This window comes from Cornus florida, unplaced genomic scaffold (assembly GCF_030987335.1).
Source record: "Cornus florida cultivar Cherokee Brave unplaced genomic scaffold, ASM3098733v1 CherokeeBrave_3.0.0_Hap2_Chr05, whole genome shotgun sequence".
Lineage (NCBI taxonomy): Eukaryota > Viridiplantae > Streptophyta > Magnoliopsida > Cornales > Cornaceae > Cornus > Cornus florida.
Genome location: NW_026775575.1, coordinates 6,435,341 through 6,579,519, shown reverse-complemented (window position 1 = coordinate 6,579,519; position 144,179 = coordinate 6,435,341). Strand labels below are relative to the sequence as shown.

Sequence of the window (144,179 nt, the reverse complement as noted above, 5' to 3'; positions counted from 1 at the left end):
TGTTCATTATTTTTTTTTTTATTATGTATATGTGCTTGTGCTATTAATACCCTTTGTGGTTGTTTCTTTTTGTCCTTCGTCATACTATCCAGGTGGCGCAGTTCAATTCAAGTTTGGGGGTTCTTCTCCCAAGGCCTTTTCCTCCCCCTGGGTATTTTTGTTCCTTTTTATTTTTCTGTCATTTTTTGTCTTTAACTTCAACCCATGTCCACATTGAGGACACTGTGTAGTTTAAGTTTGGGGGTGCAATATTGCATTTTTGGCATAATTTTGGTATCACTATTTTGTAAAGCAATGATAATATAGCTTGAAACTTGTCGGAGACAAAGCATATGTTTAATACCTTGTGTGTAGAAGCAATTGAGAAATTTTTGAAAATAAAGAAATTTGAATTTGAAGTGATCCTGCAAATACAATGTAGTCTGTATAAATACCTCAATTAGATTCTTGCTGGATTTACACTCTTATAAGCTTCACAATGCACAGATGCACATTGGAAACTTAACTGTGAGGCATGCAACTTGATTGACCTTGACCTTGGCCTAGTTAATCTGATTTGATGAACCTGATAGATGAATATCTTTGGCATGATATTTTCAGTTAAAAAAAAAATAAAAAATAAAAAAAAAAATGAAGATGAGAAAGAAAGAAAATAATGACCAGTTGAAGTTCATAGCCTTTCCAACTCGAGCTATTAAGCCCTATGGAGTGTCTCTACACTTAACACCCTAAAGCCGTCTGGTTTGGGAGTTATTGGCCTAACGCTTGCTACATGGGTTGGTTAGAAAGCTTAAAGGACTTAAACATTGCACGGTCATTCAAAAAAAAAAAAAAAATGTGTGTAATAAACATGGTTTGTTGGAATTCGTAGCCTTTCCAACTTGAGCTATTAAGCCCTAGGAGTGTCTTTACACTTAGCACCCTAAAGCCGTCTGGTTTGGGAGTTGTTGGCCTAACGCTCGCTACATAGGTTGGTTAGAAAGCTTAAAGGATTTCAACACTGCACAACCATTTTATGTTTCACTTTTGAGTTATAATAAATTCTTAACAGGCAACAAAAGTTATCTTGAAAATAAAATCATGCCTTAGGGACTTCATGTAAGGGGGAATTCATTGATTTGAAAACTTGTGCCTTGGAATTGGAAAAGAAAGTAAAAGCCGCATGTTGAGAATTCAATTCACTTTCACTGGAGTTTGAGTTATTTCCATTTAAAAGATGATAATTGAATTATTTATATGGACTATGATGTTGATGCATGCATGTTGAAATGGTTTTTGCCAATTTTTGTATCAATGCTTCATATATGCAAGGTAGTCTTCCCAATGATCCCGTCTCCAGCTCTTTATCTGTTTCAAGTTGTATTTGAGCTATGTTTATGTTTATTTTTGCCATGGTGGATATTTTTGTAATAGCATTCCCATGTTTTTCATTCCATTGAGCTTTGCATTTTGGTTTTGCTAAGGGACTAGCAAAATGTAAGTTTGGGGGTGTGATAAGCGCCGAATACTGTATATTCAAGCGCCCTAAATTACATTAACAAAGTCCATTAATTGATTATTTTATGTAGATTATCTCCATTTGCATGTTTTTGTATATTTTCAGGTTAAATTGCAAAAAGGAAGCAAAAATGATGCCTTGTGGAATTTTGAACAAAAAGGGTGCCAATTCTGAAATTCTGGCAGCAGTAGAACCTGACTTTTGTTGCCATTTTTGACCTATCAAACTCAAGAACTGGACTTCCATCATAACATGAAAGATTTAGAGCTCTGAATCAGCTTTCCAAATCTTCAAGTGGTTCATCATTTGGAGTTCGGAGCAGAGAGTTATGATCTTCTTAACAGAGGTGCGCAGAACTGCCTGGCAGCACTGAAGTATTGCCTTTCTCCCCATTTTCGACCAACCAGACTTGAGAATTGGGTCTTCATCAAAACATGAAGTTTTTAAACTCTGAATCAGCTCTCCAAATCTTCAAACAGATCATCATTCAGAGTTCGGAGCACAAAGTTATAGTTATTCTTCCACAATGGGTTAGAGATGGGCAAGAATTGCATGTTGCTCATTACACTAATTTAGAGTGCTCGAGACCACCCTTCGAGTGCTCGAAATTTTGGCAGATTGCACTCAGAAATGGCTCAATTTCAGCCACTTGCACATTGGTTTCCTCAATGCCATCTTCCTTCTTTATGAAGTGGTTGGAGGTGTTCCTTGGAGGAGAGAGAGCCTTGACTTGAGCTTGATAAGAGAGAGGGAGGACCACACAATAAAATTATGCTTCATTTTTACAAGATAGAGGAGAGAGAAGAGAGCAAAAAAGATGTGTTCTTGAAGCAAAGGAAGGAGCACGAAAATGGAGTCTTTCTTCAAGCTTCCTCCTTCCTCTAGTGCATCAATGGGTAACTAAACTCTATCTAGGGAGGTGATGAAACCTCCCCTTGTTGTTCATGTTCTAGATTAGGTTCTATTTTGGGGATTTTAATGTATAGATTTTGGTCTTTTCATAGTTTAGAGCATATTACTTCTTGTAATGAACTCTATTATGTTTAAATGATTGATGTAAGTTATTTAGCTTGACTTGATGATTCTTACATTAATCTTATTGCTTGTATTCTCATGGTGACAATGGGGAGAAAACTATGAAATGTTTTCAAGGCATGTTGATAGAAAAATGGATAGTCCATTGCTTAGGAACTTCCTTTGATGGGTTATGCTAGTTTCCTACTTCATGTGCTTTGTCATTTGCTTGAATGCTTGATGGTCTTTAGCTTAAGATAATATATTTGACTCTACATCCTAGTTTAGGTAGTTCAATGTGTTAGCTTTTGAAGGATCATTCTTGTACCAATTTAATGGATCTCTTAACAAATATATGGTAACTAAGTGTTGTCATGTATTTCTTGACCATTGCATATATTGTCCATCCCCAATTTAGACTTAATCTAGCATGTACTTAGGGTGTAGTGTGAATTCATCTCCTTAGTCTTCTCTACCTAGATCTCTCTTTCTAAATTTCTTACAATTTTATTGTTAATGTATCTTTGAATTCCTAGTTTAGTGACTAACAAACAAACCCTTATTACCCCTTATCATTCTAAAAGTATTCTAGACTCTTAGGTTACCGTAGACTAGCGCAGTCCCAGTGGTTCTACTTACCCGACCAATAGCCCTATTTTACAATGATTCGTGCTATTGCGAAGGTTGATGTATGATTGACCAACCGATCATCCATGCTATATTGTTTAACATGTGTTAATTGGGGATCATTTGATTGAGATTTGAAACCTAGAGAAATTAATTGGTTTATTTGATTAATTTCCGTTTCTATTGCATTATTGATTTAATCATGAGTTTGACATTGGTAGTATGTTTAAAACATGATTTTAGACTTGTATTAGATTCTTTAATTTATGTTTTCAATATTGAATTATATTGTTATAGCGTGCAACAAATTGCACACTGAATATTTGACATGTGATGTTAGTATAGCGTGTAACGAATCACGCTCTGAAGATTCGACATTTATCATCCTATAGTAGTTGTGGATTTAGAACATGAGCTGTGTGGTTACAACCTACTTGTGTATGGAATGTAGTTTCGTGCTTTACATATATTTCGTATATAAGTTGTTAACTTATTTATTTTGGAGTCACTTGGGACATTGTTACAGAGACATGGCTAAAGTTTGGCTCTAATGCGGGAGGTATGAGTTCTCCCCGTTTATAGTGCTCACTTAGGGTGGTATTCCCAGCGGGTTAATGGCCGGAATAACCATAGGTCTTGGCTTTATCCAGGATTTGATGTCCGAGTCTTTCACTACTTGATTTCGCATTTAATTCCAAGTTGGCAACCAATGTTTAATTGTGACTTGTGGTTTTGGTTATTGGTGATTTAATGTTGATAAATACATTTAGGTATTATGATTTTTAATGAATCATTGCAGCTTTTGATGTTGTTAAGTACATTCAGGCATTATGATTTCTAATTAATCATTGCAGGTTTTTGATGTTGTTAAGTACATCTATGCTATATTGTTCAAATGCAACTTAGGAATGATCCTATAGATTCATTTGGAACATAGACGTTAGGTGGCATGACCCACTTTACTTGTTTTCGCATTTTAGATTTCAAGTCAATGGCTTTGAGGATCTATAGCTTGTTGTTTTGTATAGCATGCTTCTATGTTGTTTGAATTACATGAATGATGTGATTTATGCTAGAAATGTTTCAAAGTAGCTTAGAATGCTCCCTGAGTCTCAACTTTGACATAGACGTTAGGTGGCATGATCCTTTTGAATTGTTTTAAGTTAATGTAATAACTTTGTAAAACGTTAGGTTGATGCATGCTCATTTCCTACGAGTAGCTTTATATTACTCACCCACGTAGTGGGGATATTTTTCAGGTATAGGAATCAAGATTCTCGTTGTGTTTGGATGATTTGTGGACTTGAAGATTCCATTCTTGTAAAGGTTGGCTTGAAAAACCATTTGTAGCCTTATTTGTTAAATGTATATATTTGATTCTAAACTTGTAATGTGTACCTAAGCACACTTTTTGATTCTCATTTTATGTATATGATATGGGGCCAAGGGCCAAACCATATTTGAAATTCATGTATATTCATAAATGTTGAAATCTTGTCTTTAATGAGAATATATGAGAAATTAGGGTTTTAGCATGACATTTTTGCACCGGAGTGTGCATTGGGTATTAAATTCATTATTTAGCATTCATTTAATATGTATAAGGTGTGGCCAAGGGCCAATCACCATTTTGTTTTCATTTTTGCATTTTAGTTCCATACTTTGCATTTTGAGCTAAAATAGTAAACTTCGAGCCTTTAAGGGTTCATTTTCAAATCGAGTGATACAAAGTGTGCACGAGCATATTCATTAGGACTTATTTAATATGCATGAAGTGTGGCCAAGGGCTAAACAGTAATTTGAAATCATTTGTTAATTTTAGTTTTCAAATTTCCCATTTCTAGTTCATTTTTGCCTTTTTTGCCGTAGGGGGGGTCGAATTTTGCATTGGCGATATTTTTAAGCTGTGGACCATTGTAGCACGTCCTAATGGGTAAGTTATATTTGTGTGCATAATTGTTTTTAAAAAAAACCTCATCCTTGGTGATTTGAGCCTCTTATGGACTCATTTTACATTTTTATTGCATAATCTGATTTTAGGGTATTTTGGGGTTTTTCTTCAAGAAATGAATTCCAGTCTTCACATGGTCACTTAGAAAAACATGATTTTAGGGGGAGGGGGGGGGGGGGGGGGGGTTTCTTCTTTGTGTTTTTCCAGAAAATGTCATCTTGGTACCGGAAATCCCTCGCAAAGTTCAGCTTTCAGTTTGTATTTTTTGCAACTTTTTAACCCCCATGACCTGATTTCATGGAGGGCCATTTTGGGCATTTTACAATGAGTTTTTTTTTTCATTTTTCCTCCCTATGCTGGGTATAAAATTTGATTTTGGGAGGGGTTTATTTTTCGTGTTTTTCCAGAAAAATTCGTTAAATAACCCGTTTCTGCTCTCAGATCAGGACAGTTACTATAGCAACTTTTGCCCTCTTCTCCAGTTCTGATCTAGGGACATTTTGGGGATTTTGTAGTGTGTTTTTTTTGTTTCCTTTCACGAAGTTGGGTAGAAAACTCTATTTTAGGGGAGGTTTCTTCTTCGTGTTTTTCCAGAAAATGTCATCTCGGACCCGAAAACCCCGCGTCAAATTTGATTTCCTGTGCGCATCTGCACTATTTGAAAAAGTCTGTTGTAAGGGCATTTTAAGGATTTCACATCAAAAATAAAATTTTCTTTCGACATGGTCAGCTTGTAGAAATTATTTTAAGGGGGTTTCTTCTTCGTGTTTTTTCAGAAAATGTCGTTTAGTACCTCAAAACGGCACACAGATTTTAGCATTTTGCCCAGGTTACTATTCACAGCCGCGGCGACGTCGAAACTTTGTTTTGACTTTTCTCTTCCATCCGGATTCCGAATCAAGTGATTCTTGAGTCTAACTTGATTAATTTTTCGCTGTCTTCCAAGTGGTGTGTTCGATAGCACCCGATTTTATATTTTTCAGAAATAACCATTTTGCCCTTGGGGCTATTTTTGTCTGGTTTTCTTGTAATTCACTTCCGCTACTTTCTTTTAAGTTCCGTGACATCACGGGAAGTCATAGATGTGTCTCGGGAATAACATACATTCTAGGGACTTCATTTCCATGTAAAATGATTATTTTGCCCCTAGGGGTTTATTTGTCATATTTTTGATCTTTTACTTCCGCGTCAGTTCTCATTGAGTTCCACGACCTCATGGAAGGTCATCAAAGTGTATTAAAGGTGTGTTGTGCCTTGGGAGACCATTGTCTTGTTTCTTGCTTCAGCATTTTGGATTCGTTATCGGATCTACGTTCGGTTCATCACAGGACGCGCTGGCTTAAAAACTAGGGTTGTCACAGCACTCCAGGTTCAAGTGTCCTTAGGAGTGTCTTTCGTTATATGACTTCCACGTTGCGTCTCTTAAAACTTAGAGCCCATATTAGGATTTGTTGTACTTTATTTACGGCTCATTAGGAGGAGCTAATGTCAATTATATTTCGTAGTTACGGAATGATTGACACTAGGAAGAGAATGGGGTTTAAGGCAAAAGCGATAAAGACCAGAAGAAGTAAAAGAATACGTTATCCCTAATTCTACCAGAAGGGATCGAAGGTTTAGTTCTGATTGGCGTTACTTTAAAGTATAAGCTAAGGAAGGATTTAGGTGTGTGATAGGTCACCGCATCTTGCAGCCTACACTATTTCAATTATTCTCAAAAAAAAGGAGAAAAACGAAGAGGAGGAGCCCGAAGAGGATCCTAATGGAGGAGATTTCAGGGTATCTAATAAAGAGGGTACTAAATCTTGACGATGAAAGATCACACGAGGGTGATCTTATTTGCTAGTATTATAGCGAATGATATTAATAGAATTGGAGTTTAGGATCGGATGGAGTTTTTATCAGAACGAAACAATGATTTTTTATATCACATTCAGGAGAGCATTGGTATTATGTTTTGATGTTCTAATTTGCTTTATAAAGCCATGTTAGACATTTTACATTCCGTGTATAAGGAGGATAAGGGTTAGGCACTTGGTATTTGCTTAGGCAAACATATGTTGCTTTTAAGTTATGCTTTAAAGGATATGTTTCGAGGTTGGACGATTGTCTATGAAACTATAAAAGGAAATTGTGTGGAACAATTTTGTAAGTTTGTTTTCAGAGGAGATTTTCCCTAGAAAGAACGACGTCCTAAGTAAGAGTATATTTTGTGGTATTGTGTCATACGTATTTTATTTTTGTTAACTATTCGGGATGTTTAGTATGTGGTTCACTTGGGGACACAAGTTATGTTATTAGCCAACTACGGTTTTTTTTAATAACATGGAGTACTAGCGTTATTTTACGCTAGGATTGTGAGCATGTGGTTATAGAATTTGGTAGATCTATATAATTCTAGCCAATCTATTGGACCTTGACTTGCGTCATTATGGTATGTTATGTGGGATGGGATAATTAAACTGATGAGTGCTCAAATGTGACGCATTTTAGCACCTAAGCGAGGGTATTTTAGTCCATTCATCTATCTTTATTTTCTTGTTTTAGTATTTATTTGTATTTTTGTCTATTTCAAGTCAATAAGGTTCAAACGGGTTAAAAATGGTCTATTACAACCTTTTTGGAATCAAACAAAAGTTCCTAGAAGATTTCAGAAAAATCCAGAAAAAAGGTCAAAAATGCTGAAAATTTGGATGGATCGAAGATTTCTTCGATCAATCGAAGATATTTTGATTTAAATGCGTGGTTCGACCCTACTTATTACTATAGTGATTGTAAAAAATTTATTTTTGTGCGAAGTGCATAAACAGCTATAATCTATCCAAATTACAATGTCCATAAAAAATAGAGTAATACTTGCATCCTGCGCGGGGAGGATGAGTTTCATCCTCCTTGCTGATGTGGCATCCCTCCATGCTAACAAGTGTCCATAAATAAAAAAACAATAAAAACATGGGTAATACCCATTTGTGTGGGTCAAACCCGTTCTTCTAAATTAGTCTCTCCCTCTTTGTCTCTTATAACTCATCTCTCTCAACTACCACACCACCACCGTCAAATCCTCCTCCTCCGCCCCCGCCCCCGCCCCCTCCCCCGCCGCCCTCAAAATCAAATGGGCTCAAATGACACCAGTCACGCCACCAACAACAACTCCACTACCACCACTAATATTGGTGGCTGTGCTGCCACCACCATCATCCGAAGGCAAGCTTGCCACTGCCATCACGCCGCCAACCACCCCATCGCAGCTGAGTCCTCTCCACAGCTCGTCGCCTACTGCTGCAAAAGCTCACCGTCGTCATCTCGCCCCCCATCCGAGCACTGCTGAAGTTCATCCACAACCCATCTTGCCCGCTGTTCTGTCAATCGCCGACGTGCACAAGCCGCCGTCGCCAACGCCGGATCCATCACCGCTGCCACACTCCTGCTCATGGCTACCACACATGAATGCTTGCCTCTACACCAAACAGAGTCTCTAATATAACTAGTATGATGTAAAAAGTCAACCCAATTCATATTATAACCAGAGCAAAACAGATGGTGATGGTGTGTCCATTAATGAGTAAATTGAAGCTAAACAGTAGGCATACATCTTTGTCCCTTACTAAAATTCTTTCACTCACAATCTCTCTCTCTATTGTAAGGTATATACATGTATGTATATATATATATATATATATATATGTATGTATGTATGTATGTATGTATAATGGCGGCCATGGTTGAGAACAAAATTTGGGGCCGAAATCAGATTTGGGTCGGTTTCTCCACCTTCGATATCATCAAATTTATCAATAGATGAAACAATTCTCGCATTTAAAAGACCCGATTCAAACTCTCTCCCTTCACTCACCCACTACCAAGTTTGACATCGACAACCGCCACTTTGTAGCTCCAAAAATCCCAGATTCAAAGTAGGGTTAAACACAAACCCAAAATTGATTTTTCCAAACTCAGCCTCTTAACTCACAAATTCAAAGAACCTGTATAAAATCATCCATAAAAGCGTCTTATGGAAGAAATAGGTAAACCTTTTTTAGGGAGTTTAGGATTAGCAGGAGAGTCTGTAAAGGCGCACGACAGAACCACCTCCGCCTTTGCTGCCGGACACAAGCCGAAGGTGTTCCAGGAAAGGGCTAAGAGAGTTGAGGATGATGGCGGGGGGAGGCGTGAATAATTGGGTCTTCTGAGAAAGAGACAAAGAGAAAGAGAGAAGAGAAGTGGGTTTAACCAGCACCTGACGGAGAGAAAGAGAGAGAGAAGAGAGAGTGTTGGAGAATCGGGTTTAACCCGCACAAATGGGCATTACCCATAGTTTATTATTTTTTAATTTTGGATAGATGTCTGAATATTAGAGGGCCACGTCAGCAAGGAGGATGAACTTCGTCCCCCTCGCAGGATGCAAGTATTATCCTAAAAAATAAGGAAATACATATTACCTAAATTAACTAATTAGAAAGAAGACTGCCTAATAAATTACTATTAGTATTGGTCCCGCTAGTGCTTGGTCTGCAAGACATTGTTTGGTTGTCTGAGCATTGTTGTTTCATGGATTGGTGGGCTTCCTTTGTCCTCCGTTTCTTGTTGGATCTGATCCTTATTTTGTTGGGCTCGTTCACTTGTTTTCTTTCGACTTGGTTGGCTTATGCCCTGTTTAGCTGTCTATTACTTTATATATGAATTGTACATTTTTGTTACATCTATGATCTATCTAATGGCTTGACTTTTCACCAAAAAAAAAAAAAAAAAATTCGCAGAGAGGCAGAGCGACTGGAGGCATTGAAAGGAGATGGCAGTGACGGTGACGGTGACGGTGACGGCGAAACTTTGAGGAGGTACTTTTTTCTTCTTCTCTGTTTTTATTTTTTTATTTTTTTTTTATTTGTGGCCTTGAGATCGACGACAGAGGGTTTCGAAAATTAGGGTTTGGGGATTGTGGGGGATAATCGGTGGTAGGGTTACGCGATGGGGCCGCGGTTGGCTTGAAAGAATAGTGTTTGGCTAGGTTTGTGATGTTGATTGGGCTTCGGTTGTGTGGTGATGGATTTCCCTGACGGCGATGCAGCGGGGTTAGGGCTTTGATGGCTGTCGACTAGGGCTGGTGCTTGTGAGAGAAATTCTTGTACTAAATTCCGGAGTTAGTAATATTTTGGGTGTTTGGCAATTTATTCGGAAATTATTGGTAAAATGCGAGATAGATTCAAAACTGCAGGTTTAAGAAGATATCAGGATAAATTCAAAGAATTATTTTTAAAAAAAAAAAAAAAATTGGAAATATTAGTATTACTATTGAGCTCTCTAAACTTGCAAACTTGTGGGTTCCTATTTAACTTGAGAATATTAGTATTACTATTGAGCTCTCTCAACAAATAGAAAATAGAAAATAGAAAATTGGTTTGTGAACTTGTGGGTTCCTATTTAACTTGAGAGGTCTGATTTGATTTAGTATTTGCCTAGCCCATCTATGTGTTATCCTTACTGCTTGATTGGGTTTTCTTGAGGTTCTACACTTAATATGATAATTAGGAAAAGGATTTATACTCAACTCAATGTTCTTTTGGAAAGTAACTGCATTTAGATTTATCTGTGGAGAAAAAAAGGTTGACTGAATTTAGAATTAGTTATAACATAAGTTAATAGTTTAGAATCAATATGATGTGAGTTAGGAATTCAATCCTTAATACTGTGAGTCTGTGTACACAAATTCAATTAGAAAGCTTATCCAGAATAAATAAAGGAAAACAAACCAAAAATTGTGAAAACTGAAACCTTTTTACTACATTTGCATCGGCAATGATAGTTACCTCCTAATGAGAGCTAGATCTGCCCTGTACGAGGGATCTGGGAATCGATCATATGTTGAGGTGGCGAGGACGATCCCAAATCTCCCAAAGCATGGTGTTGTGGAGACGAAGGTGTCAAAAAGGGGTGTTGACTTATTTTTGGATGATCAAAGCATTTGGAAAAGAAGAGATGTCATTCAAAGTTTTCTGGTGGGAAGGTTTGATCGTGATGTGGGGGATTGTGTGAGGATTGAAGACTGGGGCTTGGAAAATTTCTACTAGTGTGATGGTTTCCCCGTTGCCGGACTCCCTTTTGCTGGTCAGACTACCGTCGCATGCTGAGGCGATTAGGGTTTTGAGGGAAGGTAAATGGACTTGGGGAGAGGCTGAATTACTTTTGGATGTGTGGTCCTTTCATGTGGGGTGTTGTGGTAATCTCAAGGAAAAGAAGGTGAAGAGTGATGGTGTTTGCCTTACCACTGCATTTGTGGTCTTATGGTTTCTTTGAAGCTATTGGAAACACTTGTGGGGGTTTCAGAAAGGTTGAAGTAGACGAAAGGAAGGATGCGAGCAAGGTCATCATCTATGTCGATGCTGGTGGCGTTGTCCCGCAGTGGATTCTTGTGAACGACGAACGACTTTGTTAAAGGGTGTATCTGAGAGGTATCCAGAGATTGTCCCAACTAATGAGGGACTTGACAGAAGGGATGAGAGTACTTTTCTTCTGGAAGATGAATGGCTGAGGTTGCAGAGAGGAGGTGGGAAGAAGGGACATGTGCTTGGCATGCAAGGGATTCCAAGGATTGCACTTATCTGGATAAGATAAAGGGTTTGAATTTCAAAGAGAGGGCACGTGACAGACCACGTAAAGGGGAGTGGGGTGGATCACACTCGTGGGCTGGGCCTAGTGGGCGGTTTCACAAGCCTATTGGGGAAGGGGATAAAAGGGTTTGGCCAAATGCAGTTTGGACCCATAACGGACATACGAAAAGTAATGGTCGAGGTAGGTTGGGCAAAATGTTACTGGGTGAAGAAGTTTTGGTCGAAGCAGATCGGGCCAGATAGTCCATGAGCTGAGACATAATGTTTCAGGGACAGAGAGGAAGGCTAAGGCCCATCCTTTCCACACACAAAGGAAGACTAATGTGAACTATTTAGGGTCTAGGCAGTTTGTTGGGCTGTTCAAGGGTCAATCGTTTGGGCTTGGACTTCATAATGCATTTGAACCTCTTCAAGTTGGGTCTGCTTTAGTAGGTGAGGAAGTCGGTTCATCTGGAGGAGTTGAGGAGATGACGTATGCGAGACCGAGATTAATGGGTATTGATTCAAGCTTTCACGACTATCTGAATCAGATCCCGAGCAACGCACAAGTTAGTGCAAAAGGGCAAAGATGATCTCAGAAGCAAAAGCGAAAGTGGGTAAAGTCCACCAGTGGAGCTAAAACCGGGTAAGTGCTTTGTTCTCTCGCCAAATCTCTTTTCCTTCTCTACCCCTTCTTCTGCTTCTACTCCTTGTGGGGTGTTAAGGAGGGATGATGGTTTGGTGGATGGGGAATTGTGTATGGGGGCTCATAGGCTGTCCCCAGTTTGAGGATGATGGTGAAGCGTCTGTTTCCATAGAATTTACAGGGACGATGTTAGGCTCTGAGAAGTGCTGTTTGAAGATCAAGGACTGTCTGCTATGCTCCTCCCAAGTTGGAAGGACGACGGCAGTGTTGTGCTGTGTGTTGGGCGAGGAACTCAGTTATTGATCGATGGGGGGGACGACTGAGGCGTTAAGAGCTGATTTGAAGCTGCATTGGGATGGGACGCTGTTGAGTCGTGTTTGCTGACTGCTGGGAGTTCTGAACAGGGTAGTGATATGTGTACTTCTGATGGCTGGGATCTGCATAGAGGGGCTCTGCTCTCTTTGGCTGTGATAGATGGTTCCTCTGTATTGGCCATTCCACCACCAGTTTGGGAGATTGGGGATACAGTTGGAATAGATACACCATTGGCAATTATTAGAGACGTGCAAAGGGCTGCTAACTTGGAAGACAGTAAGGATGATTGGTTTATGGAAAGTATAGGTGGGGTAAGTGGTTTGTTGGGATTATCATATGCTGGGGAGGAGGAGAGAACTCATGATATGTTTCAAGTGATTGAGGATGAGTGGGCGATGGTGAAGTCTATGAAGAGGGGGGGGGGGGATATTGTGTATCTATGAAGCTCAAGACTGTGTCTTGGAATGTTCGGGGATTGAAAGACCACCTTATTAATCTTCCGATGGAAGGAGGCCACTTCACGTGGTCTAGTGGGGATTCACCTACATTGTCACAGCTGAACAGATTCTTGGTGTCGGGGGATTTGGAGGAGAAATTCCCTGATATGTCTTAGGTGGCTTTGGCCCGGTCTATTTCGGACCATATTCTGATTCTTCTTGATTGTGGAGGGGTGAGGAGAGGGAGATCGCCTTTCCGGTTTGAAAATGTGTGGCTCCATGATGTTGATTTCAAAGATAGGGTTCAGATTTGGTTGACAGGCTATGAGGTTAGGGGAGTCTGAGTTTCCAAATTAAGGTTTTTGAAGCGCAATATTAAGACTTGGAACAAAGAAGTGTTTGGTAACCTTGTATAGAGAAAGAACAGAATCCTCCAGGAAATCTCAGTTCTAGATAGGAAGGAGGGTGAGGAAGGGCTTAGTAGCAGGGAGGTGAGCAGAAGGGAGGAGTGTAAGGTTGAGTTTGGAGAGATTGTGGAGGTGGAGGAAATATCTTTGAGACAGAAGTCTAGATCCCTTTGGCTTAAGGAAGGTGATCGAAACACGAAGTTTTTTCACCGTATAGCTAATGCTCATAGAAGAGGTAATCACATTGGGAAGATTCAACTTAATGGGGTTACGGTAACTGCAGATGATGACATCTGAAATGGGTTTGGGTCTTTTTTCAAGCAGCTCTTTGAGGAGAATGCTTCGTGGAGGCCTTTGCTTGATGGGCTGGAGTTTGCGGTTATCTCGGATGGTGTTAGGAACTTGCTTGAGATGCTGTTTGGGGAGGAGGTGTTGGCAGCTTTGAGGAGCTGTGATGGGGGTAAAGCCCCTGGACCGGGTGGTTTTTCTTTAGCTTTCTTTCAGCATAATTGGGAGTTGGTGAAGGTTGAGGTGATGGGGGCTATTGCCTATTGGTTACTTTTTCCTGCATGGATCATTTGAGAAGAGTCTCAATGCTTCCCTTATTACTCTGGTCCCAAAAAAGAGTGGAGCTATTGAGGCTTAGGATTTCAGACTCATTAGCCTTGTTGGGGCTGGGTATAAAATAATTGCGAAAGTGTTAGCCTTAGGAGAGTGCTTGATGGGGTAATCTCGGATTCTCAGAATGCTTTTGTTGGAGGCCGTCAAATTCTGGATTCTGTATTGATCGCCAGTGAATGTATTGAGGCTAGGGTGAGGAGTGGAATTCCGGGTGTGGTGTGCAAATTGGATATTGAAAAGGCTTATGACCATGTTTGCTGGGATTTTTTGATGCATATGAAGAGGAGAATGGGCTTTGGTCAAAAGTGGAGGGAGTGGATTTTTTTTTTTGTATTGCAACAGCACGGTTCTCTATTTTAGTGAATGGATATCCGGCTAGTTTCTTTGCTACTTCTCAAGGATTGAGGCAGGAGGACCCTCTCTTCCCTTTCTTGTTTATTATTGTGATGGAGGCTTTTAGTCGGTTGATGGGTGAGGCGGGGGAACTTGGGTTTATTCAGGATTCTCAGTGGGTAGAGCCCCCAATCAGCTTGTCATTTCCCACCTGCTTTTTACGGATGATACAATTGTTTTCTGTGATGCTAATCTTCGTTAGCTAATGTATTTAAGATGCGTGTTAGCTTGTTTCCAAGTTGTTTATGGTTTGAAGATAAATATTGGAAAAAGTGAGATTGTCCCAGTTGGGGTGGTGGAAGATATTCAAGTTCTAGCTGATACACTGGGATGTGGTGTTGGCTCTTTTCTGATCTCCTAGTTGGGACTTTCTATGGGAGCATCGTCGATGAGAATTTTTGTGTGGGATCCGATTGTAGAGAGATTTGAGCAGAGGCTTTCAGGGTGGAAGAAGCAATACTTGTCAAAAGGGGGGAGGGTTACTCTTATGGCACACTCTCAAGCCTTCCGACATATTTTGTCGCTTTTCCCGATACCTAAGACAGTTTGTTAGAAGACTTGATGTTTTTCAAAAGAAGTTCTTGTGGGGCGATTTAGGAGATGAGTTCAAGTTTCACTTGGTTGACTAGAGGAAAGTGTGCTCCCCTAGTAAAATGGGGGGATTGGGCATTCGAAGGCTGGATGTGTTTAATAAGGCACTGTTGGGAAAGTGGTTGTGGAGGCTTTGGAGAGAGAGGTCCAAGCTTTTGAGGCGTGTCATCGTTTGTCGTTACAAGGAGGGTATCGGTGGGTGGCAGTTTAGGGAGGTTAGATTTCCAGCGGGTTTGGGCTCGTGGAAACTTATCCGTAGAGGTTGGGATGAATTTTCTAAACTGATTCGGGTTAAGGTTCAAAGAGGAAGAAATGTCAGATTTTGGGAAGACATGGTGTGGGGATTTGGCTTTGGCCCATAGGTTCCCGCTTATGTACCAAATTGCTGTGAATAGAGATCTGGTCCACTTAGCCAGTCACCCCAGGATGCAATTAAAATGATTGACAAGGTGAAGGCAGCACTTGAGAAAAGGAAAAAGTCTCGTGGAGACCACTGGAAAAGGGAGTTGATGAATGAAGATGATATGATTGAGAAGGAATTAGAAGAGGGAATTGAACTGGCAGCCGAGGATGAAAAAAACAGGCAGGAGAGAAGGCAGAGCTGGTCGAGGTGATTTGGGATTTACGGTTTCGTAGACAGTTCCATGATTGGGAACTAGTGGAGGTTACAGATCTTTTGGTTTTCATTTATAGCCAAATGGTGGTCGAGGTGGGCATGGATGAGATGGTGTGGGTGGGTGCCTCGAGATGGGTGTTTGAGGTCAAGTCTTTCTATTTTAGTATGGTGGAGTTTCTTGGCCTAGTTTTTCCTTGGAAAGCTGTTTGGAGGACGAAAGCACCACTGAAGGTAGCTTTTTTCTCGTGGACAACTGCTTTGGGAAGCATCCTCACTATTGATAATCTTAGAAGAAGTAGTCAAGTTGTGGTAAACAGGTGCTAGATGTGTAAGGAGACGGGGGAATTTGTCAACTATCTTCTTATTCATTGCTCGGTGGCAAGGGATGTTTGGATCATTTTGTTGGTTGCTTTTGGTATTCCATGGGTGTTCTCAAATTCTACGGTTGACTTGCTTGTGACTTAGAGAGGGTGTATAGTGGAGAGCCAAGTCAGAGATGCTTGGAGGGCCACTCGCTTGTTTATATGGTGGGTTTGTGGCGAGAGAGAAATAGGAGATACTTTGAGGGTGTGGAGTCTCCTATTTGGGTGGGCTATTAAGTATAGTATACTTTCTTCTTTATTCTTTTGGGTGAATGGGCGGGATTGTATGTCAGTGGATTGACTTTTGGATTTTGTTGATAGCTTGAAACTTTAGTGTCGTCGTTTGTTTTGGGAGCGCTGCCCATTTCAGCGTATTTATAAAATCTTTTCAAAAAAAAAAAAAAAAAAAATTGTGACTTGGATGTATTGCAGATGTAAACATTGGTTGAACACATTACATAAAGAAAGGGTCTATTATAAGGTTGCTCCCACTAAACTTACATCCTTAATAAAATTTCTCCCATAAAAAGTAATTATTGTGAGCACTAATATTAACTTAAATCAAGACACAGTGGATGGAAATGATCTTATAGTGGGATCCTGGGTCCTCTGGTCTACAAGGAGATGTGCAGGACTTGAACCATTGACGTATTGTAAGCACTAATGTGAACTTTCAGCATCAGATTCATCACATGATTGATGGAAGTGGTCACATAATCGGATTCAAATCCTCTCTTGTTTTGATGCACGCACAACATTATTACAATAAACGTTCACGAGTTGTATTCTCAATTTAATGGTGTCATGTGTTGTGTTCTCAGTATAATGTGTTCCATATTCATGTAATAGGTACTGCATCTCGAGACTTGATGTATGGTTGCGTGTTCATTATAATTACATCATTTTGGTGCACTTGACCTCTCCCATGCGTCACCTATCGGATGAGGTGAGTCGGTCCAAAGATATCATAACCACAAAATTGCTTATTTTTCTCTCTGCCTTGACAAAATAAGTTAGTTGGAAATTTAAAATAGCCATTAATAATGTAAATCGAGTTTGCACTAATAATTTCAGTGCTCTCCTTATCTAACCCCTTACCTTGCGCTGCTCTGCATCTTTTATTTGGTCATCAATCAACTCGAACTTCTTCATCACTTGTTCAAGCCAATTCTCCGCCTCTAGTGGGTTAGTGTAACAAGGGGGAGCCTATCTCACATCGGATCAGGATGGGAGAGTGATTGGGTATATATGGGCGGGGTTTTAGCCCCACCTAATAGCTTAGGCTTTTGGGTCGGATCGCGAAGTACCCACCCGTTACAGTTAGGCTCTCTCGTAAATTCCGGAGGCTTCAACTTTTGGAAGTTCTTGAGATAATTCAAGGTCTTAGTTGACTCATCCGGTTCGGGATGTTGTTTTCAATGAATTGTTTCCACGAAAAATGTCAACCCATGCACAAGAGATTGGTGGCAAAACGTATATATATATATATTAGTGATTAATTGGTACGTAGGGCTAGGGAATTCATTAGTTTCATAACTACACTACACCAGACTCAATTTCATTCCTTCATCCCCATATATATGGTCTTTCCCATTGACAAAACTTCTCTTGCGAGAGTAGAAAAAATAGTGATACGACATGAGAAAGTGAGATAATACAAAAAATAGGAGATGGAGAGACTAATGAGTGGAAAAAATATGGAGGAGGGAGGGAAAAAATATGAACAGGGAGGGAGGGAGGGAGGGAAAAAATAGGAGATTGAAATAGAAAAAGTAGGTAAAGAGAGAAAATAGGAGTAGGGCTGCAAATGAGCCGAGCCGAGCCAAGCTTGGGTTTGCTCGGGCTTGGCTCGTTGTTTACGAAGTCTGCTCGGGCTCGGGCTCGGCTCGTGACGAGCTCAAAGACTTGAGCTCGGGCTCGGGCTTGTCTTGATTTAAAAAGCTCGGGCTCGGCTCATTTAATAAAAATAATATATATTTTTAAAAAAAATACTTGTTCTCAAAATTAATTAGTATTTCACAAAAATATAAATAAAAAATAAAAAATCTGGTAGGTAAACTTATATTATAAATATAAGAATAATGTACATCAAGCTCATAACATAGACAAGCCCAAATTAAATTATACAGCCCAAATAAGGCACCCCGTTGATGCTTTCGGCAAATAAGGCATAACGAGCCTAAGCTTTGTTCACGAGCCTATACGAGCCGAGACCAACGTTGTTCGGGCTTGGCTCGTTTACTAAACGAGCCTGGAAATTGAGCCCGGGCTCAGCTCATTTACTAATCGAACGAGCCTGAACTGAGCCCTTAGCGAGCCGAGCCCGAGCTGTTTATGAACAGCTCGGTTCATTTGCAGCCCTAAACAATATTGGATGAAAGATTTTTTTTCTTTTTCTAATGTTAATAACATTGAAATAGGATAAATATAAACTGAATTGTACAGAGTGGGGCCCTCCCATTGGCCTAAGCCTTAGGCGACCGCCTAAGGATCCAGCCATCACTGGATGTCAAGTATGAAGTTCAAATCTTTATCACAGAAAGATTTTTCTTTTGGAGGGTTTGGAAGACTATTGAATTTCCTTTTATTACTCCTTTGAACAGTCTTAGATTTTTGAGTTTTATGTTCTAAGCTTGTGTGCACACCACATGTTGTTTTCAATCCAATAAAGTTCTGGATTTTTGACCTACATTATATACAAGTTTTTGATGTTGCGGGCATCCGTTGTTTTGCAATTTCTGGTCAAGGCATGGATCTTGAGATAGTTTTGATCTTGGTTTGAACTAGGAGATCTTTTGTATTAAGTCCGTTACTTTGTAATAGAAAGTGTGCAATCGGGGGTGGTCATAATATGGAGCTGAATACACTTCTTTAGTTGAATTTTTTGTTTGGTTTAAACTTTCTCTTTACTTTTTTTAGCCATGTAAACTCAAATGTAAAGCCAAGAAGATAGTGAGAGTAGCTAAGTAGAACTCACTAAATGTTTTGTATGAAAAATTAGGGGTACAAAAAAAGGGTAAAAATTGTGGTTTATAAGTTGGCAAAGAGTATAATCAATTAAAGATATTAATCAAATTCGATGTATTAAAGACATATAATAAAATATTAGCTGAAGAAAAAGATATATTAGCTAATTGAAAACATTAATTTAACATCTACTAAATGAGGAATTATACCCTAGAGAGGAGGTAGAACGAACCAATAAAAAAATAGATGACAGACTTAAAAAAGATGGGGAATAATAAATCCGTAGGCACTGATGGTACTACTTGTAGTGGCCTGGAGAACATTAGGAAATGTAAGAATTGAATGGCTAACAAAGTTGTTTGACACCATTCTAAAAAAGGGAATAGGAATGATGCCGAACGAGTGCAGGGAAAGTACAGTAGTATCAATTTACAGAAATAAAGGGCATATACAAACTGTAGTAACAGACAATGAAAATATGGAAAAGGGTAATAGAATGAAGATTAAGGAAGGACTCACGACATCAAATAACCAAATTCGATTTCATGCTAGGGAGATCGACGATGGAAGTTGTATACTTGCTTAGGCAATTACTTAAAGAAAGCAGGAGTGAGCAAAGAGATCTACATTTGGTTTTTTTTCACTTAGAAAAAGTGTATGATAGGGTCTCAAGAGATAATTTGGTGCACCTTACAAATAATACAAATAATAAAGATTATTTAGAATGTGTATGCAAACACAGAAATTAGAGTTTCTACTATACATGATGAAACTAGTGAGTCTTCTATAAGCGAAGGATTGAATTAAGCATCAGTGCTACTCCCGAATAGACATTTCATGGTGCATGCGATTGCGCTGATGATATCGTTTTATTAGATGCTTCTAAAGAAAACCTGGCAATAGAAATTAAAATGTGGAGAAGTGACTTAGAATAAGAAAGCTTAAGATTTTAATTGAACTAAAATAGAGCATATTCAATAAAGATTGAGATCTTGATAATATTTTAGTCATTTCAAAATCAAAGGTTTAGTCAACATAGCCTTTTTCGATATTTAAGATTGATAATATAAAATGATAGAGAGATACATAGTGATGTAAGAGACAATATAGTGGCATCTTTTACGATAAAAGAATACCAAATAGGTCGAAAGGAAAATTCCGTGAAACTGTTTTTAAGCCAACTATACTATATGGAGCTGAGTTTTGGGCTTTAAAAAAAGAAACAAGAACAATGCCTTTAATGTAGCAGTATTGAGAAGGTTAAGATGGATTCTTGAAATGACTAGAAGATATAGGGTTACTAATGGAGGCGTGAGGAGTGACACCCATCATGAGGAAATAAGAGAGTCGACCTAGGTATGAACACATGCATCGAAGACCTATAAATGCTCCAGAAAAAAGAAGATTAGTTTTTATAGAAGCTAAGAAATGGAGATGGTGACTTAACAAGAAATAAATAAAAGAAAAGAAAAGAAAAAGAGACAGAGAGAATGACCAAAATTAACGTGGGATGAAATTATTATAAATGATTTTAGAAAGTTAAATATAAAATAGGTGATGACAAAGTTCTCACTTCTTTTAATTTTTTATATTTTTTTCATATCTTTGAAGAAAAATATTAATGTTTGAGTTATGTTGTCAATCTTAAAAATATATATGCAGTGAAAATTCTGAAGTTGAATCTCATTTGTGTTTTTTGCAGGGAATCCATGTGAGCTGACCACTTTAAAGCTCTCCATTTTACCCAAAAAAAAAAAAAAAATTGTAAATAGTGTGGCTAAGTTTTTGTTATTCCCTTGTAATACTCATCCTTGACCTGACAATGTCATATGAAGAAGTTTTGAAGGATGTATTCCCGCTACTTGAAGGCACTGACCTCGCTGCATGTATGCTGGTATGCAAGCAATGGCGAGAGATAGCCCGGGATGATTACTTTTGGAAATGCGTATGTGCCAAGAGATGGCCTTCAATCTGCAAGCGACCATCCTCTCCCACTGTAACCTACCACAAGCTATTCCAAACTTTCTATAAACGCCAGCGTTGTCGGTCGTTCCTTCCACCACGACTGTCCTTTAATGACTTGGAGTTCTACATCGACATTTGGACAGAAGAGAGGTCAATCTTCTCAGAAGTTGTCCCGGGCCCTGCTCTCCAGAATGGGATCAGGATACCGCCACCTGGAGTTAGTGACATGCTAAGGTTCCATCTGGAGGGCCCAGAATATAAAATGGTGCTACCTGTGGAGCCAAAATTCACCATTCCACTGTGCCAGACAGTCAGTGTCTCATTGCTTGTAGAACGCAAGGATTCCAATAGAGCTGCTTGCATAATCAACAAATCAATATTTGATTATATAGATCGGACTGCCTATAGGGCACTTGCATTTGACTACCTTGATTTCTCTCCTGAACACCCCTTTGTATCTGGTATCCGGGCATGGATCTCCCTTCTCTTCATGGACAATGGTAGTGAAGGGGTCATTGATGTTTTTGGTATCGAAATAGATTTCTGTGACGCTGCCAACTCTAAGGAAGAGGTACTATGGCTACTAGACATTCTTGATTGGAAGTGAAGGTCGAACCCTCACTTCTGAGGGTTCCGGGGAAGCTGAGTAGTTGAAATGATGTCGATGACTCTGTAGCCTCATTAAGAAATCTGGCCTGGTTGGTATATTCCTCCTCGTGTGATTGTGTGAAGTTTGTACATATTAATTATGTTTGTTTCCAATAATAAACTGAAGGACAAAATTTCGTATTTGTGTACATTGTATCATTTCTTCGTAGGTCAGTTTTCTCATGCTTAATATTCGACCTGAATGAGATAATATCGGACTTGTTTAAGGGCTGAAATAGTCAAATGCTCAATTGATTGCATTATTATTTTTGCGCGCCTCTATTATTATTGTCCTCCTATGCATATTTGATGCATCAGTTTTCAAGTGCTTTGCTGAACTAGTTGATTTGTATCTGACTATTAGCTGGAAAAGAATTGGATGTATGTAATTTTCTTCTAGTTGGAAATGTAAAGCAATTTTGTATGGGCTAAATAATGTTAAACGGGGTGGTTGGACTACATCCGCTAATATATGTTGGCGTTATAAGATCTCCTTATTCTAAATAAAATGCAAATTCAAGAATAGCATGAAAACTGAGCTTAAATAGCAGCAGCAACATTATCCATGGCTGTTTTAAGAAAATAGTATTTTGTAGAAACATAGAGTAAAAGAAAATGAGGAGCACGACGGCTCGGGCGTTGAAAGGGGTAAGTGAGAATGATTGGAATTGAACAAACCCTAATGGCCGGTTGGAGTAGATCCAAGGAATAATATACAGGGGGGATTACTTATTACTACAACCAAACCCACCACTTACCTGTCCCTTGAGGCCCACTCATTCATGGACAACTGTGTGTGACGTGTAATAATGTGTCCTCGGGGCAGTCCTTGATTAACAGTTCTGTGTATGGCATGTTAGACCTAATTTTTTTTTTTTTAATTTCCTGGCAAATAGAAGAAAACACCAGCAAACAAGAGGACAATAGTCCAAATTCACAAACTAAAGCACCTCCTCTAGAATTTGAGAGAGGACAAAATCGGCACGCAAGCAAGATGAAGAGAGATGCAAGGGCATGGGCTACCTGATTACCTTGCCGCAGCACATGAGAGATCTTTACCCACGAGAAGCGGTCTAGATCAATGCAAATATCAAAGATGCATGAGGCGATGACAGAAGGGCGCCGAGAACCCACTTTCAGAGCTTCCACAATTACATTAGGGTTTAACTTCAATTACACCCTCTATGGTTTGTTCAATCTTCAAGGAGATCCCCTTCACGTTTGCAAAAATTCAGTCAAATCCCTTACTTTTTCTGACACACGTCAATCTCCCCTCTCAGTCAACAATCAAAGCTGGTCAAAAATACATTTTGTTGATGTCAACAAAAAAATTAGATTAAATGCCCAGATTGCCCTCCAAGGTCATGTTTGGCTATAGACTTGATTATAGTCTATATATTAGATAAGAAATAAACGGTGTCGTTGATGAAAACTCAACGCCTCTGTTAATGACAAGCCTGTTCCACCAAACGATACCTTAGGTAAACGTTTTATCTACAAATCCAAAAGAAAATAAATCAGAAAAAACACTTATTACAGAGAGAAGATAATGGAGCACCCACAACAGTAGCAGCAACAGAGGTCGAGCGATGATCTTCATCGCCAACAAGCTCCTCACCAGCCGCGACTCATTGGCAGCAAGATATTCAAGATTGCCACTCAATACCACCGGCTCGCACTCCTCTTGAACCCCCCTAATAGGAACAAGCTCGCCTTCGCCGACAAAGCCTTCAAGCTCATCTCTGATGCCAGGTTGTTGAACCGACTCTCAGCGACGAGGAGTGTGTTGACAACGGCGAGGATCCGGTCGACATATTCGAGGCCTGGGTCATCCTCGCTAGCTCGGATTGCGAATTTCTTGCTGCCGATGAGGTCGCGGAAATAGAGAATTTCTGAGTTTCATAACCACCATCCCACCGTTTCTTCTAATCCGACCCACAACAATTCAATTTAACTCATCAATTCAACCATTCTCATCAATATATCATTGAAATAATCTAATAAAATCATCAATTCAACCATATATATCCATCAAGCTCGCGGATCTGATTGAGAGCATACTCTGTCTGGTACTCATTCTCCTGTATTGGGTGTCTGAATTCAAAGAATAATTGCGGAAAACTCGCCGGTGACTGCTGCAACTTCGTCCACTTCAATTTGTACCCTCAACGATCTTGGTATCGGAAGTTGTACATCTAACTAAAGCTCACCAGACCGTAGTCTACTGAAATTGAAGTTCGTCGAAACTAAAGCTCACGGTTGGGTCAATGTATCTCCGTTTTCTTCCTAGTCTCTCAAGCTCTATGCTCATATCAGTAGGTTGCTGAAACTTTGACATTGAGTCGCTGAGACTAAACTGAACTGCAAAGCAATGAGTCTAATTTTGTGAGCTGACTTTGCTATTGAGATATGAGGGATGAGAGAAGATTAGTTGACTATTTGGTTCAAACAGATAAAACTAATCTTGGTGGGACTTATAAAATATGTTGTTTGGTCAAGTATATAGGAAAATGACAAAAGGGTAAATTAGTCATTACATTTATTTATTTGTTTTGACAATGTCTGACAGGGGGTCTGACTGAATTTTTACAAATGTGAGGGGGTCTCCTTGAAGATTGGACAAACCACAGGGGGTGTAACTGAAGTTAACCCTTACATTAACATCACACTCAAACCAAACTTCCTGAAAGTCGAAAACGCGAGCCCACATGACAACAAGCTCTGGAACAATAGCAGCAACATCCATGGCTATTCAAAGAAAATAATATTTTGTAGAAACATTGAGGGTTCATGAGACAAAAAAAAAAAAAAAAAAAAAAAAACAAAACAAAACAAAAAAAAAACAAAAAAAGAGGAAGAAGATGGTTTAGGTGTTGAAAGGGGTAACTCGGAAAGATAGACTGTTGGAAACGGATCATACAAAATAGAAACTTTGGGCGAAATTTTGTGTAGGCCCCACTAAGAATTTCTTGCGGATCTATAGAGAAACGTGTTCCTCTCCGTAAGGAAATGAACGTGATATATTTACTTTCTCAAATCCGTTTCTGAATGAATGATAAATTAGCTCCAAAGTAAGGTATTTGACAAGCTTAAATGGGCATGCAAAATGTGGGAAGTGGTTGTCCCACATTGAAAATAAACTGAAACCAATTAGAGTTTATATAGCCCAAGTTTGGAATTTGGGTTTGGCCATGGGTACCCAAGTTTTTAAAAAGGGGAAGACCTAGGGGAGCTTGGGTCCAAGCCATTTACCACACTCGTTTGTCCCGCCCGGTCCGGGCGTGGGATTGGGCTTAATTGTAAAGTCCATTTTAATTTTTTATTAAATGGAATATTTGAATTAGGCTTTGTGTTTAGGATTAATTTTATTTTGGGTGGAGGTTTCACTGTTTTGAATTAGGTTGGGCTTACGAATGGTCGGTCCATCCAAGGGTTGCATCAGTTATATATCATTATTCATTTATTAATGGGTATATATATATATATACATACGTGATGTTATATAGTTAGTATATTTATTAGTATAATTATTTTATTTTTCCTTTTCTTTTCCTCTAAGGCAGAAGTGTAGTATAACTAGGATTAGGGTATTATGTACCTTATATATATATATATACACATATTAGATGTCTACGAGGGACTGTATTACTACGTGAGATAGCACATAGAGAGAGAAGGGAGGCCAAGAGTTTTAGAGAGAGAAAGAAAGACGTCGGTCAAGGAAGGATAGGAGGGCTATTCGTGGGCTAATATTCAAGCAGCAGAAGGCTGCAAAGGCAACCAGAGGTCACCGAAAAACAGAAAATAGAACTGAGAGAAGAAGATCCGGGTTTTCGGTTTGAAACTCACGAAGGCAACTTCTTGTTCTACTCTTCTCCTTTGGCTTCATATTCAGTATATACCTAGGTCAATTTTAGGATGATTATACAGTAAATACGATTATGTTTACATGCTTAATCAGATTTAAAACAGTGTGCATGTTTTTGTATATTTGTTTACTTTATCCTGAATCTTGATGCATGAAAATTTGTTTAAAACTATTCTAATAATGCATAATGACTTTAAATAATTAATTAGGATCGTTTGGGACTTAGTACGGATGTTTAGGACCTTTAACAGAGGAGATCGGAATAATTTAAAGTGGCTAAAGTCGGAGAAGATGAAGGGCAGTAGGTCGAGAGCTGGCTTCCTTTTGAATTTTGCGGTTCTTAGGAAGAGAGCCGTCTCCCTTGTTAAAGAAAGACGGCTCCCTTTTTGGAAAATTGGCAGAATGGGTTTAATGGTGTGTTTATTTTATTTTCGGGGGTTCCAAAACTACTTAGCACCTATTGGATGATTTAAATGGATCTAATTAATTCCCATAATGCATAATATACAATAATATGCAATAACGTAGAGGTTTATGCAATTTAATTGAGATGTAAGTTAATTACTTATTTTGTAAGTTAATTACATGCTACTTAGAATTGTTATATATTGCTTAAATAAATACAATGGACATTTGTATAATTAATATCATGTTTGTCTCTGGATTATTTCATGTACATACATGCTTGCATCATTTATTGGATTGGGAACCATTGTCAGAATATGGTTTCGGATTTATGCACCATTGTCAGGATATGGGGGCATACTATGGATGAGCTGGCTAATAAGTTTTGTCTCATATTTCGTGTCAGGTCACAGATTTATATGTGGATAACATGCCATTGAAAGACTATGGCGGATAGTGTATTTTATTATTTTGGATACGATATGAATTTATATATATGGATATATGCCACGATGATGCAACTTGGGTGTGTACCACAAAATGTGTTTAAATATTTAAACTTAAGAGTGCAAAATGGGCATCAATTTTTACATTTATAGAAGCCACAAAACACTTATACGGAAGTATAAAGTGAGAAGGGATCGTCCTCAGGGATTATAGCTAACATGACATTAATGGACGTGAGATTACAAAGAAGTTTGATTGATTGATTAAACTAATGTGAACATGCAATTGAAATTAACACTAAATTAAATAGGGTTTAGAGATAGAAAGAGGGGGCTTAGGGCATGGAACTCACCACTAAGCATATGCAACTAAACCAAGAGTCTTCAATTAATGGGGAAAACTTATCATAATCAAAATGTGGCTACAAACACATATAAATCAAGAGGATAATATAATTTGCAATATTAAGCATGGACTATCAAAATGAAGCATGAATTGTCTACCTAGCTATAAGTAAACTAAGGTTTAGTACAACCCATCAAGACTAAGCTATAACCCATCAAACTAATTAACAAATATATTCAATAAATACCATGCATGGCCATCACTAAACACAATTACAAAAAGCATTTAGTGTAGAGATTAATTCTCAATTAATTACACATAGGACAACATGCAACCAACATAGAGAATCAATAGAAAGAATTATCATAAATAAACTTTGGTACAACCAAGTTTGAATTCATAAGACCATAGCACTAATTATAATTATCAATCCCCAAAATTGAAAGACACAAGTTTTATTACACATACTTAGGGCTCATCCAAGCCCTAAGTGAAGGACTAGCCACTCATGGAGAAGGTAGATGTCATCAAGGTTGCTTCACAAATCATCTCCAATGCTTGGCTCATCATCTTCTTCTTCTTTTTCTGATAAGTACCAAATATTGCATATTCAAGCGCCCTTAATTACATGGTTTAGTCTATTTAGCATGTTAATAAAGTATGTTTTACATACTTTCTTGTTTATTTGTTATTTTTAGGGCTTATCTCTAAAATGGCATAAAAGCGAATTTTTACGGGCTTTTAATAAACAAGGTGTTTGGCGAGCTATGAAACCCAGCAAAATGGACTGCAGTCTAAGATCATACTCAGCCTGAGAATGAAGTCAAGCCCCGGAAGCTAAGCAAAAATGAGGAGTCAACTTTGAAGATTGAAGCTTGGCGTCCGGACGCACTCTCCAAGTGCATTTCCGGTGTCCGGACGCCTTTCATAGATCGTGACCAACAAATTCCATTTGTTGAAAAGTGAAATTCCGGTAGCCCAAAAAATTTACGTCCGGACGCCCAGTGCCACAAGCCCCGCGAGACAACCAAAGTGGGTTTTAGTTTGTCGAAGCTAACTTGCAAGTAAACTGAACAAGGGATCAGATTTACATTCACTCCTAAGTCAAGGAGGGCCTTTTCTATCTCGTTGTCTCCAATGACACGCGAAATTGTCGAGGCACCTGGATCCTTAAACTTTGGAGGTGTATTGTGCTGAATGATAGCACTCACTTATTCAGTCAGCCTCACCTTTTTTGGAATATTGCTTTTGGAAATGCGTTTTTGTGTACACAAATCCTTAAGAAATTTGGCAATTATGGCATCGAGAAGAGGAATGTTGATCTTTACTTGCCTAAAGACTTCTAACATATCCTGAATTTTGTCACACTTGTTCCCAAAGTGTGTAAACTCTTTGAGACGTTGAGGATAAGGAGCCTTGGACTCATAAGATGTCTCAACACTTGGTATTGGCGGATTTGGAATTTCCGGACTGATTTTCAGATTTTTGGGAGGACTTGAATCCTTGGGAGCAAGAATTTCAGTTTATTCCCCAACTTTGTTATCCACAACTCTTCCACTCCAAAGTGTGGTGATTACATTAACTTGTTCATGATGTTGTCCACTCGAAGGAGGGAGTTCACCAATCACAAATTCCCCTTTCGAGTTTACCACACTTTGAGCTGGAAGTTTACCCATATCCCTTTTATGAAGTTGATTCACAAAAGTATCCAATTGTCCTAATTAGGTTTCAATTTTAGCTATGGATTAGGAATGAGTATTGACCAATTGCACAGTTAATTGCATGCCATTAAGGACAGCCATGATTTGCTTGTTGGTGTTCAATATCTCTTCCAATTGGGATGGGTGGAGAGGAGCAGAATTTAGACTTGAAGAGCTTTGATTGTATGGAGGAGGACGATAGCTTGTAGAAGCTTGGAATGGCTAGTTCATGGGTTGAGCATTAGATTGATTTTGTTGTCCATAACCTTGAAATGCTGAATTTTATGGGGGCTGGTTGCCTCCACGAAAAATTCGGGTGATCTTTCCATCCCGGATTATATGTATTAGAGTACGGATTATGTCCAAGACGAGAAAACATAGCATTGGCCTGCTTTTGCATACCTCCAGAAAATTACTCCAATGTGGGGCAATCTTCTTTATAATGAAAAATGCTTGTGCAAGATGTACACATAGCACTTGATAAAGAATTTTGAGAAGAGGAGAGATGTGGTGCCACTAGCTGAAAAACTTTGTGTGCTATGGCATCCACTTGAGATGATTTTTCCCTTAATGTCCGTGGTTGGCACGGATTTGAAGGTTTCTCAACACTAGAAGTAGGAGCTCTATGAGAATTAAGTTGAATAGAATTATCACTCATATTCTCAAGCAAAGTCCATGCTTCATCTGCATTTTTGGACATAAACATACCCCCACAAGAAGAATCAATTAACTATATACGTGGTTCGGTTAAACCATCATATAGAAGGCTTGCATCAATTGCCATTTTGGAATTTGGTGGTGCGGACACTTCCTAAGAAGATCTTGGAATCTTTCCCACGTCTCATAGAATTGTTCCCTATCTATTTGGGAGAAACTAAGAATGGAACGATGCATTTGATTGGGCCCATGTAGTGATGCAATTTGCAAAAAGGGAGTTCAACCAATATTTTGCCCTATCCTTTAAAGAGAATGGGAAAAGACGCATGTGAAGTGTTTGTTGAGGAAAGTCCCTCATGTTGATGGTAGAGCAGATTTCTAAAAACTTATCAAGATGCTTGTAAGGGTCCTCGTTATCAAACCCATGATAGGATGGAAGTATTTGGATTGTGCTGGATTTGATTTCATATTGGTGGGCATCGACATTGGGTATGACGATACAAGATGGAGATATATATGTTGATGGGATAAAATGGTCTCTAAGAGTCATGGGTGCTACATTTTCATTAGCAATTTCATCATTATTGACTCTAGGAATTTCAACCCTAACATTATCTATAGCATTTTCCACATTTTCAGCCATGTTATCAATTTCAATTTCTCAAATTTCTGAGACCCCTAAGGTTCCTTTTTCTGTTGTCTAACAGTTTTTTCTAATGAAACTATGTCAACTTGTTTTTCAATGGTTGACAATGTTAAAGACTTACAACCCAACATCAACTAGCATGCACCCATACAAAGCAAATTATACTAAGAATTTAAACGTAGTGAATATCAATTTTGAAACACTTACAAATGAGTGCGATTTCTCCAAATTTTTAGAATTTTTCTGGATTTTTTAGCACTTGAAAAACACCTCAAAGCAGCCCCTTCGCTTCAAATTTGCACTCAAAACACTTGGCAAACAAATGAAAAACAGAAAAATGTATACAAAAATTATATTTACGAACAAACTGAATTTAATCTTTGAAATTTTTTTATAACAAAACTGATTACAATCCCCGGCAACGGCGCCAAATATTGATAACGTGCAAGACAGGGTATCAATAATAAACCACTCACTAAAGCACGAATTCGCTAAGAAAGCGGCTAAGTAGGGGTATCGATCCACAAAGACTGTGAAGCTTATGGCAATTAGATTTCAAAGACTAATTTCTGCTTTATTAATGTTACAAAAGATGGTTTGAAGAGTTGTTTGTTTGTCGCTTGCATAAAAATTAAATAAAAATAAATCGAATTCAAAGATTTAAAAAACAATTAAAGGGAGGCTAGGGAATTGAGTTCACCACGACCTCGTAATCATGCTTTAGTGTAAATAACTTGGGGAAACAACTACTTGTGATGTTAAAATGTAGAAGTATTGACAACTACAACAATTTTTCAGAAAATCATGCAATTCAAGACTAAGCATAACCCATCTGCGGTTGGCATGGCTCATCCACCTAAATTAGGGTGTGGTATGAGCCATCTTCCCCAGACATGGCCTATGAAGGTCTTAAAATTACAAGTTTTAGCACATGAAATAAATTCTCTAGCATAGACTATCTTTGATTGGCATAAACCATCTACCTAACTACGTTAATTTAAGGTGTAGCATGGTCCATCTTCCCTTGGCATAATCTACCTAAATTCATACATAGCATGTCTATAATCCCATTTCATGAAATCAATCTTCATTGTCACTATAAAGATATTAAGAATATAAATATATAATCATGGTTCTAAGACAAAAAGTACATGGCATATGTACTTATATATAATATTCTGCCCAGATCATGCATCAATTTAATGTATTACATAAAATGAACACAAATCTTCTTCTTATTCATGAAACTCATCATATACAATATTATTCCACAAATTAAATAACAGAAATTATATGATTACTTTGATCAAGAAGGCTACCTCAATCCCCTAGGAGGGGATTTAGCTCATCCTGGTGTTGGTTGAAGCTCCAATGGTTGAAGAGGAAGCCTCCATCTTCAGCTCTATGGCAGCCACGCCAAAGAACACTCAAGAACCCTAGTTATTCCTCACTTTCTCTCTCTAGAAACTTACAAAATTTGAATTCTAAAATGATATATGATATGTGATACAACATTATACATGTGTATTGTAATGACCCGGTCATTTCCTTCCTTTCCTTTTTCCTTAGAATTTTACTGATGATTTTTTTTTTCATTGAAATTCCTTTTCTAAGTTCGGTTTCTCATCATTTAGTGTCGTCTCGAATGCTCAGAAATGGTTTCTGAGACTCTTTCCTTTGGATTGAAAACTTCCTTTGAGGACCGAGTCATTTCCACATTTTTCGTTTTTTGACACTATTCACTTTTCGTCCTTTTCCCTGTTTTGTCCTTTTCCCTATTTTGTCTTTTCCCAGTTTGTCACTTTATTGGCAAAACCTCACTCCTTGTGTTCGGAGTTGGTTTTTAACTTCACGTATCTTCATTCTAAGTGGTTTCCACGAAACATGTATCTTTACTTTTGCAGAAAAGTACTTTGGTTGCTCCCGGTGTCCATAGGGGCATGGATGTATAGTTTTTCAGAATCTTTTTCTTTTCTTGGGGTGTTTTTCGTAAATATCTTTTGAAGATATTTTATTTCAGGGGTTTTTAAGAAAATATTTTTGGAAGATATTTTCATTCTGGGGCATTAGTGCAATTAACCCTTTTTGGAGGGGCCATTTTGCAATTAATGAAAGTTATTGTAAAATACTTTGTCTGGAGCCTGGATCCTCGTACGGGATTCATTTTCACTTTTCGTCGACTCGTAAATTCTGGGAATTTCCTTCTGGTTGTTTTTCTTCAGTTTCAGGGTTTCTGGCTCCGGTTGCCGCTGAACTTGTTCGGGGCATATCTCTTTGCTCGGAACTCAGTTTTTGACGCCGTTTCTTCCGTTATTCATATTTTCTCATTTTGAATCTTTTTGGTTCACAGAGTTTTGCTGTTTGAGCTTGTTTACTCAAATTCCACTTTTTCTGACCTGGCAGGGCCCTTTCGGGGCACTTTTTGAGATTTTCTATAAATAGGGGGACTTAAAATTAAAAATTCATCTTCTCCCCTCTCCATGCACGGCCAGAACCTGCTATGGCAGCCCAAGGGGGCTGCCACCCTTCTTCTTTCATTTGAACCTTCTTCCCTTTGTTAAAAAGTTGGAGTGCCTTCGCGTTTTGTGTTTGTCTTGACCACGCGCATCTTTCCCCCTTATTAGAACCCGTTTTTGGCCAAATTTTGAGTTCAGGTTTGAAGTCAAGTTGTAATTTTGATGGGGCTTCTTGTGGGTTCATGTAGATCGTATTGTCCCTGATAAAACCCTTCGGTATCGTCGGATTCGGAACACTTTTTTTTCGGTGGGCTTTTGAGATTTTCATCTCAAATTGAGGTAGGGGATATTTTAAGGTTATATTAAGGTTGTATTGATTGTTATATGAGCATATACAACTTGTGAGCATGCCTTGTTCAAGTTATAGAATTTAATTTAATTATTTTCTTTGTTTAAGATTTAATTCTTATGATGCTAGGCAACTTAGAAATAAATTGTGGCATGCTAGAAATTTAGGCCTTGGTATTGTAGTTGATATATATTAAATTGGGGTTATTTGAATAAGAATTGCAAATTTTATTTAATATTTATCTTTTGTGAAAGTTTAATTCACCTAGTTGTATCAAACATGAAATCAACTTGTAATGTGATATTAAAGTAGGCCTTAGTGAGTTCTTTAATGTAATGACCTGGATTTCTCAACCCGGTGCGTTAGTGATGAACCGGAAGTTGACCCGATAATGGACCCGAAATGCAGAAACGAAAGAAGCCAAATGACCTCAAGAGATGTACGTCATCCCTAAGGCCCCAAAGTGACTCTCCATGAAGTCACGGAACTCAAATGAGCCAAGCAAATGAAGCAAGAATGCCTAACTCGAAAAAAGATGAACTAAGGGCAAAATGGTCATTTCTCACTGAAAAGGATGCCACCGTGCACACCATTGGAAGGACAACGAAAAATGAACAAAATTAGACTCAAGAATCGTCTGATTCTGAGTCCGGGCAGAAAAGATATGAAATTCCAACACCCGATGCGAAAGTTATGAAGTAATGACTTAACATTTTTCAATATTTTTATAATAAATTTTGAAAACAAAAGTGCATAGAAAATGAGATACATGTCATTGGCCTCCGGCCTCATCTCATACATGTTAAATACATTGAAAAGAGTGCACTTACGTACACTTTACATATACGAATCAACGAATACAAATTTAAACAAATAGGGCTACAAAGAGGCATCTTATGCTAACACTTGCATAAAATAGAAACTTAGAAACTGTAAGCCATCCAAGGAGCAATGGAATCTTCAAATCCTGAGTCCTGTACCTGAAATATGCCCCAGTATCGTAGGGGTGAGTAACATAAAGCTACTCGTAGGAGATGAGCATGCATCGACCTAACATTTTACAATTTTATCACCTTATGGTGAAACATGTTAAAGGGGCTCATGCCACCTAACGTCTATGTCAAGATGAGACCCAGGAAGCATCCTAAGCTACCTAGATCATTTCTATCAGATCACATTGTTCATGCAATTCAAACAATATGGAAACATGTTATACAAGGCAACAAGATATAGATTCTCAAAGTCTTCAACTTGAAATCCAAAATTATGAAAACAACAAGTGTGGGTCATGCCACCTAATGTCTATGTTCAAAATAAATCTATAAAGTCATTTCTAAACTACATTTGAACATCAAAACACAAATTATGATATCGATGCAATTTAACCAACAATGGAACTTCCAATACAACGCATGAAGCATGCTTTCACAAAGCTACATCTTAAGCGCAAAATAGGAAATCAAATAAGGAACAACAAGTTACGATATCATCTAGTTATCAACTTGAAATGAAATACGAAATCAAACAAAGTGGATACTCGGACGTCATGCCGGATCAGACCGACAACATAGTTACTTTAGGGTTACTAGCCCATGGGTAACTTCCCTATGTGCGCACTAGACTATATAGAGGGACAATCTCCCGTACTAGAACCAAGTCCTAGCCGTAGCCAAACAATGACATCCCCAAGTTTCCAAAATCAATAAATTGTGCAACAACGTATATATATCAACATGTATATACAAGATATCAACTATTTACCAAGCACAATCCAAAATTTGGAAACTTATACAATACCTGCTCAAAATTCACAACTACTATGGCATGTAAGATATCAAATACAAAGTATGCAATTCCTTACACATAGCAACAATATATTCAATAAGGAAAAACATATTCTCATGAATATAAAAGTAACAACTATGTTATCTAATGCTCAAAAGTAATCAAGTGAACATACATCAAATCCAAATCCATGATTTAAATATAGAAACAACTTCCAAAATGCAATTAAATCCATGGACTAATAAAGTAGAATTTAATTAAACATAAATAGTTAAATTCTCTAAATTCCAAGTTAATCCAAATAACCACAATTTAATATATATTGAAAGACATGTCATGGTCATCATATATATAACATCAAATGACAAGTTAAGTGATTAAAACACTTAAAACAAAATTAATCAAGCTAATTAATTAATTTCCTCTAGATTTTTAAATAATTCCAAATGCCCTCAATTTAATCTATGTTAGAGAACATGCTAAGGCCTATTTAAATACCACATTACAACTTGATTTAATGCTTGATACAACCATGTGAATTAAACTTTCACTAAAGATAAATATTAAATAAAAATTGTAATTCTTAATTAAATGATCCAAATTTAATATATGTTAACCAACATATCTAAGCATAATTTCCTAGCATGTTATAATCCAATGCATTAAAGTGTTTTCACACAAATGTCAACAAGTGGACCAATGAGAATGGGACTTTGTCACACTTTTCAAAAATTACAAAAAGGTTCTTTTTGAAAATATCTTCCAAATTTAATTACAAAATGGTCCCCAAGATGAAAAATAATTACTTTATTTAATTACACTAAAACCCCACAAGTTAAGAATAATTGCAATAAAGTATGCATTAATGTCCCTTTATGAAAGAAATAAGCAATCAACATGCTTTTCTAGAAAAGTAAAAATACCACTATCATGGAAATCAAATATCATGAATGCATGCAAAACCGGAATCAAATCCGAGCACAAAAAGTGAGGTTGTGCAAGGAAAAAGAATAAACGAGAAAAAGACAAAATGTGAATAGTGTTCGGAAAAATAAAATATAGAAATGACACAATCCCCAAAGGAAGTTGTCAATCCAAGGAAAAGAGTCTCGGAAATCATTCCAGAGCACTCGAGACGACATCAAGTGATGAAAAACCGAACCAAAAAAGGAAAAGACAACGGAAAAAAAATATCCGTTAAAATCTGAGAAAAAGAAAAGGAAGAAAAATGACCGGGTCATTACAACCTTCCCACCTTAAAGGGATTTCATCCCCGAAATCTAGCCCTAACAAAACAAAAAGGCGAAACCAGGATAACTACGGAGTACATCTCTGAGTATCCCTCACAACAAGCTACGAAAGCAATCTCAAAACTGAAGACAACGTACAACCCCATGTCATTCGCACCCACGTGCTCACGGCAGGACAACCCCTCAAAAGAAAAGTGATCACATGGCCACACCACAAGTTGAAACTCACACACAGAACTTAAGGCCAGACGAGGGAACGGAAGACAACAATCAAAAGCACCCCTCCTGACAAACCATCATAAGGAACCAAAAACAACCACCAACAGAACTCCAAGATATCCATAAATCAAATCAAAGTACAAAACAAAGACGACATGGCAGTACGAATAGCGACCAGAACCCTCCCACGACGTACTCAAATGTGTGGTAGCAATGACAATTCCTAGTGCCCGCCCACACTTACTTGTCAGTAAGGTAGCATCGACGGCAACTAGCACCCGCCCACAGCACATAACTTGTACAGTAGCATGACAGTATAAGGCACCAATTCATAACCTGCCCCCACTAGGTCTACCCATGAAACCTCTCGATACAAATGACTTCAATGTCAAAAATGATCATTACCAAAAGCATTACGGAAACCAACATTTTGTGAGAGTTGAGATATGGTCCAAAGATGTCCGGCCGGACCATCCTGGCCAATCCCAAAACTCTGACAACAATGCCATAGGTACCGCTACGCTTAAGGCCTTAAATCCTCAATACAAAAAGACCAACAATTTTAACATCTCAAAACACTACTATCAACAACATCAATTACGAATCCAAAGTCTGACAAGCAAAACAGCATCTCCAAAATCCCAGATATCATCCTAAAATAGATCAACTATAAGACTACTCACTATAATCAAACATTGGATCAAAATCCCTATCACGGATAACTAGATCCTCGAAATACAAGTCCACGAAGTGGCACACACATCAAAATCTTGACAACCAAGGTCATAGAACGAGTTTCTCAAAATCGTACTTGACAACACCAAGCTAAATCAAAATTCCTCAATTTTGATCCATCTACAAACAACCACTGGAACTACGTTCCTCAAGGTCATGCCTAGTCATAACTAGGACGAGAAAACTCCATAAGCAAACCATATCCAACAATAATCCTCCAAAACTCCTCCTAAGAGTCAACCACATCCAGGCCTCCAAAACTGGAACAAGTCTCCAAAAGACATTCTCAAAAGAGCATCGAGCTCACCTCACGAATCAAACAATCCTCAAAGATATGGACATAAGTCTCCATAAAATGATCCCACACCAATCAACTCACTTAAGCACCACAACCGTCAACAACCACGGCAGGAACTCCCTAAGGGAAGACACGAAAAAAAGGGGACCACCAGTCCTAAAAAGGACAACACCACGACTCCATCTCTGAAATGAAAGACAATAAAGTCAACGACTTCACCCCCTACATGGAAGTAAGTCGACCAAAATCTATCAAATCCTCACCAAGGACTCAAGACAACAACGATGATCCTCATGGACCAACCAACCCCAAAACAATGCACAACGCAACGAAGGGAAGAGACTCACTCCTTGTGATGTCCCTAACACGAACCAGCACAAAACCATTGTGGAAACCCGCATACAGACTACGTGCAACCAAGGAAAACGAATTGGAAAACCAAACCTGAAAGTCATGCATATGACAAGGAATGCAACTACCAGAAAGAAAATCTACTTACATAGATGAAAATCAAAAGCACATGCTACACGTCTCCACATAAACACAAAAGCATGTCATTAAAGCGCAGTAACAACATGGCATCTCAAAGCATATAAGAAAGGCATGCCATTGCCACACAACAAGAAGGCAAATGTGGATAGACCTCCGCCTACTCATGCATCACAATATCATAAATCATACTACTAACATGGTAGTAAATGAAACTGCAGAAAACAAAAGTGATGCAACAATGAACCCTATGGACATCGTGTCCTAGAGTGCCTAGGTAAAAAAGAAAGGACCAGTCCTAGCCATACACTAACTCCAAAAACCAATGCAACAACAACCTATCTCAAAACAAACGTGAGCCCTTACCACAATGGTAAGACTCTTACAATCCATCTCTGAATCTAAGGGTGACACTACAAGTGACATTAACAATGCAATGCTCTCTCTACCCGAAGCATATATCAATCGACTTGACCTCAAAAGCGTCATTGCATAAGGAGAACTCAAAGAAAATGGCAACTATAGCTATACCAACAATAACCAAATCAATCACCGCGAATGATCTCCAAAACAACCATCATCATCATCGATCAAAAAGACAACGCCTATCAAAACGAAAACCAACCCTGATTCCATCTGAACTACACTTGTAGCCAGCCAGTACGGTAGCATGACAGTGCTATGCACCCGCCCACAAACGTACCCGCCCACGAAAATTGCAATCACAAAGGAATCATCTTGATCAACCAAGGATCCTAAGAGGTCCATAACCCCAACATGGCCCAAAACCAACAAATTTAGCACTACGGCAATGCTAAATGACTCACCTCATGAGAGTCTAAACAAAAGGTGACTCACCACCTACCTCAAAACCAATGCTAAGTCGATAACAACCTACACTACCATGAAACTGTGACTACAATCACCATCAACCTCAACTCGAGCCTCAATGACCAATCTCGTGTCATGCCAAATATGCAACACAGTTATGCATATACAAATCTGATCTAGAATACATCATATGTCATGCTCTTTACATAATAATTAAATCATGCTAAACAAACGGCATACCACATGTAGCATGTAAGCACATAAACATGTTATCAAACCAAAACATGTTATCATGAAGCATATAAACACATAGAGCATGGTAACATAAGCATGATATGCACCCAAAACCCGTCGTCCAAGGTATTCTGATACCACCTGTAACGACCTGGATTTCTCAACCCGGTGCGTTAGTGATGAACCAGAAGTTGACCCGATAATGGACCCGAAATGCGGAAGCGAAAGAAGCCAAATGACCTCAAGAGATGTACGTCATCCCTAAGGCCCCAAAGTGACTCTCCATGAAGCCACGGAACTCAAATGAGCCAAGCAAATGAAGCAAGAATGCCTAACCCGAAAAAAGATGAACTAAGGGCAAAATGGTCATTTCTCACTGAAAAGGGTGCCACCGTGCACACCATTGGAAGGACAACGAAAAATGAACAAAATCAGACTCAAGAATCGTCTGATTCTGAGTCCAGGCAGAAAAGATATGAAATTCCAACACCCGATGCGAAAGTTATGAAGCAATGACTTAACATTTTCCAATATTTTCATAATAAATTTTGAAAACAAAAGTGCATAGAAAATGAGATACATGTCATTGGCCTCCGGCCTCATCTCATACATGTTAAATACATTGAAAAGAGTGCACTTACGTACACTTTACATATACGAATCAACGAATACAAGTTTAAACAAATAAGGCTACAAAGAGGCATCTTATGCTAACACTTGCATAAAATAGAAACTTAGAAACTGTAAGCCATCCAAGAAGCACTGGAATCTTCAAATCCTGAGTCCTATACCTGAAATATGCCCCAGTATCGTAGGGGTGAGTAACATAAAGCTACTCGTAGGAGATGAGCATGCATCAACCTAGCATTTTACAATTTTATCACCTTATGGTGAAACATGTTAAAGGGGCTCATGCCACCAAACGTCTATGTCAAGATGAGACCCAGGGAGCATCCTAAGCTACCTAGATCATTTCTATCATATCACATTGTTCATGCAATTCAAACAATATGGAAACATGTTATACAAGGCAACAAGATATAGATTCTCAAAGTCTTCAACTTGAAATCCAAAATTACGAAAACAACAAGTGTGGGTCATGCCACCTAATGTCTATGTTCAAAATGAATCTATAAGGTCATTCCTAAACTACATTTGAACAACAAAACACAAATTATGATATCGATCCAATTTAACCAACAATGGAACTTCCAATACAACGCATGAAGCATGCTTTCACAAAGCTACAGCTTAAGTGCAAAATAGGAAATCAAATAAGGAACAACAAGTTACGATATCATCTAGTTATCAACTTGAAATGAAATACGAAATCAAACAAAGTGGATACTCGGACGTCATACCGGATCAGACCGACAACATAGTTACTTTAGGGTTACTAGCCCATGGGTAACCTCCCTATGTGCTCACTAGACTATATAGAGGGACAATCCCCCGTACTGGAACCGAGTTCTTGCCATAGCCAAACAACGACATCCCCAAGTTTCCAAAATCAACAAATTGTGCAACAACGTATATATATCAACATGTATATACAAGATATCAACTATTTACCAAGCACAATCCAAATTTTGGAAACTTATACAATACATGCTCAAAATTCACAACTACTATGGCATGTAAGATGTCAAATACAAAGTGTGCAATTCCTTACACATAGCAACAATATATTCAATAAGGAAAAACATATTCTCATGAATATAAAAGTTACAACTATGTTATCTAATAGTCAAAAGTAATCAAGTGAACATACATCAAATCCAAATCCATGATTTAAATATAGAAACAACTTCCAAAATGCAATTAAATCCATGGACTAATAAAGTAGAATTTAATTAAACATAAATAGTTAAATTCTCTAAATTCCAAGTTAATCCAAATAACCTCAATTTAATATATATTGAAAGACATGTCATGGTCATCATATATATAACATCAAATGACAAGTTAAGTGATTAAAACACTTAAAACAAAATTAATCAAGCCAATTAATTAATTTCCTCTAGATTTTTAAACAATTCCAAATGCCCTCAATTTAATCTATGTTAGAGAACATGCTAAGGCCTATTTAAATACCACATTACAACTTGATTTAATGCTTGATACAACCATGTGAATTAAACTTTCACTAAAGATAAATATTAAATAAAAGTTGTAATTCTTAATTAAATGATCCAAATTTAATATATGTTAACCAATATATCTAAGCATAATTTCCTAACATGTTACAGTTCAAATCAAAGTTATACATCATCATAAATTTTAAATCTTATACAAAGAAATAAAAATTACTAACTTTCTAGATTTGATACAAAGCATACATATATGTTGTATAATCATGATAAACACACAATACAACACACAAATAATCCTAAAACATTCCCTACCTCAATTGGAATGAAAATCCCAATTACGACCGAAATGAAATCGCCCCAAATTTTCGGTCCGCAACACAGATTTTTCAGCTTGCTACCTTCAACTTGTAAAATTCATAAAAAATTCAATTCTAACCCAAATTGAATGAATCCAAAGCCCAATGAAAGCTTAAACACTGTAATTTGATAATATCAATTTAGTTTAACAAAATATTTTCCCAATTGAAACAGTTTTCACCTATAACTTTGAAACAAATTCTGCCCAGAAAACACATTTTTAGCCTGTAGCTTCCAACTTTAAAAATTCATGAAAAATTCATTTGACATCCAAATTTGGCAAACCTAATTTATTTTAGAAGTAAACATATGAGAGTGTAAAACCAGAAATTTAAGCCATGATCCAATGTCAAAAGGTCAGTGAAATAAATCATCTAAAAATATGTTTTCCAGTTGCAATAAAAACATGGACAGCAGATCGTTTCGGATTTTAAAAAAAAATTAGAAATGCTCTAAAATTGTGAAAAAAATTCTAAGTAGTGTAAAACCATGGGAGAAGTTCCAGTAAAAATTTCAAGGCAATTAAAGCACCACAGCTCCATATAAAAATTCATTTCTTAACCGAAAAGGAAAAGCTTCAAATTTCCAGCAACTAGCTTGTAACTTCAAAAATTCATAACTAATTCATTTTAAATCCAAATTACATGAAACCAAAACTAAATGAAAGCTACTTGAGTATATTTTCATATTCTATATTTAATTTGACAAGATTAATTTCAAGTTAAAACAGTTTAAGGGCAAAATACAAGTCCTTCTCTTCCATGCATGTAAAACACTCAATAATGACATAAAAATACTTCAAAATAATAGATCAATACCTCACCAGAGAATTGAATCTCTAGATACCAAAGCAAAAGTAGGAGTTAGGCTAGATCCTTCAAAGGTTTTGAAGAAGAGGATGAGGGGAACAAAAAGTATTCTAAGCTTTATGGTCCAAAGTAATTGAAAGGGCCTCAAAGATCAAGGTCAATGCCTAAGGCTTCAAGCTCCATCCATAGAGGCTAGGGTTTTCTTGTAAGGAAGAGAATGAAATAATGTGGTTAAGTGTGAGTGGAGGAAATAGAAATCATCCACTCACTATGTGCTATTGCACCATAGTCAACACACACATCTATGGTCAATTGCACAAAAAGCCTCCTTTAAAACCATAATCCCAAAGTTACCCAAAGATATTTGCAAGACTAAATTATGAACCTACACTTGTCACCAATCTATGGCTCCTTCCTAGGCTTAATCCCACACCTACACTTGTCAACCATCCAAGCTAACAAGTTCACCAATCCTAAGCCAACAAGTGGGTGAATCCTCATCCTCCAAATGTCATCATCCAATGCATTAAAGTATTTCCACACAAATGTCAACAAGTGGACCAATGAGAGTGGGACACTTGTTACACTTTTCAAAAATTGCAAAAAGGTCCTTATTGAAAATATCTTCCAAATTTAATTACAAAATAGTCCCCAAGATGAAAAATAATTACTTTATTTAATTACACTAAAACCCCACAAGTTAAGAATAATTACACTAAAGTATGCATTAATGCCCATTTATGAAAGAAGTAAGCAATCAACATGCTTTTCTAGAATAGTACAAATACCACTGTCATGGAAATCAAATATCATGAATGCATGCAAAACCAGAATCAAATCCGAGCACAAAAAGTGAGGTTGTGCAAGGAAAAAGAATAAACGAGAAAAAGACAAAATGTGAATAATGTTCGGAAAAATAAAATATGGAAATGACACAATCCCCAAAGGAAGTTGTCAATCCAAAGAAAAGCGTCTCGAAAATCATTCCAGAGCACTCGAGACGACATCAAGTGATGAAAAACCGAACCCAAAAAGGAAAAGACAACGGAAAAAAAATATCTGTTAAAATCTGAGAAAAAGAAAAGGAAGAAAAATGACCGGGTCATTACATTGAGGACATTTGGATATGTTTGAAAATCTAGAGAAAAATTTATTAATGAGCTTAATTAATTTTATTTTAAGTGTGTTGGTCACTTAAATTGATATCGGAGGTAATAGGTTATTAATCCCATGAAACGTAGTCCGTTTAATCACCTTATGAGCATATTACAAATTTGATGTAGAATTAGTACTTGAGGCATCTCGAAATGGTAATTGGACTTAGCATGATATAGAATATCATTGACTTGCATAGCTTGTTTAGATATATCTTGTGTAGGTGTATAACTTGTTAGAATATTACAATTGTTTACCTTGGAAGCTAGTTACTAAATTGGGACGTATTTAGTACTTGTGGCTTAGTGTGGTAATATGGTTCAATTGTTATAAAATATTCTTGTTTTGGTGTATAAATTGTATATTGGAGGCTTGACATGTCATATGCCATCTAGACTTGAATTCTAGGACATGGTTTGTTTGGATTCAACCTTATTGTGCATGGAAGATGGCTTTATGCATTAGTAGATTTGGTATAAGTTTGGTCTAACTTATTGATTTTTGTATAAGTTTTGGACTTATTGATTTTGGAAAGCTTGTAAGGACATATTTCACGTGTAGCCAGGGTTTGGTTCTAGTACGGAGACAAGAGTCTTCTAAGTCATAAGTGCGCACTAGGTAGTACTTTGTGGGTCATAATTGCCTGGAATAACTTATGCATGTGCACACTAGGTAGTGCCTTGTAGGTCGTAATTACCCGGAAACACTTGTTTGGTCTAGTGACCACATGTCCTAGTCTTTCTACTTTGATTTCGCATTCAATTTCAAGTTGTTAATCATGGATTACTTGTAATTTGAGAATTAATGCTTGCTTTAGATATTTGAATCTTACTTAGTATACTTGAAACTGTATACTTGTTTTGTGCATTTAGATCTCATATAGTGTACTTGAACTTGTATGCTTACTCTGTGAGTTTAGATTTCATTTAGTATGCTTGTGCCGTGTATACTTGTTTTAGGCGTATCTCTTTTAGCTTAGTATACTTGTGTTCGTATGCTTGATTTACGAGATTTTCATATAAAATGCATACTAGTGTAAATATGCTTAGACATTGTATGACTTGTCTTAATGTGTTTTAGTATACTTGGAAATGTATGCTTGTATGTTGTATAACGTGTTTAACATTATTTAGTATACTTGAGCATGTATACTTGTATGCCGTTGTTCACTTTAAATTGCATGAGTAGCTTAGGATGCTCCATGAGTCTCATTTTGATATAGACGTTAGGTGGCATGAGCCCCTTTGACATGTTTCATCTTAAGGTATTATAATTGTAAAATGCTAGGTCGATGCATGCTCATCTCCTACGAGTACCTTTATGTTACTCACCCACGTAGTGGGGACATTTTTCAGGTACCAGGATCAAGATTTGGGATTCACATCATGCTTGGATGATTTGTAGACTTGAAGTTCTCATTTCATGTAAATGTTGGCTTGAAATGCCATTTATAGCTTTATATGTCAAAATGTGTAAATTTGATTCTATTTTTGTAATGTGTACATAAGTACACTCTTTACAATGTATTTGACATGTATGAGATAAGGCCATAGGCCAATCACATCTAATTTGTATCCTATGTAACTTTTAACTTCATGAAATATTATGAAAATATTGAAAAACGTCAAGTCATTGTCTCACCATGGTTGCATCAGGTGTGGGAATTCCGTTTTCATTCTTTCATAGGGTCTTATAAATTATGTTTGAAGTGTGACCAAGGGTCAAATGGTAATTTGAAATCATTTGTTAATTTTCGTTTTCAAATTTCTCATTTCTTTTTCATTTTCGCCTTTTTGGCCGTTGGGGGGTCGAATTCAGAGAATGAAACGGCCTTAATTGCCAACTTAGGCACTTAAAATCTTCAGAAATTTGGCTAAGGACTAAGTTTGAATCTCCCAAAATCTTTACATCTCTAACAGCCATTTCAATTAAAATCTCCAGGCCGATTATAAGCGCTTCATATTCGGCCTGATTATTTGAACATTTAAAATCTAAAAAAAAAAAGAATGAAGCCTTTCTGCTAGCTGGGGAAATAATAACAATACCTGCTCCTGCTCCATCAGCCGTGCTTGATCCAAACATCAAGATCCAAGGAGTTAAGAATATAGCTGATGACTCCAATTCATCATAAACCCATGGATCAATATCAGTTGAAGGATGATCGGCCAAAAAATCAGCCAGAACCCTTCCTTTTACTGATTTTTGTGGGACGTAGATAAAATTGAATTCCATCAAAGCCAAAGCCCACTTACCTATTCGGCCAGTGATCAATGGCCTTGATAGCATATACTTAATCACGTTAGTCTGACACAGAATGTAAACATCAACAGGCCGCATGTATACTCTCAACTTCATGGCCGAATAGTACAAAGATAAACAAAGCTTCTCAATTGAGGAATATCTGCATTCTACATCAGTTAGTACTCTACTCAGGTAGTAGACAGCCTGCTCCTTTCCATGTTCATTGTCTTGTGCGAGCATACTACCAATTGATTCTTCTGCGGCAGATAAATAAAGCTTTAACGGCCACTTCTTTCTTGGAGGCATTACAACCGGGGGGTTTGCCAAATACTCTTTTATTTTGTCAAAGGCCTTCTGATGGGATTCGTCCCAATGAAATTTCTCATGTGACTTTAATTTCACTAAAGTCAAAAAGACATGCACTCGGCCAGCATAGTTAGAAATAAATCTTCTAAGAAAACCTACCTGGCCGAGGAACCTTTGCACTTGTTTTTTGTTGGCTGGGGCCCTAGCATTTATAATAGCTTTGACCTTGTTTTGATCAACTTCAATACCTCGTTTATGTACCAAGAACCCCAAGAAATTCCCGGCTGAAACTCCAAATGCACACTTCAATGGGTTCATTTTCAATTTGTGAATCCTCATCCTTTCAAAGGCCCTTTTCAAGTGTTCCAAATGCTGTCTCTTGGCCGATGATTTCACAACTACATCATCTATATAAATTTCCATGAATCGGCCAATCATATCATGAAAGATAGAATTCATTGCCCTTTGATAAGTAGCCCCAGCATTTTTTAGGCCAAATGGCATCACAATCCACTCAAAAGTACCAATTGACCCAGGACATCTAAAAGCCGTTTTATGAATATCTTCCTCGGCTAAATAGATTTGATTATAACCTGAATGGCCGTCCATAAAAGACAATATTTCATGCTTAGCGGCCGAATCAATAAGTTGATCGGCCACAGGCATTAGATATTCATCTTTTGGAGTGGCATTATTTAAATTGCGAAAATCCACACAAACTCTAAGTTTGCCATTCTTCTTCATTACCGGAACAACATTAGACAGCCATTCAACATACCTAACTGTTCGAATAAATCCTTCCTTAAGAAGTCTCTCAATTTCTTCTTTAATTTTGAGCATTACTTCCGAAGACATCATTCTTGGTGGTTGTTTATATGGCTGAAAATCTTTCTTGATCGGTAATCTATGTTCTACCAATTTTCTAGACAGGCAGGCATCTCTTCATAACTCCAAGCAAAGCAATCCTTATATTCAGTTAATAATTTAATCAAATCGGCCTGGAATTTAGGCTCAAGCAAAGCACTAACAAATAATGGCCGATTATCTTTTTTAGTACCAACATTTATTTCCAATAAAGGATCTTGCACCTCTGCTTTATTATCTTCCATCCTGGAAGGGGCTGACTCCAAATCTTCAAGTTAGATTGCATCCAGCTTTTCGAAACCTTCTTCAATTATATCAGCCGTGCTGGCCGATACCTCTTCATATAGCTATTCTTCTCTGGCCCATCTCTTCTCAGCCAGATATGCTTTCAGTCTTATGCAAGCGGCCCTGAAAGCTTGTCGCTTCTTTTCTTCATTGGTTTTGTGATCCATCAGTAACATCTTCAATGTCCTTGATGGTCGACCTGAAAATATCAATTTTCAGCCGAGCTGCTTCTGACAATAATTCTTTAATATCAGCATTAATTAAATTCTTCTTCATTGTTGCCGCTGCTGGTCGTCCCATCCTGTTAATGCCAACAAATTTGATAGGTACAACAGTTTCATCATAAAGTGCAGCCTCAGCCGAATACACCCTAGCTATAAAGGGTTTGTTATCGGCCTCAACAATTTTTACCTCATTTCCATCCCAAAAAATCAACATTTGATGCAAGGTTGATGGGATGCACATGTTAGGATGAATCCAATCTCGGCCTAAAAGGAGATTATAGGACGCGGTTGAATCAATGATAAAGAAAGCCGTAAAGGATGTCTTACCGCCAATAGTAATTTCCAAAGGTAGAATACCTTTAGTGTTACTAGATCCTCCATTAAAACCACTGATGGCCACATCGGTTGGAACTACATCGTCCATGGTTTTACCCAATTTCTTCAAAGTAGTTGCTGGAATGACATTCACCACCGAACCATTGTCAACCAAAACCCTATTGATTGGCTAACCCTCAACCCATACTTTAACATACAACGGCCTCAACTGCTGTGTCATGGACAAAGGTGATTTTTCAAAAGTGATTTTATCGGCCTTAGATGGCTGATCCTGAGAGATCAATCCTATCCCGGCCGATGAACTTATCGAATCGTTCTTAATTTCTGAAGATTCAGCCTTTTCCTCCTGCTTGGCTGACTCAACATCCCTGTTTATCGTTGGTTCTACCCTTGCTTCAAACACAGAAGGCAAAACAAATACCATGTTACAATTTACCTTATCCGGGAGAGAACCAAAACGAATTCTGTACTTGGCCGCATGCTTTGGATCCTGGTCTGGCTGATCATCTTTTTCTTCATAGAAGCATACCTTATTCTCAAAGGATGTAGCGACCTCCATGTATTCAGCCACCACTGGTTCATTTTTTCTTTCTAGTTGATCATGGTCGATCTTGTCTTCTTTCCTTTTGAGTTTTGCATTTTTTCTTTGCATCCTCCTTTTTTGAGTACGTGTAGGAGGTTGCTTAGGAAACTTTGGGTGACTTACTCGAGTCCATCTGCCATGGTCAACCAAAGGAGGTCTAACCGTTCTTACACGGCTAGATTCTTCTCCTTTTTGAACCCATATTTCTGACTGAATTGTTGGTTTCCTTTTGAAACTAGGATAAAAATGTTGTTCTGACAGGACTCTATCGGCCACCGATGACCGAATGATTCTCACTGCCCTTGGCCCATTTTCTCTAAATATTGATCGATTAATTTCTTCGTGATTCTGTCTAGGCTGATGGCCAAACCTTTCATGGACATTGCACTTTCTGGTTGATTGGAAATAGCCCCTCTTGTCTGAGTCATTCCTTCGGCCTTTGCAATTTGGACAACAACCATGGTTGATGAGGGCAATTTGAGCTTCTCTTAACTGAATTTCCAAGTCCTTAACTTTTTGCTCATCATTACTGGCCGATGAACTACCAAGAACTTTTGGTAATCTTTCCTGTCTACCATTATCAGCGGCTTTTTCAGTTGCCAGGCTGATTACATTGGTACTGACAATATTAGGAAATGGATCGCCATCGATCACCATTACATCTGGCTTCTTTTCAGGGAATTTCAATACACCTTCATCGATAGATTTCTGCAATACATTTCTAAATACATAACAATTGTTAGTAGTATGATTCCATGAATTATGAAATTTACAGAACTCTCTTCCTTTTAAATCATTGGTCGATGGTATATTGTGTCCTTTTGGCAAAATGATTTGTTTATCGGCCAACAAATGATCAAAAATTTGTTCTGTTTTGGCCAGATCAAACGTATAAACCTTACCAGTATCAGCCGTACCCTTCCTGGCCGATGAAGTCGATGGCTGAGTACCACTGGTGGATACATTTGGTTTTATTAAAGCGTCACATACATAAGGCTTCTTTAGAATGACTTCGGCTAAATTAGCTTCAAAATCTTCCTCTTCAACCACATCAATTGAATAAACTTCATAGTTGGGGTCCCTATAGTACGTACCTTTAGAGGAATTTTTTCGTTCTTTCTCCTCTTTGAGAACCAACTCATACCTGGTAGCTTTCTCGGCCAGGTCATACATGTCACGAAATGGAACTCCTTCAAACCTCTTCCGAAGTTCAAAATCAAGGTCGTTCAAAGCAAAACGAATGTACTCCTGTTCTGGAAGAGGTACACGACATCTTAATCTTGCTCTCCTGAATCTTGCAATGAATGTCTCGACCGATTCACTAGGCAATTGACTTAGCCTGGATAAATCGGCCAGAGTAGGTTCTGTCTCCGTACGGTAGAACTGATTGTGGAATAATTCCTCCATCTGTGGCTAATTAAAAACAGAGTTAGGAGGTAGACGAATATACCATGAAAAAGCTGCCCCTGTCAAAGAGTTAGGAAAAAGTCTCAATTTCAACCACGGGCTAACACTGGCCTCTCCACATTGAACCGTGAATCGGCCAATGTGTTCCACGGTCGATTGATTCCCCTCTCCACTAAATGTTACAAAGTCAGGGACTTTATATCCTCTAGGGAACTCAACTTGGTCTACCACTTCTGGATAAGGAGTTCTATAAATTGGTCGGCCGGCACCTCTAAGTTCCAGGCCATATTCTTCTGTGAGTAAATCAGCTAATTGTCTTCTATCTAACATGACTTGAGGTGGCTGATTTAATGTTGGTGGTACCTGATTAAAAACTGGCGACTGATTAGCCACTGGTTGATAGCAATTCGGCCAATCATGTGGCTGATTAGCCATATTCTGCCCCCCGAGCCCTACCTGTGGCGACACATGAGTATACAATGGGTTCGGTGGCCTCCACCTGATCTGATTGCCCCCCGAGTTCAAAGGCATCCGAGGAGGGTTTGGTGGAATTACCTGTGGCCGCGAACCTGCTACTGGTGGCTGATTAGAACCTGCCAACGTAGGCTGAGGATAGCTTTCTGCCCAGGTGAGTAGCGTATGAACCGGCTGACTTGATGTTGCACCTGGTTGGAGTGTCACTACTGGCGGCCATGGCTGTAATGTTTCAATGGCCCTCTCTGGCCGAGCAGCTTGTGATAGATTCGGCTAAGAAGCCGATTCCTGATTGTTGGAGCTGCTAGCTTGAGTCGGCTTGTTCAAAATAAAGGCTGAGAGTTGGGACATATTTTCATGCAAGTCGTTATAGCGTGCTCCCATCCTTCCCATTGCATCTACCAAGGAGCTAACCTGTGCTTGAAGTACGGCTAACTCATCAGTAGGACCTGCTGCAGAGTTCTCAGCCTGTACTGGCTGATCGCTTTCCTCCAAATCTTCATCAGTAGCCACGGCCTTAGAATTTTTTGTGGGCCGCGGCATATTTGCCTCTTTTATAACACTCTAGTAGTGGTCCCACCAGGCGTGCCAAAACGTGTTCGCGCGGTTTTTGTTCCCTACGTCGGTCGATGGACTCTTCGCAGGCGTGCCAGAGTATTTGTACAAAATACCCAAAATATGTAATTGAACACCAGCCTATCCCTTTTTCCAATGGCTGACTCTCAGGCGATTGTGTGGGAGAGAGACTAGTAAGAACTCCCAGCAAGGTTCTTTTATGCCTTGTTTGTAGCAAGGACTTTTTAGAGTGTCTAAAGAAATGCAACGGCTGATGATTGTTTGAATGGATGGAATGGCCGAGTGAAGACAGGCGGCAAGAACTTAATCAATCGCCGGCCGAACGTGATGGCGAGAACTTAATCAATCGCCATCAGCCAAACACAATGGCAAGAATTTAATCGATCGCCACCAGCCAAACACAATGGCAAGAATTTAATCGATCGCCACTGAAACGTAATAGCAAGAATTTAATCAATTGCCATCAGCCAAGTAATGACAAGAATTTAATCCATTGTCACTACGATTCAATGGCAAAAATTTAATCAATTGCCATTGAATTGAAAGCCTAACTAAAATTGCGTAATTAAAATTGACATAATTGAAATTGAAAGAAAGTAAATGGCTGAATCGAAATAGTTGACGAGGATCTAATCAATTGCCATTAAATTGAAATAAAGAAATTGATAGGAAAATGACGTAGAGTCAATTGAAAACATTTTTAGTTGAAATGCATGTTTTGTGGTGGTGCTGGACCCCCTAGAATGGAATACAATACTTCTATTTATAGAAGTTCTATCTCAACTTATTTTCCTAAGTTATTGCTAGAAAATCTCTCATTCTTTGATTCTTTCTCTTCATAATTTGAACTCAGTCAAATCCTATTGTTATTCCGCTTCCTTTCTTGTTTTGTTTCAGTAGGAAATCTCTGTAAAAACAACCTTCCTCGATTTAATCACATGTAAGTTGCCGAGATATTGCTAAAACGTTGCTAGAAAGTTACTGAAAAGTTGCTAATTTTTAGCAACTCCCCTCCTTAAGTTTAGCAGCCCGTTTCATTCCCTTAAATGGCCTAATGGCCATTTGTAACTTTTGAACTTATACGGCTATTCCTTTCTTGTTGAAATTCCTACTTCATTGGGATTTAGTTATTTATTGTAACTAAATCTCTTAAGTCTTCTCTTTTGAATTGATGACATATTTGAATTGATTCAAATCTCTACAAATATATTTAGCAACAACCTTATCAACAAAGTGGCTGAAATATATTTGCCTAGATTTTCTCCTTTTGTCTCTCTATTGGCCAACTTCCCTTAAGACATAATAAACACTTGTCAATTTCTCATTGGTCCACGTCATTGCTGAGATGGCTGCCAGTTTTTGGTGCCAACAGTAATATAAGCACATTTAGAGAATGTTGAAACACCAATTTCTTTAATTGACGAGTGGTTAGAGGGTTTCCCACTCCCTGACGATTCCAACTTAAAATCTTCATGAAAGGCTTAGAAAAGAGAAAAGAGACAATGAAATTGGAATCGAAAATAGCGTACACAACAATCTGTCGAATTACAAAAGAGACAAAGATAAGAAGAAGAAATTAGGGCACAAAACAATGAAAAGGGGGAAAAGGTCGACGCAAAAAAAAAAAGGTGGAGAAAAGGAAATACAGTCGGAGATTGAATCAGAGAGAAAGAGGAGGATAACAAAACAGGAAAGAAAAGAAATCGGAAAATAAAGATAGAAGCAAAATTAGGAAAAGGAGAAGAAAATAAGGAGTTATAAGAATAATAGAGTTCGAACGAAGAAAAGAAAATAGGAAGAGGGAGTGGATGGATTGAAAAAGAGAAGAGAGAATTAGTGTAGAAGAAGATAAGAAAATCAAACCTGAGAGACGACACTAGATGATCACTGAGCTCTCCACCCCTGAAAACACCAGGGAACCCCTACCCACAGAGGACATAAACATTTTTACATGCAGGGGTAGGTTTAGTCAGTGGGTCAAACACCATAATGGCTGTGGATATAGGCTCTAGGATCATACCTCCTTGCAGAACCATATCTCAAACATAGTGCGCAACCATATCTCAAATGTAGTGAAAACGAATGTTTATATAGTTGGTTCTGCCATGATACTTGGGATCCATTACATACTTGGGATAAAAAAAAAAAAAAAAACCACAGTATTACAACTGTCAAAAGGAACCATAACAAAAGAACCACTTGAAAATCACAAAACAGAACCACAACCCAAAAGAGAACCACAACTTGAAATCATTGAACTACTCCAAATCAATCAGACTTTCCTTCAAGCAATTTGTGGAATTGAGGTGCAATTTCAACTTGGAATGTATTTAATTGAATATGCAGTTATACGAGTTTATTGTTGCTTATGTTGTGAATCTATGTCCTTAAATGCATATTGTGAATTATAGCATTGAGAGCATGATAATTAAACTAGTAGATAGGGAGCGTAACACGTAGAAATTATATTGTTATATTGTGTATGCTATGCTTTCATGACTTATAGGACCGTCAGTTAAGTAGATTACCATATTATCTATTAGGCTACTTTGCTCACCCTTAAATTTTGCAAATAAGGAGCACGATATTAAATAGTATTATTCCCTCCGTAATGTTCACAACTAGCCTTGGGATGAAAAGAAGGGGCAGCCTTGACAAACATTGATACCAAGCACTTTTTCTTGATTAAAAGAGGGAATCCAATCCCATATTTGTCATTGGCATACCTTTGCCTCCCAAGCAAAGAATTAAGATTATCAGTCTCATTTGTGAACTTTGATAAGGATAAAGTTGGGTCTTCAAATCAATGTTTTCCTTTCCAAGTACAATTGAGGATTCAAATTTAGAAGAAGTTTCATCTCTTTCCTTTTTCAAAACTCCATTTTTATATTTAACATTTAAAACATCATTTGAAAAAAAGAGAACCTTTTTCGTAGGAGCTATGCTTTTCAAAGCAATTTTCCCTAATTTTAAGTGCAGCTTTTCAAAGTCATTTTAAAGCTCTTCATAGGAAGGATCCTCATTAGAGGGATGAAGAGAATCATATATATTGTCAATCTCTTGAGATCTTTAGCATTTTGAAGCTCTTTATCATTAGTGTTTTCCTAATCTTCTTCATCATCTTCACTCTCTTTGTGAGATGATTTGAGATATAGGATTCTTTTAGGTTTAGCCTCTTCTTATTGACCTTTCAAGGTGATCTCATGTGACACAAGTGAGCCAAGCAGCTTATCCATTGTCATTTTCTTGAGATCTTTAGCTTCTTGAAACTGTTGGGGATAATTAACTCCCTCCAACCCACTCAATGGTCGGCTGTTGTTGAGAGTTAAATCCCTTTTTCATCACACACAGCGGAAGTATTATCACATCACATCACATCAACACAAGTATATATGGAGATAACAATCACACACATCCACGCATAACACAATATTTTACATGGTTCACCCAACTCTAGGGTTACGTCCATGGAAGAGAGATTTCACTATTATAAATCAAGAAAGAGAATATACAACCACATGTCAAAACCCCACTCACCCACTCATCATCTCTTTAGAAGCTATATGTATATACTCAGGATTACATATACTCTCCCCTCTCCTCACAACACTCATCCTTAAACACCTTACATTTTTTCTCTCTTCTCTCTCTCTCTCTAAACCCCTCATACCCATCTCTATTTATAGTCTTCAAAACTCAATTCCTTTTTGGATAAGTATTCTTCAAATCCAATTCCTAGTTGGACAAGGATCAACTTGCCTACAAGGAGTTGCCATATCCAACTTCAACTCTAAAATAGAAACACAATGGGATACGATTTCCTCTATAAATTTCAACCTTCCAAAACCAAAAAGGAAACTAATTTTCTGCACACAAATTTTGAGCCAAAAACCTAACAATCTCCACCTTGGCTCAAAAGTCTATCTTCACGTGCTTCTCCATAGCTCTACCTCGAATAAAGATCTCTTCATACCTCCACCTCAAGCTCTTCATAGCTCCACCGCAACTGAAGATTTCTCCACCTCAAATAAAGCACTATAATGAACTTGAGAAACACTCTAACAATCTCCACCTTTTCTCAAATTCATCATTCTTCATTTTTCTTCTATATTCTCTATCTAACCCGTTGGTGTTCAATTGCTCACGCATGGCAACCCACCAATCTTTAACTCATCTTCATCAATTGTTTTTCTGGCTCAAAGCAACAAACGTCTCCTCTTTACTATTTATATTCCCCTTTGCTCTTTATCAGGCTTAGAGCAAACCCCTTCATTCTTCACACCCCTTGCCCCATCTTGAGAACTAGTACTCACTCTTGGCTTATCCCCAAAACTTGTTCCTCGTAGGCTTCATCTCTATCACCTTTGCCCCATCTTGAAAACGAGCATCCTCCATCTTATCCTAAGACTTGTTCTTTATGGGCTTCACACCATCACCTTCTTCATACCTTCGTGTCTTCATCAACTCTGATTGAATCTCTATAGCACCTCATGATCATCCTCTACTCTGACAAACTTCACACCAATTTTCTACACTGAACTTCAAGACCAATAATAGGCTATGACCCACCATCGGCTCTAACACCAGTTGTTGGGGATAATTAACTCCCTCCAACCCACTCAATGGTTGGCTATTGTTGAGAGTTAAATCCCTCTTTCATCACACACAGCGGAAGTATTATCACATCACATCACATCAACACAAGTATATATGGAGGTAACAATCACACACATCCACGCACAACACAATATTTTACATGGTTCACCCAACTCTAGGGTTACATCCATGGAAGAGAGATTTCACTATTATGAATCAAGAAAGAGAATATACAACCACATGTCAAAACCTCACTCACCCACTCATCATCTCTTTAGAAGCTACATGTATACACTCGGAAATTACATATACTCTCCCATCTCCTCACAACACTCATCCTTAAACCCCTTACATTTTTTTTTCTCCTCTCTCTCTCTCTCTAAACCCCTCATACCCATCTCTATTTATAGAGTCTTCAAAACCCAATTCCTTGTTGGACAAGTATTCTTCAAATCCAATTCCCAGTTGGACAAGGATTAACTTGCCTACAAGGAGTTACCATATCCAACTTCAACTCTAAAATAGAAACATAATGGGATACGATTTCCTCTACAAATTTCAACCTTCCAAAACCAAAAAGGAAACTAATTTTCTGCACACAAATTTTGAGCCACAAACCTAACAATCTTCACCTTGGCTTAAAAGTCTATCTTCACGTGTTTCTCCATAGCTTTACCTCGAACAAGGATCTCTTCATACCTCCACCTTAAGCTCTTCATAGCTCCACCTCAACTGAAGATTTCTCCACCTCAAATAAAGCATTATGATGAAATTGAGAAACACTCTAACAATCTCTACCTTTTCTCAAATTCATCATTCTTCATTTTTCTTTTATATCTCTATCTACCTCGTTGGTGTTCAATTGCTCACGCATGGCAACTTACCAATCTTTAACTCATCTTCATCAATTGTTTTTCTGGCTCAAAGCAGCAAACCTCTCCTCTTCACTCTTCATATTCCCCTTTGCTCTTTATCGGGCTTAAAGCAAACCCCTTCATTCTTCACACCCCTTGCCCCATCTTGAGAACTAGTTCTCACTCTTGGCTTATCCCCAAAACTTGTTCCTCGTAGGCTTCATCTCTATCACCTTTGCCCCATCTTGAAAACGAGCATCCTCCAGCTTATCCTAAGACTTGTTCCTTATGGGCTTCACACCATCACCTTCTTCATACCTTCGTGTCTTCATCAACTCTGATTGAATCTCTATAGCACCTCATGATCATCGTCTACTCTGACAAACTTCACACCAATTTTCTACACTGAACTTCAAGACCAATAATAGGCTCTGACCCACCATCGGCTCTGACACCAGTTGTTGGGGATAATTAACTCCCTCCAACCCACTCAACGGTCGGTTGTTGTTGAGAGTTAAATCCCTCTTTCATCACACACAGCGGAAGTATTATCACATCAATCACATCAACACAAGTATATATAGAGATAACAATCACACACATCCATGCACAACATAATATTTTACATGGTTCACCCAACTCTAGGGTTACATCCATGGAAGAGATAGATTTCACTATTGTGAATCAAGAAAGAGAATATGCAACCACATGTCAAAACCCCACTCACCCACTCATCATCTTTTTAGAAGCTACATGTATACACTCGGGAATTATATATACTCTCCCCTCTCTTCACAACACTCATCCTTTACATTTTTTCTCTCCTCTCTCCTCTCTCTAAACCCTTCATACCCATCTCTATTTATAGAGTCTTCAAAACCCAATTCCTTATTGGACAAGTATTCTTCAAATCCAATTCCTAGTTGGACAAGGATCAACTTGCCTACAAGGAGTTACCATATCCAACTTCAACTCTAAAATAGAAACATAATGGGATACGATTTCCTCTACAAATTTCAACCTTCTAAAACCAAAAAGGAAACTAATTTTCTGCATACAAATTTTGAGCCACAAACCTAACAATCTCTACCTTGGCTTAAAAGTCTATCTTCACGTGCTTCTCTATAGCTCCACCTCGAACAAGGATCTCTTCATACCTCCACCTCAAGCTCTTCAAAGCTCCACCTCAACTGAAGATTCTACACCTCAAATAAAGCACTATGACGAATTAAGAAACACTCTAATAGAATCGTGATCACCTTCAGCTCCCAACTCGTTGGCAAAGTCCTACGGATGTTTCGGATATTATCATAGGTAGTAAATCGAGTATTATCATAAGGTTTGCCAAGAGAATCCAATCCATTCACAATAGTAGTCAATCGGGTAAACATTTCACTGATAGACTCAACCGATTTCATCTTGAACGTTTCATGTGAATATGAATGGATTAGCAGCAGTATATCAATCCTAATCTCTTTAACTTAACTAGCGCACAAACAGAGTATGTGTTTGGGTGCTCAATACTTGTGTACTAACAGTGTATGAATACAAGATGTTTGGTGTGCAAACAGAGTGAGGCAGCTTGGTGTTTGAAGTGCTAACAGACTTGACTGATATATTCAACACAAAAACACAATATGCAAAGCTCAACAAATAAGGAGTTAAGGGAAAGAGAAATTTCAAACTCATAACACCAAGATTTACGAGGTACAACAACCCAGCCTATGTCATCACCTCTCAAAAGCACCTCTCAAATCTTTATCTCCCTTCTCGTTTCACGGGGGATTTGTATTTATAGTTTCAGCAAATTATTTAGCTGTAAGAGTGTTATTGAGACTGTTTATAAACAAAGTTTAAATGGTCTAGCGTCTAGAGTTTCTGTACTTTTCATGTTCTTGTTAGAGTGTTTCTCAATTTTATCATAGTGCTTTATTTGAGGTAGAGAAATCTTTAGTTAAGGTGGAGCTATGAAGAAATCATTGTTCGAGGTGGAGCACGTACGTGAAGACATATTTTGATCATGTGTTGATTACGTAAAAAATTGGGGTGTTCAAAGTTGCCGATTTTGGCTTATCTTTGGCTACTGTCAAAGTTGAAACAGTTCAAGTGGGGCTGAAATGGTTTAACATGCGCATGTAGTTTTTTGGCTTTGGCTATTGCCTAAATTGAACCAGTTCAAATGGAGCTGAACCGGTTCAACTTGGACAGTGAGTTATTGGAAGATGTGAGAAACAGTTTCTTAATTGGTTTTGGAACCCAAAAGACTTGGAGAAGAAGTTGTAGATGTATTTTAGAGTTGAAGACTGATATGGTAACTCCTTGTAGGCAAGTTGATACTTGTCCAACAAGGAATTGGGTTTGAAGACTATAAATAGATATGAGTATGAGAGAAAATTGTAGAGATTGTGAGAGAGAAAAGAGTGTGTAATCAAGTTTTTAAAGTAAATTAGTCGTTCTTCGCCCGTGGACTAGGCAATTTGCCAAACCACGTAAATCTCTTTTCTTGCTTGCGTTTTTTTTTTTTCCTGTTATATTTGCCGATAAATTCGTAGCCACAGAGGGAAAAGTAGGGGCAACTGCTCCCACTGAACTTTTAATATTTTTAAATTTTATATGGAAAGATTTTTATATTTGTATATAATTGTCCTTCTAAAATTTGACAGTGCACATATATAAACTATATATATATATAACTAAAAGCCCATTCAGAAAAAGGAATATAATTATGACACAATTGTAAATATATATAATATATCTATCAATTTATCACTTTTCCATAAAATATGATATTTTTTTCCACTTTCCCAAAATATTATATTCTTTCTCACTTTCCCAAAAAAAAATTAAATTAATAAATAAAAAAAACATTTCATCAAGATATTCTTTCACACTTTTGACTTTACCACAAACAAATGGATTGTTTCCATCACATTTTCCTTTTTGCGATTCTTCAACATTTCACAAATTCACAATCCAAGCAAAGCAAGCGGAGCAACCATTTACTAGTAGACAAACTCAGTCAGTCATACTACATTGCGGTAGACAGGTAATCTAATATATTTTTTTTACGATTATTATTTGATATTATAATTTTAATTAGAAAAATTTTTAGTTATTACTATCAAAATTATTTTAGGATTTTTTGTTCTTTCAAAATTTAATTTGTGTAATTGTGTTACTAATTATTATTCTCTAAATAAGATTTAGAATTTTTTTTATTTGCAGCCCAAATCAATGAAATCACATATTCACTTACTTTTTCAAATTTTTCAATTAATTGGATTATCTGATAATAACTTGTAAGGTTAATTATCTACATATCTTGTTTTTTATTTCATTTTTTTTATTTTTAATATGAATGAATTTTTATTATGAGTAGATTGGCATTATGACATAGTAGTTATTAAGAATGTTTGTAAACATTGAATTTTTTGAAAAGAAATTGGTTATCATGGAATTTTATTTTTATTTTTTTTTTACATATGTGATATATTAGAACACTTAGATTTAAGTAACTGTGTTATTTTCTTTTTCATATCTTATTCTTGATTTATTGAATATGTTTTTTTTTAGTACATTTAATTGAATGAACTCAATTTTGAAACAGTAATGAATAATTTGAAAAGATATTACAAAGGAATATAAGACTTACCATCCCCTCAAAAAAGAAATGATGACAACTCAACAAAAAGTCGTATGGAGATTGACTTAGCAAATATTCATTACGAACTAGGATTACAGATTATACATTATTGCTATTAAAGATTGCCCCCACATAAGGAAATTCATCGCTATGCCCATTGGCCAATTGTGTGTGAAACCTAACAGTTCCATTGTGAGCAGATGTATGTTCTTCTATAAGTAGTAGACAACTTGCTGCTCTAAACAGGGATTTTGAACTCTAGCAGTTAAAGTAACTCCAATGGGCTGCTATTTGGGCTGCTATTTTCAAAATATAGCACGTAGGTTTAAAATGGACTTTCCAATGGCATGCTAAATGGACTGCCAAAATATAACTTTGTCAAATGTTGTACCAAATATAACACAACATATAACTATTGTCAAATCTGCTATTGCTCTCTTCCTTCTCTTTCGCATGGGCTGCCAATTTGGTGTTAGGCTGCCAATTTGGTGTTGGGCTTGTGTATATATATATGTCAATTGTGCTTGTATGTGTGTGTGTGTGTGTGTGTATGAATGTTTTTATTTATTTATTTTTAATAAGGCAAATAAGCTAAAAAAAAAAAAAAAAAAAAGATGGTTGTTTAAAATTATAGTTAGGAATGGTAGTCGAAAAATAATGATTGTTGTGTCAAAAAATAGTATTTTGGATGAAATACACCATTAAAATAAAATTGTTAAAATATAAAATTTTGACATTATAACTACTCTCAAAATATAAATTTGACACGCATAAATAACATTTACATTAAAAATGGTCTTAGTCAACTCTACAAGGAGAAGACTGTCTGTTATGGAGCCAGCAAACGTCCTATAGGCTGTACCTAGTACTTTCAAGCTTATCCACTATTGCGGTGCCGCGTCACAAGGATAAGAATGACTTATACAAAGCAAACAAGCTACATCTCTATTCACTTTATCAAATTTGAAGCATAGTATTTTGGGGCTGAAAAGTGGAACCAAGACCCCAAATGACAACCTTTTTCATGAAAATCATTTTAAGTGTATTGGCTGAACCAATTTTCCTTATTGAGGAGGACCTTAAAAGCATTTGAATCATAATGTGACATACTATTACTTTACAAAGATTCCAACTCTCACCAAACTCTCGGCCCCATGGTCTTGAACTTGATCTTCAAACTTTGAGTTCCATCGCCATGAGCTTATCCAAAAGAATATTTTCAGGACTTATTTGTCATTCAATAAGAGAAGTAGGAATTGGTTATAATTTTTCCTTGTCATTTGCAATTATGTATTGACATTAGATTCTTCTTTCTAGCATTGCATGCATGCATGCATAATGTCAAAAATTCATTACAGGCTTCATTTGGATAAATAAATAAATAAACAAAGGGTAACATTAGTTATGGAAAAAAGGAAAAGATAGCAATTACCTATATTCATACGTGGATAAATAATGAAGAAAAAAAAAATGATAACATTCTTGTTTGGAAAAAGTAAAAGAGAGAAAAGAAAATAAACTATTTTAGCCATTTTACTACCATATCCTAAATTTAATGTGGGATCCAAAGTCTTCTAAACTTTTTTATTAAAATATTAAGGTTATTTTTGGTATTATGAAAGTGTCACTTAAATTGTTATTCTATCTCCAAATCTTCCCACTTTTGGAAGGATAGCAAATGAGAGATATGGAGAGATAAGGTATCCCTCCAAATTTCTCCAAATCCTTTCTTTTATCTCCTCATTAACAAACCAAATATCAATATCCCTTCCTTTCTTTCTTTCTTTCTTTTCTTTTCCTTCGAATCCCATCAATCCAAACGAAACCTACATGTAATATCAATCACTATGGTTCAACACATCAATGTGTGCGCACAAACACACGACACAACATATAAACAACAACAAAATACTATCAGAGGATTTCCCTCTCCATAGAAGGATACAACAAAATTCTAAGCTCCCATCAATAAAAGATAATTATGATATGCTTCAAGACAAGGCCTGGCTTTGTTCATTGCCCTATTGAAAGAGAGGACAGCAGCTTAAACGTTGGATTATCAAACTATGTCCTGTAAAAACCCCTCAGCTCTTTCAAACATATACTAATCGCTTCTACAGACAAGTTTAATTTCTACATAGAAAGGCATGATTGCCCACGCAATGGTTCTCGAGCTATATTGGACTAACATAAATTAAGAGTCAACAAACAATGCCACACCAAGAATACCCAACAGAAGGAACCCCATTCACTAACAAAAGCTACCAGAGATTTACGGGTACTGCAGAAGAAAATATCCCCATTGTGCTTTTTCTAACAAATGGAGTATTTATTCAAAAATTCCACCACAAATTTAACTATTTGTACAAATACTGTGACAAAAAATCAGTTACCTCTGCTGCGGCCTCATAAGCACCCTCCACACATCGGCCCAAGGCCACACCATATACATAATTGCCTCCAAGGAACAGCCCTTCAAATCCACCATTTTTAAGAGCAGCTTTTGCAGAATCAACGATGTCAAAATGACCAATTAAGAACTGTGGAATGGCTTGAGGCCACACTTTCACCCCCAAAACAAGTGGATCCTTTGCATTAGAATTTATTAGCGTCTTTCTCAGGTCACGATCAACTGCTTCCACAAGTTCACCCTGCGTCTGATATAAAAAAAAAAAAAAAAAAAAAGGTATTAGGAAGCACAAAGATAAAAATAATAATAATAAAAGATGTTTTCTAAGTATATTCAAACCCTGAAACACAAAGGCACCAGGGGAAAGGAGGAGGGAGGAACAATATATAGTTATGAAAACAAAAGACCATTTCCACAGGAATAAATAGCAGCAACTACAAAACTTCTACACAAGCCGCAATAAGATCATGAAGATGAAACACAAGTCAATTCAGTTATGCAACCAGGGACCTGTAGGTTGAGCTGTAATGTCATGTATACAGTAATCTTTTGAAGCATGTGTCTCTAGGATTATGGCTACTCAAGCAGTACAAAGTACAAACTGCTATGATTCCCCCCAAAGAAGAAAAGGTATTTGAATAAACAAGGTTTCGGTTGGCAAAAATGTAGCAATGGCATAAAACCCAAGCTCTCTCACATTATATTCTTATTTTGTCAAAACCCACAAAGTTCATCTCAGGAATTTAGTTCATCTCATAAAGAGTCAAATTAACAGTAAAGTATGGCCTAACCAAACACTTCAAGGCTCTGTTTGTTTCAATGCAAAATGTTTTCCAAAAAGCATTTTTAGCATTTTTTGGTGTTTGGTTACCTTTTAACATTTAAACTTTATTTTGCAAGGTACATCAAATGACCAAAAACTACTTAATGTTTTAACATTTGAAGTAACAGGGCAATGACATATTCCAAATCACTGGTTCTCTGTCCCAACACAGCAGTATAGCACCATATAATGTGTGTATGTGTGTGTATGTGCGCGTGAGAGATAGAGACGATGCTTCGGGTTGAGTGAATATCAGCAGAGAGAGAGACGCTGTTTTGGTTGAGCAAAGATCAGCTGAGAGAGAGAGAGAGAGAGAGAGAGAGAGAGAGAGGGAGAGAGAGACTGCTGTTTTGGATGAACGAAGATTAACACAGAAGTTCGAGCCATAGTGGTTAATGAAAAGGGCAATAGTCCCGAAGGGCAATTTCAACTGTAATTCAGCACGTATAATAGACTCAAAGGAAATTTGCTAGGACATCACCCCTCCAGAGAGAGATCGTCGTCTGTCTACCGCTCTGGCTGTTGGTTGGATAGGGAGCTAAAAGAAGCAACAGTACAAACCCTAGAAAATAGTGGAAGCAAAGAGAGTGAAAGGATGGATAAAGTCTTGAGAAAATGAAGAAGGCAACAATGTCAAAAATTTGACGTAGAAACTAGAAACAAAGTTGATATGCATCATGCATAGTTGGAATTGGATAAAAAGAAGGAAATTGAAGGAGAGATGAAGACTGAAGAAAGAGTGAGTCAGAGATCATAACAGTTCATTTTTTCCTGAGACACCAAACACCGGAGAACTTAAAAACAAAAAGTATATTACATGTAAAAAGTTTTACATGAAAAATAATTACTTCAAAATACAAGAGCCAAGAAAAAATAAAGAATGAAATTACCTGGATCTCCCATGAGGTTTTTTAGCTCATCACTTTCAGATAAAACTTTGTGGAAATTGCAGTCGACCTCCTTGAGGTTTCATTAAATTTCAGATATTTCCCTTGGCTTTAATGCACCATTAAGTTCATTAAGGAATTTTTCACAGTATGTCAATTATCACCTTCATTTTGATAAAAAAAGTCTTTAATAGCCTCATAGTAAAGGGAATTTTCCTGTTGTAACAGAGCTATGAACCAGAAAGCTAAGACTTTGTTCTCTGACCTATTTTAATGTTTTTGTGGTGGAGGATGTTAGACTTTGTTCTCTGTGCTATTCAGTCAAAGGATTGGAATGTTGCTTACTGGTATGAACAGTTTTTTGGTGCAGGAAATTGTCTATGTTGTTTGGCTTATATGTTCTTCCAATGCCCTTGGAACTGCAGGCTGAAGGTGGGATGGGATACTGCCACTGAATGGCATTGGTTGCCGGCTAGGAGTGGTAAATGGCGGTTTGCTTGGTGTAGATTTATACTGATTACCATTTCTTTACAAAATTGCTGGTGGGATTGGTGGTTATTCTTTTTCCTCTGAGCTGGGATTTGGTACCATGGGGCTATGCCCCCATCTCTTGTACAATTGTCCTCTTTAATTAAAATAATGTAGCTCCCATCTTCTAATTACAACCACTAGAACCCCCATCTCTTGTACAATTGTTCTCTTTAATTATAAATAATAATAATAATAATAATAATTAAAACAATATTGTTCCCATCTTCTAATTACGACCACTAGTGTCGTCACCACCACCACTTCGCATCGCCACCAACTCCTAGGTTCTCTCCTCCTCAAACCTCAGTATCCTTCATGATTTTGTACAATCTCACCTACTTTAATTACTAATATGGGTTGTGATCTTATCTCTAATTTAAAAGCAAGATGACAATGTCTTCCAAGGCAATGGAACACCCAAGTCCAAGGTTGAAATTCTGAATCAGAACTTAGAGAAAGGTAGACAGTGAAGGAAAGACCTAGACACACAAAAAAACAAAAACAAAAAAAATACCAAATAATGCCTAACAGCTTTTTGGCTTAGAAGATGGTTCAACTCCACCTCTACCACCCTTGCCCATCCTCTCTCTCTCTCTCTCTCTCTCTCTCTCTGTTATCATAGCAGCACAGGACCACCTCTACCCTCTCTCTCTATCTCTCTCTTTCTATATATATACATATATATTATCATAGCAGCACAGGAAAATCACACAACACAAAGCCATTTCAGCTGCAAAAAACTCATCATCATTATGTATGTACCAGAAATATACATATATATATCTTGGTTATGGTTTCTCTATCCCAAGACCATCCAGAAACTCTCAAATGAGAGAAACCAGCTTTAGGGAGAGTCAAGCCTTCAATATTCCAAGGAGATCTCCAATTGTCCAACCGCATCGAGTTTCAGAGCGTAGGTATCTACACAATTAGATGTTCTATATCAGATTGGACCTTTCCCTAACATATGAAAAATCATATGGAAATGAGACCTGAAATGATGATGAAATGAGCATTCCATTTATTCTTCTAAAAGAAGAAGTTTTGGGTTTTGGCTTCCTCAATCCGAGAGCCAAGAGCTATATTTATATACAAGAATAGGGTACAAAGAAAGGAAACCAAATTAAAGAAAAACAGGAAATATGCCAAAATCTACGTGATTCCATGATAATAGGGATCTTATCTACGTGATCCCATGATAATAGGGATCTTACATAAAACACCTAATAAAATGCTGAAAAAAGCTAATAAAAATAAAAATAATAATAATACAGATATTTCAACACTCCCCCTCAAGCTGGAGTGAAGATATCAATCAAGCCCAATTTGGTACTCAAGGAATGAAGCAAAGATGGACCAACAGATTTGGTGAACACATCTGTCGACTGATTAGAGGACCGAACAAAGCACTGCTTGATAATCCCCAAACGAACCTTCTCTCTGATAAAATGGATGTCCACCTCTATATGTTTAGTCCCGTCGTGAAGAACAGAATCTGAAGCAAGTATGATGACTTATTATCACAAAACAAGTCTAAGGACTGTTATTCACTTAGCCCTAGTTCCTCCAAGAAAGATCGAAGCCAAAGAATCTCAAAAGTACCTTAGGCCATGGCACGATACTCAGCCTCTGCTGAAGATCTCGAAACTAGCAGTTAATGGCTTAGATTTCTTTCGTAATTTGATTTGCCAGAAACCAGCTTTACAATCAAACTTGCTAAAGATTTTTGCTCCACGATTTTGATTGAGAAGAACATCTTTTCTAGGAATAAAATAACCATCAAAGATTAAATGTTCATTAAGCCGTTTATAGTTGATTACCATTCGGGCTTTACCTCTTTTTACCTCACTATGGTTTCTTACCATAAAAGCAGGGCTGCTATGAGGACTGCGGGTACGTTCAATGAGCTTCTTTTCAAGTAGGTCTTGAAGCTGAGTGTCAAATTCGTCGATATCTTTGCGAAGATAGATCATTGGTTTGACACGAATGATGACGTTATCGTCCTTGAGTTTTAAGCTGCAAAACGAGGACTTCTTTTCCACAAGTTTAATGGATTATCAGAAAAATTTTGGCGTAAGGAGTCATATAACCAGTGGGTATCATTTAAGACAAGTAAATTATTTTCACGTTTTGGGGGAGAAAATTTTTCATTACAAACAGAAGCTAAATTTTCTTGAATCGGAATTTCAACAACTGTTTGATCTTTTAGAGTTAAAGAAATGGTTTTTTCTTTTAACTGTAAAGGAAGGTAACTATATATAAAGTTACATCCAAGAATGAAATCACCATGCATGTATGGGAAACAAAAGATTTTTGGAACAATGAATTTTTTATCATTCAACCAAATAGCAACATCTTTTGCTTTAAATTGTATAACATTCATGGGTGCTTCGGCATCGATACCTTGGACACCAATTGGATGTTTCATCTGCTACCATTTTTCTAGTGGAATAGCATTGTATCGGCAGCAACTGGTGGTAGCTCCGGTATCGATAAGGACACAAAGGCTATATGGTTTATATCCTTTGAAATTAAATAGATCATTGACATAGGTATGTTTACGTTTTCGTCCTTGTGAAGGAGCAATGAGGATTTCATCATTTCCGGTGCGAAAATGAAAAAACTTGGCAGAGTTCATATGATGAGTGGAACTGGGTAAGAAGGGAGCATGGCTTCTATCTATAGGAGCTTTACCTTTTTCCGTCCAAGTAAATTTGTGACGAGGAGGTGCATCGGTAGACAGTCGGGGGGGAAGGATTTTTTCCCATCCGATACTTCTTGCAGAAGCAGAGCACTGTAACTGCGGAGGCTTTTCTTTATTGGTAATATAAAGATTTGAGCCAGATGCATGAATAGTAGCAACAGTGGGTTCTGTAATGCGTAGTTTTGGTTCAGAATTGATGTTATCAAATAACCAGTTTCAAGGAATTTCTAGATCAGTCCAATTGAGTAGTTTTGGCTCAATGATAGTATCAAAAGGGCGCGGTTCAAACAAAGTGACTAGTTTAGAGTCAATTGTGGGAATCGTAGCAGTTTCAGGTTCGCGAGTAAGTTCGTATAGAACTTTCCATTGGATACCTAAACTGGGAGAATCAAAGTCCATTTGAAGTTTAGACAATTGGAGTCTGACTTGAAGTACTTTCTCAATATTTGGATCAGAAAGTGAAACAAAATAATTAGGTTTGATTTTGAACCACATTAGATTGTTAACAAGGTTGGATTGTACGCCACCGATAAGGGCATCGACTGGCTTATGGAAACGATTATCCATGACGATCACAATGACTGGTTGGTCGGTGCCGCGTCGGAACAGTGAGGTAATTTTGATCTGAACTAAACCGATATGAATATATCATGCAAGGGGATTTTGCTGTTTCCATCGTTCGATTTTATCCTTACTAAGGATATTGAAACCACATCTGCCATTAGAGGTGTAGTCTATCGTGGTGTTGCCACTGAACTGTTCCAAAATTCGTTTAGAAAAGAAGGAGAAGCGAGAAGTTTTATAAACTTCTTCTTTTTTTATCTTTTGGAGTTTATCAAACTAAATGAGTTGTTCGTTTGAAAACTGAACTTCTTCACCAATGATATCACTAAGTTTAATAGAGGTGTCTTCTTCGGGTTTCGAAGGAGTGAAGTTGATCATACAAATAGTGTCGATATCACTATCGGTATTACTACTGTCTGTAGAACAAGAGGTTTGACTGGAGATCTCGTATAGAACATCTTCGGAGTCAGAAAGCTCGTGACCATATACAACACAGAGATTATCTGTTTGTAAATGCTTGATCATCCTAGAGGCACTCTTTCCTTTTTTAGGACAATTTGTTGCAAAATGACCGGATTCGTTGCAAATATAACATTTACAATCTTTTTTGATTTCTGGTGTTTTGGAGGTGGCTTCGGAAGCCTTTGTTTTTCCCTTTCGCTTTTTTGGCTTTACGGGAACAGAAGTAGGTGTAGGTTTGACATACTTCTTTGAAGAGCGAATTGGCCTTTTGCCGGGTTGCCATTTATGCCACCGATAAGTTTTGCGCTTCGTGGAATGACGAAGACGGCTAGCAGCTTTATAAGGTGCACAACCAATTTTCCAAGTTTCTTGAAGAATTTTATCACAACAGCGTTGTCCTTCTACGGTATTGCTGATCTGATTTTTGACCTGTTTTTTGGCTTTAGTCTCAAAACATTTTTCGTTGATGAGACGGTAAACAAAATTAGTACGATATCCAAGATTGTCTGGTTTCTGGATTCGAACTAGGAAATCAGGATAGCCTTTGGTTGCAAGTTCATCCCAAGGGTTTAGGAGTTTGTGAAAAAATTGAGGTAACCAATGCTCGATTGCATTTGGTGGAAGTCGTCTAAAATATTTGGTAAAAATTTTGATTTTGACGTAGGCTGGGAACCTGCATATGTCGCATAACTCTATTTTGGAGAGGGCGCAAGTTGCATCATCGGTGAGGAGTTGTTCTCCTATATGGCCGACCAATTCTTCTTTAAGAATTTTGACAAATCCTCTTAGAACTCCATCGATCTTATCGAAGTTATTTAAGAGTTCGTCTTTTTGACGTTGGCCTTGAGTAGTTTGATCCCATTGTCTAAGCCAATCAAGAGCATTACCTTGTAGGGTTGCAGAAATGTAATCAAGAAAACGATCGCGTTGCCAGGTGCCTTTCTGGTTGTTAACGAGAATGGCCAAGGATTGTGCCCATTCATCGATGGTTTTTAAATGATCTTTGTAAGGGACATTAGAAAGATCTAGATAAGTTCCATTTTGTGAAATGGGAAACTTATTGAGGTCATCTTTTCTCGTGTATGTGGGAAAAGTTGAAAAATCATATTTATATGATGGAGTATAGACAGAGGGCTTTTTAGGCTCACTTTTTTCTGTGGAATCAGCAGGAAGGCTAGTGGATGGAACTTCTTCTGCTAGGAGAATGTCTTTGGAAGGGAAGTCGCCATAAAACAATTCATCCAGAAGTGTGTCTGATACACGTTTCTTATTTTTTGATTTTGAATCAGTGGTTGGCTGAGGATCTGCTTCGATGGTTTCATCGAGAGCTTCAGAAGAAGAAGATGAGTCAGATTTGTCGGAGAAGACATATATCTGTTCTTTATCGGAAACTTCGTCAGATTCGGAGTCACTGTTAGTTACCAGTGGTGTAAAACCGAAATGAGAAAGGAGATCTTCATTTTGTAAAGAGATTTGTTTCATTTGATTGATGATGTGTGTGCTTTCATCAATTGTGATCTGGGGACTAATATAAAGTGCTTGAAGACAACTTAATTGGTCAACAATACTTTCATAATCATCATGACTATAACTTGGTGAGGGATTCTCACTTAGTACTTTGATTTCTTCATTCCCATAAAAAAGGGGTTTTACCTTAAATCGAGGAGTAGGTTCTTCTTGGGTGGAAGAAGAAAGGTGGTCTTCTGTGAAAACAGATTCTTTAGCTTTGTCAGGGTCCCGAAGAGGGTCAGGAGGGTAGAGATCAGATAGTTTGGCCTTTCTTAGTTTGGCTAAATCTATATGCATCTGATGGATCTGTTCCTGAAGTACGGTAGTATCTTGGGAACCGGAAAGGGTGAAAATCTGAGTAAGAGTTTCAAGCTTGTCGTTCAAGGAGATCATTCCTTGTTGAACATCCTTAAAGGAAGAGTCCATGTGGGTATTGGTTGCTTCCAGGTTATGCTGAAAGTTGATCTGCCAATCAGTAACCATATCTATAAGAAAATTCATTCCTGCTCCGATTTGGTTAAATGTGAGCGGTTCAGAATGTGGAAAGTGAGAGATATGACGATAGCTATTTGGATCTTGACCAGCTATATTACGAATACAGTTGACAGAACTAGTTTGTGGCATAGAAACAGTTAAAGGTTCTTAAGACCATTTGATTGCTGTTAAGGTGCCTAAGACCAAAAGTTCCTGTTAAAAGCTTACGTAACGTCTCACAGACAAATAAGCAAGGACAGGATAATATGGGCATTAAACAATGGTACCAAATTTGATAAGGTTGGAAGAAACGAGTTTTTTCTCGACTGCCAATGGTATTGGAAATCCAAAAGGTAAGATTTCGGCTATAGTTCCACCGAGAGCTAACCTTGTAGACCATGGATTTGATCATGGCTGGAAAAGGGCTGTAAGAATCACTGGAGGTGAAAGTGAGTTTATTTACAAGACCCCAATCAATTGGTTCCATAGACCAATCAAAACCAGGAACAATGAAAAGAGTCAGTTTTGGGACTTTCTTGCCATTGTAGAGTACATCAAAGGTATTGATGTCTTCATGCATTTCATGATAAAAATATTTTATCGTTTTATAATGATCCTCGGTTTTAGAGAATATTATCTGAAAGAGCTCGGGAAGAAAAATGTTTCTTGCTTTTTCAAGAAGATAGATACGGTTGATTTTGGCAAACGTATTATGTGGAAAATCTTGTTCTCCTACTAACTGGGCTAGCTTAAGAAAACAATTTATTTGAGATAAAGAAAAATCTTTTTCCCAGTCAATAGTAAGACAGATTTGGATGCAAAGCTTTTTAAGCTCAGCTGTCATGGCTGTTTGTTCAGCTATGAGCGCTGTAAGAGAACTCAGATGTTGTCTGAATTTCTTGTTTGCACCAATTTTATGGGCTTTCCAAACGTTATTAATTTCTTCATAAAGATCGTTTGGAAGACCAGGATTATAGAAGTCGTTAACTTCTGTAGCATCCTGATGTTTTGAAAACATTTTTTGAGAGACTTGCCCCACATTATAGAAAATTGTTTGAGCATCTATAAGTGTATCATAAGCCTTAAAACACGAACCATTGAAGGAGCGAAGCTGTTTGTGGCAGTCATTCCATTCGTTATAAATTCCTGGTTGATGACCAGTAAAAACCACAAACCATTTTTTTGGCTGTGATGGAGTTGGTTTATCAATTGCCTTTTTAGCAATAGTGATCCAACCATCTTTATCGCGTGAAGGTCGAAGACCTTGTTCATCCATCTGTAACAGAGGGAATGGAAACATCAGGGTTAGATATTTCCCTTGGTCTGCTTAAGAAATCTGCAAGAAAATTGTTAGTTCCTTTAATATGTTCAATAGCAAAGGACTATTGGGCTATAACATTATACCATTTTAATCTTCGTCCGTTTAAACAATTCTTTTTGTTTATGAGGAAGTCTTTCACTGCTTGATTGTCAGTGCGAATAATAAAGTCTTCTGGAGCATGATAAATATGAAAACGTTTTATTGCTAATTTTATAGCCAGAAGTTCTTTTTCATAGATAATATAATTCTGTTCATTGGGTTTAAATTTTCCAGAATTATAACCACAAATCAATTCTTCTTGTTGAAGCTTTTTTGTGATAGGAGTTTTACGGGCTCGTATCATGTGAGTGGAAGAAATTTCTTCATTCCATTTTTCACGAGGAATGGCTTTTAGCACACATCCCCAACAGAAATCTGAGGCATCGGTTTCTAAAATGAGTTTATCACCGTTTTGAGGAAAATAAACTTCAGGGATATGGACTTAATCATTTTTGATTTTTTGAATAATGGAAGTATCACTATCAGTCCAGTCAAAAGCGGAATTCTTTTGAAGTTTCTTTATTAAAGGTAGTTCCTTTTGAGACAAATCTTTAATAAAGGTGCGTCCATAATTCAAGATGCCTAAGTTGCTTCTTACTTTTCTAGGATATAAGATGATCTCCATAGAAAGTACACAAGCTAGATGTGGAACGTCTGTCAGTCTTGGACCCAACATCGTCTACATCATTGAAACAGGATAGCCCAACCTGCCTTCTAGAATAATAGAATAATCTAAGTCCAGGATAGGACTTAAGATATCGAAGAATATGATATACCGCATCCATATAAGTTGTACGAGGCGAATGCATAAATTGACTCACAAAACTAACAGCAAAAGCCAAATCAAGACGGGTGTTGGTAAGATAAATCAATCTTCCTACCAAGCGTTGATACTGCAAGGGATCAGAAAGGAGATCTCCAGACTCAGCCGAGATCTTCATATTAGGATCCATAGGAGTGGAAGCAGGTTTACACCCAAGCATACCCGTGTCTTAAAGAAGATCTAAAAAGAGATACCATGCTTAGATCTAACAACCTCAATTCCCAAGAAAAATCTAAGCTGCCCAAGGTCTTTCACATCAAAAGCTTTAGCCAATTGAAGCTTTACTTGAGCAATTCTAGGGATGTCATTGCCAAAAATGATGATATCATCAACATAGACAACAAGAATAATACATCGACCAGTGGAGGAACAGTGGATAAAACATGTATGGTCAGAATGGCATCTAACAAACTCCATAGATAGAATTACATCACTGAAGCGGTTGAACCAAGCTCTGGAAGATTGTTTTAACCCATACAAAGACTTCTACAATCGACAGACCTTTCTAGCATACTTCCCCTCAGCCCGAAAACCGGGTGAAGGATCCATATAAATAGTCTCAAGAAGATCACCGTTAAGGAAAGCATTCTTCACATCAAGCTGATGAAGAGGCCAATTGTGAGAGGCAACCAAGGAGACAAGCAATCGAACTAAGGTCAATTTAGCCACTGGAGCGAAGGTATCATTAAAGTCTTTACCAGGAATCTGAGTAAACCTTTTGGCCACCAAACGGGCCTTATACCGATCAATAGAGCCATCGGCCAGATTTTTAACACTGAATACCCATTTGCAACCAACAATCTTTTCACCAGGAGGGAGAGATACAAGCTTCCATGTTTCATTTTGCTGCAAAGCATCCATTTCTACCATCATAGCAGACATCCTATTGGGATTCCAGAGAGCAGAGACATTTCTGGGAATGGAAATGGAATCAAGTTTGCCTAGAAAGGCTCGGTAAGACCCTGAAAGACCATCATAAGAGATATACTACGAAATAGGATGATCAGTACTACAAGTGAATCCAAATCGAGCAAGGGGTTTGCCGGTCCCGAGTGGGATACCAAGACTCAGGAACAAGGTCAGGGAAATGTAAAGGAGAGAGAGGAGATGTACCTGAACCTATATCTAAGGACGATGAAGGCAGTGGAGGCGGAGCACGAGAGTGGCGAGAATAGACCTGCAAAGGGGGCGAGGAAACCATAAGAGAAGACTTTTCTTGAAAAGGAAGAGGATGAGCAAGAGGAGAAGCCTCTTGATCGGGAGTAGAAGTTTCCTGCAAGATAGTGTTAGAACCATAAAAAGGGGTATGCTCATGAAAGGCGACATCAAGAGAGTGATACATATGTTTGTGTATAGGATCATAACACCAGTGACCATTTGACATTGAAGAGTATCCTAAAAAGATACATTTAATGGCCTTGTCATCAAGTTTAGTACGAGAAGGACTACGATTCTGAACAAAACATGTACATCCAAACACCTGAGGCATTATGGAACAAAAAAGTAATATCAGGCTGAAGCACTTGTAAGGGGGCCTTACCATTTAATACTCTACTAGGGGTACGATTAATGAGAAAAGTAGTTGTAAGAACCACCATATGCCAGTAAGTATGACTTTGGGGCATTCATACCACTTAAAAGACATCAAACAACTGACATTAGTTGGCGGTTTTTACACTCTGCCACACCATTATGTTCAAGGGTATATGCACAAGTAAGTTGATGAAGAATACCTTGTTGGTTAAGTTAAGACCGAAACTCATTGAAAACAAATTCACAACCATTGTCAGACCTAATATTCTAAATAACAGCTTTATATTGAGTTTTGATCATTTGGAGGAATTGAGTGAACAAGGAAAAAACTTTAGATTTCTTTTTAAGTAAATATACCCATGTGCAGCGAGAATAATCATCAATGAATGTGACATAATAACAACGCCCCGAAAAAGCAGTAATGGGAAAAGGACCCCACACATCAGAATGTATGAGATCAAACATATTAGGTGCACGATGCATATGAGAAATATAACTGGTTCTAGTATGTTTAGAAAGTTCCCAAATCTCACATTAAAACTTATTATCCTTACAAGCCATTATTAATGAAGGGAAAAGCAGACATAAATACTGAAAGTTTACATGCCCAAGGGGAGCATGCCATAGATTTAAAGTCTGAAAAGAAAAATCATAAGATCTAGAAACTTGAAGAACAAAGGCTTGAAGGCTTGAAGCAAGTAGAGGAGGTGTCGATGGAGGATCCCGAAAGTAGCAGAGGCCATCGTGCTCATATCCGCTGCCAAAAATCCTCTTCAAACATAGGTCCTGTAAAACACAGTAATGAGAAAAGAAAATCACTGCACAGTTTAGTGATTTGGCAAGTTGATTAAATGTAACGTTAGGAACATAAAGAACAGATGGCAAAATAATATTAGGGATAGATGAACATCTCCTTTACTACGAATAATGGTGGTTGATCCATCGACTAGACTAACAACCTGGTTAATAGGGGTAACAGGAGTAGAAAATAATGACAACTCACTAGTCATGTGATCATTAGCTCCGGAATCCAGAACCCAAGTAGGTTTTCCCGCTTTGACATGAAAAGCAGAAGGAGTACCTGTAGCTATAGTAGCCGTGGGAATAGAAGAGCCAACCCTGGTAGATAAAGCTCCAAACTGCTCCTTAAGCTGACCAATCTAGGACTATAACTAATTAAAGTCCTAAAAAGATGGTCTGTGAGGAGTTGAAGTAGGAGGGACAACAATTTGTGGAGTAGTTTATCCACTAATAGTATCGGCTACTACGGCCATAGCCAGAAGGACGATTGCGAGAAAATTTATGCTTTAGCTCGAGATAAAGCTTAAAGCAACGATCCTTTACATAAGTCGTGGCTCCACAATGTTGACAAATAACATTTCCCTCTGAAAGTCTAGAATTAGCAGCAATAGCCATCTGATCAACTAGAGTCTCTGGTAAAGCTAAGGCTGAGAGATCTAATGTCTATGCTCCTCATGGTCAACAGTAACGAAGGCATCATATAAATTAGCATAAGATAGGTGTTTATGATCTGAGTTCTAAGAGCATCATACTCAGATCGTAAACCCATCAGAAACTGGTAGGTCAGTCTCTTAGACCAAAAAAGTTGCAGCTTCTTTAGAGAAATCAGAAAGAGGTTCATACTATGCTAATTCTTCCCACCTAAACTGGAGGTACCCAAAATACTGTGATACTAACAACTTGAGTGTCTCCTGAGATGCATAAGCAATCTCCTGATAAAGTTCAAAGATACGAGCATCATTGCGGGAATGGGCATACATCATGTTAAGGGCTTGCCATAGACGAAAAACGAAAGTGTGAAACATGAACATATTATAGATACACTCCTCCATTGAATTGAAGATCCAACCCAGAATGGTGCACCTGTCCATGTCCTATGCAATATGTTTTGTATCCGTCTTTTCCGGTTCCTTGACTAGTCCCAAAAGCCAACCAGTTTTCCCTTTCCCTCCAATATAGAGTTGAAGAGAACGGGACCAAGATACGAAGTTGCGCCCATTCAAGAGCACACTAGTAACCCGTTGTGCCGGAGTACGATGTGCTGAAGATAAAGTATGCTGGACCAAGGATAAAATGTCCTTTTGGCTACTAGAATCAATCATAGTATCAAAATAAGGCTGGTCCACACGACAAAGCAGGAGGAAAGAGAAAAAAACAAGGCCGGAAAAATCGGCGCATTCCTCCAAATATACTGCCGAACAAACACCGGCAGCCCACAAAGAAAAAAAACCAGAAGGACCCTTAGGTCATAAAAAACCTAAGGGAATTCTCTTTAAAAAGGAGTCAAAAATAGAGGGTTACCCAAGGGGTCCGGCAAGGGCTGGGAGGAGATGGAGTTGCGCTGGAGGTGAGGGAAAATGGAGAGAGGGAGAGAGAAGGTGGCGGCGTTAGGGAGGAAGATGGGGAGGCAAAGGTTTTTGTTTTGCTCTGAAACCAAAAAGAAAAAGTTTTAGGTTTTGGCTTCCTCAAACCGAGAGCCAAGAGCTATATTTATATACAAGAATAGGGTACATAGAAAAACAAGAAATATGCCAAAATCTACGTGATCCCATAATTATGGAGATCTTATTTACGTGATCCCATGATTACGGGGATCTTATCTACGTGATCCCATGATAATAGGGATCTTACATAAAACACCTAATAAAAGGCTGAAAACAGCTAATAAAAATAATAATAATACAGATATTTCAACACTTCTAAAGAAAGATGATTGAAAACATACCAACATATTTTGCACATTTCTCAAGTGCGAGTAAAAAGAATGTAAAATCATCATAGATAAAGGAAGTTCAATAATTACAGTGTCCAAATTAGGTGTTCTTAAAATGAAACGTTAGCCAGAGCCCCACCCACAACCATATAGGGTTGTTTGGGAAAATGGACCTTCTTTAACAGCCTTGGGGTGATGCAGGACAAGTACTAACTTATAGTAACTACAAAGAAAGAAGGGGATAAGAATGAGAAGATAAGATGAGGCTAGATGAAGTAGGTGAGAAGAGAGAAAAATAGGGTGAGAATCAGATTGAAGGAGGTAGGCTAGATAGACGGAGGGATTAAGAACAGCAACAACAAGAGGGAGAAGAGATACAAAGGGAGTTCGCAAACACAACGGTAATATTTAATTTCTCAAAAACTGAGTTCTCAAATTACAAAGGAGCCTTTAAATAGGCAAATTATTAAACAAAACCTAAAACATAAAAATACCAAAATAAACCTAAAATTCAAACATGATCAAATATAACAATAAGCAAAAATAAAACCTTAAATTACTAAAATCCTTAATTTTATTTCTCTTTCCTCTTCTCCAAAAGTAATGTTGGAACACGTGCAACTCATGTGTGCGAATCACACCCCGTTCCCCATCAATTCTCCTTGGCTGAGAAGAACTCTTCTTGAAGTGTTAAGTGGAAAGTCTTGCTCAAAATAGCTCGTATCAACATGGCAAAACTCAACTTTAATCCATGAGATGTATAAAACTGGATAATACATCCATTGTGACTCACTCTGACCATCAATAATACCCTTAATCCAATTCCAAGGCCATAGCTCACATGATGGGAGGACAAGTGTTGCTGCTGAAATTCCACCTGTAGAAACAAAAGCTAACAACACAAGAGGCTCAAAGGCACCTCAGTTAGGCATCAAATACTCCACATGAAAAATTAGACTAAAACTAGTATCTGTTGACAAGTCAAATAAATATGCATTAGGTCCAAACTTATTAGTGATGTGGAAATGTTGAATGTATTGGGCTTCCAATGAATTGAAGAAGTTATAAGGATAAGGTGGTTGTGGTAAACAAATTATAAGATAATCTCCTTCCGAGAATTTATGATTCCTATGATGAGCATATGCAATAAATTTATAATTTTTATTACTCAAAATAATTTGTCGTCTTATATCGGCATGAAGCTCATGGACATACTCGACAAAGGAATCACATATTTTGAATGAACAAGAATGTGGAGGCAGCAAAATAAAGTCAATGGGCTGGCGAAGGAAAATCCCATATATAATCCCAAAAGAACAACTTCTAACAGACCAAGATATTATATGCAAACTCCGCGATAGACAACATCAAGTCCCAAGTGTCAAGGCGCACTATTTCACAATAACTAACCAACTTTCCTAGACCTTGGCAGACAATCCAATTTTCTTATCAGTTTGAGGACAACATGCAAAGGGAAAATTCAAAGTGGACCTAAAGATGTCCAAAGTGGTTTCCAAAACTGGCTTTTGTATTTAACATCCCTATCAAAAACCATAGAAGTGTTTGAGTCATGAATGTTAACATCCTCAACATGATTATCCGAAATGGAATGATGTAAGACATTAGATTCAGGTGGTTGACACTTGAACTTTCAGATGGAACATGGGAAATTTCCTTCCCCACTCCTTTGGCTAGCATGATTTCATCAACACAAGGTTGAGGAGAAGGCCTATATTGTGCCTTGGAGTCCCTTTCTAATGGCTTTGCAGGATTTAACCTGATGTTTCTACCATGATACTTAAAGCTATAGGTGTTCTCTATGTGACAATGAGTTACACTTAAATCAAAAATCCATGGGTGACCAAGTACTACATGGGCTACCTCCGTAGGTTGGACGTCGCACCATATTTTATCAAAATAGTCACCCATTTGGACAGGAACCAAACATCTCTCTATGACTGTCAAGGAAGTCCCATTGACCCAGGCTATCTTAAAGGGTTGTGGGTGAGGCTCGGGTTGAAGTCTCATTCTAAGAACACCTGATTTAGACACTGCATTTATAGAACTTCCTTTGTCAATGATGATTTGACAAACTTTTTCCATACATTTGAGAAATGTACAAAACATGTTGGTATGCTTCCAATCATTTTTTCCTAGGAGAAGAGATTGAATGCATGCCAAAGCATTGTTGTGAGTATTGCCTTTTTTATTTCTTGTTTGGTTAGGGAATTGTCCAATTTTATTCTCGATATCTAAGTACTTAGGTAGAGGATACCTACATTCTAAGATTCGATGCGATTGAACAATTGAAGTTTTCATAAGATCATTGGTTCGATATTCTCTAAATTTGGTTTCTCTCATTTATTAGGTACAAAATGCCAACACAAGACTGAAATTAGATTGAATAAATTCAAATTACAAATGATTGCTAATGCTCACACAAGAATAGAAACGCATAAGGTCAATCATGTGCATATTGTAGACTAGTACAGGAAAATTGGCAAAAGGTGAAAAATTGGGTGCAGTATTGGTGATGGTAGAATTTAGAGAGCAGGTTAGCAGGTCAGTCAACACAAAAATTATTCTAATTCAAGCAAGAACCTTTTTTCAAATTTATTGACTTAATAAACAGATAAAAGTACTAAGAACAATTTTCAAGGAAGCATGTGTACCGTTACCAAAGTATGAAGTAGCTATCCCAACAAAGAAGGCTCCAAAGACTGAAGTAGGTCGATCCAGAATTTAATGTTCTGATTGTTTCTGTTTTTTTTTTTTTTTTTTTTCCCTGGTCTACTGCTGAACACTGTTGAACCAGTCCTGGACAGATTCTACTCTTTTTTCTCATTCTGGAACTGAACTGGGCATGCAACTGTATCCAAACAGGGCTGAACTGATTTAAATAGCCAGGTTCTGACTTCTGATCTGGTAAAATAATAGCCTTAATGAACTTGGGCTGGGCCAAGAAATATAATCTGGTTTGGATCCAAGTCTGGGCTTCTGAATATTTTTTTCTTTCTAGATCACTGTTGTACTGGGCTGGGCCTGTTGTGAATCTGGGCTGTGATTCAAGTTGTGCTTCTGGACCCGGTCATATCTGACTTTAATTTTGGATTGGGTCCAGTTGTAAGTTGAATCTTTTTGTAAATACCCCAAATCTGAACTTTCCAAACCTTGGATAATCTAAAGTTGACTTTCCAAAATTAGTAGTGCTGAAATTTTGGTGACAATATTGCAATAATCCAAAGTTGACTTTCCAAAATCAGTCACGCTGAAATTTTGGTGAATAAATAATCCTAAGTCGACTTTCCAAAATCAATCATGAAGATAATGCTGAAATCTCGGCGACAGTTGCAATAGAGTGCACAAAGTTCTTGGCTGAAGTTAGACTTACAGCTACGCAAGGCTTGGATGACATGATGATGGCAGCAGTGACGGCGAGAGAAAACTCCGCCGAGACTAGTGCGACTGATTTCCAGCAACGGCTATTGTTGATGACAACAATCACACAAGGATTTCCGATGACGAGGACTAAAAGCGTGGATCTGATTTTTTTTTTTTTTTTTTTGCTTGGTTGGGTTTAGGATTGATGTTGGGATTGGTGCTAGGGTCTGTAGATGGCTTGTGTTTAATGACTGATGTGGGTTACGGTTGTTTGGTTTGCGGTGGATGGGTGGCAGTGGTTGTTGTGAAGTACTGACTACTGAAAGTAGGCTTGTTTGGGTCGTGCAGTAACAGTAATTGATGGATGGGGTTTTGTGTTTTGTTGATTGTACGGCTGTGGTTGGTTATTGAAGAGGAGTAACAGTTGTGATGAACACTAACAAAATGCTTGGGACTTTGTTCTGAATTTAACCTTGATCGTTTTGCTTTGATATCAACTGACACACAACAAGTAGTAACTTATAGTAACTAGAAAGAAAGAAGGGGATGAGAATGAGAAGATAAGATGAGGCTAGAAGAAGGTGGTGAGAAGACGGAAGAATAGGGATGAGAATCAGATTGAAGGAGGTAGAATAGATAGACGGAGGAATTAAGAACATCAAGAACAAGAGGGAGAAGAGACACAAAGGGAGTTCGCAAACTCAGCTATAATATTTAATTTCTCAAAACTGAGTTCTCAAATTACAAAGGAGCCTTTAAATAAAATTATTAAGTAAACCCTAAAACATAAAAATACTACAATTACCCTAAAATTCAAACATCTCTTTCCCTCTTCTCCAAAAGTAACATTGGAACATGTGCAGCTCATGTGTGCGAATCACACCCCGCCATGTGTGCGAATCACACCCCGTTCCCCATCATGGGGAAACGTTTAATTCTTATCTAAATAAACAATTACTGTGCTATGATTTGTGGGACATCCTACTGTTTCCACAAAATTGGGACACTTGGAATGTGCAGGTGCAGGCGTGCCAGAATCTCGGAAGATTCAGAGAGGTTGAACGAAAAGGAAGATCCTTTTGGAACAATCAAGCGATTGTGAGGTTTCGGATTTGCCTTCGATGAAAGGACTTTTAGTTAAGACTACAATGCTATCTAATGAATTGAAATGCAATACTGAAAGTAAGTGCATGAATGTAAAGAAATTGAAAAGACTTGTATTGAAATTGCTTGAATTGAAATACAAAGTATTGAATGTTGATTGATGTCATTGAGAGTGCTTGCAATATAGCCCTAAGTAGACTATTTATAGGCATTACAAGCCTTACAAGAAGGACCCATGTCCTTTTAAGCAACTGCCTATTTCTCCTTTACATAACACTTGTCCCATGTCCAGCTGCAGAATCCTAACTTCCAGACCCACGAACTGTTAACATCTTCCACTGCTGCCATATGTCCCATGTTCTTTTAGCTACTCATCTGAATATATATATATATATATATATATATATATATATATACACACACACACCACGTACTTCAAATGTTGCTGCTTCATTCCTTTTTGAAATAGATTTAATGCATGCAACCCCACGATCCCATTATTCCTAGAATTTAGGAACCACCTTCCTTAGCCGTTCCTTGATTTTGAACTCCTTGATAATAGGGACTTCTAAACTGAGTTGGGTAGTTTATAACAGTTTCCATACGTGTCCAACTCCTTTAGCCCACGTCCTCCTTGAATTTAGGAAACCATTCAGCCCACGATTTTATTGCCAGCTGTCATTATCCTACCATACCTGCCTTTCTTGTTCTGCCAGATGTTTCCAGCGTGTTGGAATCTCTTTCCCTTCCGTGTTTGACATGTGTAAATTCAGCCTTGGACCATGATTTAGTCCACTTGTCCTCTTTTCAATACACCATGTCATCAATGAAGTGGCTGACCATTGGCCTGCACTTTTATGTGCCAACACCTACCTATGCATGTAACCCACATGCTACTACTCTGCCGCCTTGGATCTATGATGTGGGTGTGATCCATTATAACAGAGACAATAATTGTGTCTTCAAAGTATAACGGTACAACGATCATGCTAAGACCAGCAAAACCTGGAAGGCCGTCCGAAAGGGATTCTAGGGCACCACAGGTCTTCTCTTCAGCCACGTGATAACAAAAATGTTTTGCCAAAAGGGAAAAAAGAAATGGCTACAAAAGTTCCTCATGTTTCATCTAAGATGGTGTCGGATTATCCATCAACTAAAATCACTAGATTAAATGAATCTAGCGACGTAACACTAGAGGAACCTCCAGCTAAGTTTCCACTCCTGAATGGACATTCAGCTGACCAATGACTAAAATTCAGGGTCTCATTAATTTCATCCTCAGTTGAGGTTGTTAAGAAAGGTTGACGAATAGATAAATTGATATTTCCCTCGGCATTTCATCCTCAAAATAATAGACCAATTGAGGTTGTTAAGAAAGGTTGACAAAATTAGGTCAACTAATTCGTAAGAGTCCACCTGGACACTCGGGACTTATTATTGCCCATTGTGGAGTTTATGTATAATGGTTTGGTCAATTGATATACTAAAAATTATTCTTTGGAGATATTATATGATAATTTCCCTCACTAGCCTGTTGACATTGTTCCTTTTACCTTCATGTTTTCGTTCGTTTGAATTTCTTGATTCCTTTGTTCAGTTTGTCCATGATTTTCATGCCGATATGCAATGAGAAATTGTTTTGAGTAAGAAAATTATGAATTTGTAGTACATCCACCCAAAATTTTATCCTCAGAACTCCATCCAGACATTGAATGCCCAAGTTATTGGACCTTTATGTTGGCTTTCAGTTTCTTTATTTTGGGCTGAGCTTAGTAGATTGCCTTTTAATGGAAAAAGGTGCCTCAACCTAACTATTTTTTCACTCTCTTGAGGGGAATCCTGGTATTTTTTTAGTAATGTTTTGAACGTCTGTCTAATCTCTGTTTCATATCTCAATTTATTCAAGGACCTCAAGATAATTTCATCTCCTCTATATCTCCACATGCTTTACTTTGATTGGCCTTAGCTTCTAGACTAAACAAGGACATGTTTGGTATTCCTTCATGTTGGCAGCTGCTTATAGCCGTTAGAAACATACTCTAACAACGGCTATTGCAGAATTTTGAAAAAGGTGCCAACGGCTATTGGCTGCATATATATATATATATATATATATATCCTTCCCAGGTGCTTATTGTACGATGAATCTATCAGCAGAAGAATGTCCTGACTATTCTTGTTTCTCTGTAGATAAGATGATGTATGAAAATATGCAAAAGTTGGAAAAATGGATTCAATCTTGACAGAGTTGCTTGCTGAGTCATTAAGTGTATTTGCAGCATCCCATATCAAGTAATTTTCATCACAAAAATCTGCAGATACTTTCTCCATTCGAGCTTCAACTGTCTGTGGCTCTGCATTTCTCTTTCAAGCTACCAAATCAAGCCAAATGCAGCTGAATAATTAAGCTTTACAGTCAAACATACCACCAGCAGACAATGTTTCTGTGCAAAATGTATAATGTTGCTGGTACAGAGTCTTGATGTCTTGTATTGCTCAGTCTTCCTCTGTATTGTATGCAGTATTGTGGGTTAGAATATTTTTGGAGTTTTCAGTTGGAATACGGTGAGCGTGTTGAACATGGGGTTGGGATGTTACTCTACGGTTTATTGAGCACTCCAAGTGTTTGATAGAAGTGTGCAATCATAAGTCACACTATTCTGTAACTTGGTATTCATAGTGAAGTTTTTGCTGAGCCTAACAACTCCGTGGATGTTTCCCCTTTAGGGATTTTACTACATAAATTTTTGTGTCCACAGTTTTCATGTTGTTTGACTTGAATTAAAAAAAATTAGCTTGTAACCACTTCACCCCACCTGTAACAAGGGGGAGCTTGTCCCACATCAGAAGGGGGAGCTTGTCCCACATCAGATCCGGATTGAAAAGTGAATGGGTATATATGGGTTGGGGGTTAGCCCCACCTAATAGCTTAAGCTTTTGGGTCGGATCACGAAGCACCCATCCGTTACAGTTGGTATCAAAGCCAGAGCCAGTCCTTGATCTGGTGTCACACCAAGCGCCCCGGCCCGGAGGGTGTCCAGGTTTGCACCCCGGGTAGTTAGGTGGCCCGAGCCGCAACAAGGGCGTTGCAAATTCGGGTGGGGGAGAATGTAACAAGGGGGAGCTTGTCCTACATCAGATAAGGATGGAAAAGTGAATGGGTATATATGGGTTGGGTGTTCGCCCCACCTAATAACTTAAGCTTTTGGGTCAGATCGCGAAGCACCCACCCGTTACACCACCCCTCCCCTTCCCACTTGGTTACAACACTTTCCACCTCATTCAACAGGACCTAATGCATTTTTACCTGAATTGTCAGTGGATATGAGTATTGATTTAGATTTTTATGTGAAGTGCTTGTCACCTAATCGAGACACCTATGAGCCTCCCCTATTTTGTCAGCATTTGTTCCTACAAGTGAAACTGCATATTCTTAAACAACAGCATCAGTACCTACTGCAATTCAACCACACTTCCAGATTGATGATCCTTAACCATAAGAGCAACTAATCTTGGAAATATGTATCACTATTTTATTCGATGGAAAGGTCATCCAAATTCAAATGCCATAATAAAGTAGTATCACCGGCTTCTCTCTCCGGAGGAGAGTTTTGGAGATTGATGCAGATCGTAGGGTGCTCATGTTCAGGCTAGGCGGTGACCTAAGGCTGGCTTACGCACCTTTGCTAGTTGTAGGCGGCTGGATGGCGACAGTAATATTTTTGTGTCTGACAATGATATTTTGTCCTGTTTTGATGGTGATATTTTGTTTTCTTAGTTGTTAAGGAAACTTTTTTTGATAGGGCTGCAACTCGGGCAGGTTGAAGGCTCAAATCAGGGTCAAGCCAAGATATGAAAACTTCAAACTTAACCCAACCAAACCCTACCAGGAAACCATCAACCCGATCTACTCAACCCAAGCCCAACCCATCCTTAATTTTTTAAGTTCAGGTTGAATTCAGGCTTGAAAATTGGGCTAAATTTTCATGTGGAATTCAAGCTTCCAACTCAATTTAGGTTGTTGTAATAACAAATGAAATAACTTTAACCTTTTCACAACTAAAACAAATAAAGATATTGGCATAACATAATAGCAAATGGATCAAAAGCTAGTAAGTTCAAAGGATATGATATAGTCTATTGCATATATGCTACAACCACGTGAACCCACTAAATAACCAATCACATGCAACCAACACAAATATATACATATATAATAATAATAATAATATATATATATATCAGGTTGAGCGTTCGGTTTTGTCAGGTTTTGTAATTTAGGACGGGCCCGGGTTAGGCTTCGGATTGCCAGACACCATAACCATAACCCGACCCTGACCCCGAAATGAAATTGGGTTCTTATTTTTCAACCAAGCCGGACCAAATTGCGATTTACACAACCCAAGCCCAAAATTATTCGGGTTGCAGCCCTACACTTTTATTACTATAAATAGGATATATATATAACAGATATGGAGAGTTTTGATTAAAACTTGAATTATTGAGGACCCAGAGTTTTCTCCCCTTTTCTTCTTTCCCAGTTCTTGCTTTTCTCTGCCCTCAAACAGTCTAACCTATCTATTCAATCTATCTTCTCATTCCGTTCATCTATTTCCCTCCCCTTTTCTTCTAGCCTCATCTCATTTTCTCATTCTCATCCCCTTCTTTCATTCTCATTCTGAATATGTATCAAAGCACCACTACCCATAATAGTATTGAAGTCTATATTTTTAGTCTAATATTGTTTCTGATTTTTATGTCTTTATTATAATGAAAAGATCAAATACCGAATCCAGGTATTCAATTGGATTGGAATATATAATATCATAAGTGTAAAGTGCAAAAAAAACCCTTGAACAATGTTTGAATTTGCAAATACCCCTCTGAGCTATATTTTGTGCATAATACCACCTAAACTATCATATTTTGTTGCAAAATACCCCAATGCCTATACTATATTTCATTAAATGACCATAATGCCCTTACTGAATTAGTTAATCATCTTCTATTACACTGCAAAGTGACAGCGGATGTTTGGAGTATGGTCCTGAATGTTTTTGGGGTTGAGTGGGCCAGGCGGGTTAGAAAAGCATGGAGGGTAATCCCTCTTTGTGTATGGTGGGGGTTGTGGTACGAGCGGAACAGGAGATCTTTCGATGGAAAGGAGTCGCCGGCGTGGGTTATTAAGTCGAATATTTTGCATTCTCTTTATTTTTGGGTTATTGGGACAGTTTTTTGGATTTTGTTGACAACTAATCGTTGTAATGGTGTTTTTTGTTTGCTTTGTTAACTCCCCTTTGAGCGCTTCTGTTAATATTCATTTACTTATCAAAAAAATTAAAATGCCCTTATTGAATTAGACTTAATTTAATTTTCTTATTGAAATAAATTATGAAAAATTCATACTACTTTGATGACATTCTCCATTAAATTTGCATAAATTTTTGAAATTATTTGTTTAAATAAAAATATTTAGCAGAAAATTTTTTTAAAAATTTAAAAAATTTTAAATTTTTCATGAATATATATTACATGAAAAAAAAAAAAAAAGGAAGTATTTCTTATTTAAATCATTTATTAACTTTTCATCAATATATCATATGAAAATTAATATCGTTCGGCTCCTAAAAACCGTGGTCCCTTCCAAGTGCGGAAAGGAAGGTGAATGTCGGGCATGCCAGGAACTGTTGTCGTTCCAAAGTGGATATCCAAACAATTATCCAGTTAGAGATTGCAGAGATCAGGCGACTGTACGAAGGACTGGAATTACCACCTTCGGAGGTTCTTTTTGCATTGCAAAAGGACTTCTCGACTACTCTATGGCTAGTGGAAAGAAATGCGGTATTGAAAGTGCAGGACTTCAAGGTAAAGTGCTGGAAAGTAAGAATAATAAGTGCAGGACTTGAATTAAACATATTGAAGGTGCATTACATGAATGTAAAGATACATGAAATGTAATTGAAAGATAAGGTGGTGTTGGTTGTGTGTGTTGAACAGGGTTTGCAAGTGAAACCTAAGTGCTCTATTTATAGAGCTTTCCATGCATGCGGCTTGGTATATAGCAGCCTTAGCAACTTCCACTTGTATTGATTTCGAACTGCCAAGTGTCCCATGTTCTCTTGGCAGTTGTAACTTCTTCCTTCCATCTTCTTCTATCATACCTTCCACTCTGTCTTCCACGATTTCTTATTCCCTTTCTTCTGCCGTAAATATCTTCCCCTTCAGACACGATTTAATTAGCCTTGCCATCCATGATTTACGACAACTTCCCTTCAGTTAGTGGTAGCAGTTGCATGAAATACCACCACCTTCAACTGACGTATTCTTGTTTGGCCAAGTGTCCCACGATTCTTATAATCCCTTCCTTCTTTAGAATCCTTTTTCTCCTCTAATTCCATATATACATGCATGTATATAGGAATTATTACATACCCACGCTCCCTCTATCTTTGGGTAACTTCCTTCTGGTTATACTTTCCAAACTAGTCTCGGCTTTCATGGCATCATGGTTCCTTCTTTCTAGCAACATCTTCATCGTGGGTTGCATATAATACAAATATATATATATATATATATATACCCATAAATATGTGTGGTCCCACTTCCCTTTTCTTTAGCAACATCGCCGATTTAGCTAAGATAACTATTGAGGCTTCCTAAGATTTAGGAGAAATTCCAGCCCACGTTCTCCTTCTTCTGACCTGGTCAACTCTTCGTGTTGTAGAATGGAAAACCTTCCTTTTACTTAGGATTACGCAATCATAGTTTTCTCCATGAACCTTCCAAAATACCAACTCTTAAAAGAATTGATCTACTGCGGTTAGCACCATAGTAAGCTTAGTAGAACTCGTCATGTGTGGTAAAATTCATTCCATATATGAAGATGTGGGCCCTTGCTTTAAAGATGGCAAGTCCTAATTGGACTTGCCTCTTTCCTTCTAGAATAGAAAATTTTACATAATAAGACTATGGTAGGTCCACTTATTCCTTGCTTCCACATGATATCACGTAATTTAAACACTCAGAATGAATTTTTCCAAAGTTGCGATCCGGCGTAGCAAGTTCCATTGGAATTCACCACATACCTCCTCCTTATTGGTGGATAACACAACATCAATCTTCAGTAATACCATATTATGCTTCCTCTTTTGGACATTAAAGTACCAATCCAGTGTGGCCAGTTCATTGAAACTCGCCACATGTCGCCTTTCCATTGGGCAAAAAATTATGGAGTAAACAAATATATTTTTTTATGATAAAAAAGGTTAAACTGATTATAATAAGTTTTATTATAAATAATAAAAACTTTAATAATAAGTTAATCATTTTAGAAAATGGTAGTTACAAATCTATTTATCTTTTTTTCATTTTTTTGATAAATTGATACTTATAATAAAATTAAGGTAAATGGTATAATTAATACTTATAAAAATATATATATTTAGATAAGAAAAAAAAATTTAATAAGAAATGAAAATTTTAATGAGAAAGGGCAAAATAGTCTTTTGCAAAATGTCCTTAATTGCAACAAATCAATAGTTCAGGGGGACAGTTTTTAGTTCGAGGGGGTTATTTGCAAAAGGACAATAGTTCAAGGGGTTTTTTTGCACTATACCCAATATCATAATAATGGTAGAAATGGAATCATGGTTCCACTCTGCTAAAACTCCAAATCATTCTCTTGAGCTTTTGCACCTTTTGTTAATCCATGAACAGAATTTTTAATATGAAAATATAGGAGAAAAACCCTACACCTCAGACCTCGTGTCATAAGTATGTTTCAAGATCTGGGGAATAATAGAGGTTCTTCATACCTTCCTGACAGTTTACAGGACAGATCAACTTGATGTTCATTCAAACCACCAAAGTGCTCCAAAAATCACTCACTCCATCTTCCACAACTGAGAATCAAATCTCAAGTGAGAGATGTCTTACCTCTGACAAAATTCCAGGATTGGTAGCCCCTCCAATGTAGTTCAGGAGCAAAATCCTTCCAGGCGGTGCTCGATTAGGAAAAAGTGATGAACTGTATATAGTTCCTGCAGGATCCAATAAAACAAACCAGCTGATTAAATTGAATTTTAGATACCTCTCTAGACAAACATTCAGGGTAGGATATAGACAGAATTAACTACAGTTGCAAATAAAAATGCAGATTTACCTAAAGTTTCCACCCCTTGACTACGCGGATGCAACTGGCCAAACCCCTTTAGATCACCATCCATCAAGCATTCACTACGAACTGCCTCTTTTGGATATGAAATGGATACTGCTGCAACCGGTGGATAATAAAATTTTGATAGTGCATCTGCAGCAGCAGCCTGCACACAGGCAAAGAAGAAAAAAGTTAATTGGAAATTCTGTTCCAAACTAAAAATTTATGGAGCTGGAACAATGCTTACATTTAATAATCTGCTCATTGCCCAGAACCATTTTATTGTATATTTCTCAAAAACCAAGATTTTACATTTGAATAACTTGGGGCTTGAAACTATCAGGTGCTACTTCGATTTTTATCAGAAACTAAGTCCTTCTAAAAATATACTCCCTCTGTACCATATTAATTGTCCATTTTTTGTATTAGAACTTTTTAAGGGGAGATGCAATTAATGCATTGTCCCCCTTTTTTTTTTTTTTTTTTTTTTTTTTATAAATAAGCAAATTCATTCAAAAAACGTTCAAAAGGGGAACGTGTCCCATAAACAACAAATGGATCCTAAGGTCCCAAAGAAGAAATAAAATCAATCATCTCCTCCGAGGAGGAACAAAGCCTACCCGAACCCCAAAAACATAAAGATGAAATAAAAACCGACTTAAGAACAACAATCGAGGATTCCTTTCCTTCAAAGGATCTATTGTTCCGCTCCCTCCACAAACACCACCATAAACACAAGGGCGCCATCCTCCAAAACCCACGAGCATGACCTCCCACATAGCACCCTCTCTAAGCCTCCATCAAACCTCTCGTAGATCGAGGCATAACCCACAAAACCCCAAACATTCCTAGCAAAAGACACCAACAGTCCAAAGCCACTGGACAATGCAACAGAAGATAATCCACCGATTCCCCATTGCACTTGCACATACAGCACCAATTAACTGTGATTTGTCTTCGCCTCCTCAAATTATCAAGCATCAAAATCTTGCCCCACACCACTGTCCAACTAAAGAACGCCACTTTGAGCGGCACCTTAGATCTCCACACTGTTTTCCATGGAAACATAATCCCTGTATTATCTGAGAGGCATCAGAAATATGATCTCACTTCAAACATTCCCCGAGAAGCCGGCACCCAAACAAGCGAATTTCTATCCCTGCCACGGATCTCATGCCGATACAAACGATCGAACAACCCGCAAATGTCGTCCAACTCCCAATCCTGAAACACTCGCACAAACCGCACATCCCAAGTATCCCACTATCAAGCCGATGGCAATCAGCAACCAAAACATGCCTATTAACAAAAATCCTAACCAATCTGGGAAATGCACAAGCAAGGGTACAATCACCACACCAAAGGTCCTCCCAAAACTGCACATCCCTACCATCCTGAACTCTGAATCTAATGTGTTTGGAGAACTCATTCCAACCTTTCCTAATGGATTTCCAAACTCCGACACCAACAGGAATCCTCACCAAACATGAGCACCATCCCCCCGTTTCTTCCCCAAACCGGCACAAAATAACCCTCCTCCACAACCTATGACGTTCCACTCCAAATCTCCACAACCACTTGCCAAGGAGAGCCCTGTTAAATGGCACGAACCTCCTTATCCCTGAGCCTCCAGCCTGAATCGGCCTACAAACCTGCTCCCACCGAACAAGATGATATTTATATTCTCCTTGAAGTCCACCCCATAGAAAAGTCCTCTAAAGCCTCTCAATCAAACTAGCAACCCCGGCTGGAGTCTGGAAGAGGGATAAAAAATAAGTAGGGAGGCTTGATAGCGTGCTTTTCAATAGAGTGACCTTCCCCCCCCTTTCGATAAATACTGCTTCTTCCACCATGCAAGTCTCCTCTGAACCCTCTCAATCAGCGGATCCCAAACACCCACAATCCTTGAAGAAACTCCCAAAGGTAACCCCCAAGTATGTAATCGAAAAACTACTGATTCCACATCCAAGCACAGAAGCTAACTCACCAATACTCTGCACCTACCCTACTGGAATCAAGGCACTCTTCCCTACATTCACTTTCAAGCCTAATACCGCCTGAAAACAAATCAGCACCGATCTCAGATACCTCATCTGGGACACCTCAGCCTCACAAAACACCAACGTGTCATCCACAAACAATAAATGAGATATCTCCATATGATGAACATCACCCACCCACTATGAACCCCTTAATAAAGCCCTACTCCACTGCCCTCCCCATCAACCTTCTAAGAGCCGCTATAACAATAATGAACAAAAAAGGAGACAAAGGATCCCCGTGGCACAAACCTCACGAGCTACCAAAGAAACCGGTCAGAGACCCATCAACCATCACCGAAAATCTGGCTGAAGATATGTAGGCCTCAATCCAACTCCTTCGTTTATCACCAAAACCCATTCTCTCCATCAAATACAACAAGAACTTCCAACTCACGTGATCATAAGCTTTCTCAACATCGAGCTTACACAGAACCCTGGGACGCCACTCCTCAACCTCATCTCCACACATTCACTAGCAATAAGAACTTAATCAAGAATCTGACGCCCCACCTATAAAGGCATTCTGAGATTCCGAAATGATATCATCCAGAACAACCCTCAACCTTAATGCTAGAACTTTATCTATTAATTTATAAATGCAGCCCAACAAGCTAATAGGTCTAAAGTCCTTAACATCCGAAGCTCCCCCCTTCTTTGGAATAAGTGCAATGAACGATGCATTCAAAGAACTCTCAAACTTCCCCTGAATATGGAAGGCATGAAACGTAGACACCACCTCTCCCCTAACCACCTCCCAACTCTCCAATAGAAATCTCATAGTAAGACCATCCGGCCCCGGAGCTTTGTCCCCGTTACAACTCCTTAGCGCCTTCAGCACTTCCTCTTCAGAAAACTGAATCTCCAAACCATCTCTTTTAATTTCAGAAATAGCGTCAAAATGCAAACCATCAAGCCGGGGTCTCCATAAATAAGGCTCCATAAACAAACCCTGATAAAAAGAGACAATCCCCCTGCATACATCTTGCTCCCTAACCAAAACCTCCCCATCAATAGTAATCCTCCCAATGTGATTGCCTCTCCTATAAGCATTTGCAAGCCGATGAAAACACTTACTCTTCTTATCACCTTCTTTAAGCCATATGACTCTAGATTTTTGCCTCCAAGAGATTTCTTACGCCACTGCAATCTCAGCAATCTCCTTCTGGCACACATTTCTCCTACTTCTCTGACCCTCATCAATACCACCCACACTTTCCTGCCTATCAAGCTCAACAATCTCCGCAAAAGCCCTATTCTTCCTCCACTCTAGATTCCCAAACACCACCTTATTCCACCTTTTAATCTCATGTTTCAATCCCTTAAGCTTTTTTGCAAGAATAAAGCTCGGATTACCATCCACCCTGATACCCTCCCACCAAGTCCTCACAAATCCATGAAAATCCTCAGCCTGTAACCACATATTTTCAAAACGAAAAGGAGTACTCCTCATCCTCAATCCACCATAGTCTAAAACCACAGAAATATGATCAGATGTCAGTCTAGCCAAAGCTACCACGTCCAGAAACTTCTCTTCCCAGTCTCCTAAGAGAAGAAAACGATCCAGTCGGGACAAAGTAGAAGACACTCTACCACTCCCCCATGTAAACTTAGCTCTCTCCAGCGGTAAATCATGCAGGTGGTGACCGTCAATGAACTCAGAAAACTGCTCTATAGCTGGTGTCCATCTTCCTCTTGTTGATCTCTCCATCTGGGATCTGACAACACTAAAGTCCCCCCACACACACACACCCACCAAGGCAGACACCGCTACTCCTTCACTGCCCCCAACTCCAACTCCTCCCACAAAATGTGCCCCTCCCCATCCTCAACTGGGCATACACACTAGAAAAACGCATCCTCCTCCATGGAAAAAGCACACGAAATAGAAAACCTCCCTCTCCGCACCTCTGTTTTCAAAACCCATCTCCTATCCCACATAAACAAAATACCCCCAGACGTCCCCAAAGCATCCAACACCTCCCACTCAACAAACCTCCCCAACCCCACCCCCCCACCCCACCAACACACAAACTCCTCACAACCCTATCCATCATGGAAGCCATCTTTGTCTCTTGCAAACAAACCACATGCACACAGCACACCCCACTTCGTCACAGCCATCATCACCACTTCTCTTTTGTTCAGGTTATTAAGTCCTCGGACATTCCAAGAAATAATTCGGCACTTCAAGAACAAATGGATAATCCTTCCCCTTTCCTTCTCCCTCTGCCCCTTTCATGGCTCCTCTCCCTCCCAGCCCCATTGCTTCCCTCGTAATGCGAACCTCCCTTCCCCCTCTCCACGGAGTCAACCTCTTTTCCCTACTCCCTGTCTGTTTCTTGCTACCCCTCTCCTCCCCAGTCTTCCCCTCAACAATTGAATGCAAAACCATACTAGCCTCCTTCTCCTTTGGCTCAAAGGAAATCCCCAACAAACTACTCACACTATCAATATTCTCCTTTACCCATACCACCCCACTATCCCCATGAGCTGCAACAGCAAAACCCCCCAACTCCCCTTTTAAAACTACCAAGTTGTCCTTTCAACTTTAATATTATCAAGTTGAAAGATTCTTGAAAAGTTATAAGAGTAGTGATGCAAATATTGCATTTATTTTGCTTTGACTTTCAAAGGGACAAGTATTTTGCTGTTTTTTGAGGGACGCATTCCCCTTTTAAGCGCTTTTATTGAATTTTTTACTTATCAAAAAAAAAATGGGATAAATACTTTGGGACAATCCCAAAAGAAAAGATGGACTACTAATATGAGGTAGAGGGACTAAAACGACTACAAATTCCTTAGGGTGGGGTGTTTTTATTTATTTGGGGGGGGGGGGGGGAGACTTGAGAGCATTAACTGACAACTTGACAAGCAAACTTTTTTTTTTTTTGACAAGTGTATTAGAAAGCGTTCAAAACGGGAACGCATCCGAAGAACTATACAAAAAAAGGAGTCCTATGGACCCAAAAAAATCCACGATTTCATCTAAAGATGTACAATTTCTCCCCATCACCCAACTAAAAAGAGAACTAATAATAGAAAATATCAACGCTCTTTCCATCAAAAGATCTTCTATTCCGCACTTTCCAAAGACTCCACCAAATAAATAGGGGGGTCGCCCTCCAAGAGTCACGAGCATGAACCCCCACCCTGTGGCCCCTCCAAACGTCAATCAAATCCCTTGAAGTCCTGGGCATAACCCATTGGACGCCAAACAGATCAAAAATAAGACTCCAGTAGTCATGAGCCACGGAGCAATGCAAAAAAAGGTGATCCACAGACTCTCCATCATTCTTACATAGACAACACTAGTTAATTGTGATATGTCTTCTCTTTCTCTGATTGTCTAGAGTCAAAATCTTGCCCCAAGCTACAGACCAAACAAAAAAAGCCACCCTGAGAGAAGCCTTCAAACGCCAAACCGTTTTCCACGGGAAATTGGAACCGTGAAACCCAGAGAGGTAGAGAAAAAAGGAACGGACCTAAAGTGCCCTGCAAAGAAGGCACCAAAGTCGAGGAATCCAAACCAGTACCATCCACCTCCTGCCTATGCAAAAGGTTTAGCAAGCCAGTCACGTCGTCCAACTCCCAATCCTGAAACGATCGCCGGAATCGCACATCCCAAGTAAACCTACCGCTATCGAGTCGATAACAGTTAGCTAGCAAAGCATGTCTATCAACAGCAATCCTGAACAACCTTGGGAACAAACAAGACAATGGGCTATCCTAGCACCACGCATCCTCCCAAAATCGGATGTCCCTTCCCTCCCGAACTCTAAATCTAATGTTCTTAGAGAACTCATCACATCCCTTCCGAATGAATTTCCACACCCCCAGGCCGACAGCAGATCTAACCGGCTTAGATGACCATCCCCCTCTCTCCTCCCCAAAGCGACACGTAATAACCCTCCTCTATAACCTATGCCTTTCGCTACCAAATCACCATAACCACTTGCAAAGAAGCACTCTGTTGAAAGGGGCCAACCTACTAACCCCGAGACAACCCAACCGAAAAGGCTTGCAAACCTGCTCCCACCGGACAAGATAAACTTAAACTCCTCCCCCCGGCAGCCCAGATGAAGTTCCGTTGAAGCATCTCGAGTCTTCCAACAATAGAGGAAGGGATCTGGAAAAGCGAAAGATAATAAGTTGGAAGATTGGACAATGTACTCTTCACGAAGGTAACCTTTCCGCCCATCGTATAACATATTGTTCATTAAACCATTATTGCCATCTCAAAGAGTTGTCCTCACTAGTTAGGTTTAGTTTCAAACTTGCTAGAAACATATTCATTTTTTTCCAAATCAGCCTCTGACTTGTGCAAATTCATTCCTCTATCAAGACAAAATTGTTATTTGTTAACAACCAGTAGTAGGGTGATAGTGAGGTTTGAACACAGGACCTTACCTGCTCTGATATCATGTTAATTATCATCTACACTAAAAGCTTAAGCTTTTAGAGAGGATGTGATGTAGGACAGGATTCTGAACAATTCGACAAGCAGTTCGACAAGTCCGTTTTCGACAAACCAATGGTGTTTTTTTTTTGGGTGGAAACGACGCATTGAGAAAAACCCACTAGCTTTAGCTTGTGGGCCATACTGGTTTTCGGCTGAAAACCTTCGTTTAGGGCTCCAAAATCACGTTTTATCGTCTTATACGAGGCTTGCTAATTATTTCGGGATTTTTGTTCAAGGCCTTAACGAACTCGGATTGCTCTAAAATTTTAAATTTAGTATTTTTTATTTATTAGGTTTCTTATTCTATTTTTTCGGATTTTTTAGAGAGAATTTATTTTTATACTTATTTCTAGGATTAGTTTCCTTGTAGGATTGGATTTTAGTTTCCTTCTAGTGTTAGGTTTTCTCTATTATAAATATTTATGTATTGCAAGAGCAAGATTTGAACCTTTTATCAATAATATTTCAAGAATTCTTTATGAATTTATCTTTCGTTTTGTGGATTCAAAATACCTACTTTGTGGATTCAAAGTAAACTGTTCCTTGTGAACAAATTTATCGCTTCCGTTTAGATCAGTTAGTACAAAGCCTTATCTTTTCATGGTCTGATCGCAAATGAACATGGTGATGGCAACCTCGTTGGCGATGAAGATCGACATAAAGAGGCTCTTTCGAGGGCTGAATTCCAAGACTTTCGACAGACAACCCAACAGGCGTTGCAAGAAATTCAGGCAACCCTTGTTGGGGCTCGCATTAGGTCCAAATTAGAATCGCGATAACAAGAAGGTGAGAAACGTTGACGAAGATCGCGTTCGTCCTTTTTGGAATCGCAACCCCATCCCGCCGTGTAGGCAGCCAGCCTACAAGGAAGACTTCAGTGATGATAACTACGCTGAAGAGGTGCTTGGGGGAAATAGAGGGGCTGGAAGATATCAAGATCAAGGAAATCGTGATTCTAAGGAGTTTCGTATGAAGATGGATCTCCCCAGTTTTAACAGTAATCTTAATATTGAAGATATCTTGGATTGGTTGGTAGAAGTTTAAGAGATTCTTTGATTACATGCATATCCAAGAAGATAAGAAGGTGAAACTAGTGGCATTTAGGTTTAAGGGAGGAGCTTCTGCGTGGTGGGAACAACTTTTGGTGGCTCGCACACGGTAAGGGAAGACACCAGTACGCTCCTGGCAGAAGATGCAACGTCTGATAAGGGGTAGATTCCTACCGCCGGATTATGAGCAGACGCTATTCCAAAAGTATCAGGATTGCAAATAGGGTAGTCGAACGGTTCAGGCCTATACGGAAGAATTCAAACGATTGACGTCTCGGAATGACCTGAGGGAAACTGAGATGTAGCGAGTTACTCGTTATCTGAATGGTCTGCGATATACCATTCATGATAGGGTATCAACACAAATAATTTACACTTTAGCACAAGCCACGAATACAACAACCAGGACAGAGGCCTTTTTGGAGAAAGCGAAAACACCGACCGGCTCCTAGAATTACTTTGATTCGACACGTTCAATGACGAACAAAGCAAAACAACCCATGTATTCTCAGCTTTCCGTTCCAGCAGTACCTAATTCAGCTAGCACCAGTACTCAGCTAAAGAAGACCGGAACAGCTCCTACACCAAGTCAAGATATATCCAAAAATAATCCATATAGTCGACCAGACCCCATTAAGTGTTATCGATGCGGGCAGCCAGGACATCGATCTAATGAATGTCCCCAAAGGCGCTTAGTCAATTTAATAGAGCCTGGGGGTGAGGAGGATCAAGATAGAGAAGCTGACGAAGGGTTTCCTTTATACGATGAGGAAGAGGTGATCGGAGAAGATGAGAGGGGTCTACTCTCACATTCTCTAGTTGTGCGAAGGCTGTTACTTGCCCCAAAAACGGAAGAGCATCCACAGAGGCACAATATATTCCAGGCACGATGCACTGTCAAGAAGAAAGTTTGTGATGTTATTATTGATAGTGGCAGCAGCAAGAATATTGTGTCAAGGGCGATGGTTCAGAAGTTAGAGCTGAAAACAGAGAAGCATTTGAGTCCCTACAAAATTGGCTGGATTAAAAAAGGAGCAGAAACAAAGGTTACAGATATCTGTCAGGTTTCCTTTTCTATTGGGAATAAGTATATTGATGAGGCGTTGTGCGATGTTGTTAATATGGATGTTTGTCACTTGATTTTGGGCAGACCATGGCAGTTTGACGTCAACGTCACTCATAAGGGCAGAGATAATGTTTACATGTTTGATAAAGAAGGGCAGAAGATTATGTTGGATCAAATGACCAACCAAAGGGGATTTTTCCAAAGTTTCACAAGCCAACGGAAAATCGGTTCTTTTAATCGGCAGTGAGCAGCAGTTTTTGGAGGAGGCCAAGGAGTCCGGACAGTTTTTGGCGCTAGTGGTTGGAGAAGAAGTGTCTGATACTCCTTCTACAATTCCAAAAGTGTTACAGCCCATCAAGAGTTTCGGGAGATTATTCCAAACGAGTTGCCTAGTGGTCTACCTCGTATGCGAGATATTCAGCACCACATAGATCTTGTGCCTGGTGCTAGTCTGCTGCATTTACCTCATAAGCCCAAAGGAGTGTTAGATTCTGCAGGACCAAGTTGAGGAGTTGGTATCAGAGCCTTGATTTATTCTGGGCTAATGACTATTGCTCGTTTTGGTAGCACCCACTTTGCCGACAATGATCGCAGAGTGAAGGCCCCTTGGGCAGCCATGCATACTCAAGATCGGTTCGAAGCAACTGGTTTAGGAATTGGTGGCAACCAGGTTCGTGGTTTAGTTCGAGTTCGTGTTGATGATGTGTCTCGCAGCCAACCAATATGGATTATGTTCCTGTTTATCCACGTAGGCCTCCAACCTATGCAAATTATTCCAATAATGAGGAGTTCGTATTCAATGATCTAGACAGACACAACAATCATGAATTTCAGGTAAAACTTGATCTACTTACTTTCCATGGAAGTATTATTAAAGATGTCTTGGACTGGCTTAAAAAAGTCGAAGAATTTTTCAGCTATTTTGATGTACCTGAAAACAAGCAAGTTCCGCTTGTTGCCTTCAAGTTTAAAGGATGGGCTTCAGCTTGGTGGGAACAAACACGGATTCACCGGAAGAGGCAAGGAAAACAATCTGAATTGTCGGAAAAAGAATCCATCTGTCAAAAAGCCTTCAGAAAAACTTTACAAAAAAAAGAGTGGCATCAAAGAAGATCAAAATAATTTTGTTGATGCAACAAGTGATTTTATTGAGATTTATCAAGAGCAAAATTATGTTGCTTCACCTATTGTAGTTAAAAAAGTTGAAGCCAAGGATGTGAAAACATTAATTCCTTTACAAGAATTGGTAGATGCAGAAAAGTGTTTAATCACAACAAAAGAAGAAGATGGTGACAAGGAGTTCGATGTTGAAATTGAGCAACAAAAATTAATTGATAATCAACGGGTTAATAATTTTTTCAAATCAGATGTCCAAGATGGTACAGAATAATTCGGACTTCAAGTTGGTGAAGTATCATTATTTGAGCAGGTTGTAACTGAAGAATTATTTATTCCGGAAGGTGCCAATGAAAATACTTCGGTTACGTGCTTTAGAGGTTCTCATGGCAGTGAACAATATGATTTTTTGGTAGGTGAGAATTCATGTTATTTGCAGCCAAACTCGAGGACGGGTTTTTTTGAAGCAGAGGGGACTGATGTAGGACAGAATTTTGAACAGTTCGACAAGTCCGTTTTCAACAAACGAATAATGTTTTTTGGGTGGAAACGACGCATTGAAAAAAGCCCACTAGCTTAGCTTGTGGGCCATACTGGTTTTCGGCTGAAAACCTTCGTTTAAGGCTCCGAAATCGCATTTTATCGTCTTATACGACGCTTGCTAATTATTTCGGGATTTTTGTTTAAGGCCTTAATGAACTCGGATGGCTCTAAAATTTTAGATTTAGTATTTTTTATTTATTAGGTTTCTTATTCTATTTTTTCGGATTTTTTAGAGAGAATTTATTTTTATGCTTATTTCTATTAATAGTTTCCTTCTAGTGTTAGGTTTTCTCTATTATAAATATTCATGTATTGCAAGAGCCAGATTTTAACCTTTTATTAATAATATTACAAAATTCTTTATGAATTTATCTTTCGTTTTGTGGATTCAAAACACCTACTTTGTGGATTCAAAGTAAACTGTTCTTTGTGAACAAATTTATCGCTTCCGCTTACGTCAGGATGTAACTTTAATAATTAAATCATTCAACATTATTCATTTAACTGGTTTAATTAACCTTAACATCTCTTCTATCTTATCATTCTTTCAACTTTCCATAAGCCTGGATGGAGGCCATCAACAATGCATTAATTATTTGCTATACACAAAATTTTTTTGTTTTTTTGCTTTTTTTATAAATAAGATTGTATTAGAAAGCGATTAAACAGGGAACGCATCTCGCAAAAGCTACACAAGGCCAAACAGGGCCCTAAACTCTGAAAGAGTCCAAAAAATCAACCATCTCCCCCATGGATTAACAATTTCTCCCAAAAACCCAACAAAAAAGAGAACTGAGAATAGAAAAACTCTGCGTCCCTTGAGGATTTTCCTCTCCCTCAAAGGATCTCCTATTCCGTTCTAACCATAAGCACCACCAAACACACAGAGGCACTACCCACCAAAAATCACGGGCTTGGGCACCCATTGTACAACCTCTCCAAGCCTCAATCAAACCCCAAGAGGTCTGAGGCATGACCCACTGGACCCTAAACAAATGCAACAAAAGGCTCCAACTATCCCAAGCCACTAGCCAATGCAATAGTGGATAATCAACTGTCTCCTCATCTCGCTTACACATACAGCACCTGTCGACCACTTGTCTTCTTCTTCTCAGGTTATCCAAAGTCAAAATCCTCCCCAAAACTGTCGCCAAGCTGAAAAAAAAAAAAAAACACCACCTTAGGGGATGCCATGGAACGCCAAATAGCCTTTCCATAGGAAATCAAGCCCTAGAGCATAAGAAAGACACTCATAGAGAGAGCCAAGGACAGGGATCCCAACTCCACGAGTCCATCCCATCGCCTAGAACCTCCGGGTAATACAACAGCTCCAAAAATCCAAAGGTGTCCTTCAACTCCCAATCCTGAAAATGCCTCAAATCGAACATCCCAAGTCGTCCTCCCGCTATCAAGTCGACAACAGTCGGCCACCAAGGCGTGTCTATCCACCGTGATCCTGAAAAGTCTGCGATACAAGCAAGCTAGAGACCGATCACCGCACTAGATATCCTCCCAAAATCGAATTCCCCTCCCCTCATTGACTCTGAATCTGATATGTTTAGACAGTTCATCCCACCCCTTCCGAATGGACTTCCAAACGCCGACAACTCCTGGATCCTCACTTCAAGAGAGCAATCACCCTCCTCTCCCCAAAACTGCAAGCAATCACCATCCTCTATAGCTTGTGCCTCTCCACGCCAAAACCCCACAACCACTTACCCAGAAGGGCCTTATTCAAACGTTTCGGTCTCCTGATCCCCAAGCCTCCTAACTAGATCGGTCTACAAACCTGATCCCAACAAAACAAATGGTACTTGAAATCCTTCCCCATCCCACCCTAAAGGAAATTGTGTTGACGCCTCTCAGTCCTCCTAGCCATAGAAGACTAACCAGGGCTTTATCCCCATTACAAATCTTTAGCACCATCAACACTTCCTCTTCGGAAAAGGGCCTCTCCAAACCACCTCTATCCGTGTCAAAGATCGAGTCGAACTACAACCCCCCAAACAGAGGTATCCAGCTAGAAGTCTTTGTGTACTACCTCCGATAAAAAGAAGGGATCCCCCTATTCACCTCCTCCTCCTTAGGCAGCACCTCCCCATCAACCCAAATCCTCCCAATGTGGTTACCCCACCGATGAGCACTCGCAAAGTTATGGAAGAACATCGTATTTCTATCGCCCTCCTTAAGCCACAAAGCCCAAGATTTCTGCCTCCATACAATCTCTTCCGAAATGGCAATACTTACAAACTCCGCTTGGCACTCCTCCCTTCAACACCTTACCACCTCCTTGAGGTCTCCCAAACTCTCCAAACGATTAATCTCAGCAATCTTAGACAAGGCTCTATTCTTCCTCCATTCCAAGTTTCCAAACACCTCCTTGTTCCACCACTTAAGGTCTTCTTTCAGAAGCCGAAGTTTACCTGCAAGGGAAAACCTCTGGGTGCCATTCACATCAAAACTCTCCCACCAAGAGCGAACTCTCTCCTTGAAGACCTCCACCCAAAGCCACATGTTCTCAAATCTGAAAGGGAAACTCCTCCTACGCAACCCACCACAATCCAAAACCAACGGTATATGATCTGACGTGGGTCTGGCCAACACCACCTAAACCACATTCGGGAATTTCTCCTCTCAATCTCTGGATAAAAAGAATCCATCAAGGCAAGGCAAGGTAGGATATAATCTACCGTTGAACCAAGTGAAAGACACTCCCTCTAACGGCAAGTCAATCAAATGGAAGCCATCAATGAACTGTGGTAACTGCTCCCTCACCAAGGTCCATCTCCCTTCGTCGACCTCTCTATAGTGTTATTAAAGGCTCAAGGCGCACCAAGGCGCTAGAGGTCTTTTGGAGCCTAGGCGCGAGGCGCGTGCCTAAGTGAAGTGAGGTGCACAATTGAAAATTTAAACTATCACAAAACATTCATATCTCATTAGTCATATCAATATTCTAAAAATTAATATCAAATATAAAAAAGTAAATCCATCAACTATACTGGCATCCAACAACCATAAAACAGAGCACGAATTTGTTTTCTTGAAAGGCAAAACATAATTTGTTTTTTTGAATGGCAAAACATAGCACAAAAAGAAATAAATTTGTTTACAAAAAATAAAATAAAAAATTGTTAACAAGAAAAGAAAAAACAGAGCCAGAAAGAAAAGAGAACTAGACAAAGAGAGAGATGTAAACAAATATGAGAAGAGAGGACTAAAGGAGAAGAGAGAAGACAGAAGTAGAGGAGAAGAGAGAGAAGAAGAAGAAAGAACTAACGTGGCTCCGTCATTCGTATCTGCAACTAGGATTTCGTCGTTCATCTCACTCTTTTTCTATTCGGTTGACACTTCGAGTCTTGGGCTTTTTCTTATTTGTTTCTTCTTTTGAACAAAAATCCCATCTCTCATACACTTGGGCTTTCTTATTTGTTTATTAAGTTGCCAAAAGTACCCTTCTTGGCTTAAGAAATAAAATAATCATTTAAAAAAAAAAAAATCAATGAGGCGCGCCTGACAAACAGGACAAGGCGCGCACCTAGTAAACATCAATAAGCCTGGGATGACAATAGGCACTACACCTGCGCTTCGAGCCTAGGCGCGCCTTTAACAACATTGCCTCTCTATTGGAGAACGGATCACGTTAAAATCCCCTCCAACACACCGAGGAAGGTCATCTCCTTTGAACAGATCCGAGTTCCTCCCACAGCAAGTGTCGCCCCCCAACCTCAATAGCCCAGAAAAGGCCCAGAGAAAGCCATCCTCCTCCATGAACAACTTGTAGGACACAAAGAATCTTCCCATCCACACATCTTGCTTACACACCCATCTATATCCCACGTCACAAGAATACCCCCCGAGGTGCCCATAGCATCGACAAATCTTCACCCCCCCCCCCCCCCCCCGGGCGGGCGACACTCCTCCCTTCAACGCCTTACCGCCTCCTTAAGGTCCCCAAACTCTCCAAATGATCAATCTCGGCAATCTTAGATAAGGCTTTATTCTTCCTCCATTCCAAGTTTCCAAAAACCTCCTTGTTCCACCACTTAAGGTCTTCTTTCAGAAGCCGAAGTTTACCTCCAAGGGAATACCTCCGGGTGCTATATATGTATAAGTGTAACTTTTCGAAGAAAAAAAAACCTCCGGGTGCCACTCACATCAAAACTCTCCCACCAAGAGTGATCTCTCTCCTTGAAGACCTCCGCCCGAAGCCACATGTTCTCAAATCTGAAAGGGGAGCTCCTCCTACACAACCCACCGCAATCCAAAACCAACAGTATATGATCTGACGTGGGTCTAGCCAACGCCACTTAAACAGCATTCGGGAAATTCTCCTCAATCTCTGGATAAAAAGAATCCATCAAGAGTCAAGACGAGGTAAGGTAGGGATACAATCTACTGTTGGACCAAGTGAAAGACGCTCCCTCCAACGGCAAGTCAATCAAATGGAAGCCATCAATGAACTGTAGAAACTCTTCCCTCACCAAGGTCCATCTCCCTCCGTCGACCTCTCTATCGGGGAACAGATCACGTTAAAATCCCCTCCAACACACCAAGGAATAGGTCATCTCCTCCGAACAGGTCCGAGTTCCTCCCACAGCAAGTGTCGCCCCCTAACCTTAATAGGCCAGAAAAAGCCAAGAGAAAAGCCATCCTCCTCCATGAAAAACTTGTAGGACACAGAGAATCTTCCTATCCACGCATCTTGCTTGGACACCCATATTATCCACACATCTTGCTTAGACGCCCATTTTATCATACGTCACGAGAATGCCCCCTGAGGTGCCCATAGCATCCAATGCCACCCCCATCCACAAATCTTCCACCCCAAAGGCTCCTAACCAACCTATTCGAAACCGAGGCGTGCTTCGTCTCCTTAGAACACACCACTCATGAGCTCCGCATATGCGAACTGCCAACTCCACACCTTCCTTTTTCCGAGTCATTGAGACCATGGACATACAACGAAATGATGCAGAACTACACGAAATTGAGTTCTCCTTACTTCTCCTCATCCCTCTACCCCTCTCCATCTTGGGACCCACCACTACCAAAGGAACCAACAACCTTTCATCCATGGAATCACTCCCCTCCCATAGCACAATCCCCATGTCACCCTTCCAAAAGTCACCAAGCAGCTTGTCCCTATCCTCCATGATACAAACAAATGATCCACTGCAGGCCAAAGGAGTGCAAAATTCCCTTTCAGACTCATTTCCCTTCTCCACTACCCTAACATCCATAAAGGGATTCAACCATTTTGGCATCTGATGTAATGAAAGTTCTCTAACCACAATAGCCGCTGATTCATCACTTCGACAGAATTGCAAATCATGTCCCACACACACCATAACCTCATCACATCTGCCCCTATTGGTTTGGGAATCATTTTCAAAACATGTTAATACACCTGTGAACCCATTATAGTCTGTTTCCTCTACTGTCCTCCTCCAGGCATCCTTCCGATTCCTCTTCAGTCCCCGGTGTTAGCCTCCGAAATTCGGCAACAAACACCCTTCCTTCTCCCCTGCTGTACTCCTCAACACCCCACAAGCAAAGGAAGGAGTAGAAGAAGAAAGATTAAAGAGAGAAGAATACTGGGTTTTCAGAACTTAACACGTCGAGATCATGGACAGGTCTATTGATCTTCACCAATTTCTGTAAGAAATTTAAGCCTCTATAATTTGGGTTGGAGAAAAATTCCGTGTCTTTTTTTCCTGGGTCATGATTAGAGGAAGCAATACCTTTTGTTCCCAACGCTATGGCCTTGATTCGTTTGAAGCAACCCACTGTTGGGAACGAAAGGTCTTGCTCCCCCCAATCGTGACCCATGAGAAAAAGACTTGGAATTTTGCTCCAACCCAAATTGTAGAGGCTTAAATCCCTTCACAGAAATGGGTGAAGATCAATAGAACTGTCCATGACTCCAGTGTGTTCAGTTCTGAAAACCCAGAATTCATCTCTCTCCACTCTTTCTTCTTCTTCTACTCCTTCCTTTGCTTGTGGGTGTTAAGGAGTACAGTAGGGGAGAAGGAAGAGTGTTTGTTGCCGAATTTTCGGAGGCTAACACCGGTGAAGGATGCTTGGAGGACAGTGGAGATGAAACCGACTATACTGGGTTCACAGGTGTATTAACCTATTTTGAGCCCAATCTCATGTCCGCCTGGCCCTGACAATTGTCTCGGATCTCTTGGCATCAATCGGTCAAAACCTGCTGCATAGTTGAACCAGAACTTATCCCATTAGGAGGCAACCAAGAATGAGGAAGAGGCCCACTTAGATTGGTTCGATAAAAAATCCCTCCATTTGGGCTTTCAAAATGTTACTAAACCCCACTGAGACAATAGGCCTTTGAACCTTAAGATGATCAGCACAGTGGAGATCATTTCTCCCTTTCGGCCCAACCCAAGAAGGATGATAAAGATAGTCACGTGACCTACCTCTACCAAATGAGGCTTCAAATCGAAGTCAGTTGTACCCCTGTAATCTAGATAAGGATCTCTTCACCCACAATGTGTCCCCCCAATCACGTCCCCTTTTCCACTCGCTACAGGCGCATGTGAATAACTCCTTCGTCCACGATCATCTTTTACAGCCCTCTGCAACTTCCGGCCATGCTTCCATTTCTGAAATTCATCAACTCCCTTCGAACCCTTCATAAGTAACGTCCACCAATCATCCTCCTTAATCATACAAGACTAGTCCCTTCCTTCTAGACTCTTCGATTTTGGCACAAGATCTGGAAGGATCTCTTCCCATAGTACAACTTTGAAACAAAGCCAATCATTGTGGATGAAAAGCGCCGGAGGACAATCGCACCCATCTCGAACCATGAAGAGAACTTTTTCAGCATCTTTCGTCTCATCAGCTTCCACCCCCACAAACCCTCCACACAAATCCCCAAATGTCGCAAAGAGAGCATGGCACCAGAGATGGAGAGGTAAGTCATACAAAATAACCCTTTTCAGCCCCTTCTCCTTCAACACACCAGAACAACCCATCTGAAACACCAAACATCCAAACGTAGCATTGCGTCACCCCATTCTCGTCGATCCTCCATCAACAACCGAATAGCCTTATGTAATACCCCTAATTTTCAAAGCATTTAGCATGTGAAGGTAGAAGAAAAAGAAAACGAGAATCTGGCGAAGGTGAAACTCCAACCCCACAAGAAATACGCCAAGCTCGGGATTTGAGACCTAACTCCAATAAGTTAATTTAGCCCTTGCAAAATGAAAAGTGATTCTTAAATCCCTTTTCACGCTCATGAAATGATGAACTAGTGTAGAAGAAAATTGCAAAATCCAACTCAATTTATCATAATCAATTAGTGAACATGTAAGTTAATTGTATTCTGAAACAAGAAAATAAACAAATCAATGACTCATCAAATTATGAACTACCAGCCAGACTTGTTCAAGAATTTTTTACACATGAATGCACATGCATTCCCAATTACTCACATGCACACCTTTCAAAGGCATGCCGGACTGAAATAGACAATAAAGTTTTCATATCATACCGCAACACATGACATCATTACAAATGTGTATAGGATTAATATTCGGATAATAACAGAAATACTCTGCCCCATGAGTAATGAAAAATATAATAACCGGTAATCTTGTAGAGAATCTCAAAAATTAAAAAAATAAATGAAAAGAAGGAAGAAGATCAGGAACAATGTGATGCAAAGTGGTGACCAAATTCAATGGAGAAGGTAGAGTTTAACCACAACCAAGTTAGGATCTTTTCACAGGTCAACATGAGCAAAATGGGAATGTGAAAACTTAAAACAAGTACAAGAATGGAACATACGGAAAGAGGACGCAGCAAACTGCTTGTCACGTGAGATGGAACAGTCATAACAACACTCTGGCTCTGCAAAGAAACCAACCCTTCTGGTGTTTCATATGTCAACCTATACCTTCTGTTATCCAATTTAACGATGCTTGAAAGCTTCCAAGACAACTTTAATTTGCTGCCCAACCTGAAAAAATACATACATCTCAAAAGGATTAGCCCACCAACAAAGCATCTAATATGGATTATAGGGGAATAAGTGTACCTATTAGATATTGCATCAGGCAACATTGCCAGTCCCTTCCTGAAAGATCCAACTGTTTGACCCTTTGGTTTTGGTAGACGCCTGCAAGATAACTATATTCAGCTATTGATCACATGTGAATTGAACGATGGAAAGAACCTTGAGATAAGCCTCAATGAAAAATATTATTACGGGTCTCGAGGCGGCTTGGGACCATTAGTTCTCTCCCTGATTGCCTTGAAGGTACCGCCTATAATACTACCACCATTTTGCTCTAGCTTCCAAACTTTTCCAAATGCTGCTTTCATACTCAGTTTTGATGGATCTCCCGCATAAACACCTGCAGACAACAAAGATTCCTTCTGAGTTAAGCCACAGCTTGTTTGAGAAGTAGGAAGCAAAGTCATCAGTTTTTAAACAAAAAAAAAAACAATACAGATAATAAAGATGAGAGAAGGAGTTCATGATAAATTAAATGAATTGAATTATCTTAAGAATTATAAAAGAAGTTATTGTTTAAAGATACAACCACATCATAAAATACTAATGGTCAATTATTATATCACCATGACATGGGAAGTTGAACAAAGTATAAAATTTAGACTATGACCCTTAACATGCATCACAAAAGCAAGTCAGGTATCATTAATACTAAATCATCTAATGAATAAGATGCTATTACTTATCAAAAAATAATAATAATAAGATGCTATTACAACATATATCAAGACCAAAATTGAACAATGCAAAAATCAGTAGCAGTTTACATAAATTTATGTTTGACATTAGGGTTCAATATTAATTTGCATCTTGTTGCAAGGAAAAATTACACTTAGTGATGTATATTGGAGGCAAACATACTGATGTATATTGGAGGCTAACATACTGATGAAATGTGTTCACAATAGAGTTAATCATACATGACAACTTCAATGCTTTAATGTCCATTCACCATTGACAACATTCAAGACCAGTAATTTACAATCCAGTAGGTTCAAGAAATTTTTGGATCCATTTGAAGAGAATATGATAGAGGTACTACGGCAAGAAAGTAACAAGTAAAATCCAGTACCATAGTAAATAGTCTCACAATGTAGATAACTGACACTCACCAGAACAAAATGGCTCTATCAATCGTTCAAACACTTCATCACCAAGATTACGACGCACAAACTCTTCGACCGATTCCTCATGACCCTGTCACCTTCGTCAAAGTAACTAATATGAGGAATTTCAAAGCAAAATGGGGTATAAATGTGTGATCTTATAAATGCAGAAGGAATTATGCAAGTATATTTCAACTCAGTGAAAGGGAAAAGTCGAGAGGACAAACTGGAGGTGGAGGCCGCAAGCCAAGGGCACCAAAGCCAGCCCTGAGTTTACCAGAAAGGCTCATCAAGTCAAAGAAAGGCAGGTCGGTTGGTTTAGAGGGTACTGGTCTCAATTTGCCATCCCATAATACAAATCGTGGTGCATTAGGGTCACCCAAAACTAGATCATCCTTCAAACCACTATCCACCTACAATGATGGCATAATCAACTTTTGAACAATTGCCTGTAGAGACTGATATAGATAAAGAAAATAAAGAGTAGAAACCACAAGTAGTTAGTTATCAAGATCAAGTCACATGTAATCAGGGACGGAGCTCGAGGAGGGAGAATCGGACTCGGGACCAGGGCATGCCCCCCCCCCCCCCCCCCCCAAAAAGAATATATATATATATATAATTTCTTCTTATGTCCCCAAAACAAATGTTACCCCCATAAAATTTTCAAAAGACTTATTTATTGCCCCCAATAATTTTGAGTTTAGAAATAAATATAACTTGTGTACTCTCAAAACTCAGAAATTTTCAATTTCAATCTTTTTAGCCTACTTTTGAAAGTTCAAATCTTGTCATATAAAAATATAAATTCATTGCTATGTAATGCAATATATTATTGTTTCATTTTCATTTATAAATACACATGTCTAATATCCATTATACGAATTTGAGAGAGAAGAAAAAATTACACTAGTATATTAACCTTCCTTGTCAATCATTTTCCTTAAATGATCATTACAAGAAAAATATTTAGAATTATATTTCAGTCTCCATCGGCGAGTCTTTGGAGTATTGAGAAGTAGGGAAAACTAAAAAATATAGTGTGATCGAGATGACAATAATATTATCATATATGGTAATATTTTTAGTTGCTTTCACTTGTTAGATGACAAATTATATAGCTTACTCCTTGTATAAGTTAATAAATCACTTCTCTATTATAATTCTGCTTTGTTCAACTTTACGAAATTATGTTTAGTTAAAATACTTTCTTCTTTTTTTTCATAATCTTCCATCAAGGTGATAATGACATATCTTTCTCAAATAATTAATGTTTTTTACTTAGGTTGATTATTCTCAATTTTTGGATTGTTATAAATCATATTACAATTGATTTATAAGTCTTTCAAATTTTTATTATAGTACTAAATTGACTTATAAAAAAAAAAAATTATAGTACTAGATTGGCCCCAAATCAAAATCCCTACCGTATGTGGGTGTGGGTCTTTGCAACAATTAAGGTTCAATTGAGGTTCATTAAACAAATAGATGGAAAAATGAATACTAGAAGTAAAATTAAGTACTCGCATTGCTCATTGATAGTTTGACAAAGATTTTCAAAGTTAGATAAAGAGAGACGTCAAGAATAGAATAGATGAATAATTAAACAAAACAGAAGTGAAGAGTATCAGAAAACCTGTGTATGTATCTTATAGATAGATAGATAGATAGATAGAGATAGATAGGAAAATTAAGGAGCGAGGACTAGGAATGTACGAGCATGGTGAGCATGGTATCGGAGGGCTGGAAGCTGTTGGGACCTTCTTCCCAGAGATAACCATCCCTCTCTAGCGTGGTTATATTGCCTCCGGCTCGATCTCTTGCCTCAGTGACTATCACATTTGGGGCACTTTCAGTCGAGTTAAGAGCCTGTGCGATGCAGAGGCCGCTGATACCGCCACCAACGATCACGCAATCCAACACAGGTTCACCGCCTTCAGCACCCACCTTGGACGGAGTAACTGCGGTTGTGGCGGCCATAGAGCATCGGAATCGACCTCTCCAACCGTAAGATTTGGAGAGACTTGGAAGAGGACGATTTTTTGTGTGCGTGGACGACGAGGCTCTCATTCTGCGAAAATTTGCCGCCGCCGGAAATGGACTGTGGCTACTACATGCCAACCAAGGAAGGTCTGCCATGGCCATTGCAATTGGGTAAGATGAGATGAGAGAAACACAGGTAGAGGGAGAGAGAGCCGTAGTTATCGTCTCGGCGTCTCTTTGCTCTTCGCATTCAACGAACGACTCGATCACTCATTATCCTTTAGTAAACCTTCCTTCGGTCTATTTTTCGCTCACATCCGAAGTTGGTAAACAACCCAGTGGATAAAAAACGATACTGCTCTCTCTATTAAGGGATGGCAAAATCCACCCCCTCCTGGTCCCGGCCCGCCCTGTTATGGCAGGTTTAGGGATTTATTTATGTAAATGGAAAGGGAATAGAGATTGTACATGAAACCCAGGTTTAGGGATTTATTTATCTAAATGAGAAGGGAATAGAGATTGTATTTGAAACCCAGCGGGGCGGGGCGGGGAGAATAACCCCGCCCCTCTCCGTCCATTTATAATGTATTTTTACAATACTACACTTACATATTATAAAATATTACTAAATTACATTACTAAATATATAATATATTCAAAAAAATGTTATATGTGATTTTGCTATAAATTTGATCGGATTGAAATAATATATTTTAAATTGTTATAATTGTGCTAAATCTTTATTAAATTATTAGATTGAAAAATATTGTAATTGTGTTGATTTTGTTAAATGTGAATTGAAATTTTAAAAAAGTTATGCGAGGCGGGGACAGAGGCTAATGTGGCAGGGCGAGGCAGGAATGGGGGAGGGGGTTGAAATTTAAAAGGGTATGGAGGACAGGATGGGGGTAAAAAATTTGACCGGGGATGAGGATGGGGAATGAAATCCCCGCCCCACTCCGCCCCATTGCCATCCCTACTCTCTATGACTCTTATTTATCTGTAAAATATTTTTAAAAAATAAAATAAAATAAATAATATATATATCTATTTGTATTTTGTTGTCCTAACAACTAGTGGGGTAAAATATTTTACCTCATTCTTACAAAAACGACTTACTTTCAAGAAATTCATAAAATAATTTACGGTTCCAAACTCGATCAACCTTCAACGTTGCAACCTGTTGATGTAAGATTTCGTGGTGACTTGGAACGACGTTGTACCTGGAAAAGAAAGAGAAATGCGATCGGGAAGGCACCAGTATGATCCCGACCTAAGAGACTTCAACGATCAAGCCAGTTAGATAGGAGGATGGAAGGAAGGTGAAAGGATTCTCTTAGGAGTTTGTGTCGCACCTTTTGAGTTTCCAGACCTCTCCTTTTATAAGAGAGTTAATGGTAGTGTTCACCTAGGGAACTAGTTCATGTCATCAAAAAGAATAATTATATTTATTATTGCCACTTGTAGCCTATCAAATCTATTAGACTACCATGTCGTTTGGAGTTCCTAACCGGTTCAATATTCCCTATTAGTTGGCCCCTATCCTCATGTTTACTTGTCAAACTTAGAGAATGTAAATATTGCGGTCTTATATTTTTCTTTATCCTCAGTCAAAAATTACATGAAGAAATAGGACAATTTTCACTATATCAGAATAATAATACACCTTGTTAGCGCTCCTACAAATGTTACAAACATGAAATCAATTTTTAATAAGAAAATGTATATGGGTTCGTATTACTGTATGGATGATAATTTAAATCAAATAATAATGCAAGGGCTTAGTTAAATAAATTGTTAGAAGCATGAAATCAATTTTTAATAAGAAAATGTATATGGGTTCGTATTACTGTATGGATGATAATTTAAATCAAATAATAATGCAAGGGCTTAGTTAAATAAATTATTTGTTATACACAATGTAGCTTAGTTGGTTAGCTTAACCAACAATTTTCCTAAAGGTCTAGGGTTCAAGCCATTCCTCTAGCACTAAAGTATTTCTTTTTTTAACTAAAGAGGAAGTTCTAGGGGTGGCAATTCGGATTCGCTTGTCATAATCGTGCTGTGTCGAACTAGGGATATAACACTAAACATGTCAACCCGAACATGACACGATTAATAATCGTGTCACATATCCTAAACCCGAATACGACATGTTTATTAAACATGTAACACGACAAGACATGTGTAACCCGTTTAATAAACGAGTCATGTTAGACACACTAAACACGACATGTTTAACATGGTTACCCGTTTAACCTGTTTAACATGTTTACCCACTTAACCTGTTTAAGATGTTTACCCGCTTAACCTGTTTAAGGTGGCCAAAGATTAAAATATTAGCAAATAAAAATAGTAGCAAACATTACTAGAATTTTTGTATTGTAGTGATGTAGTCCAAAAGAGAGAATAAAAGCCAAAGATAAAGATTAAGTCGCAAGTCATAAGTTACAGACCGAAATAAAGATAAGTCATAAGTTATTACAGACCGAAATAAAAATATTTAATAGAAATGTCAGGTAACATGCAATCTTCTTAAAAGCCAAAGATCCACAACTCAAAAACTTCCTTCTGCAATCTGCATGCACTATTTTCTGAAATACCCAAAAGTACAAATTCCTACAAAATAAGTAAGTGTAAAATAAGTTTAGATAAATAATAATAATAATAATAACAGATTGAAATATAAAAGAATGCATGTAACAGATTATATGAAAAGTAAAACAAATGCAGAGGGCTTTTTTACCTAACTGGATTTTAATGTTCGGTCATGCTAACACTGGTGGAACATCGGCCTTTAGCAGGGTTATCATTGTTGATATTAAGTTTCATCACATCATCCATCAAGTCATCCACTTGATGCTTCATTGTATCTATAGTAAAACATCCACAAAAAAATTATTACTTCACTATTTTCTGTAATAATAAAAATATAATTTGAAATTTATTATAAGTCATTTACCTTTCAAACCAAAAAGCCAGTCCCTCGTGCATACCAAAGCTTCCACATTTTGGTTTAAGTGCACTACGATTTTGATCACGAACCCGACCACCAACACTAAACGCAGACTTAGAAGCAACTATAGTGATTGGAATGCTCAATATATCACGAGCCATTTAGGCAAGCACAGAATACCTAAACTGATTGGCTTTCCAATAGGTAAGCACGTCAAGGTTCGCATTCTTATTGATTTTTGGTTTATCTAAATAGAGTTACAACTCTGATTTTTGGGGCATTTCCAAGCAATTTATCATTCCCAAATGAGTCAAATTCCTACATTACAGTAATTAAGAAAAACGAATAGATCAATCAATGGCAAAAGTAGAAAAACAAATAGATGTAATAAATAAAATAGTCATTAAAGGAATTTAATATCTCACAAAAGTATTATTCACCTTCATAACATCAATGAACTTTTTAATTAACTATCCCTCATCAACTTGCAGGTGCTCACTCCATCATTTGGTGAATATGTGGATTTGGTGGTACAAGCCATAGGAGAATTCAACAAATATTGATAAAAAAGGTTAAACGGTGAATCAGGAACTAGTGTGCTCTCAATGTTGTTATCACCATTAAACTTGTTATAGCTAAAAATAACAAACCCAAGCTTGTATATAGGATCTAAAATCACAGCAATAGCAAGGATCATGCTATAATAAGACAAATACTTTGCAAACTTTGAATACATTTGAGTTGCCATCTTACTCATAAACTTATCATTACTATTCATTTCCTCTCGCAATGTCAATTGAATCGAAAACACAAATGGAAAATACAAGTTTGCTGTGGGATACTTGGATCCAGAAAAGATGTTTGTAACATCATAAAAAACAGTTAAGAACTTGTAAATCTTTTCTATCCTACTCCACTTCTCTTGAGATGGGCAGAACTTGTAATTTGAATCACTCAACTGCAAATGACAAAAAGCCCGACAATAATAAATGGCAGACTCAAGCATAAGATATGTTGCATTCCATCTTATATGAACATTTTGCCTTAATCCTCTTTTACATTCTAAGGAAATATGAGAGACACATTCAAAGAATTTTTGTTTCCTCATTTGAGAACCTTTGACATACTTAACACTTTCACGAATCTTTATGATAGATTCATTGACACACCCCAACCCAATTTACACTATTAAATAAATTAAACAATTGGAATATATCTAACCATTAGCATTAACCTCATATATACATGACATCATCATATATCAGAGTGTCTGCTTAAAATGTTACAATTAAAAATAAACTATAAATCCACCTTGTAAGTTCTAAGAAAATTAAACGGTTAATTACAAGTCCAAATACTTCAATTCTACTACAATATTTACATTTTATACAAAAGATGTTCCATTGTTATTTTCCCCAGTCACACATCAAGATTCTAGACCTGGCAGTAGCAATCCAACCTGATACCAGAAAAATATAGATATGGAAGAAGTGAGCTTAAAGCTTAGTGAATGCAATACTACTACATCAGGGTAATATAAACAAATATTATCTGATACCTTCAATTAAACTTCATTAACATACTACAGGCATTAAAATATAGTACTCTCCTTCTAGGCCAAAGTATGGACCTTATATAATATTGTACTCTCTTTCTTGGCCAGAGTATGGACCTTATTTAATATAGTACTCTCCTTCCAGGCCAGAGTATGGACCTTATATAATATATTATTCTCCTTCCAAGCCAGAGTATGGACCTTATATAATATATTCATATTATATCAACAATCCTCATTTCATATCAACATTCTCAATACATCAATTATCACATTCAAAAATAAAACTTCCAGTGAGTACACTCGCCTTGGTAGCTTTTCCAATTATTTATTTTTCCTTCGGTGCCGTCGATGTGGTCCTGTAATGACCCGGTCATTTTCCTTCCTTTCTTTTTTCGTAGATTTCTTTTTTTTCGTCCTTTTCCCTATTTTGTCTTTTTCCCGTTTATCATTTTTCTTTATATAACCTCACTTTTTGTGCTCGGATTTGATTCTGACTTTGTATGCATCCACAATATTTGTTTTCCATGACATTTGTATTTTTACTTTTGTAAAAAATACATTCTAATTGCTTAATTTTTCGTAAAGGGCATGGATGCATACTTTCTTATAAATATTCTTGATTTTTGGGGTTTTAGTATAATTATGTAAAATAATTATTTTTCGTCTTGGGGACCATTTTGTAATTTAATTTGGAAGATATTTTAAAAAATGACCTTTTTGTAATTTTTGGAAAATATGACAAGTGTCACATTCTCATGGTGCCACTTGTTGACTTGGGAGCATGATCTCTTGACATTTGGAGGGTAGAGATTCACCCACTTGTTGGCTTAGATGGTTGACAAGTATAGGCTTGAGATTAAGCCTAGGAAGGGGCCTTGGATTTGTGACAAATGTAGGCTCACAAATTAGTCTTGCATTGTATGTGTGTGTGTGTGTGAGGTAGTGTAAGAGCACATAATGAGTGGAGGAATACTAGATCCTCTACTCCCATTTTTCACTTCATCTTTTTTATTTCACTTGTTCTCAAAACCCTAACCTAGCCACCATTGAAGGAAAAGTTTGGTTTAGAGCTTTGACTTCATTTTTTGCCTCCTTCCATTCACTTTAGACCATAAACCTTGGGAGACAAAAGTTTCTTCTCACTCTCCTCTTCATTAATCCTTAACTTTTTGTCCATTTTGTGCTGGGTTGCCTTGGATTATAGATATTCAATTCTCTATTGAGGTAGGGGTGGTAGTATGTTTATATTTTAAGTGTTTTAAAATCCTTTTGGGTTTAATATATATTGTGTGCATGCTTTTAATATGATAGTCTTGCATATTATAAGAAACCCTCACTTTTGACTTAGGGTTTATTGATATAAGCATGTATGATATGTATATACCTTGTATAGAAGAATTACCTGATTTTGTAGTATGCTAAATTCTAGTATCTTCACATGTGGTAGTGATATAGAACTCTAGTAGAATTATTGATGTTAAATAAAAGTCTTGTTAACTTGAATTGCTATAAATATTGTGATGATAATTCTATACTCTTATTGATTGCTATTTGTAATTATCTTAGGAGCTTATTGCTAAAATGTTAAGATTTAGAAGATAAAGCTTATTGTTGAGACATGATTTAAATTGATAAGTTAGTAATATTGTTTTGTGCATTATATCATAATGAGAACTTGCCATTTATTATGTCATTCTAGACTTGGAATCCTAAAACATGGTTTGTGTGGTTTCAAAAATACTTGTGCATAGAAGGTGGTTTACATGCCTTAAATTATGGTATATAAGTTTTGAACTTGATATATTTTGGATTCTCTTGGGACATTGTTACAAGTGACATGGCTAGAGTTTGGCTCTAGTGCGGGAGGTATGAGTTCTCCCCAATTGAGATAGTGCGCACTAGGGTGGTCTTCTTAGCGGGTTAATGCCCGGAATAACCGCTTTAATCTTGGTTTACCCCGAGACGTGATGTCCAAGTCTTCCACTAATTGATTTCGCATTCAATTTTAAGTTGACAACCAATGCTTAATTGTAACTTGTAATTTTTGCTATTGGGGAATTGATGTTGTTAAGTACATTGATGTTGATATGTGTTGTTAAAAGAATCATTTAAGTTAGCTTAAGATGATCCCTTAGAACACCTTGAACATAGATGTTAAGTGGAATGCTCCCTTGTATTCATCTATATTGATCTTGCAATGATATTGAAACTCTAGGGTTTACGCATATGCTTCTTCCTATGAGTAACTTGATTACTCACCCTAGTGGTTTGGGTTGTTTTATAGGTAAGGAGACAATGTTTTTGGATGTTCATCGTCCTTAGAGGCTCATGAGCCATTTGAAGCATTTTTGTATATGGATATGCACTTGTTTAGCATGTGTGACGACCCTGATTTTTAGGCCAGCGTGTCCTGTGATGAACCAAAGATTGACCAGATAACGGATCCGATATGCGGAAGCGAAAATAGAAAACAAGACTCTAAGAAGTCAAAGTGACCTTCCATGAGATCGTGGAACTCAATGAGAATTGATGCGGAAGCAAAAGGTCAAAAATATGACAAACAAGCCCCCAGGGGTAAAATAGTTATTTTCTGAAAATATAAAATCGGGTGTTACCAAGCACACCACTGGAAAGACAGAGAAAAATTAATAAATCTAGACTCAAGAATCACTTGATTCAGAGTCCGGATGAAGAATATATGAAACTCCAAAGTTTCATAAAAACCAACTTTCAGGTTTCAAAACAGTGCGGCAAGGGTAATTGACAAGGGGTAAAATGGTCTTTTTAGACAAAACTGGATGCAACTGAGCATACCGATAGATAGACTAGGAAAAATTAATGAATCTAGACTCAAGAATCACTTGATTCGAAGTCCGGATGAAGAAGATATGAAACGTCAAAGTTTCAAAAAAACCAACTTTTGAGTTTAAAATCAGTGCAACAAGGGTACTTTACACGGGGTAAAATAGTCTTTTCAGATAGAATTGGATGCAACCGTGCATACCGTTGGATAGACAAGCAAAAACTAATAAACTTAGCCTAAAAAATCACTTGATTTGGAGTTGGGACGAAGAAGATATGAAGTCTCAAAGTTTCAAAAAAAACAACTTTCTGGATTTCAAGCATGTGCAGGGTTTGCACAGATTTTCGGACTTCAAATGTGGTTTTGAGGGCTTAAACTACATTTTTTGGCAAAAAGTTGTGAACAACCCCTCCCCCCCCTTTCCCCCCAAAAATCATGTTTTCTACATGACAATGTCAAGAGAAGATTTTATTCTCCAAGTGAAATACCTGAAATGCCCCTAAGATCAGAACATTTTCCGGAAAAACCTGAAACGCACCAAGTTCCCAGATCTGCGAGTTGTTTTCGGCATCAAAACGATTTGTTTTGCAAAAACACAAAGAAGAAACCCCCCCTAAAATCATATTTTCTACCCGACATGCGAAAGAAAACAAAAAATTTACACTATGGAATACCCAGAATACCCCTAGATCAGAAAGGGGCAAGAGGGTTAAAAAGCTGCTACAAGCATAGCAGAAAAGTGAACTTTGCACGGGATTTCCGGCACCAAGACAATATTTTCTGGAAAAACACGAAAAAGAAACCCCCCCTAAAATCACGTTTTATAGGCGACCATGTGAAGATTGGAAATTATTTCCCGAAGGAAAACCCCAAAGTGTCCCTAAACCTAATTATGCAATAAAAGTGCAAAATGAATCCCTAGGAGGCTCAAATTGCCAGGGAAGAGGTTTTACCCGGAAACGACCATGCACGCAAACGTAACTTACCTATTTGGACGTGCTACAATGGTCCATGGCTTAAAAATACCACCAATGCAAAATTTGACCCCCCAACATCCAAAAAGGCAAAAATGAACTTGAAATATAAAAAATGAAAACCAAAATTAGGAAATGGTTTCAAATGACCGTTTAGCCCTTGGCCACACTTCACACATGATTTATGAGACCCTATGAAAGAATGAAAATGAAATTCCCATACCCGATGCAACCATGGTAAGACAATGACTTGGCATTTTTTAATATTTTCATAATATTTCATGAAGTTAAGACATACATAGAATTCAATATACATGTCAATGGCCTCCGGTCTCATCTCATACATATCAAATACATTGTAAAGAGTGTACTTAGGTACACATTACATACATGGAATCAAAAGATACAAGCTTTGTCAAAATAAACAAAAACAAACATGATATGCTAACATGTGCATATTCAATGTCATCAAAAATATTTCAAGACTTCTAGCATGTCTAAAAGTGTTGTGTATCCCACAACAAAGCTTCTTTACCAGTAAAACACCCAGTAACTTCGGAATGAATAAACAAGACTAACAAGTTTATTCGTAGGGAATGAGCACGCATCGACTCGATTTCTTTAGAGATTTTTAGGACTAACATGATATAGTTCAAAAGGGATCATGCCACCTAACGTCTATGTCAAAGATTAGACTCAAGGATCATCCTAAGCTACCATGGAGTATAAGCAACAAGAATCATGATATATATACATATATAAAACAAGTCAAAGTTGGGATCCAAGAACATGACAAGAAGGTTACTTGAACATAGATTAACATGAATTGGATTATCAATACAATTAAGCAAAGCTTGGAATAATTCCATACAACACGACAAAAGGATACTAGAACATAGATTAACATGAATTGCATTATCAATACAATTAACATGATTAGAGCATTCCAATTAACACGAAAGGGTTAATACACGAAATCAAGAACATCGCATAATATTTATGCTATTAGACAAAGTTGGAACCATTCACATAACACGAAAAGAGTTACACATGACATTAAGGATAATGTATAATATCTACGCAATTAAACAAAGATGGGATATTCTATAAAACACGAAAAGGAAGATACATGGAGTCAGGAGCAAGGCATAATATCTATGTATTTAAACATGGGTAGAATCTACCACATAACACGAAAAGAGTCTTAAATCTTCAAGGAATACAACACTTAGAATTTAAGGAGTTAAATCACAAATGAAGCATAAAATCTATGCAATGAGACAAGATTGGTGCATTTCACATAAACGACAAGTTTAAATCTTCAAGGAATATCAACTTGAAATTTAAAGAGTGAAATCAACCAATGTGGAAACTTGGATATCGCCCGGATTAAAACTGTACTCTTGAGATCACTTTAGGGCTACTAACCTATGGGTAACTTTCCCTTAGTGCGCACTATAGTGTAGAGGGACACTCCCCCGTACTAGAACTGAGTCTTAGCCATATCAATTTTTGATTGATATCCTAAGTCCCAAAATTAACAAGTTGTGCAAGTCAAGATTGTTTCAAAATATAAGAAATGCATTAACCACATATCATGCACACCCAAGATTTTGGAACACACAAGTCATGCCCTAAGTTCTCAAATATGATGGCATATGAAATGTCAAGAAATCAATGTGTGCATTTACATAGACCACAACTAAGATAAATAGCACATGGAATCCATCGAAGCAAATATACCATAAGTATAAGATACATGATTCAATTGTATACTAAACAACACGTGTGAATAAACCATTTCGAAACAAATGAGGATGTTCATTAAGCACATTAATGAAACTAAGATACAAGAAGTCTAGATACATGATATAAAGGCATGATTAACTCGAGGGAGACATAAAATGAAATTTAATCTACTTAAGGGATTAAATTATCAAGGTTACATGGCAAATCCAAATGTTCTACGAACAAGTTATGTCAAGAATCATGTCAAGGCCAAGTTCAATGTCAAGTTTCAAGTTCATTTCATACACGACACAGCCATGTGAGTTAAGTTTCATACAAAGGAAATAAATAAATGTAAGTTTCAAAACTTATCCGATTATGCTCAAAGTAATACACGTGAAGGAACTTATCAAGAAAATCATGACCTCAATTTAATATATGTTATACAACATGTCATAACTTGATTTAAGAACACGGTACAAGTACATTTCATGCAAGGTACGGCCACGAGTATTAAACTTTAATACTAGAAAAATAATAATTGAAAGGTTTCAAAACCTAATCAAATATTCTAGATTTAATATATGTAAAACTATATGACATGCATATCAAGAATTTCAAGTCGGAAATCCAACGGGATGAATAATACACTTGGAGCAATTTAATTAATCTAATTAATTAAATATTACTAGATTTCAAAACTTCTTCGATTACTCTCAAATTAATCTATGTTGAAGAGTATGCTAAAGCCTAATATAATATGCTATCACATGTTGATTTAAATCTAGATAAGGCCACATGATTTAATATTTTATTCAAGATAAATATTAAATAAAATCTTTATTACTTGTCCAAATAATCTAGATTTCATATATGTCAATCTACATATCAAGGGGTAATATTCTATCATGCCACATGATTTAACAAAGCTATGGACAATCGAGAAAATTAAATCCTTCACAAGAAAAATAAATAATAAAATCTCTAGATTTTGTGATTCAAGCATGTAATCAAGTTGTATAAGCATCACAAGCATGTAATATAGCAAGAAAGTAAATTATAATACCCCCTACCTCAATTTGAGATGAAAACTCCAAATCCCCACCGGAAGAAAAGTGTTCCGAATCCGCCGAAATCGAAGGGTTTTGACGGGGACAACACGATCTACATGAATCCGAAGGAAGCCCATGAAAATCACAACTTGACGTCAAACCCAAACTCAAGAAGTGGTCAGAAATGAATTCTAATAAGGGGGAATGGTAGAACACGTCGAGGGGAACAAAAACCGTGAAGGCCGAAGACTTTTCACTTAGGAAAAGTAAATCAAAGGAGGAGAGAGAAGGTGGCAGCTCCATGGGCATCCATGGCTGCTTCAGGTCGTGCAAGGAGAGTGGGGAAGATGAAAAATAAAATATTTCACCCCCCTTTTAAAGAAATCTCAAAAAGTGCCCCGAACGGCCCCACCGCGTCCGGAAAAGTGGAATTTGAGCAAACGCGCTCAAATGGCAAAACTTCATGAACAAAAAAGATTTAAAATGAGAAAATATGAACAAAGGAAGAAACGGTGTCAAAAACTGAGTCTCGAGCAGAAAGTTATGCCCCAAACAAGTTCGGTAGCAACCCGGTCCAGAAACTCTGAAACTGGAGAAAAATGACCAGAAGGAATTTCCAAGAGTCCATGACTCGATGAAATGTGAAAATGAATCCCATACGAAGATCCAGGCTCCAGACGAGGAATTTTGCAATAACTTTCGTTAATTGCACAATGGCCCCTACAAAAGGGTTAACTACGAAACTGCCCCAGAATAAAAATATCTTCCAAAAGATATTTTCTTAGATGCCCCTGAAATAAAATATCTTCAAAAGATATTTATGAAAAATACCCCAAGAAATGAAAAAGATTCTGAAGAATTGTGCATCCATGCTCCTATGGGCACCGGGAGTAACTAGAGTACTTTTTTGCAAAAGTAAAGATACGTATTTTAAGAAAACCACTCAAGATAAAGGCACGTGAAGTCAAAAACCAACTCCGAGCATGAGAAGTGAGGTTGTGCCAATAATGTGACAAACAGGGAAAAAACAGAATAGGAAAAAAGACGAAACAGGGAAAAGGACGAAAGGCGCATAGTGTCCGAAAAAGTGAAAATGCGAAAATGACTCGGTCCTCAAAGGAAGTTGTCAATTCACATGAAAGAGTCTCAGAAACCAATTCCGAGTACTCGAGATAACACTAAGCGACACGAAACAGAGCTCAAAAAAGAAATTAAACGAAAAAAATCCATTCGTAAAATTTCAAGAAAAAGTAAAGGAAGGCAAATGACCGGGTCGTTACAGCATGCTTTACTTTTAGATGATATATTTTATATACCATGGATGTATGGTATTTTAGAAGTTAAGATGGCTTCCTTCTTGTAATATGTATTTAAGTACATTTAGAAGTGTTCATTTTGCATATATGACATGAGGCCAAGGGCCATTAACTTGAAAGGTTACAAGTATGTTTTTTTTAAAACTAAAGTATTGACATTGTAGCCTATCTGTGAGAATTTGAGGCTTGGTATGCCAAAACTTGTAAATGGATTGTAATGAGGCCGTAGGCCATTGTGGTATGTTTATTTTATCATATTACATATACTTGCATGTTCACTTTGGCAAACAATACCATTCTTGATGAAACAAAAACTTAATGTTGCATTTTTTTGAGTTTTTACCCTCTTCTGTTTCAGGGGCATTTCGGGTATTTTAAAGTGTGTTTTTTTCATTTTTGCCGGCGATGCCGGGTAGAAAACTCGATTTCGGGAAAGGGGGGGGGGGGAATTCTTCTTTGTGTTTTTCCAGAAAATGTCATCTGGCCCTCAAAAACCCAATTTTTGCCCAAAAACCCCTGCTGCCAGGTTTTTGTTGAGCTGTAGTACAAGTGTACAAGTAGTGAGGGTCTCGTAACCGGTTATGTGTGTTTGGGTAGAATGCGTGACCTCTATTTTTGCCTCCTAACCGGTTAGATGTTCTTGGGTTGGCTCTTTTTGACCTTTTTGCCCTTTTTTCTTCCGATAGTCATATCTTCTTTATCCGAACTCCGAATCAAGTGATTCTTGAGTTTAATTTTATTGATTTTTCGTTGTCTTTCCAATGATGTACTCGGTAATACCCACTTTTACCTTATAAATGACCATTTTTCCCCTAGGTTCCTTTTTGTCCGTTTTTGAAACGTCACTTCCGCATTTGTTTTCCTTTAGGTTTCGTGACCTCATTGAGAGTTACATTAGTGTCTTAGAGACGCATTGTATCTCTAGAGACCGTTATTTCACCTTGCGCTTCCACATTTTGAATCCGTTATCGGGTCATCTTTTGGTCATCACTGACGCATCGGGTTTACAAAACTTGGGCTATCACAGGTCCGTTCCATCTCCTTGCCTGAAAAATATTACAACCATGGCATACTCATTTCTAAAGAGAAATAAATAATACTCATCACTCCTATAATAAATCTCAAGTATTCTGCAATTGTAGTCAAAATTTCTAATCATAAATATTTAGATTAAATTTCACCCAATGGACTGGAGTTAAACTACAGTTGTATTAATTCATGTGAGACCACAATTGAAGCAATAATTAATAGTAGAAGAATAAATGAAATATATGCAAGAATAATTACTTGAACTGAAATTTAATCAAGAAACTTCCAATATAGAAGTAGAAAGAAGAGTCCGACAATAGTTTATTTTTTTTTCTCCCTTTTCTATCTCTTTCCTCCTCATTCCCTCTCTAGTCGCTACCTCCCAATGACCTTCATCTTTTGGTTACTTTTACGGGTTCAAACCACTGGCCACAGAAAGCTAAATTTTTGTTTTCTTTTTGTATCAAACAATTCACACAAAGCTTCCAAGACCCACTTCTACATCTCATCCCTTACAATAATTAAATTTATAAAATAAAGATATCAATCTATATCTAATTTACACATACCCAGGAAAATGAAAGCCACACAATCAAGTGAGAAACAATGAAATTGAATGAAATATAATAAAAAGAACTAAATAGCTCACCTTGTGAAAAATCAAGAATAAACTTTCATATAGGTTAAGCTATGAATTTCTCTACCTTTAATATAATCCGGTGAAAAATTCTCCTTACTCTTCTTCTCGTATTATTCTCCTTTCCCTCTTTTCTATCTTGCTCTTCCTCTCTATCTTTTCTTCTTCTATGGCCGAAACCCCTTTCTGTTTCTCTCTATTTTCTTTTCTTTATTTTACTCGTTAATTCCAAAGCTTCTAGTCTAAAGTATTTCAAACTAAATAATTAAACACACGCCAACTCACCTTCAACGGCACATACCACACCAACACATGTTCCATGACTCATCAGATATGTATATTCATATATCTTTTATTTTAATAAAACTTCGAAAGGCAAAAGACTCCACCACACTCTATTCTTATCAATCCTATATATACACAGATCAATTTGTAGCTACGTGTTGTGTGTGTGAGGTAGTACTGGCCACCCACATGCATTTAATTGCTTAGTCACACAAGTATCCAAAAGAAACTTTATAATGTAACCCATTACCATAATATTATATATTACTAAATTCACCAACACCTATGTATCATGCACCCACTTCACAACTTAAATTCACCAAATATATTCATGTAATCACACCCACAAATGTAGTCCATGCTACTAGCTTACTTTGTAAACTTTAACCCAACACTTAAATTCCACAAAATAACCCACGTACGTACTCTATAAAATATTTATATATAAATCATGTTTAACAAAAATTTAAATTATGCTAATAAAATTAATTTTTTGTTTCAGGGTCTTACAATTATTCCCCCATTTAATTAATTTCGTCCTCAAAATTAAAATGCATAAAACATACTAAACAAGTGAGAATATTGCATCCTCATAGTTTCCTAACTCTCCCAAGTTGCTTCTTCCACCGTATGACTCCGCCATAAAACTTTTACCAGTGGTATAGTTTTATTTCAAAGCACTTGTTCTCGGTGATCCAAAATCTGTACTGGTTCCTCTACATAAGTTAAATCTTCCTTCAACTCTATCGGTTCCGCAACTAAAACATGAGATGAATCCGATATATACTTGCGAAGCATAGACACATGGAAAACGTCATGTAATCTTGATAATTCGTCTGGTAATTCCAACCGATACGCCACTGCTCCTATCCGTTCCAGAATTTCGTAAGGTCCTGTGACTTAATTTACCCTTTTTTCCAAACCTCATAATACCTTTCCAAGGAGAAAAACGAAGGAAGACAAAATCACCAACTTCGAATTCCAAATATCTTCTTTTTCGCACGTGCACATAACTTTTCTGTCTATCCTGTGCTATCTTCATATGATGCTAAATTATCCTCACTTTTTCTATTGTAAGTTCAATTAATTCTGGACCCAATAACTTTCTTTCACCCACTTCACCCCAACACAATGGAGTTCTACATTTTCTCCCATACAAAGCTTCATACGATGCCATCCCAATAGTAGACTGATAACTATTGTTACAAGCAAATTCAATCAACGGTAAATAGTCATCCCAACTACCTTTGAAATCCAGCACACAAGCTCTCAACATATATTCCAAAATCTGCATAGTTCGTTCTGACTGTCATCCGTCTGCGGGTGAAAAGCTATACTGAACTTCAAAGAAATTTTCATGGCTTCATGTAAACTATACCAAAATCTCGAAGTAAATTTCGGATCCCTGTCACAAATGATAGAAACTGGAGCCCCATGCAAACATATGATCTCATCAACATACAAACGAGCATATTCCTTTGTAGAATAAGTAGTTTTCACTACTAGAAAATAAGCTGATTTCGTTAATCTATCAACTATCACCCAAATGGAGTCATGTCCCCATTTTGATCTTGGAAGTCTCGTCACAAAATCCATAGTCACATGCTCCCATTTCCACTGTGGAACTGGTAACGGCTGCAACACAACCCCGCTGGTTTCTGATGTTCAGTTTTCACTCGTTGACATACCAAACACTTTGCTACAAATTCTGCAATTTCACGCTTTATATTGTTCCACCAATAGTATTCTTTCAAATCCCTGTACATTTTAGTACTCCCCGGATGTATAGCATATATAGAATTGTGGGTTTCATCTAAAATATCTTTCTTCAAAGCAACATCATTTGGAACACAAATTCGACTTTTAAAATACAAAATCCCATCATCCCTAACTGTAAATTCAGTTTGCATACCTTTTTGAGCTTCTCTTCCTTTCTTATCTAGGACTACATCATGAATTTGTACTCTTTAATTTGATCCAGCAACAAAGGTCTCACCGTAACATGTGCAAACTATGCTCCTTTGTTATTAGCTGTCAATTCAACTCCCATCAGTCTCAATTCCATAATATTTGCCACCCGTGCACACTGTAAACAAGATAGTCTCCCTGAAGACTTCCTACTCAAGGCATCTGCTACTACATTGGCTTTTCCAGGATGATGGTGGATATTACAATCATAATCTTTGATTAACTCCATCCAACGCCTCTGTTTCAAATTTAAGTCCTTCTGTGTAAACAAATACTTCAAACTCTGATGATCAGTGAATATTTCACAGATTTCACCATACAGATAATGCCTCCACAATTTCAAAGCAAAAACAATAGCAGCTAACTCCAAGTCATGTGTAGGATAATTCAATTCATGATTCTTTAATTGTTTAGAGGCATATGCAATTACCTTGCCATTCTACATCAAAACACATCCCAAACCCTGATGTGAAGCATCAGTATAAATCACAAAACCTTCGCCACCACACACGGAATAGTTAACACTGGAGCAAACGTTAACTTTTTATTTAATTCTTCAAAAATTCTTTGGCATTCCTCATTCCACACAAACTTTACTTCCTTCCGGGTCAACTTTATTAATGGCAATGCAATACTAGAAAACCCTTGGATGAACCTCCTGTAATAATCTGCCAATCCCAGAAAACTTCTGACTTCTGTCACATTAGTAAGCCTTTCCCATTTCACCACTACTTCCACTTTTGATGGGTCAACATAAATACCATCCCCAGATACCACATGCCCCAAAAATACAACTTTATCAAGCCAAAACTCGCATTTGCTGAACTTAGCAAAAAGTTGTTTTTCCCGTAAAATCTGTAGTACAATTCTTAAATGCTTTTCATGTTCATTCACACTCCGAGAATATATCAAAATATCATCGATGAAGACAATAACAAATGAGTCAACATACGGATGAAATACTCGATTCATTAAATCCATAGACACAGCTGGTGTAAAGACTCGGTCTTTTCCCTCTTCTTTTTTTTCGGTAATTTTCTTTTCTTTTCTTTTTCTTTTTTTTTTTTTTTTCATTTTTGTCTTTTTCCTTGTTTCGTCTTTTCCCGTTTATCGTTTTCGTTGCATAATCTCACTTTTTGTACTCGGATTTGATTCCGGCTTTGCATGCATCCATGATATTTAATTTCTTCACTATCTACATTTTTACTTTTGTATAAAAGCATGCTATATGTTTACTTTTCTTGTAAAGGGCATGGATGCATAACTTTTGATTATTTTCTTAAACTTTTGGGGTTTTAGTGTAATTATATGTAAAGTAATTATTTTTCGTCTTAGGGACCATTTTGCAAATTAATTTGGAAGATATTTTTAAAAAGGACCTTTTTGCAATTACTGGAAAATGTGACAAGTGTCACATTCTCATGGTGCCACTTGTTGGCATTAGGGTGGGGAGACTTGGAGGCATAATCTCTTGACACATGGAGGGTGGAGATTCACCCATTTATTGGCCTAGGATTGGACCACTTATTGCCCTAGATGATTGACAAGTGAAGACTTAGGATTTAATTTAGAAAGCTTACTTAGGTTCATGACAAGTGTAGGACTCACCTTTAGTCTTGCAAGTGTGTGTGTGAGAGGTAGTGCAAAAGCACCTAGTGAGTGAAGAATCCCACCAAATTTAACTTAGGGTTTTCATTTCATTTTTCATTTCATCTCTTCCCTCTCAAGAACCCTAACCTAGCCACCATTGAAGACATGTTTAGTTCAAGGCTTTGACTTCATTTTTGACCACCGCTCCACTCACTTTAGATCATTGAGCTTGGAATACAAAAGCCTTGGCTCATCTTCCTTTTCATAACCCTAGAAGGAAAACTTGAAATTCCTTTGCTTTCCTTGGATTCAAGAGGAATAATCCTCTTGTGCGGTAGGGGGTGTTCTAAGTTATGTCTTTGATGTTTTATATGTTTTAATATCTCGATACAAATGGAATACATGTCTCTAATCTAAATCTTTAAATTGTTAGTCAATGATACCTTGCATAAAATTAAGCTAAGACATGATTTTTGGAAGGGCCATGACTTGATTCATAACTTATGTTAATTTGAAGTCATTTAGGGTTGTTTTGAAATCTAGAGGAATTAGTTAATTAATTTAATTAATTTTTATTATTATGTTCTTATGATTTAAATCAAGTTTTAAAGTGATTTATGTAATGACCATGATAGGTACTACAACATATATTAAATGGTGCATGTTTGGATGGGAAATGAAATCTAGAGAAATTAGTTGTCTTAATTAATTAATTTATATCCTTGTTGTGTTAGTAAAGAAGCATGTATCTTATGTTGATTCCATGTTTAAATTATGATTTTAAACTTCTATCATACTTGTGAGACTATGTTCTTGTTGTTGAATGATATTGTTATAAAGAGGAACTAATTGTATAATGATTATTCGCATTCTTCATGCCATTGTAGTTGTGAACTTAGGGCATGTATTGCGTTTCCAAAATTGGTTTATGCATGGTAGATGGCTTTACATTATGTATATATATGTTATGCTAATATATATATGTTGTTGCACAAATTGTTGATTTTGGAAACTTGGGATGTCGTTGTTATGGCTAAGGCTAGGGTATGGTTCTAGTATGGAAGATTGTCCCTCTACAAGTCTAGTGCGCACATAGGGAGGTTACCATGGGCCAGTAACCCTAAAGTAACTATGGTGTTGGTTTGATCCGGCGTGATGTCCAAGTATCCACTTTCGTTTGATTTCGCATTTAAATTCCAAATTTGATAACTATGTGATATTGCATCTCATTGTGCCATGTGAAAAGTTCCAATGTCATTGTAATACCATGGACTAAATTTTATTGAATTGCAAACTTTGTAATAAGTTAAACTTATGTATACACATTCCCTACGAGTAAACTTGTTTATTCACCCCGAAGTTACTGGATGATTTTCAGGTAAAGAAGCATTATTGCGGGATGCTCAACACTCTTAGGATTGCTTGACTACTTGGAGTATTTTTGTATGTCAGAATATGCACTTGTTAGCATATCATGCTCCATTCTTGTTTATTTTGACAAAACATATATTTAATGTTCAAACTATGTAATGTGCACTTAAGTACACTTTTTGATGCTCCCTAGTTGTGTATGTAAGGAGGCCAAGGGTCAAAGATACTTATATGCTATGTATGTTACTTTATTTTCATAGTTTGTTTATGAAATTTAAGGGATTTCATGCATTGAAGGGTCATATTTTGCATATGACATGCCATGAGGCCGTAGGTTATTGTAGCGCGTCTATTTTTGCATTTTACGTATGCGTGCATGGTTACATTTCACAAAACTCTCAAGTTCTAAATTTTGAACTATTTATGGAGGATTTATGAAAAATTAAAGCAAAATCCATGCATTGAGATTTGATTCAAAGCTCCATTTTTATTTAGCATGACTTAGATGCTTGCATGAGGTTAGGGAGTGTTTTGAAACTTGTTTGAACCATATGTGAAGCATGTATAGCCTTATAACCAAGCCAAACACCTTCCCCATGGATTACAACAGCTTTTTTTGCCGCTAACAGGTCCACCGGTCGGCTGATAGCAGTCATCGGTCGACCGATGAGTGTCCACAGTGTTTTTCCCGAGAGTTGCATTCAAAAAAAGGCATTTCAGTCTGCTGGTACTATACATCAGCCGGCTGATGATGGAGTTTTGGCCGGCTGGTACTGTTCTGTCAGCCTGCTAATCCTCCCTGAAGCTTGGTTTCCTTTCAGCTTCTTGGACAGATTTCTTGGGTCAACTTCAGAGGGCCATATCTCCTTCGTTTCTGATCCAAATCAGGTCATTCTTGAGCCTAAACTCAAGAACTTGAAGTTAGATTTCCAATGATACTAACCACACTCAAAAAATCCAACCGTAGTGAGAGTTATACCAGTTTTAGTAAGATAGGGTCGTGCTGTCTCTTAGACGGAGAATGCTTCTTCGTTCTATTTTCATATCTTCTCCGTCCGAACTCCGAATCAGGTGATTCTTGAGTCTAAATTGATAAATTTTTCATTGTATTTCCAATGGTGTGCTTAGCAGCACCCACTTTGATATTAGAAAAAAACCGTTTGCCCTTAGGTTCATTATTGTCCGTTTTTGAGATGTCGTTTCCGCATTCGTTTTCATTGGGTTTTGTGACCTCATTGAGGATCACGTTGGTGTTTTATAAGTGTGTAGTATTCTTAGAGACCATTGTTACACCTTTTGCTTCCGCATTCTCGACTCATCATTGGATTTACGTTAGGTTTATCTTAGAACGCACTGACCTAAAAACCATGGCCGTCACAGCTGGAGCATTGGTTATCCCAAAAGGCATTGCCAAAAAATCATAATGGCCATATCAAGTTCGGAAAGCAGTTTTAGAAATGTCACTATCCTTTACTTTCAATTGGTGATATCCTGACCTCAAGTCAATCTTAGAAAACACCTTTGCCCCTTGCAACTGATCAAACAGATCATCAATTCGTGGTAATGGATACTTGTTTCTGATAGTTACTTTATTTAACTGTCTGTAGTCAATACATGTATAGTACCATCCTTCTTCTTAATAAATAACACCGGTGCACCCCACGGTGAAATACTGGGTCGAACGAAGCCCTTATCTAGGAGATCTTGTAATTGTGCTTTCAACTCTTTTAATTCTGTCGGTGCCATTCGATACGGAGTGATAGAAATTGGAGCTATTCCAAGTACCAACTCAATAGTAAAATCTACCTCTCTGTCCACTGGCAACCCTGGTAATTCTTCTGGAAACACATCTGTGAATTCCCGTACCACTAGTATATTTTCAAGTGTCACATCTTTATTTTCAGTATCAACCACATAAGCCAAGTAACCCTGACACCCTTTCTTCAACAACTTTCTGGTTTGTATAGCTGAGATGAGACAATTTGGAATAACATTTCTTTCTTCGGTAAATCTGAATTCTGGCTCCCCTGGTTTTTGAAATACAACTTCTTTTCGGAAACAATCTATTAACGCATGATATACAGATAGCCAATTCATACCCAAAATGATATCAAAGTCTGGTATACCTAACGGTATCAAATTCACCTTTAACTGTTTATCCCCCATTTGTAATACACAATCCCGATATTCATTTGCAACCACCGCCACTTCCCCCATTGGTGTAGAAATAAACAATTTACTATCTAGTGATGAAAGCGGTCTACCCAAATGCATAGCAATAAATGATGTAACAATTGAATGGGTTCAGCCAGGATCAATAAGCACAGTAACATTTCTATTCAAAATAAAAAGTGTACCTGTCACCACTTCTGGAGTTGCTTGAGCATCCTGGAGTGTTATAACAAACACTCTTCCCTGGGCTTGTGAACCACTTGTAGCTCCCCTACCTCCTTTTGACGAGCTCTCCTGTGGAAAACTTTTACCAAAACTAGCAACACTACCCACTGAGGTCACTCCTATCAACATAGGACAATCTCTCTTCCGATGACCTGGCTGATGGCAATGATAACACTCTTCTGCTTCCAACACAGGACAATCTTTCTTCTGGTGACCTTCCCTTCCACACTGAAAACACCCCCTGCCAGTACCACATCCTCCAAAGCTACCTTGTTATACAGATTGTTGTTCAGAAAGCCCTTGAACTCTTCCACTACCTGATGTCTGCCCTTGAGATTCACTACCCCTTCCTCTTCCATACCGCGACCTTTGACTTTTCTGACTTAAAATTCTTTCACCTCCTCTAAATTGTGATGGCTCAGATCTATTTCTTTTGTATTGTTCCCTTCTTTTTTTGCAATTCTTTCACATCCCTTTCAGCAATCATGGCTTTATTAACAAGTCTATTGTAATTTATTTCCTCAAAAACTGAAACTCTGAACTTAATAACAGCCTCTAAACCATCCTGGAATTTTGTATATTTTTCTTCTTCATTCTGTACCAACTTAGGTGCAAACCTCGATAAAGCTGTAAACTTAACTTCATAATCAGCTACAGACATTTTATCTTGTTTTAGGAGAATAAACTCCCGTTCCTTCTCTTTTTTGTAAATTGGAGGGGAATATTTCTCATAAAAAGCTTTAACAAATGGATTCCAGAATATCATCTCTTTTTCTCCTAGAGTAAGTAATAAATGTTTTGTCGTGTCCCACCAATAACTAGCTTTATTTTTTAACATAAATGTGGCTAAGTTTATTTTCTGGTCTTCTACTGTACCCATCACTGCAAATATTGATTCCATTCTTCTTACCCACCCCTCTGCTTCTTCTGGTTTAGTAGTACCTGAAAATTCTGGAGGTGTTAACTTTATAAACCTCTCATAATCCGAGTCTTTCTTTCCTTTCTGTTGCCTCTCTAGCCTTTCTTGCATTATGATTTAACTTGCCATAAATTGTTTATTTTGTTCTGCTAAGTCTGTTATAGCCTTCTCCATTTTCTGCATACCAGTTAACTGTTCCCGTTCTCTTCCCATATCACCCTAAATAGGTTGTTATACTTTAGCCTCAATAAGAACATAAGAGGCTTTTCCCTCGATTCTATGATAACCACTTTCTCCTTCCATTAATTTTTATCTACAATGAATCTCAAATATAATAACATATATATATGATACATAATCACCACCTATGTTTGTTAGTATAAAATCAAGTCAAAGAAATGACTTTACTACACAGTTCCTACTGCCACCACCAGTCTAGACTCTTACTACCTCCAGAGCCTAGGCTCTAATACTAAAAGTTAACACACCCCAACCCAATTTACACTATTAAATAAATTGAACAATTGGAATGTATCTAACCATCAGCATTAACCTCATATATACATGACGTCATCATATATCAGAGTGCCTGCTTAAAAGGTTACAATTAAAAATAAACTATAAATTCACCTTGCAAGTTCTAAGAAAATTAAACCGTTAATTACAAGTCCCAACACTTAAATTCTTCAATATTTACATTTTATACAAAAGACATTCCATTATTATTTTCCCCAGTCACACATCAAGATTCTAGACCTAGCAGTAACAACCCAACCTGATACCTGAAAAATATAAATATGGAAGGAGTGAGCTTAAAACTCAGTGAATGCAACATTACTACTATTGGGAAACGTGCAAGTTTTAAAAACTTTTCGAGGGATTTTCATTCACAGATCTTGATTCATCACATAGAGATAAGTTTTATGCAAAAATAAAATATGATGTATCATTCAATTAACAGATTGAATACTTACATCAAAGGTCTGAGTAAACCTTTAAATCTTTCCTCTAAAGTGAATGTTCTCACTTATTGTAGATCCCTTAGCAAGATGCATTCTCCTTGGATCTCCATCTTCTTGGTAATTGTTTTGCCTTTAGGAATCACTCATAAGCCTCAATGAATGACCTTGGAAAACTAGGCTTGTGGGAGCCTCCATTAAATGAGAACACTAACCCTAATTTTCTAGAGAGAGAAAATATATTCCTTTTTTTCTTATTCTAAAAATCACACCTAAAATATACATAAACCATGTATATATATATAGGCAATATAAAGATAAAGAAAAAGAAATAATAAATCATTCTTAATCTATAATTCACATGTCTCAAATCTAATAAGATTCCAATATCAAGTTGGGCTCTGAGTTAGAATCATTAGGGCTTATTATTTTATTGGCTACAATGAATTAATAATTAGCCCAGTCCATGGACCAAATTCAATTAATTCATAAATTAATTTCTACTCCACTAAAAGAAATTAATTAAACTCCAATTAAATAATAAATAACCTCTAAGTCAATGTTGCACTTTGACCCTTCTATGCATAATTAGTTATTGGATAAATAAAGCCATCAATCCGACTACTTAATTAATATATTTATTTTGATACCTTTGATTATTTCCGGCTCGATCACAATAAAACATTTGTTTGACAAAAATAATAATTTAAATAAATAAATAAATATATAATAAATCATTTTGTCTAAAAACACACGAAGACCTTCGAATTTACTTTGTGATCAACCATAATCAATACAAAATAAATACAAATAGCAATGATGCAAATATTGAAAATATAACCCTCTAACTATTAATTACATAACTACCCAAAGTGTCGGTCTAAGGATCCCGAAATATCCGCCGAACAAATCAAAGTAATTATTAATTAATAAAAGAGTTTATACTTTTCTCATACTTAAGAGTCAAATGCCATGACAGTGATAGGGAGCAATTGCATACGACGGCTCTCACAATATATCTCAACCTAACGCGGATCCAGTTCAAGTCTTAATTAATTATGAGTCCATCCATAATTACCGACTATGAACAATTTATGATTACTATTTATATTTATGTATTGATTGCTATCACATACATACATAAATATCTCTTGTAATCAAGTGGACACAATCAATTTTATAATGAATCGAAACATAATACATTGAATTCACCAATTGTATCAAACATATATATTTCAGAAACGTCAGGAACATATGTCACTATAATCCAAATAGAAATTTGCTATGCAAGGGCATATAAATCCCAACAGCTCCCACTTGCCCTCATAGCTAATTCAAATTGCATCTAACTCCAATGTTATCCAGGCGATGATCAAAACTATTGATCAATAACACCTTCGTTAATGGATCAATAAAGTTGTGTTCCAATGCAATGTTCTAGCTATAAACATATTTTCTTGCTGGACAATATTATGTAGGACATGATACTTTCCTCTCAGTGTACTTTGTTCCTCTATGGAACCTTGGGTCATTGGTTTGGACTACTTCTGCACTATTGTCGCAATATAGCTCGATAGGCAGGCTAGTATGCTCCACAACTTCTAAATCAGTGAGATCAAACCAAAAGGCTTCCTTTGCTGCTTTTAAGGCTGCAATGTACTCTACCTTCAGGTTTGAGTCAGCAGTTGAAATCTGCTTAACAATCTACTAACTGATTTCCCCTCTATTGAGTGAACATACACTAAGTCATGAACCTCATAGTATCTACTTCTGATTTGAAAACAGAACTATCATATCTGACTGGAACCACATCATCACATCCATAAATGAGTATGAGATCATTGGTTCTCCTAAGATACTTTATGATATTTTTCACAACAGACCAGTTATCAAGTCCGAGTTCAGATTGATATCTACTGATTATCCCTATCATATAGCGGATGTCTTATTTGGTATAGACCATGGCATATATGAGACTCCCATATGCCAAAGCATATTGTTCCAGTCTCATTTGCTCAATCTCTTCTGACAGTCTTGGAAAACTACTTACTAGATAGAGCAATCCATATTAATAACGAAATAACTCATTCTTTGAGTTTTGCATACCAAACCTGGTCAAAACTTTATCAATGTAGGATTATTAAGATAAGCCTATTTTCCTTTTAACCTAATACTTCAAAAGCTTGATCCTAGGAATATAACTTACATCTTGAAAATCCTTCATTTCAAAATAATTGAACAACTACATCTTTACTGATGATAAAACTTTCCATATCATACTAAATGAGTAGGATGTCATCAATATATATAGAATTAGAAAAATAATGACATTCCCTTGTACACTCATGATTTATTCACTAAGAAATCTTCTGGTATCCTTTTGTAGATTAACTTGCCTTCCATAAGTATCACCATACTAGAAAGTTCTACAAGATCCCAGATTTTATTAGAATACATAGATTCCAACTCTGATTTCATAGCAAATTGTTAAAACGATCTGTATCCATATCGGTTCACGCTTCTGTGTAGCTCACTGGGTCCAACTCATGTTTAACAGTCTCACCTAAAAACATGATTCTGTCAGATTGGATGATAATCCTCCCACTACAATAATGTACCGATGCATGAATCTGTGTACTAGATGATGTTGACGCATCAAAAGGGAATTCATATATTATTCTCAATCTTTATAATAAGTGTATTCACATGTGGTACATTTGGTACTTATACCATATTCTCTAACATTATGCTACTAGGTATGCGATTCATAATATGATCCTCCTATAGATAAACAGTAAGTGAAACAATCAACTTTTATCATTGAGATCATAAAATAATCCATCCTAGTGCCTTTAGAGTAGCCATCAAATCAATCATGCCTATGATCTGCTTCCAACTTACTTGTCCATATCAAGCGCACATGTGTAAGACTACCCCATATGTGCATGTGATTCAAACTAAGATTTAGTCAAAATCCTTGAGAGAGACTGAGATGGAATGCAGTTCATAATGCGCATCGATATCATTAACGCTAAACTTTTTAATGAAAGAGATAATGTAGCATAACTGATCATAGATTTAACCATGTTAAGCGGAATTCTGTTATTCCTATTTGACACCTCAATTCATTGAGTGTCAATTGCGGAAAAACTGGTACACCACACCCTCATTGACCATATAGTCTTTGCACTATCCCAAAAAATACTTATATCCACGATCAGATCGAAGTCTTTTGATAAGTTTACCTAATTTGTCCTCCACATCAATCTTGACACTTTCAGAATATACCAAAAGTTTTAAGACTCGTGTCATATCAGATAAATTTATCCAAAACGTGAGTAATCTTGCTTGGATGTTCATAAGACCACACGTGTCTGTGTGTACCGACTCCAATTATTCTTTATGTCTATTTCATTTGGCTGATTAAGCCCTTAGGGTTATCTATCATTCAATACAGGATTCACAAGTTGGTTTAGGCTCCCCTGCCTCACTAGGTTATAAACCTTCTTTGACCAATCTTTGAATCTCATTTTGACTGATTACAACCCAAAAATAGACACTAAAAATACAATGAGCCAGGAATAACAAATTTTCTCTTAACATTCAATTTAGAAGATGCAAACATTAGTTTCTACATCCTGCAAATATTAAGAGCTTGTGGTTATAGTATATCAACCATCTTTCAATGCACCAGAAGCAATCGCACATCTATGCAATTTTATAGAACCAGTTTTACAAAATAATAACACAGTTTTTATAAACCAAAAGTGAAACAAGAATTAGATTACGTCTAACATCTGTGCATAAAGATAGTTCTCTAATACTCATATCTTCATGCTCTCTAATTTCAGATGTAATACTCCCACTGACTTAGCTACAACCTTGGCATCAGGTCAAAAGACTAATATTTATCCATATCATCGAGGCTTCTGAATTCCTAAAATCCTTGCAACGAATTGCAAACATGTCTAGTGGCTCCAGAATCTATCCATCAGGAATTAATAGATACAACCACATAACATGGCTCAATGATTAAATATAGATTTTCCTATGCCACGTCATTGCTTAGACAGTTCGTCCTTTAGTATCTTAGTTAGCGGTAAAAGAAACAGTTTCCTTCGCCCTAAACATACACTGCCTTATTCCCTTTAACCTTTTGGATACCCATGTTTTGTGCTAGCCTAGTCCTATTATACATTTTCCTATGCCACGTCATTGCTTAGACAGTTCGTCATTTAGTGTCTTACTTAGCGGCAAAAGAAACAGTTTCCTTCGCCCTAAACATACACTGCCTTATTCCCTTTAACCTTTTGGATACTCATGTTTTGTGCTAGCCTAGTCCTATTATCATCCTTCTTCTTTCCTTTGCCCGTCCACTTGGGCCTAGAAGAAGATGGTATAGACTAGGTTAGATTGATAGGAACGCCCATACTTTTGATTATCCTTTCATCAGTTACCATTTCTATAAGAATATCAACGAGTGTGAACTCAAACTTTTTTCTTATTTAGTTACTCTAAAAGAGTCGAACGAGTTTGGTAATAAGGCAATAATTCTGTCAACTTCAAACTTACCACCCAAGTCAGCCCTTTTTGACCTCCAGTTCAATTTTTAAATAATAAATAATCATTTTCCAAAATTTGATCTTTTACTGGAGATCTTTAGGCTATCTTGATGGTATTTAAATTTGACATAGTACTTAGGCATATGCTCTATCTAATCTCACCAAAATATCTCATTGATTTTTAATATAATGCTTCAAGAAAATAAAATAATGCAAATGTTAGCTTTGGGGCATATTCGAGATAAACTCTAGAATATTGCACAAAGTCCTATCATTTGCTTTATTTCACTTATTAAAAGCATTAATGTTCTCTTGGATATCTTAAAGTAAAAGGATTAGGTTTAGGAGTAGTAAATATATTTTGTACCACTACGTTGTGAATAAAATATATAAGTTCCTTTTCCAGTCAATATAAATGAAGTCCAAATACATTGAATATGAAAGCAAGCAGATAAAATGGATTAGACATAATATCTGAATATAAATGTATTCATACAGTATGCAAGGTGAATTATTAATACTATCATGCATATTTAAAATTAAAATGAGTTTGTTAACCACATAATATAATAAATCTCAATAGAATAAGAGATCATTATTATTATTGGTGAACAATCCCTTTTAATTAATGCGGATCCCTCAACTCCGTAACATAATAAATCACACAATCAATACGTTAATAACTTATCCTGATGAAGGAGTTCATTATTACTATTGTTGGGATCCATTTGCTATTAGGTGAGTACTTCCATTAAAATAATAATATATGGGTCCTTTAACCACTGCATGAAAAATCGGATAACCAATACACCAATAACTTATTCGGTTGGCGAAGTTCATTATTACTATTGGCGGGCAAATCCCATCATTTCCATATCTCTTAAGACAATGCCTTGTCTATATATGAAATAATTTCCGATTATGTTTAGCCTTTTCTAAAATCACCTAGTGTAGACCACTCTGTTGGGAAGCGAACACTATTGATTTTAGATTGAGTATATAACGTTATTACAACTCTAATGAAAAATAAAATATTAAATATCTTGTCATTATAATCTAGATTCTTTAAATCATGCGTAGGGCCTTATTTTTAAAGATCTAATTACAATGAATATTTAATATTTTTATTTTCATGAGACAACCATTCTTGTAATATTAAGACTCTCCAAATCATGCATGGGGCCTTATTTTTTAAGATCTAATTACAATGATTTTAATAACGAAGGTCATGGGGTAATGTATAAAAATCCTTGCTCCCACTCAATTTTTAATTATTCATAATTAGGGTTTTCATGTTATTCATTTACATGATATAATGCATGCAAAACGCCTTGATTTTAATCCAATTAAATTTAGAAAATATTTGGACTTTTAAATGATTCATTAATATTTAATTTGAAGCACACTTTAAAAATAATTTACAAAAAAAAAAAAAAAAAAAAAAATTCGTTCCCAATAAGTGCCCTCAAATTAATTAGTAATCAAATCCAATTAATTTTCATAATTTAATTAATATAAATCAAGTCATTTAATTAAATATCATGGATCCAATGCATGAATAATAATTAATAAACAATTATCTATTCCATGCATCACATACATCAATAACTGACAGATAACAAATAAATGAAATGGCCAATGGATTTAGCTTTTAACATTAAAAACTAAATAATTACTAAGTGTTATAATTATTGCACCCCATTAAACTCCCACTATCTTTAAATAATGGAGAATAATATTAAAATTCACTTTGGGGCAATAATTTACTTTTTAATGAGCAAAAACAACACAAAATAATTATAAAAACAACCCTGGAGGTCCACCGTTATATTTATGCACCTGCAGGAACCAAGAAACTTGTCCCAGCAGCATCCATGCACGCCCACGCGCCCACCACGCGCCCCACACTCTCATGCAGGCGCTTATAGATAGTGGTAGCGCGTGCCACGCGCCTGTAGTGCACTGGTATGACCAGCGCGTGATCCTCACGCGCTGGGCTCATTGGGTGCTCATGGTGCGCACCGTGAGCTCGCCGCACTTGATCTCTTTCCTACCTATGATAAAAATGAAGGGCAACAATCCGGTTGCACAGGACTTTAGTGTGCCGCGCCGCACTGAATTGGATGTCCATACTTCGGCACTTCCCTTGCCGCCGGCGCAATTCTGGTCGCCGGAAAGTTGCCGGAAAACAGTTGAAAAATATAAAAATTCCAGAAAAATTAAATTTAGGCCCTAAAAAATCAAGAAAATTTCCAGAAAATTTCTAAAAAATCCCAAAAAATTCCTGAAGCCTAATTTAACCATGTTGGACTTTCTTGAAACTTCATAGCATCCGTTAATGAAGATTACATGGCTTTAATAAATATTTACAATTTGAAATATAATGGAAAAAATTAAATTATTGAACTTTCAAACGGCTAAATCAAAGCCTTAATTACATTCATTCAAAGATAAAATTACATTCAAGAAACTTATAAACTTCATCCATGGCCCAAACATACATCAATATCATCCAATCACAAATATACATACATCATGATCATATATTAATATATACATATGCATATATAATTTAGATCCATGAATGATGATTTTCATAAAAAACATGATCTCTAGTAATGAATCAAACTATACTCTGATACCACTGTTGGGAAACGTGCAACTTTTAAAAACTTTTCGAGGGATTTTCATTCACAAATCTTGATTCATCACATAGAGACAAGTTTTATGCAAAAATAAAATATCATGTATCATTCAATTAACAGATTGAATACTTACATCAAATATCTGAGTAAATCTTTAAATCTTTCCTCTAAAGTTAATGTTCTTACTTATTGTAGATCCCTTAACAAGATGCATTCTCCTTAGATCTCCATCTTCTTAGTAATTGTTTTGCCTTTAGGAATCACTCATAAGCCTCCATGAATGACCTTGGAAATCTAGGCTTGTGAGAGCCTCCATTAGATGAGAACACTAAACCTAATTTTCTAGAGAGAGAAAATATATTCCTTTTTTTCAAAATTTCTAATCATAAATATTTAGATTAAATTTCACCCAATAGACTGGAGTTAAACTACAGTTGCATTAATTCATGTGAGAACACAATTGAAACAATAATTAATAGTAGAAGAATAAATGAAATATATGCAAGAATAATTACTTGAACTAAAATTTAATCAAGAACTTTCAATATAGCATTAGAAAGAAAAGCCCAACAATAGTTTATTTTATTTTCTCCCTTTTTTTATCTCTTTCCTTCGCATTCCTTCTCCAGCCGTTACCTCCCAATGACCTTCATCTTTTGGTTACTTTTATGGGTTCAAACCACTGGCCACAGAAAGCTAAATTTTTGTTTTCTCTTAGTATCAAACAGTTCACACAAAGCTTCCAAGACCCACTTTTACATCTCATCCATTACAAGAATTAAATTTATAAAATAAAGATATCAATCTATATCTAATTTACACATACCCAGCAAGATGAAAGCCACACAATCAAGAGAGAAACAATGAAATTGAATTAAATATAATAACAAGAACTAAATAGCTCAACTTGTGAAAAATGAAGAATAAACTTTCATATAGGTTAAGCTATGAATTTCTCTATCTTTAATATAATCCGGTGAAAAATTCTCCTTAATCTTCTTCTCTTATTATTCTCATTTCCCTATTTTCTATCTTGCTCTCCCTCTCTGTCTTTTCTTCTTCTATGGCCGAAACCCCTTTCTGTTTCTCTCTATTTTCTTTTCTTTATTTTACTCGTTAATTCCAAAGCTTCTAGTCTAAAGTATTTCAAACTAAATAATTAAACACACACCAACTCACCTTCAACTGCACACACCAGACCAACACGTGTTCCATGACTCATCAGATATGTATATTCATATATCTTTTATTTTAATAAAACTTTGAAAGGCAAAAGACTCCACCATACTTTATTCTTATCAATCCTATATAAACACAGATCAATTTGTAGCTACGTGTTGTGTGTGTGAGGTAGTACTGGCCACCCACATGCATTTAATTGCTTAGTCACACAACAAGTATCCAAAAGAAACTTTATAATGTAACCCATTACCATAATATTATATATTAGTAAATTCACCAACACCTATGTATCATGCACCCACTTCACAACTTAAATTCACCAAATATATTCATGTAATCACACCTACAAATGTGGTCCATGCTACTAGCTTACTTTGTAAACTTTAACCCAACACTTAAATTTCACAAAATAACCCACGTACGTACTCTATAAAATATTTATATATAAATCATGTTTAACAAAAATTTAAATTATGCTAATGAAATTAATTTTTTGTTTCGCGATCTTACATTCATCAACCTATTTTAACCCCTCTTGCACTATCAAATTTAAGATATGTGCACAACAACGTATATGAAAAAACTCCCCACCACTTAATAAAGCATCATTCAAATTGAGTTGAGACTTCAACAATTCAATAAATGAACAGTTTGAAGAAACATTGTTTAGAGTAATTAAAAATAGTTTCTTTTCAATCCCCCATTTAGCTAGCAATGTATAAATCTTTTTTGTCAAAGCAACACAATTGTGTGGAGATGGCATGTAAGAGAAGTTTAAAATTCTTTTTTGTAAGCGCCAATCCACATCAATAAAGTGTGCAGTAAGAGATAAGTACCCATCGGTAGTCAAAGAAGACCACAAATCAGATGTTAGAGAAATCCTACCATTTGTTGATTCCAACATATGTTGAAGCCTACCCTTTTCATTTTTATGCATCCTTAATATGTCAGCCTTGGCTATGTTCCTACTTATGGGCTGAGTCTCCTCATTTAAATAACGACAAATGTTTCTAATGCCCTCATATTCAACAAATTGAAATGGCAGATCATGCATAATGATAGCAGCACTCACTAACTCACGAAATCTATTAAAATTAAACTTAGAAGCACGCATAGATATAGATCTAGAAGATGGATAAAAGCAACTGACCTATGTCCCATGTATCCCTCCTAGCACACGAATCTATATGCCGCTTTAAATTACCAGTGCCATACCTGCCCTCCGCAATATACTCAGTCCCACACTTCTTACATCTGCATCTTCTTTTCTTGTCCTTACCAGGTGGAAGTATCTCATAGTGCAACCAAACTTTTGATGTGAGTTTTCTTTTACGCGTCGTGTCTTGTTTCTTTTTCGATTGCACTTGCACATTTGCATTTTCATTCTGATCCACTTCAAGGTCAATCAAATCAAGATCATCTTCTGATCCACTTTCATCAAGTCTCATGGCAGAATCCATCTAAATATTACCAAAAAAAAAAAAAAAATCAGACATATATAATAATTAATAAAGATGACATAAAATTACAGTAAACTTAGCATAATTTGTAAAGAAACCAAATGCAGGCCTTTCCTCAATTCCATCCATTAATAATAACTAAAAATTGATACAGTGAACAACAATAATAATGAAAAAAATAAATATATTTATCAACCAACAATAAATATTTGGTTTAACTTTAATAAATAAACCCAATTTTCAACAAAACAGAAATTGATAAGCTCAAATGCAACGCAGCAACAGTAGTTACAGATCCTACAGGTCCATCAAACTAGAAAGGACAGAAGCACTATACATATATATAGTAAAATAATAATGCAACAAAATTACAAGTGAACTGCTTTTTCTGAAGTAGAAGTAAGTAGCCCAAATCTAACCATGACAAGAAATGTAATAGGATTTAATTTAGTTATATAGCTGATCCATGCGGAAAACCTTTGGGATACTCACAATTAAAACTAAAGCAATTTGGTCCGTGTTGAAAAGAAAAAGTCGCTTAAGATGAAAAATACATAACCAAAAAAGTACAAACAAATTGGATGCAATTCAGATGCAACAATATATGATATGTGATAGTGAATACTACTTTAAACTAGAGAACACAACTCATACATTAAAGACCTATAAATTTTTTTTCCAAAAATAATAATAATCATACATGAAAGTTTGTTCCAGAGTTTATTAATAAGTTTAAGTTCATAAGCTTCAAATAAAAAGAGGTCTTA

At 37.5% G+C, this 144,179-nt stretch overlaps 3 protein-coding genes and 1 long non-coding RNA gene across 9 annotated transcripts; 1 reads left to right on the top strand and 3 right to left on the bottom strand.

Moving 5' to 3' along the window:
• The first annotated feature begins 9,630 nt into the window (after positions 1–9,630).
• Positions 9,631–21,908, top strand: LOC132306091 (F-box protein At5g39250). 4 transcript variants are annotated; one of them, XM_059803316.1, is made up of 4 exons: positions 9,631–9,727; positions 9,848–9,925; positions 16,912–17,008; positions 20,732–21,908. In XM_059803316.1, exon 4 carries the CDS (start codon positions 20,852–20,854, stop codon positions 21,599–21,601), a length of 750 nt encoding a protein of 249 aa, XP_059659299.1. In that variant the 5' UTR covers positions 9,631–9,727; positions 9,848–9,925; positions 16,912–17,008; positions 20,732–20,851; the 3' UTR covers positions 21,602–21,908. The 4 variants fall into 4 exon arrangements, with proteins under 4 accessions (XP_059659299.1, XP_059659298.1, XP_059659297.1 ...); XM_059803315.1 differs by lacking the exon at positions 16,912–17,008; XM_059803314.1 differs by lacking the exon at positions 9,631–9,727 and having other exon boundaries at positions 9,737–9,925.
• Positions 21,909–33,269: 11,361 nt separating this feature from the next.
• Positions 33,270–40,855, bottom strand: LOC132310071 (uncharacterized). The gene is made up of 2 exons (XR_009482549.1): positions 40,762–40,855; positions 33,270–33,495 (listed from the first exon to the last, which is right to left on the bottom strand). It is a non-coding gene; the product is annotated as an uncharacterized LOC132310071 (long non-coding RNA).
• Positions 40,856–61,385: 20,530 nt separating this feature from the next.
• LOC132306090 (protoporphyrinogen oxidase 1, chloroplastic) lies at positions 61,386–110,432 on the bottom strand. 3 transcript variants are annotated; one of them, XM_059803309.1, is made up of 9 exons: positions 109,755–110,419; positions 108,266–108,451; positions 108,045–108,129; positions 107,125–107,272; positions 106,954–107,034; positions 106,704–106,875; positions 88,620–88,779; positions 88,394–88,497; positions 61,386–61,816 (listed from the first exon to the last, which is right to left on the bottom strand). In XM_059803309.1, the coding sequence occupies exons 1-9, from the start codon at positions 110,181–110,183 to the stop codon at positions 61,517–61,519; spliced, it is 1,665 nt and encodes a 554-aa protein (XP_059659292.1). In that variant the 5' UTR covers positions 110,184–110,419; the 3' UTR covers positions 61,386–61,516. The 3 variants fall into 3 exon arrangements, with proteins under 3 accessions (XP_059659292.1, XP_059659295.1, XP_059659294.1); XM_059803311.1 differs by lacking the exon at positions 61,386–61,816 and adding an exon at positions 73,759–74,025 and having other exon boundaries at positions 109,755–110,432; XM_059803312.1 differs by lacking the exons at positions 88,394–88,497; positions 88,620–88,779 and having other exon boundaries at positions 109,755–110,429.
• Positions 110,433–132,109: 21,677 nt separating this feature from the next.
• Positions 132,110–132,715, bottom strand: LOC132306058 (uncharacterized). Its single transcript, XM_059803254.1, has one exon. It carries the CDS (start codon positions 132,713–132,715, stop codon positions 132,110–132,112), a length of 606 nt encoding a protein of 201 aa, XP_059659237.1.
• Positions 132,716–144,179: the final 11,464 nt, after the last annotated feature.

What these genes read in the sequence shown, in the direction of transcription:
- LOC132306091 (XM_059803315.1), top strand. Translation starts at nt 20,852, where the DNA reads ATGTCATATGAAGAAGTTTTGAAGGATGTATTCCCGCTACTTGAAGGC.
- LOC132306090 (XM_059803309.1), bottom strand. Translation starts at nt 110,183, where the DNA reads ATGGCCATGGCAGACCTTCCTTGGTTGGCATGTAGTAGCCACAGTCCA. An exon ending in GATAGAGCCATTTTGTTCTG is followed by an intron (nt 107,273 to 108,044) that starts GTGAGTGTCAGT and finishes TGTTGTCTGCAG; the next exon opens with GTGTTTATGCGGGAGATCCA. An exon ending in GTTTGCTGCGTCCTCTTTCC is followed by an intron (nt 88,780 to 106,703) that starts GTATGTTCCATT and finishes GCCTGTGTGCAG; the next exon opens with GCTGCTGCTGCAGATGCACT.
- LOC132306058 (XM_059803254.1), bottom strand. Translation starts at nt 132,715, where the DNA reads ATGCAAGAAAGGCTAGAGAGGCAACAGAAAGGAAAGAAAGACTCGGAT.